General features: G+C 38.1%; 3 protein-coding genes across 10 annotated transcripts; 2 read left to right on the top strand and 1 right to left on the bottom strand.

The window, feature by feature from the left end:
* Nucleotides 1-7,746: 7,746 nt before the first annotated feature.
* Nucleotides 7,747-30,473, top strand: DDX24 (DEAD-box helicase 24). 5 transcript variants are annotated; one of them, XM_039365873.1, is made up of 9 exons: nt 7,747-7,886; nt 15,782-16,491; nt 18,371-18,745; nt 20,679-20,832; nt 22,353-22,868; nt 24,884-24,959; nt 25,721-25,909; nt 28,148-28,277; nt 30,103-30,473. In XM_039365873.1, the coding sequence occupies exons 2-9, from the start codon at nt 15,789-15,791 to the stop codon at nt 30,330-30,332; spliced, it is 2,373 nt and encodes a 790-aa protein (XP_039221807.1). In that variant the 5' UTR covers nt 7,747-7,886; nt 15,782-15,788; the 3' UTR covers nt 30,333-30,473. The 5 variants fall into 5 exon arrangements, with proteins under 5 accessions (XP_039221807.1, XP_039221808.1, XP_039221806.1 ...); XM_039365874.1 differs by having other exon boundaries at nt 7,754-7,897; XM_039365872.1 differs by having other exon boundaries at nt 7,777-7,919.
* An 11,210-nt stretch (nt 30,474-41,683) lies between these two features.
* CCDC197 (coiled-coil domain containing 197) lies at nt 41,684-88,335 on the bottom strand. 4 transcript variants are annotated; one of them, XM_039365881.1, is made up of 9 exons: nt 87,281-88,335; nt 62,610-62,649; nt 60,265-60,441; nt 58,176-58,333; nt 52,227-52,309; nt 51,092-51,264; nt 45,797-45,907; nt 43,819-43,935; nt 41,684-42,768 (listed from the first exon to the last, which is right to left on the bottom strand). In XM_039365881.1, exons 3-9 carry the CDS (start codon nt 60,403-60,405, stop codon nt 42,682-42,684), a joined length of 870 nt encoding a protein of 289 aa, XP_039221815.1. In that variant the 5' UTR covers nt 60,406-60,441; nt 62,610-62,649; nt 87,281-88,335; the 3' UTR covers nt 41,684-42,681. The 4 variants fall into 4 exon arrangements, with proteins under 4 accessions (XP_039221815.1, XP_039221813.1, XP_039221812.1 ...); XM_039365879.1 differs by lacking the exon at nt 87,281-88,335 and adding an exon at nt 78,521-78,566; XM_039365878.1 differs by lacking the exon at nt 87,281-88,335 and adding an exon at nt 63,538-63,563.
* Nucleotides 78,563-110,305, top strand: ASB2 (ankyrin repeat and SOCS box containing 2). Its single transcript, XM_039365877.1, has 10 exons — nt 78,563-78,716; nt 84,900-85,160; nt 95,309-95,401; nt 96,813-96,979; nt 98,012-98,167; nt 98,529-98,774; nt 102,827-102,998; nt 104,255-104,816; nt 108,693-108,846; nt 109,522-110,305. The coding sequence occupies exons 2-10, from the start codon at nt 84,943-84,945 to the stop codon at nt 109,656-109,658; spliced, it is 1,905 nt and encodes a 634-aa protein (XP_039221811.1). The 5' UTR covers nt 78,563-78,716; nt 84,900-84,942; the 3' UTR covers nt 109,659-110,305.
* The last annotated feature ends 6,204 nt before the right edge of the window (nt 110,306-116,509 follow it).

Below are 116,509 nucleotides of genomic sequence, written 5' to 3' on the forward strand. Positions count from 1 at the left end.
AGAAAAAGCAAATAAAAATTGTGCAATTTTTAAAATGAGTTTATCACAATTTAGAAAACAATAAAAAGAATAAAACCAATCACTTCCAAAAAACCAAGAAAAAGAGCAACAAAATCTGGATCTGGATGAGTCCCCTTTACCTCATCATCACCATCCACTGTAACTCTTGCTCTGTTTACAATTCATTGGAGGTGAGACCCTATTCATTAACTTGGGTTCTAGCTTGAGATTGTTGCTGTTGTACCAGCGTCTCTGCTACATAGCAACCTTCCTGTCTTAGCTGACTCCATCTCTGGGTTGGCAGTGGAATTCTCCAGACTTATGGATTTCAATTTGACTTCTCTGTGAGTAGGGTCTGAGGTATGCTAAGGAGCTCAGGCCACCATGATGGCCATGGGCCTATCCAAAACCACAGGACAGAAGTCACACACACTGGATCTGGTATTCATGTTGGAGCAGTGGGTATATAATCTGAAACGGGAGAGTTTTTGGTGTCATGGTCAGATCATGCCCTGATCACTATGAGATTCTGTGGCACAGGGAGGCCAGACCCATTATATTGGTCTGCTCCTGGCAACAGATGCATCTTGATGGGTTTCAGAGAGAGCTGGAGATTGTTTCTTCTGGTCTGTTGCATGTTCATCACCACTTGATGTCTACTTGGTTACCACTTGAAATAAGTAGGCAGCAGAGACTTTGGATTGGATCACTTGTGGATCCCATCACTCCCTATGATTTACAAAGCAGATAAAACAGATAAAATGAGAGAAACAACCAGGATGTTGCTTGTATTCTACATAGAACAAACTTGAGCGGACATGGGTCAGAGCTGCTACCGGTATTAAGGCTGATTTGGTAGCAGTAAAGGAAGCAAAGCATCAGTACTTCTCCACCCTTATGGCATCTGTAGATAGCCATTTTGTAGACCTGTTTCATGTGATAAATTTCTCCTTGGGTGCGGGGGGCTTAGACAACTCCTTGGATGGATATGGAGAAGAATTTGTTCAGTATCTGTCAATATTGCTCAAATTCACTCTCAGTTGGGACACTGGCATTGTAGGTCCAGAGAAGAGGCCTAGGGTGTCTTGCCCAATTATCTGGGAATATTTTAAACCAATTGAGCCTGCTGATGATTAGGTCCATATAGTCAGCCATCTGCTCTTTAAATCTATGTTCCTTCTGGCTTGTTAAGGTATGAGGGGATTCTAACCCTTCAGTTAAGGGGTTATTTCATTACTTCTTTAAAAGCCCTTGGTTCATCTCCTCCTCAAGAAGACACTACTGGACCTCATTATACTGGGCAATTTTCATCCAGAATCTAAACTCCTCTTTTGGGAAAAGATACTTCAGAAGGAGGCTTCAAAATTATTTCAAAGGATCCAGATGAAGTGAATTATCTGAATCCTTTCAGTCAGGATTCAGACCTAAGTATAGAAAGGAAAATGTATTGCTCATGCTTTTGGATGATCTCTGGTGTGGGTGGGATGGAGGTTGTATATCCATTTTCACTGTGCTTGACTTTTCAGTGGTTTTCCATATCATTGACCATGCTATTATTCTAAATCAACTCAGAGGATTGGGGTGTGGACAGCACAGCGTTGTGGTGGTTCTCCTTTCTTGGGGTCAATTCCAGCTGGTGGTGACTATGGGAGAGATCACATCTTCAGCTCCCACTGTTTGAGAACCACAGGGGTTGGTGCTCTCTACACTCTTATTCAACACCTACATGAGGCCAATGGGTGAGCTCATCTGTTGCAAGGGGATGAAGTATCAGCAGTATGCTGCTGACACCTAATTATACATCTTTGCCCCTGGCAATTAAGTGATGCTGTGGACATCTTATGGATGCTGTGAGACTCTGGAAGAAGAACAATAGGCTTCAACTGAACCCTGGAAAAATTGAATGGCTTTGGGATCCACCAGTTCTAGGACTATACCATCTCTGGTGATACTGCAGACTCTACACAATCTGGTTCTCTTAGACTCACAACTCCTTGTCATAGAGCAAACAGCAGCTGTATCTAGGAGGGCTTTTACTCAACTTTCTATTTTGTGTTTGGGCCAATTTGGGGGCCTCTACTCAGAGTCATCTCCCAGTTCGGCTACTGTAATGCATTCTAATGTAATATGCTCTACATGGAGCTGCTCCTGAAAATAATGTAGAAGCTTCAGCTGGTACAGAATGCAACAGCACAGGCAGTTGTGTGTTTCCAAAAGAACATGTTAGATCTCTGTTCTATAGGCTGCATTTGTTACCGATCTGTTTCTGGATCTAATTCAAGGTGCTGATTTTGATTTTAAAGTCCTATATGGCAAAGGACCTGGTTATTTGAGGGGCTGTCTCTCCTCCTGATTACATCTGCCAGATCTAGCAGAGAGAGCATATCATGAGCCCTATCAGGGAGCTTCATCTCACAGATCCAAGGTGATAGGCCTTTTTTGCTGTTGCCCCAGCTTTATGGAACATTCTTCTCTCTTAAATGAGGCTGGCCTTACTCCTTTTAATTTTCCAGAAGCCCTTCAGATCTGGTTGTGTCATTAGGCCTGAATATCGTAGAGAATTGGTGAAATGAGATGGCTCCAATGTAATTAACACTTGCTCTTCACTCAATATATATACTTTGTTTTGTGCCTTTTATAATTCTTAGTTTTTAATACCGTAGCAATAATATTGTGTTTGTACATACTGCATTGTGTTTAGCTTTATTGTACGCCACTTAGTCACTTACCTGCAAGATTGGCAGCCATTTAATATGGCAAAAGAAATAATCAACTTTATTAGTGCAGTAATTCTAGCACTACCTTCCCATTGCCAAAAATCTCATTTGCAATCTCTGCCTGTGTGTCACATTGTAAGAGAAGCTGTTTCAGCCATCTATCTGTCTTCATACATAACTCAAAAACCACCATCATCTTTTTCTTTGCCAAGATCCACTCTCAAGAGCCTTCAATCAAAAATGACATGCTTTGTCTCCTTACAGTGCATTTACCATCAATAGCCATTTTGAACATCCCCACCCTGCTGCTCCAAGCAAAGTACTTCTCTCAATAATAATAAAAAAAAAACATGAAGGAGAAAGCATATGAATAAGTTAAAAAAAAAACCCACCTGAGGTAGCATTTAAATTTATATTGATAAGTGCACTAAGAATACTCAGTCTTGCCGGGCTAGAATAACAGAAACTTAAAAGAGAAATGATATGTGCTGCAGCATGCAGTGTGCAACCATTCAATAATTCAAACTAGGCGTAGTTTTATTTTAGGATGAATGAACACAATGGAAGGTAGAGGTTCTCTTTCTACCTAGCATAGCTGAGCCGAAAAGGGCATCAGACTCTAAGGAGAGCGGCTTTCAATCAACCTGAAGGCCTCATCCAATTCTGCCTTCTGTCCTTACTAAACTAACCAGATGCCTCTGGAAGTGGTACAGTAGCATCCTAATGACACCAGTATCCCTTGATAACTGTATTTTCTAGGAATTTTGTCAAATATTGTAGAGTTATTAAAGCCATTGGCTATTGAGTTATCTTAACACAAATTCAATACAATCTGTGAAAAAGTATTTCCTTTTGTCTCTCCTAAAATCCATTTGGCTTCAATGGAGTTGTCATATTCATTCCATTCACGTTGCGGACGTTAAAAAAAATCTTCTTTTTCAGAATTTTGATATCCTTAGATGCAATAAACCAAGTGTTTATATGCCACAGATTTGTAATGTTATAAAATTTTCAATTAATTTCTGAGGAATGTAAACATGAAATGTGTTCTTTTCAGAACTACTGTATTACATATTACATATTTTCTCTCACTAGAGTTTTGCTTATTAATCAAGGGGTTCATAAAATTTTTGAAAAATAGGTTCTGCAAAGTAGACATGTTTGAAATCCCTATATCAGCCCTGTTCTGGTCTATCGCTACCAGTTCAAAAGTGTGTGTGTGTATTACTGTTTTATCTACCCAATACATAAGACACTACTGAAAATAATTTTGCTTACTTTATTGAATTTATATGCCACACATCTCATGGTTGAACAATTTTGTTCTATTACAAGCTTGATAATATTGCTTACAGCATTGGAGGTGCCACCAAGTACATAATTTGATTTACACAATAATGTATCAACTAAATGTATAAGCCTTTATTGTATACTGATCTCTTATTTATTTATTCTCCTGTAGGTTGTTAGCAACACTTTTTAAGACTCAATTTGATTTCACTTTCCAAAATGCTCAATTCTGGTATAGTTTTTCCATAGATTCACAGTATATTTTCTTGCTTTCTGCAATTTTTTTTTCTTTAATCATATCCCTCTTACTATCAAATTTCCTTTTTTGTAAATTTCTTAAATAAATCAATAAATCTCCTGTTATTTTCACTTGATGGTTATCTTCATTTCTGCACTGCTTATTTGATAGTGTTGTCTTTTCCAGCTCTTCTGTGAATATAGCATTTAATTAAAAAAAATTTCCTTTGTCTTTGTCACCCGTTGTCTTTTCTTCATTTTTTAACAATAATTTTTATTGAAGTTTAAAAATACAAAGATAAAAAACTAACACAAATTAAGGAAACTATAAAAAGAAAGAAAAGGTAAAAGGTGCAGAAAGAAAAAAAGGAAAGAAGGGAAAAAGAGAAAAAAGAGAAAAAATAAAAAATATAGATTTTCCCTCACAGCAAGACAAATAGGTACAAACATTTTCAGTAACTTAGTATCTTCTCTACAAAAGATCTCTTCATCACATATCTCATCTTTATCTATTAGCAGATAATTAAACCTCATTATTTATCTTAATCACCATTAAGAGCTACCAAAAATAATATATACTCACTGTAAGCAAATCAATTTCATATTTCTTTCCTTTATTGCAGTACCTTATCATTTTCTCTAAAAATACAAAGAAACTCTTCTTCCCTTTTCTTATCTCATATGCATAAACAAATCTTTAAAACGTCATCATTCAAACTTAATAAAGAAAAATTCTATTATAAGCTACCAAAAACAACATATTGAAATTTTAATCTTTAATTCCCTTCAAGCAATGTCCAACAAATTTATTTCCTATATCTTTTCTTCATCTTCTTTCAGTTTTAATACTATAGTTTAACACTTTCTTTGAAAATGCAATAAAAATGATCTTCTTCTATATCTTATCTATAGACAAATCTTTAAAGCCTCAACATTCAGTTCTGCTCAGGATAAAAATTATTAAAAGCTGCTAGAAAAAAATCATATATACTTTAACTTTGGTCGACTAAGCAACTTTATAAACCTTCTTTTCCTTTTCAAAGATCTTGATGTTTATTCCTTTTAAATAAGGATCCAAAAGCTGATTTCTTTTTGCTTTCTTTTCTCCAGAATTTCATCAAAAAGGCACGCCATGCTACTTACCTAGGGCCCCATCCACTTAACAACCCACAAACCTCTTTTGTAATCCAAGCTTCCAAGTCGCTTTTCTGAGTTAAAATTCATATATCCACATATTCTGATTTATTGTATATCATTTTAACTATTAAAATCTCATCCAGTTTCATTCATAGGTCTGATGTAATATCTTTATCAGTATCAACTGAATTCCTTCAATGGGATGCAGATATCGGGCCAAAACCTGAAGATTTCAGCTCTGTTCTTGCAAAGAAGTTCCTTCCTCCATGGAAGAGAGCTGAACTCTCTTGGTAGATTGTACAAACGGGGCTGAAATCCTAAAGGTGGAAGAATGGTGGCAAGATAAGGAAAGTGGGGTGCCTTAGGCAGGTGAGGGAGGCCTGGCTGCACACAACTTTCTCTTTGCTCAGGTTTTGAAAATCTTGCTTGGGGAGGATTTTCAGCTCCTGAGCACAGAGGCAGTGCAGTAAGAAAAGAAACATGGGGTACCTCATGAGGATGGAGGAACTGGTGCAGCCACACCCGATTGTCTCTCTGTTCACAGACAGAAAACCTGCAAGGATTTCAGCATAGGATTTTCTGTTCCTAAGTGGAGCCTCCCAGAGACACCCTCACCCTCCTGAGGCACTCCATGCTCTTTCCCTAGGGCCCCATCCACTTAACAATCCACACAATTGCTTAATGAACCCAAAAGGGAGTGCCAGGATTGTGGTTGTTGAGCAAAGACTCACGTGATGTCTCATTTAACAACCACTTTGCTCAATGACAGATTCCAGTCCCAATTGTGCATATAAGTTGAGCCATTTCCAATAAAAATGAAGTGGACGAACCTAGTGTGCCTTTGAAAGCTCCAAACTGCAGCTTTAGCAAAGCTAATTTTCCTGGCTCTCAAGAGCGCTGAAACTTGGGAGAGATTGCTAAATGTATGGTTTTGTCATGGTCATAATCTATATGGAGCCCGGTGAGCAGTTCCAAGCTCCTTTGTCCCAAGAGGAGTCCAAGCAGCTGATTCCTTCACTGGTTTCCTTTCCACCATGGTTGTCAACTCCGCTTCTTAGAGAGCTGTCTTTAGTTTGCTATTGCTTCCCCAGGAGTCCTTTCCTCAGCTGTTATCAACATGTGAAAGGAAGTATTCTACCTTCTTTTGCTTTTTATATTTTGGGATGTTTTATGTCCTGTAATAATCACATAAATTTGAGTCCACAGCTCTGCTTATGAAATTAATCCATTAAATCCACACTTTCACTACAAAATCAAATAGAATACTGCTGAGACCATATCTTGGTCTTATTATAGATCTGCAGTTTAGGTAACATTTTGCAAGGAGCTTGTGATCTGATTTGCAGTTGGAATTAATTCTGGCTTTGCTACTTGAAAAGAACTTTTCCATCTTTGTGGCTATGTCTGTTGGGTGATGTCCTTTTGTAAAATTGGCTTTTCGATTGCTGGAAGACACTTGTGGTTTCTTTTTTAATAAATCTGACCGAAACTGCTCATTACATACACTTAGGCTAAATTTTCATCTTTTTCCAGACAGTATTTCATTTCCAATCTTAAAATTAGAATACTGCATTTACATTTAAATAAAGATGCCCTCAATTCACTCTCAACATTTGGTCACAATATCCTACTTTTCTTGGCATTATAGGGAAATATCTTGCCACTACATTCTTCTATGATTTTTTTTATTTTCTATTCTTGCTCAAGGATTCCCAGATGTTCCATAATCTTTTAGAGATTAGTTTATTTAACTAACCACCTAACATTAGATTAAAAGCATAAACTATTCTTAGTTCAAAGATCCAGATGGACAAAAGATGCTAGCAAAAACTTCCTTGCTTTCATCTACTGATCGTTCTAATTGTTTTAGGTTAGATATAGGTTATAGCGCTAGTCACGTGAACAGTCAATATAGTTACAATTAGTAGCCATCAATCGATCATGTCTAATTTTCCTCCTTCATGTAGTACAGTAATGGGCTCTATGGGGAAAACATCTCATTACTTGCCTCAAATCTTGTTCCATCCAGTCCCATACAAATTAACCTCAGCGAAAATTTTATTCATTCCTGTTTTGGCCGTAACATCCATCGCGTGTTAACAGTAGTTATAAGAGTTGTAAAATTAAAAAAAAAAAAAAAAGACACAGACGGATCCAACTTCCTTCTCATTTCGCTTTTTAAAATCAACGAATCTCTCATTGATTGTTCATATTATCAATGCAGGGACTGTTGGTGATAGGTGAGAAAAATAATAACAACATCAATAAAATAACATCAAAATTAATAATAACAACATGATGCAGCAGCCTTTGCAAAGGAAATGACCACCGCTTTTAATCAGGCTTTGAAACCTCTAGGCGCCGGATAATGACGTCAGTCTGTCATGGACCCTCACGAGAAGCCTCCACGTGGTACAGTTTCTTGAAAGCATCGCAGTGAAGTTCGGCAGAGCCTGCGACAGATTCTCTTTCGGATGGTGTAAATGCGTTTTGAACGGCTTTTAGGTCCGTAAAAGGTCTGAAGTACCTTCTGAACGGGTAAAGGAACATGGGGGGAGAGGGTTATTATCCGATCAGAGGTAATTAAAAGGACAAGGAAAAAGGCAGCTACAAATGTAGGTATCGTGATGGGCGGCGGCGGATAGAGTAATCGAATCGTCCTTGTTTTTCCTTTTCCTGATCATGTTACTAAAGCTGTTTTCCACGTGTCATGAATCCGCGTTGTAAGGCTTCATCCCTAAACACATTTATATTTATTTCTGCTTAAATACCAATCCTTTATAAGCCTCGGGGTGGAATTCACGCTTAGCCTTATGAACGCCGATCTTGGATATTATCCTATCAATAGGCATTTTCGGAAGTTAGGCTAAAGTATTGTAACTGGCTCAAAATCACCCAGAGAGATTTACAGGTGACCAAAATGACAACGATGTGGAGGAGGGGGAATTCTAATTTGATTGGGACAGTTTAGCTTGAAATTTATAAAACACTGCATGGCATGAAGAAAACGGACAGGGAGAAATTTGTCTCCCTCTCTGGGACGAAAAAACCCTCTAAGACTGATTCGAAGAGGATTAGAACAGGCAAAAAAAGAATTTAATTACACAATATGTGCAGTACCATACAATCAATAAGGTCCACTAATATGATTTTAAAAGTTTGGATAAGTTTAATGGGGAAAAGCTGATTAAAAGCTATTGTTTAATTTTTATAAATTAAACTCTTGAAAACTTGGATTGAGGCAGCATGCAGTTTCAGGGAAGAAACAGGAGAGGAAGGATGTGCTTTCACTTCCTGCTTCTGAGGACTCCAGAGGCATTTGTTTGTTGTGACAAATGAATCCTGGACTCAAGTAGATTAAATTTTTACAATATAACATTGAAATTGTAAAAAATCTACAGGGTATAGTTATGATTGGCAAGTTAGTCCAAGAAAGATATTGATGTATTCCCCAAAAGCATAACCTTTAAAAAAATTCAGGATAGGTTTCATTGCGGTAGCAAGAGGTTAGACCTATCACTTTTACTTTTCAGGTGTCAGAGTTTCTTTTATTCACAATGTTGTAACTTCAGGCAGTCAAGAACACAGCAATCCCAAATGTTAAAAACCACTTCCTGATGAGGACATCAGTGTAGAAGACCTAAATTCAACTGTTCACTCAGCCATGATGTTTAATATATGTTGTTGGGATAACCATACACAATAGTGAAAATAAAGTTGGAAGTGGCAATGCATGATATTGGGTGTTCTGGGGAAACGAAGCAGAATAAAAATGATAATGAACAGTATAATAAAAATTAAGTTAATGGCTGAATACACATATACTAAGCATGATGAGGTTTAGTAAGTTATATAACCACTCATTTTGGTTTATAGCTTAGCTCAGGTTGAAGTCAGCCAGTTATGCATTATTCAGTAAACCATAGTTGGGCGAATCATGGCTTGGCATGCTGGAGGAATCCTATCAGCTTTACAGTTTCACCAACCTAAATAGTTACTTTAGCTATAAAATTAATATTATCGTGCATTGTTATGAATCCCTTTTTAATTTTCACTAATATTTCAATGGTATTTCGTATACTGGTATATTTAAAACTGTCTCTGAATCCTTTTTATAAGGGAATATATTCCAAACATATTTCTTCTGCTTCTTTTATCTGTGTAATTGATATGCATATTTTAACAGTATTCCTTTTCTACACTCAGTTTTTTTAATCTCGGTTCATTGCTTCCCACCAACTTTTAAATCCTTAGACCAGAGTGCAGTTGCCAGTAATTATATAAATTGTATGTGAATAATGCTTGCAATTAAAAATCTACAACTGAGACCAAATTTGAGGAGATTGCTGTACAGAACAAAATATGCAGAACCAAATGTTCAAAAACAAAGAAGAGAACATAGGCATATGAAGGCCATATTGAGGCCTGTTGAAGTAGGAGTATTTATAGGACAGATTTTTTTCCTTCTTCCTAAGAGAATTATTTACAATCAAGTTCCAATAGTTGTTAACGTTTTTAAAAACTGGACTTTCAATATTGTTAAAGATAAACTATAATTTCTACTCATAATATGTACAGGTAGTCCTGGACTTACAATCATTCATTTAGTGACTGTTTGAAGTTACAACAGCTCTAAAAAAAGTAACTTATGACCAGTTTTCAAACCTACAATTGTTGCAGCAACCCTGTGGTCATGTGATCAAAATTATATATATATATAGTGTGTAAAGGTAAGTATGGCTGAAGAGAGTTAAGAAACTCGAAATAGCTATCCCATTCTCCCTTAATTCTTTGTTAGCAATCCAAATTTTTTTTATATAAATGGAATGGATTGAAGAATAGAGACAATCGGAGAGGCAAGGAGTTTACATCACCTGCCTCAGAATCCAAAGAAAAGAAGATAGATGAAGATATACACGTAGCTAGGAAGGACAGAAAGAAACAAATCACCGGAGCACAATTTAACCAATTGGGTCCAGTGACGAGATCGAGGAGCCGAGTGCAGACTTCGGCCTGCCTATAAAATGACTCTCTCTCACCCTGGCGGTCCAGCCCTGATGATGCCGGCAGGTGACGGCGAAAGCTTGGCGTTTTTAAATTAAACTTTTTATAGTTTTAATTAATACATTGGTGTTCATTTTATTTTGGAGATATATATATATATATATATATATATATATATATATATATATATATATATATATATATGTAGGTCTTTGGTTGTTCGGGTTTTCTCCCACGTAAAATTGGAAGTGTCTTGGCGACGTTTCGACGAAGTCCCATTCGTCATCTTCAGGCTGGTGCTTTCAGCTTCGTGCCTCGAGCAGCATATATATATATTATATATATATATATATATATATATATATATATATATATGGTACAAATAAAATACGAACACCAGGAGAGTATAAATATAAAAATATACTTTACTAAAAGCTGCCAAGCTTTCGTTTGGAAACTCCAAACATCATCAGGGCTAAGGAGCCAGTAAACAATGATGACTTAAATGGGTTTTGCCGGCATCTGCACCCGGCTCATGGACCGCGTCACCGGTCCCGGCCGGTTAATTAGTGTTCCAGATGTTTCTTTATTACTCTCCTTACGCTTCCTTCTATGGTTCTTCCGGATCATTCCTTCCACTATCTCATTACTGGTATTCATCTCCTCCACCACCCCTTTATCCTTATTTCCTTCCATAGCACTGACCCTCCTTCCCTTTTTGTTTTCATTCTCCACCCTGGGGGCATCTGTTTCTCCTCTATCAGTGTTACAAGCTTCCCTGGGCTCACCGACGCTCCCCCACACACACGCTTTTCCCAATCCCTGCTCCACACCCTTTCTTCTCACTCTTCCACTGTCATGAGTAACTTTCATACGGGTGTTACATATTTGGGGGTCTATGCCCTCCTCCTCTGTCCTGGCAATCTTCGTGTCGACAGTTCTCCACCGTTCCATTTGTTTGCTGCGTGATCGGGTGCTTACCCCGTCTCTCAATTCATCCCTCCTCCCTATCGCACGCTCTTCCCCATTGCTGATTAGGAACGGTATTCAGGCGGACACCAGGTCTCCAGATCTCTGCATTCTGATTCCCTGCGTTCTCACTCCCCTCTTCTGTGCTCGTCTTTGGGGGGACTTCAAAGTGTTCGTCCCGGGAGGGGGCTGTATTGTTGGTGGGGGTATTCCTTGTCTGCAGGGAATCCAGGCAGAATTCCGTGTCTCTCCCTTTCACCGTATGCCTAGGCAATCGAGCCATGCTTTCGTTCTTCTTCTCCCCTCTACCCACAGCGTCAGGCTGCAGGCTCCTCATGCTGGATCTTCCACACTCTCCACAGTTGTTGTTAAGTTCTGGGGGTGGGGGTCTATCATGATGATATTGGGGGAGGGGGAGGTCTTCCATCGGTAGATGATTACATGTGTTTGACAGTGGTAACCTCCTCAGACGTTCATTAGAGCGGTATTGGCCTTATACCAACCCAAATTTTGGGTTCGGTACGTGGATGACACGTTTGCGGTTGTTAAAAAACAACATGTAGCTACCTTTATGAGAGTACTTAACTCGATCTGCTCCGACATCCAGTTTACAGTGGAGGAAGAAAAACAAGGTCACCTAGCCTTCCTGGACGTGTCAATATACCGTCAGTTGGATGGGACGTTACTTACAGGGGTGTTTCGTAAACCCACCCACACGGACAGAATACTCCACTATAGGAGCAACCACCCCGTATCTCATAAAGCTAGCTGCATTAAAGCATTGTTTAAGCGCGTGGACTCCCACTGCAGCACTGAGGAGTTTAAGAAGAAAGAAAGGCAATACCTTTTCCGGATTTGCCAACGTAATGGGTATCCTTTGAGGTTTATCAGACAGTACGGTCTTACACCCCAGTCCCGGAACAACCAAAAGAGAGAGGAACCATCATTACAAAGAATGCGTGTTTCTTTGCCACGTCTCGGAGGCAACAGCCAGACTGCTGGCCCCCCATGGAATAGAAGTGGCCCACAGACCCAATCAGACATTACGGTCCAAAGTCGTTCGCCCCAAGGACCCACTCCCTGCCATGGATGGATCAGCAGTAATCTATAAAATCAATTGCAAGAACTGCGATGGCAACTATGTGGGTGAAACAGCTAAGCGTTTAAGATCTCGCTTGCATGAACATCAGTTAGCTATAAGAAGGGGCGAGCAGCATTCTCAATTGTGGATGCATATGGCACAACATGGCCACCAGTTTGACTTTGTGAATGTTTGCATTATGTCTGAGGATGCCACTAAGGGAGGCCGGCTATTGAAAGAGGCGTGGTATTCCAACAAAGATGCGGTTAATCGTCACATTGACTTACATCCAGCTCAACAAGCATTGAGGAAATGGGATTTTAAACACCATGCCAATTATTATAAGCGGCCTGAACAATGCTTGCACAGCTGTAAACGTGACGGGATACCTGGCCTCCATCCTGAACAGATAGATGGAACTTTGGCCAACCCTCTACATTCCAGGGACACCCCAGTTTCGCCCGATCAACACCAATACCGCTCTAATGAACGTCTGAGGAGGCTACCACTGTCAAACACACGTAATCATCCACCGATGGAAGACCTCCCCCTCCCCCAATATCATCATGATAGACCCCCACCCCCAGAACTTAACAACAACTGTGGAGAGTGTGGAAGATCCAGCATGAGGAGCCTGCAGCCTGACGCTGTGGGTAGAGGGGAGAAGAAGAACGAAAGCATGGCTCGATTGCCTAGGCATACGGTGAAAGGGAGAGACACGGAATTCTGCCTGGATTCCCTGCAGACAAGGAATACCCCCACCAACAATACAGCCCCCTCCCGGGACGAACACTTTGAAGTCCCCCCAAAGACGAGCACAGAAGAGGGGAGTGAGAACGCAGGGAATCAGAATGCAGAGATCTGGAGACCTGGTGTCCGCCTGAATACCGTTCCTAACAGCAATGGGGAAGAGCGTGCGATAGGGAGGAGGGATGAATTGAGAGACGGGGTAAGCACCTGATCACGCAGCAAACAAATGGAACGGTGGAGAACTGTTGACACGAAGATTGCCAGGACAGAGGAGGAGGGCATAGACCCCCAAATATGTAACACCCGTATGAAAGTTACTCATGACAGTGGAAGAGTGAGAAGAAAGGGTGTGGAGCAGGGATTGGGAAAAGCGTGTGTGTGGGGGAGCGTCGGTGAGCCCAGGGAAGCTTGTAACACTGATAGAGGAGAAACAGATGCCCCCAGGGTGGAGAATGAAAACAAAAAGGGGAGGAGGGTCAGTGCTATGGAAGGAAATAAGGATAAAGGGGTGGTGGAGGAGATGAATACCAGTAATGAGATAGTGGAAGGAATGATCCGGAAGAACCATAGAAGGAAGCGTAAGGAGAGTAATAAAGAAACATCTGGAACACTAATTAACCGGCCGGGACCGGTGACGCGGTCCATGAGCCGGGTGCAGATGCCGGCAAAACCCATTTAAGTCATCATTGTTTACTGGCTCCTTAGCCCTGATGATGTTTGGAGTTTCCAAACGAAAGCTTGGCAGCTTTTAGTAAAGTATATTTTTATATTTATACTCTCCTGGTGTTCGTATTTTATTTGTACCATAGACATGCCCAGGAGTCGTATTTTTATGCAAATTTTCCAGCATATATATATATATATATATATATATATATATATATATATATATATATATATATAATACTATTAAGAATATATATATATTCTTAATAGTATTAAAAACACAAATCCCAGGTATACACATAATGTGAAGTAAAATAAGGTGATCACCAGGATAAAATCATAAACACAAATGTTTAATCTACAAAACCAAGCTTTTGTCGGCCACACTACCGACATCGTCAGGGTATAAAATGCTGAGTCCCGGAGTCCGTTTTTATGTGGCTGGCTGCCCCTGCGCTTTGACCCTGGTTCGGGTCATAGGTCTGCCTATCAGCATCGGCTGTGTAGTTCTTAAAGGGGCCGTTTCTAAAGTTGTCCTCCCCTCTCTAATTGCTGTTGTTTTCTTTGTGCGTGTGTGGGTGCCTGGAGATCTGCTGTTCATCCACTCCCGGTCGTCCCTCCCCACCCCCTCATTCATCTTAATTGGCCTCTGTATTGCTGCATTATCTAGCGTGTATGCTTCAAGCTCTGTTCCTCTATTTGCCAGCCCTATTGCTTTTCTTGCCCGTGTTTAACGAGACTACCAACCCCCAGAAGTTTACACACGGGCAAGGAAAGCAACTTGACTGTTAATTATTATTGTCCTTTTTTTCTTGTTAAAATATAAATCAAGACAACACGCTGTACACCAGGCACTGAAGATTTTTATAGTTAAAAACCAATAAAATATCTATTAAAAAATTAATCTGTATTCAGATGGCAATTAGACAGAAAAAGAGTTTAAAATTTGTAAAGAAATGGGAATCACACTGAATAGTTAACTAGAAAAATGAATATTTTTTTTAAGCTTTTAAGTTTTAAACTGTCTCCTATTATGGAAACCTAAAATGGGAACTCAAAATTTTGCTATTTTTCCAAAATGAACTAGCAAAATGAATATTTGTACTTCAACCTCATCCTATTTAGCCCTGCATTTATAATTGAAGACATTAATTGCTTAATTAAGAAAAATCATACTGCAAAGCTTAGATTTTAATCAAAGCTGCCATCTGTGAATATTTTTCCAGCACTGTTGTTCCTTCTCTGATCCCAGCATGAGTACAAGAATTTCAAAGGACACATAAAACTTCTCTGCAGAAAAAAAAGGTTCTATATCTTAAATTCCATTTCCATGTAAAGGAGAAATCAACTAGATGTTACTATTGAGTATTTTTTTTATTTTTTAAACTATTCCTTTAGTAAAAAACACTCTTAAATATTATGATGATTGAATTTCTTAAGGCAGAAATGTTGGCTCTTAACAACCAACAGTTACATAGCTCCAAGACTGAAAAGCAAAAAGCTAAATATCTGTTATAATTAATAATTACTGTGAGTATAAGGCAGACATGTCAAACTCGTGATGTCACGTGACGTCGCGCAATGTATCGGGACAGTTTTGCCATTGCCGGCAATGGGGTGGGTGTGGCTTCCGGATGATGCGTCCAGCCACGAGTCGGCAGTTTGGCACCCCTGTTATAAGGAGAGGCTCCACATTAATAGAGAGCAGTTCAGCTTGCTGGTTTCACCTTAACATGTAGTAATATTCTTACCTAGCCTTGCCATGTTGAGTAATTTCTGACTGAGATGTGGCAGTCTGACAGATAGGTTAAAGACTCTTGAATGAAAATTCCATATTGATGGGGCAGTAATTCAATCATCTTCAGCTGTCTGGCTCAGTTACAAACTAGTAGCCTTACTTCCAGTGTTTCTCTTTGTCCTTTGTTTAAAGGTCCACTATGAAGCTTAAAAGAAACAAGTTTAAAGCATCATCTAAACTGAAACAAAAAGGCATCAAAGTTACCGGGCAATGGAAACCCATTGAGATTGATCCAAATCTCTTTGCTGATGAAGAGCTTGGAGGCATAATATGTTTTGAAGAGCTTACCGATTACAAACTGGTGTCTTCCTTGAAAGAGGGAGAAGAAAAGGCTGCCAAAAGAAAATGCAACGATGAACAGATTGAAAAAGTATGTAGTGCCACTCCCCCCAAAAAGAGAAAGAAGAAGAAAAATTTAGAACATGGAGAAAGAAAGAAGGAGGAACTTGAAATAGAGGAAAAAGTAATTGAACAGGAGGTCAGGTGCAAAAAAGCCATTGTTAAATATGAGCAAAATGATTATGAGCCAACGGAGCTGACGGGCCTGGAAAGAAAACCCCCAAAGAAAAAGAAGAGAGGGAAAAAGAAGAAACCATGTTCTCTCCAAAATGTTCTTGAACCAACTGGAGCTTCCAAAAAAGCTAATAACTGGGCAGCCAAAGTCTTATCCACAAAATCAGATCACAAAACGGATGTTACTGCATGGAAGAGCCTCTTTGTCCCTAAGCCTGTCCTTTGGGCATTGAGTGAATTGGGGTTCAGTACACCAACTCCCATCCAAGCACTAACTCTACCATCTGCAATTCGAGATAGCATGGATATCCTTGGTGCTGCTGAAACAGGTATTTTTCCATATCGTAAAATAATTGAAATATGAATAGTAAAATACTCTGTTTGTGTCTACTTGTTTCTACGGTTCTAGATTTTGTAATTGGTAAATTGAGAAATGCACAGCAAAAATGTGAAGACTCATTCCTTTTTTGTTTGAGAATGTAGAGTTAACTTTGAAAATATTTGAACAGGGCCTGGAGAAACTAGAGAGGGTGAAATAAGCAATAAGGACTGCAGTGATCTACTTTATTCATTTCAATCACTGGAATAGGAGCAGTGTGTAACTTTATTCAGTAACTGAATTTAGCCCTTAGAATAAAATCTGGGTTGCTCTTTTTGTTTTGTTTTTATGGAGAGAATGCATAATTCTGTCTGTTGTTAGCATATTTATATAGCGCAATTGTTTGTGCTGCTTTGGCACATACTGGTCCCTTAACAAAAAAACAGTAATATTTTTTTTCTAGCTTATCTGGAAAGACTGACTCATCCTCAGAATTCAAGATAGTTTCTCTGATGTGCTTCATTATTGATCAAAAGGAAGTTTCTAAAATTCTGAAATATTAATATAAGTATTAATTACAATAATAACTGATACTATTCTATTTCCTGCTATCCTTGTCGAAGGATAAGACATAAGTGTAATAGTCTCTTTTCATTCATGTTGCCTTTCACAGGGAGGGATTTACAGTGTGGAACTTTCTTTTTTAAAAAGAGATAATGTTCAACCTTTAAAAGAGACAAGGATTAACCTTCATAGAAGCAGTTGGATTATTCAACATATAACATTTGCTTTATTAATGCATTTAATGAATTAAATATTACTTTACATCTTGTTCTTTTCCTGGTTCCATCCACTTTTTGAGTGCAGTCCCGAAAACATGGCATCTCACAGACCGGTCATTGGCCACTCAAAAGTGAACCCTTGTTTTTATAATGTCTTCAATAGCTAAAAAGATCAGAAAAATCCCTTGGGTGAATTGTGTAGTAGCAATTGTCGTTTACAGGGACAATTGGTGTTTTAAGGCAGGGCTTTTCAACCAGTGGTATGGGTACCATCTGTGGTACATTGGTACCTGGCAGGTGGTACGCGACCATCCTAGAAAAGTGGTAGTGGGGGAGGGGAATGAGCTGAACTGGTGGCAGCACCGCACAAGCCTGAGTGAGAGATGGCTGGAGCTGTAGGACTGTCGGGGCTCAGCGGAAGAGCCAGGATGAGTGCCGCTTTCCAGCTGATCGGTGCTTCTTTGGGGCTGTCAGGGCTCAGCGGAAGCGCCAGGATCAGCACCAGGCTCCAGCTGGAGCTCGGCGCTGATCCTGGTGCTTCTGCCGAGCCCAGAAGAAGCGCCGATCAGCTGGAATGTTGCAGCATCTCCAGGGTCTTGTGATTTACATTCAGATGCTTGGCAACTGATTCATATTTATGATGGTCACAGTGTCCCAGGGTCATGTAAAGTGACCAAAACCTGCTGCAACCAGCCAGCAGATTGGAGAAATAAAAACCAAACACCCCCCACCGCACCCCTGCTGCCAATCCTCAATAGAAATGCTCACAACAATAAAAACCTCAGACAGGAGGAAGAGCACCACTGGATGGGCAGGCGTTTTGCTCGGCTGTGGCTGGGGGGGGGGGCACTTTTTTCAGTGTCATTGTAACTTTGAACAGTCACTAAACAAACTGTTGTAAGTCAAGGACTACCTGTACTTCATCACTTTTTTCCTTTTTTTTTTTGTTTGCCATCAAGTTTTTGACACCTTTCTAGGCGACTGGTGGTACCAGATGTTGCCATATCCTAAAAGTGGTTCAATGGGTGAAAAGGTTGAAAAGCCCTGTTTTAAGGCATAACATTGGCTTCCCATATGCCCTAATATTGATGTTTGTGTGTGTTTTAGGGAGTGGAAAGACTCTAGCTTTTGCCATTCCAATGATCCATTCCATCCTACAGTGGTACAGATCAAAAAATAGGACAACCAGCACACTTGAAGAAACAGCGGACAGTGAAGATGAAATGGCAGAGCAGGATACAGGTGAAGAAACGAGGAGACTAAATTCAGATACGGATGAAACTGGTGCTCCTGCAGATTGCAATGAGTCTGTGACAGTAAACTCCATGGAGTTATTGCAGGATTCAGGATATGATGTGGATTCCCCAAAACAGAATTCTGTTAAAGATAAAAATAATCCTCTTCTGGGATTGGTCTTGACTCCTACAAGGGAACTGGCTGTCCAAGTAAAGCATCATATTGATGCAGTGGCCAAGTTCACAGGTATGTCTCTTCCAAATGTGCATAATATAAGAATATTGCTTCAGGTTTCCTATCCTAATATTTAATTTTTCTGCAGAACTCCTTTTCCCTTCTCTCCAGGAAAAGTATAGAATATGATATGGAATGCAACTCTAGCTTTCTGAGAGGATCCTCGCTTTTTTTTTTTTTTTTAAGATACCTAATTTTCATTTTTGCTGTGAATTCATGCTTAGCTTTCAATACTAGCTGAGATATTGCTGTCTTGCTAGCTTCTTTTCCTGACCCTGAGTAGCAAAAAACAAGCTTCTTCAGAATAGAGAAGATTGTTATTGATTTGTTGAGATATGGATGCAATCTACATTCTATATAAAGCCTATTCACAGGTAATGAAACAGATTAGTTTTTTGTTGTTGCTGTTCTTAAAGACAGAATGTAAACGAATGGATTTAAATTACAAGAAAGCAAATTTAAATGTTAGGAGGACTTCCTGACACTGCAAGCTGTGTTTGCTCCCATATGTGAAGACCTCTCTTTGTGAGGAATTTTAAACAGAAGTTGGATGAGCAGTTATCGGACATAGTTGAGTATATGTTCTGCATTGATGGGAGTTGGGTTTATATGGCTTTTCAGTTTATTTCTATCTCTGATTACCTGTTAAGATTTATGAATAGATCTTTGGACTTGTTCCTGTGACAGAGTATAATAGCTTGATCCTTATTAAATCAATGAGGAACATAGGTAACTATTATGGCAGATCTGAGTATTTTTCCACTTAGTCCATAATTGCCTACAAGTCTGCATGCAAAGCGCACTGGCCTACAATTGAGCTATTACTGTATCTCCTTGATTTATTTATGAGCAGTACAATTAGAAGTATTTGCAAGGGAATGCTAGTGGTAATCCCTATAAAGAGTTTTGCCTGTTAATGCAGTATCTAAAAACCCCTTGTCTTGCTCCATGAAATATTATTCTGTGTTTTTAATCACATATTCAGAAACATGTAGAATAAATTGACAGTGCCATATTTTTCAACTCTGATCAGTAATGATCTTAATGACTTGAGAACAGTCACACTTTCTGACAAATAAATCTTTTAAATGTACATATCATATTGTAGTTTTTTATTAAATAATTGAAGAAGTTAACATGCCGATAAATTGAACTTTTACATAGATTAAAAATCAGCAGAGATTCTGCAAAAGTAGATCTTACCTTCCTCATTTTTACTGAAGATATCAACATGGACATGAGTGGAACAATGTTTATTTACTTTTTAAATCACATGTTTAAGGCCACCCATCTCACAGAACTGACACTCACTGTTGTACAGGTGTATTTTTTAAAAAGTCTTGAAAAAGTTCTTCATCAAAGGCTCTTGAATAACTTTAATTACCATGGGATTAGATTTTTTTTTATGAATTGCTAAATGGTTAAAAATAAGGAAGCAAATAATAGGGATAAATAATCAGCTTTGTCAGTGGAGGAAATTAAAAGCTGAATTTCACATGGCCCTGTGTTGAGACTTCTACTTTTAAACTTAAACAGTCTTGATTTAGAAGTAAAAAGTGAGCTTGTCAAATTTGCAGGTAAGATCAAAATGTTTTCTAGAAAGATCTGTTTAGAAGGGATCAATAGTCAAACAAATGGCAAAGGCAATTCAGTTCAAATGTAAAATAATATATATATGGAGAATCTCCTAATTTCAGCTGTATGATGAGGAGAATTTGATTTTTTTTCCCATCATGGGGAAGTTAAGGAGCAAAAGGGATACCTAAAGCTTTTCCAAAAACCAAGGTGACATTCCCAGTTATGTGCCCCATATTCTTTGGACACTGAGCTATCTGTCACCCAGGGCCTTGTCACAAAGTAAATGTCATTATTCTTCTGCTAGAAATACCCTAGAGTTGAATATAAGATAGCAAGGGCAGTGATTTTGTTCATTACTTTGCTCCAGGTATTAAAACGGCCATTCTTGTTGGAGGAATGGCTTCTCAAAAACAGCAGAGGATGTTGAAGAGGAAGCCAGAGATTGTCATCGCAACTCCAGGGCGCCTGTGGGAGCTAATCCAGGAGAAGCAGCCCCATCTCTGCAATCTCTGGCAGCTCAGGTATTACAGGGGTCTCTTCAAGGCTGAAACTCTTGATGTACTTATACATTTCCAGGTCTTAACAAAAAATATGGTTATGCAGAATCATTGAGACTCTTCCTTGAGTTCAAAATTGTCACATTAGTAATTGAGTTACTTTTTAAAATAGGTATGAAATAATATTGCAATCGAACCAGGAGATTTCATAGCACTTGTATCATTAACAGTTGCAGAAGTGGGTTTGTGTTTTTAAAAATGCTTAATTGCTTTATCAGTTATGAAAATTTGTTTTTGCCTTTGTAAATATAGGGAGAGCTTAGGTTGAATTATGTCTATTGCTCTGGTGAATTTTTTTTTTTTAAAAATCCTTCAAGTTTTCTGACATCAAGGGCATTTTCACAAGAGCTATTCTTATTGATTGTAGTAATTAGAACAATTTTTAGAAAAAGCAGCAATCGCTCTGATAATCGGACCCTAAACTGTTTGGGCCAATCACAGCTTAAATTATCTCAGTAAGCACTTGGCTATTGTACGATATCATGATCGTATTTAATGTTTTAATATTTTTTATATTTATGTTTTAAATGTAATGATTATATCTAAATGATAAATATAAACACTGCCCAGAATAAACTGTCCAGAATTGCTTTTTAGAGGGCAGCAGGTACATTTAATAAATAAATAAATATGCTTGTTAACAGTTCAGCTGCTGCATTTTGCAACTTTCAGTCGCTTTTTAAGAGTTGCCCACACTGGATGCCTTACAGTAATCAAATTGGTGGCAATTAAAGTTTGGATCTACTCAGAAAATAATAACTGATAAGCTAATCTTAATTGTATCAAGGTGCATGATGATAACAGTGTTTTTTTTTATTATTGGTCAATCAGATTCCTCATTTCTCTTAAATATTTTACTGTCCTGTTAACTGTAATTGGAGATAAACATTATGCTATGGGTCTGATTGTTGGTTCACATAATATGTGAACTCAGCTAAGTATGGTTTATACAGTATATTGCATAACTCTTGTACATTAACAGATTTGCTGAACAGCCACATGGTTCACTTAATGATTGTGGTGATTTGCTTAATGACCCATGAGAAACAAGGTCATAAAATTAGATGTGACTCACTTAATAATCCCATTGCACAGCAACATAAGTTCTGGACTTAACTGTGGTCATGAGTCAAGGACTACCTGTACATCATTTTATTATATGTCTGGGTTTTTCTAGGATATTCCCTTAACTTGTTGTATATCAACAAAAATTGATAACCCATTTATAATCTGAAAGCTGCTGATAGGTGCAATGAAGACAGACAGACAGACAGACAGATATTATGGGAAGATGCTGTTTTCAGAGTATTTTAAATAAGTGTGAGCGCATAATCAGTGCAGGAACATTGGAAATGTCCTGATGGGATCAAGCTAAGGACATGCTGTAGCTGCTATGGGAAAGAAAATTAGGCTTTTCTGAATCCTCTTTCATTTTCAAATGTCTTGTATAAAATATTTCAAACTGTCTTGCATCCATCCGACAGATGCCTGGTGATTGATGAAGCAGACCGGATGGTGGAGAGGGGACATTTCTTAGAGCTGTCTCAGTTGCTGGAAATGTTGAGTGACACACAACATAACCCAAAACGTCAAATATTTGTCTTCTCTGCCACCCTGACTTTGATCCATCAAGCTCCCACTAGAGTTCTGCAGAAGAAAAATGCTATCAAAATTGACAGGAAGACCAAGCTGGAAATGTTGATGCAAAAAGTGGGCATCAAGGGAAAGCCCAAAGTGATAGATTTGACCAGAAAAGAGGCAACTGTGGAGACTCTCACGGAGACCAGAATTCATTGTGATACAGAAGAGAAAGATTACTACCTTTATTATTTTCTGCTTCAACATCCAGGCAGAACCATGGTTTTTGCAAACAGTATAGATTGTATCAAACGACTTACTGCACTCTTGACCATCATGGACTGCAATCCACTGCCTCTTCATGCAAACATGCACCAGAAGCAAAGGTTAAAAAACCTGGAGAGATTTGCAGAACGCAACAGGTCAGCATCTAATTCTTTTTTAAAAAAATAAGATTTTTATCCCACCTTTTTTTTCATATACAGCTCAAGGCCGTGAACATACCAATTACTCTTTTGTCCTCCTGTTTTCCCCACAACAATCCTGTGAGGTGAGTTGGGCTGAGAGAGCGTGACTGGCCCAAAATCACCCAACTAGGACAGATCTAAAACTCACAGTCTCATGTTTTATAGTTCAGCACCTTAACCACTACACCAAAGTGGCTCCCTAAATTTAAAATAAATTAATAATACAATAAAGAATAATAAAGAATATATATAGTTTATATAATATAAATAAATATATCTATGTATGTATACACACACATTGACATACACTCGTGCTAAATTTATTTAACTTATGTGCTTGTTTTCTCTGTTAACTATGATTTGTCCAAAATGGATCACTTTTGTGTTAGGTCCAAAAAAGCAAAAAGAACAAGAACACTCAGGAATTCTCCACAAACAAATGAAGTAAATAGAATAAAAAGAGGTTTTGACAATTCATCCACAGTGGCAAAAGCTGCTAGAATCTCTCTTGAGAGAGAATAACGTTATATTACTTTTTAAAAATAATTCTTATTTTAAGAAATGCTGCCTTCATCCAGCTCGATAGAATTAGTAGCCAACCTTACCTGGCTGGGAGATCACCAGGAAATACTCTGGCTGTGGATTATAATGGGAAATAGAAAACCATCCCAAAATGAGGCAGTGGCAAAAACCAATTTTGTTCTGTTGCTAAGGAAACTACTTCTGTTGCTGTGGAGTTACCAGGAATTGAATTTTACTCACCGAAGACTTTACTTTTCTAAACCTGAATATACTACTACATTATGAATGAATTATATCCATTAATCATAATTGACTTATTTATTTGCTTTGTTTTTTTCCTGCTTTTTCTAGTTAAGATAGCAAGTTAAACTAGAGTTTAATCCATTGCGTAAACTAACAGGGAATCTTCCTTTTTATGGTGTTGCCTCGGCCGGCCCAGGATTTCTTGTGTACTTTTAAATTCATCTTCACAGTCTAGAGTAGTTTCAGTATTAGGAGCTGTAGTGTTGAGCCACTAAATTTTAATTTTTTTGCAAATATTTTGATTAAGTCATTTGACAGCAGAATTTGGCTAATTTGTTAAACACAAGCCTTCTTGTTCATCTAACAAACCCCCAAGTATTTTTGTATATGATACTAGTGCAATGGAAACTCTGAAAAAAAAAACTATTAAAAAAGAAGATTCAGATTTCCAACTCACCTTACTTAGGGTTTGTTTTTTATTTGTTTTTTTATTTACTATTTTCAGATTTCCCATTTCCAGCACACATCCCCATCTGATATACAAGCATGTGCCCAAATTTTCCGATTTGACCATTTCTCTTTCTTTATCATGTCTCTCTATGACTACCTGCTCTTATTGAAAGTTGACACCATCTGGAGATTTATGGATAATTGTATATTTAGAGCTGTCTTTATTGTGAAATGGGTCAGGGTAAAAAGATAGGTCAACTTTTCCTAATATGGTCACCTCTAGAAACACTGAATTCTATTCAATAGGCACAGTGGCTAGGGAGAATGGGAATTGTAGTTTTGAAAAGGTAGCAAGGATCCAGCTACCAGGCCATGCGTGGTTGAGGGAGGGCAAGGTACAAGAGACTTTTTTTTTTTTGCATCATCTCTTTAAATATAATTGTGATTCAAAAAATGTTAGAAATCAGTATATGCAATGAGGCATAAAGTCTAAGGAAATACGTTTTAACGCAACATTTTAGAAGAATCCAATCAAAGTTTTTAAAACAGTTCATATACTATTAGATTATCTTCTGCCTGTCTTGGTCCACTATGCTTTAACTTAATCTCTTTATCTTGTGACATATTCACAGATTGTATTTTGCTGGGTCAACCCACCTGGCCATCTGGTAGAGTGTGGTTGAGAACATTGTAAAGAGGTGTCTCCCCCCCCCGTTCTGTTTAATTAAACTGCTGCTGTCCTTCTGTAATTTCAGCTGTCCCCTGTTGACAACAGATGTAGCTGCTCGTGGTCTTGATATTCCTTATGTACAGCATGTCATACATTACCAGGTACCAAAACAAAATGTCTCTCTCTCCAGCTATTGCTTGCAATTATGTTTTATGCAATTTTTAAAAGGCCAGATGGGTTTTATGGTCTCTTCATGAGTTTTAACATGGCAAAAGGAAGATAATTTGATGCATAAACTAGACCATTATTTGACAGAGGATCTTTTTGATCTCTGAGAGCTGAGGCATTGCTATGTAGGAAGACAGGCGGTGAGATTTGATGTTGGTGCCCATAGCATTTTCTCTTCATATACATCTTTTAAAGGTTCGAGCATCTTCAGGTGATAGACTTAGCCACTTTGTATTCCCTTTGTATTCCATTGCCATAATAATAACTTCCTAACCCTCTTCATATCGGAAGAAGGGCTTCACACTAGACACAAAATATTCTCTCTCCAAGGTGGGATATTCTAAATAAGATTGGCCTATTCTTTACTAGGCCTTCCCAATGGGGCAATCCAGGAGTTGCCCAGCAGTTTCCAGAAACAAATATTCCTGAAAAGAAAGCTATCTATGTCGTTCTAGCCACTGGTACCACAGTGTTAATTTCTGTGACTTTTCAGTGTTTACATAGAATTGGTAGAGAAGTTCTTCAGAGTCAGAAGTTTTGATCTTGGGTGCTCTGCATCTCTGTGAACTTACTTAGACCATCACATTACAACAGGTGTAATCCAACCCTGCTGGAAAGGGTTCTGCGGCCTTGTCTTTTTATGTAAGTTTTGTCCTCTCTGTTTGGAACTGTTGCATCTCTGATACTGTTCCAGGTTCCCCGTACTTCCGAGCTTTATGTTCACAGAAGTGGCAGGACTGCCAGAGCTGCCAACGAGGGCCTGAGCTTACTACTGATTGGCCCCCAGGACTTGATTAATTTTAAAAAGATTTATAAAACACTGAAGAAGGACGAAGAGCTTCCTTTCTTTCCAATTGAGGCAAAATACATGACAGCAGTCAAGGTAAAACTTATCTTTATTTTAGAATCAACTATGTTTTTAATTGCATAACTTTTTGTGCTCATGGAGGGCTTAAAAAGTAATTTTAATTCAATTTGGGAACTTAATTGGAGAACCTGTGTATAGGAACAGTTACATAGTTTGGGTGTTTATTTTTTTGTGAGTTCTTCCATGAGGTGACTGCGGTCTGTGGTCCTGAATCTGCTCCTGAGATTATAAGAGAGAATCCAGAACTCATACCATTGGATTCATTCTTTGTTGTATAAATCTGTTAAAATACTACACCAAAGGTATCTTTGGCTTCTTGGCTCACGCACCGTCTCATTACACTACTGTTAGTCTTAAACTTACCACCACAACTGCTTCTAAGCAAGGCATTTGATAAATGAGTTGCACCCCATTTTACAACTTTTTTGCCATGGTTGTTAAGCAAGTCACTGCAGTTGTTAAGTGAATCATGCAAATGTTAAGCAAATTTGGCTTCTCTCATTGAAGCTTGCTTGACTGATGCTGCCTGGGAAGGTTACACATAGTAATCACATGACCCTGAGGCAGTACAATTGTCATGAATACATGCCAGTTGCTAAGCGCCTGAAGTTTGATCACATGACCATGGGGATGCTGCAACAGTTGTAAATATGAAAACAGTCATAAGAAATTTTTTTCAGTGCCATTATGACTTTGATCAGTCACTAAATGAATTGTTATAAGTAGAGGACTACCTCTACAGACTCATATTCAGTTGGTACTCAGCTTCTGTACCAAGATCTTTTTCAGAAATACAAATACCAGTCCCAAATATTTCACATCTTATACTGTGCATTTGATTTACATTCTTAAGAAAAAAATGGCATCTCAATAAATCATTTTCAGATCCCTGCCACAATAGTTTAATCTTTCTCTTCTGAAATATTAGTTATCCGCCAATTTTCTGTCACCTGCAAATCTGATAAGCTGTTTCTACATGTCTTTTTTAAATTAATCAGTAAAAAAGTTGAAGAGTGGAGTCCATGGGGCTGAATCTTGTGACACCCTACTCAATGCCTCATTTCACTTTGATAAGGATCAGCCGTTCCATTGCACAACTATGCAGACAAATGATTGTCCAGTCTCTTTTTAAAAACTTCCAGGGTTGGAGCATTCACAACTTCTGAAGGCAAATTGTTCCACTGATTAATTGCTCTAACTGTCAGGAAATTTCTCCTTAGTTCGAGAAGCATCCTACAACTGAGAAATTTCCTGACAGTTACAACAATTAATCAGTGGAACAGTTTTCCTCCAGAAGTTGTGGGTGCTCCAACACTGGAGGTTTTTAAGAAGAGATTGGATAACAATTTGTCTGAAATGGTATAGCGTTTCCTGCCTGAGCAGGGGGTTGGACTAGAAGACCTCCAAGGTCCCTTTCAACTCTGTTATTTTGTTATTGATGAGCCCTCTTTAAATACGATTTTCAAGCACTCTATGGATCTACTTGTGTTAGCTAGCCCCCATTGGAGCTTAGATTCTATTTCATCGTGGGAATAAAACTTTTAGCTAGAAAATTTTCAATCTCCAAAAATGTAGTATTTTTCATTGTGATTCAGTGGGCTTTCCCACTTCTAGTGGAAATAGAAAGTTGACTGCCAAGTGGTAATCCCATATCATATACCAAGAGTTTATTGATTTAATTCAGTGTGAAAGCTACCTGATTCCACACAAATACACACATGCTTACAAATTTTACAACTAAAGATCTATTATAAGGCAAACTATAATGCAGGGTTGTCAAACTCGCAACATCACGTGATGTGTCACAACGTATCGCTGCTTTTTTTCCATTGCCGGCAATGGGGTGGGCGCAGTTTCAGCATGATTCATCCAGCCCACGGGCCGGCAGTTTGACACCCTTGCTATAATGCCTTATGTAATACTAAATATACCTTATAATAGATCTGTAGTTGTAAAATTAAGATATATCAGACTGTCTCATATTCCACCTTGCTAGTTCTTTTACCCATAAGATGGGTCATTACACAACTGAGACCCACAAAGCTAAGCAAACTACTATTTTACTCCTTTTATATAACAGTGCAGAAAAGCTACAAATTATGCAGGTTGTGCTGTCTGGCTTTTCCATTCTATCATTTCAGTCACCTTTATTGGGCTTTAGGATGCTTTTTTTGTGTGTCTGATTTCTGTCTCTGTATGATTTACACATGTACATAACCTGATAGCTTAGTAACCTTCTTTTCTTCATTTCAGGAGCGTGTGAATTTGGCAAGACAGATTGAGAAGATTGAGTATTTTAACAGCCGAGCCAAGCACCAAAACTCATGGCTCCAGCAAGCTGCAGAAGCACTTGAACTTGATCTGGATGATGATGAGCTAATAGGCAAGTAGGAATGAATGTGTAGGCTGTGGAGATATCCAGAATCTTCTCTCTTAGCCAGGATGCACTCATAAGGAACAGCCACATGCCCGAAAGTGCTGGTTGCATCACAATCAGGCTACCAATTATGCAAAATCTGTGATATTATTTGGTCCCATTCTAGACGGTGCCCATGTTGTCATGGTCTCTCTTTTCATCTAAAATAAATTCAGCTGTTTTGGGACGAGGAGGAGGCTTTCAACTACAAGCTTCATTCCAATTTGGTAAGAGCAATTTAGGTATTCATGAGATGAGCCGCTTTTGGTGATTATATCCTGGAGTTAAGATGTTGCAGTTAGTGCAAAAATAATTGCAAGTTTGTTTAAGTATATCATGCAATTCAGCAGGATCCACATTTTGTTTCTCTTTCTGTGTTCTTTTAGAATACGGTTGTCAAACTCATCACTTGATGTATCATGACTCTTTTTGCATTGCTGGCAATGGGGTGGGCATGGCTTTGGTATGATGAAACCGGCCCACAGGCCGGCAGTTTGACACCCTGTTTTAGAAAGAGTTTTGGGGTGGGGAAAGCTATGTTAGAATACAACGTCATGCTATTTTAGAACTTAAACTACCTTAAAATGGCAAGAAGTGACATCATTACATTTCAGACAGCAGCTCCAGCAATATTAGCACAACTATTGGGGTGGGGGGGCTTTATGTGACCAAGGGGAGAAATTGCCCACCTTGTTCTTATAAAGGGGAGACAGCCTATATGCATTGCATAAGACACACACACACCATTTAAAACCCCTTCAGAGCACTTAACTCATATCATCAACATTAAAGGAAAATATTTGTAGTTCAGGTTGAAATGAGGGGTCCTCGGTGCTCTCTAGTTGGTTGTTTCCTTGCAGACATTTCATTACCCAAAAGTAATTTGGGTAATGAAACATTTGCAAGAAAACAACCAAATTCAGAGACCACCAAGGACTCGTCCAATACTCAGTGGCAAAACAATACATATTCAGTAATGCAATATTTCATTCTTTTTTTCCTCCAAAAATAAGGGTGCTAACAGGAGCAGGAGGTTTCTGGGAGGCAAACTATTTCTATATGGACTGTTAATACAGAGAGGGGGAGAAAGAAATGGGTGAAAATTATGTTACCAAAATTTAACTATCTTCCTGGCAAATTGCAGCACCATGATATTTAGATCACTTTATGAGATTTTGTGGCTGGAAATGGAGACACTTTGCCCCTTAGAGGCCTGCCATTCCATTGATACTGATACTAACATCAATCTTCTGAAAACTTGGAAGTCTCCTGTAGTTCTCTTGGAAACTTAGAGGTGTCTCCCCCCCCCCCCGGCTCCGCCCTCCCCGTCTCTCAAACATGATGCTCTGCCTTTTAAGATAGATAGCTGATTTAGCTCTGGATTCTTCCCAAATGAATGGATACAAAGGACACATGAATGTTAATACAGATCTTTGTGATAGAGAAGCTTGATTGAACCAGAGGCCATCTACATGAAAATTATGTGCCCTGCCATTGCGTGTTGCGCATCCTGTAATTAAGCAAGGAAGATACTTAGAAGTAACATCATATAGAGCCTACTGATTGTTTTAAATAGGAATGGAGAACATTGAAACTAGGATGTCAAATTAGGTAATTATACATCTGAGTCCTGAGTTACAGCATTGCCAATTTATATTGGTTATATATAACTAGAAAGGATGTTGTGTGTTTCTACTTGAGGGCTGGGATATTTTTAATCATTCAGACTGTGACTTCAGTAATGAACTTGGCCTTTTTATTTTTATGTGTTCTGGTTTTTTTTTAATTATAGGAGGCCAGTTCACTGAGCGAGAAGACAGCGAGAAGCAGAAGATGCTGAAGGGAATGAAGAAGCAACTAAAGCACCTGCTCAGTCAGCCAGCATTTAAAGGTCTTATGAAAACCAAATACCCAACCCAATCGGGGAAATTAATTCTATCTGACTGCATAGGCCAGCACTCTCAGTCTGCCTTGAGTGCTATATCAATAGTACAAGTGAAGAAGGTAAAGAAGAAACAATAATAGTGATACATTAAATAATTGACAGGACATACGAAGATGAAAGACAGAGAAATTTTCTTTTCCCGTTTTGTAGACATGGCTTACTCAGAGTTGCTTTCATGCACATACCTATCTTGAATAAATGATTATGATAATCTGCTACTGTTGTTTCCATATCATCTGGGAATACATAAAACGGGAGTTGCTAAGTTTTTCATATGCTGGGCACCATCAAAAAAATCTAGTACAGTAGCCTAAGAATATGTATAAACATTCACATAAAAATGCTCAGATCTTCCAAGATTGTGAAAGCTTCAAAGACTTTGGGCTTATCTTTCAAGGTCTCAGGCAAGAAGACTGAAATCTCATGAGATATTAGAATACTTGATTGAAACTTGGGGCTTTTTTAAATACTTAATTGAAAAAAATAATGGGACTTATCAGTGCTGAACTAGAGGACTCACAATTGCCATGTTTCTGATTCTTGGCATAAATATTTCCACCCAACTGATTTTTACAAATGCAATTAATGCTCAGACAGTTGTGTATTTAGCACCACATAAAAGAAAACTTCATTAATTAATAATATTTACATATGATGCATTTTGATGTAGAAGCAGTGATGATGGCAAGCACAGAATATAGTCCAGCCTTTTCTAATTTGGTATGCTTCAGTTACATTAGGAAAAGCTCTCCCAGAGTTTCAACCAAAATAGTTGGACATGCTTAAGGAGAATTCTTAAAAGATGCATTTCAAACATATTTATAGGTTACCATGCTGCGGGAAGCTGGGATAATCTTCCTTTGGATAACCTTCCATCTCTTTCTGTGCACTGTTTGTGGAAGGAATATTAAACCTTAACTCTCCAAAGAAGTACATAGATACCTGTGATCCCATAATCAACTATATAAATTGGATATTTACTTATTAAAAGTGGCCTCATTAAAAAAAAGGAGTGAAATAAAGCATTTCAGAATATGGGTAAATCTAGAAAATAACTAGATACTGCTACCATGGCTGCAGCAGTAGTAGCATCTTCTACACCAGTCCGAGAAATACAGAGTGAACAAATTCTTTGGATATGTTGAGGCACAGATTGTCACAAAATACATTAGATTTTTTGGTAATCGAGGTGCAATGGCTCAGCAATTAAAGATGCTGAGTTTGTGAGCTGGAAAGCTGACAGCCCAGGTTCAAGACCCAAGTGCCACTCGACGGGGGTGAGCCCCCATTACATGCCTCAGCTCCTGCCCACCTAGTAGTTTGAAAGCATCCAAATATGAGTAGATAAATAGGTACCACTTCTATGGAAAGGTAACAACGTTCCATGCACCTGAACGTATAGTCATGCTGGCCACAAGACTGTGAAAATGTCTTTGGAGAACGCTGGCTCCCTCAGCTAAGAAACAGAGTTGAACACCGCCCCCTAGGGTAAGAAATGACTGGGCAGAGGAAACATTTACATTAGGTTATATTTCTTTGTAAGGTACAGTACTACAATTCGTTTAACATATGTTATATTAAATACCATGGTATCTGTGGTATGCCACAGGACTCAATACTCTGCATTCCTTTTTAACACCAACATGGAGCCACTGGGTGAGATCATCCAACACCACAAGATGAGGTAACATCAGTATGCTGATATACTCAACTTTACATTTCAATCCCAAATAACCCAAGTGTTGTTTCTGCTCTTTTTGCGGTGCCTGGAGACTGGGTATCTGGATTTGGGACATGTCAACGCTGTAAACATTGGATGTTCTCGCTCTGACAACTGATGAAAATTGCAGCCATTTTCTCTTTCCTTGTAACATGCTTTTTCTGGTATTTAGAATTCAGGTGCAGAAGGTGGGGTTGGGATGAAAGTTCGAGCTCAGCTAGCCATAATAATAACGCTGTTTTGTGGGAACCCAAGGACAAACTGAAATGTTTTGGCGGGCTGAGGAGCTGGGGAGAAAACCCGCATTTTAGGCTAATTGGAGAATGTGATTTATGACAGCTTATTGGGGGTGGGAATTGCACTTTGTTACTTTGTATCCAGGGGAAGGGAATTTAGGTTTTGGGTTCAACTATGTAGTGCCAATACTTTGTTTCCTGAATAAAATGTTCTTTAAGGAAGAATTTTTGCCTTGAAGTTCTTTTGATGGGTTTCATCTATCGGAACCATGACAGAACAACAGGTGAACTCTGTTAAGATGGAGTAGCAATAAGTATGTGGAGCCTTAGGATCTGAGGATTTATCATGTTTGGTCCTGAATGGGTTTGTACTACTCAAGACAGACGCTATGCAAGATGGTTCTAGACTCACAACTCCTCCCTTGGCTCCTGCCCTCTGGAACATCTTGTTTGAAGACCCCTATTATAGATCTGAGGTGACTTGGTTAAGAGTGTTGGGTGAACATAATCTTATACAAAGTTAATGTTGCCCTTATGTAAAGCAGACAGCGAGCCCCTGAGACTGCAAATTACTTAGGGAGGTACTTTTTTCTAGGCCGCTCATATTTTCTAATTAATATTGTTACCAATATAGAACTAGTACCCAAGGGTTTTATACAGAGCAATAGAACACAAAGACACAAGCACAGCAATAACAGACAGCTGCCCCAACACATTCAATTTCTGGCAGTGCATGGAATTAGAATGTTACAGCTCAATATTTCTTCTGTAGCCTATTTCTTTACCTGTAACAATAATTCAATCAACATACATTAAAAAATGAAAAATATCCTTAATTCCCAAACAGATGTCCTAAGTGTGCCACATAAGGTGCTTTCTAAAAATTCATGATTGATAAGCTTCATTTGAAAATTTGTGAGAAGATAGCTCTTTTTATTAAAAAGTGCCCCCTCCCCTATAGTCTAGTCTGGAGGGGGGGTAGCAGCCTTTCATCTGTGACATTTTTCAGAACACACTGTTTCCTAGACTTCATTGAACCCGGTGCTTCTCAAACTTGGCAATTTTATGATGTCTGGGCTTCAACTCCTGTCAGCTAGTCCATGTCACCCTCCCCTCCCCTCCCCTTCTCCATCCAGTGGCTCCCAGGATGGCATATACCAACCAATCAACCAACCAACCATTTTCCTCATATCTTGCTTTCCCTCCCACTTCAGCTATCACCCATGTCCCACCAGGCCCTCTGCCCTTAAGATTTCAAGTTCCTTCCCTTCCCCAATGTGGCCACAATGTCCCACTTCAGCATATTCCATTGGCTCACCAACCTCCCATTCTTCCCAAAGCCTTCCTCTCTTCTTTTACAAATGTCTCAGTTTAGCCTGTCCTACTGACTGGCCAAATAATTATTGGCTTCCCAGAACATTCTCTGCCTCCAGTGAGCTACCTCTATCCCTCTCTGCTGCCCCCCTACCCAACTTCCTCCCATGAATTATTTCTGTCTAAAACAAACCAGCTTCCATGAACAGTCCAAAACTCCTCAAAATATTCCTTCAATTCAGGCACAAATTCCTACAAATCAGTTGTTTTGTCCCTGGGACAGTTCATCCACAGAACATTTTTCATAACCCTATGTCTACTGTAATATCAGCCTAAATCAATCTACCAAAGGAGCACGGCCTCTTCACTGAAGATTATGAACCATATTCTAACCCACTATCCACTACAAAATCTTATATATTTGTGTGTGTGTGTGTTTTTCAACATCCCAATGATTGGCCTAAAACCATCCCAACAACTTCCATACCAAAGGAGAACTAAAACCTGTTCTCTGTTCCCAGTCCAACCCCTTAAAACACCATACCATATTGATTGTCAGTATATCTACGTATCAATATATTTTTATATCTGTGATGAATCAACACTAGATGGCATCAAAGCATTACATTTCTGATACTCATTAAAAAAAACTGATGTTCTGCAAACACATTTAGTCCTCCTTCCTTTTCCTGTTTTTCCCACAACAACCTGGTGAGGTGAATTGGGCTAAGACAGAGAGGGTGACTGGCCTAAGGTCACCCAGCTGCCTTTCAATGTTATAATTATGTAATTATAATAATCATATGTTTTAATAACATACTATAATTATATATAATTGCATATCAACTTTCTTTTTGAACTCTCACTTTGTTACCTTACCATCTGGTGATAGGGAGGATTTGGTCCAAGATTTTCAGGATGTTTCAGGGCCAATAGAGCAGGGGTGTCAAACTGGCGGCCCGCAGGCCAGATGTATCATGCATAGGCCACGCCCACCCTGGCTCCATAAAGGCAAAAAACCTGTCTTGATACGTCCCGATACATAATGTGATGTGATCAAGTTTGACACCCATGCAATAGAGGATTTGAATGCAGGCCTTCCTTTGACCATCTCATTATATCTCTTCTCTTTGTGAATCTCTGTATTTTCCTTTAGTTAAAAAAAAAAATAGAAGGAACCCCCCACCACCACCACAATGTAATTGGCTGCTAGATTTGTTTCCAATAGCAAGTTTCCCTGATCTCTTCTATGTATAACCAGAAAAGCAGAATCTTAACAGTCTTTCTCATCAAGTCTTTCTCATCGAGTAACTTATGAGATTAGATCAATGCATTTAAAACCTTAGCTGCATTTGAAAAACTTTCCGTCGGTATCTTTTTTTATATATTTAATAAGACCTTTCTGGCTTGCCTACTTTATTAAGGCTTTACGGCATCACGGGCTTTATTAATATTAATTTCCACTTCGGAGTAATGTCTCTATAAAAGAAAATTTGAAAGAATCCTGCTTTAAGACCTTGCCCTATCATGCCCCCAATATAGCCACAAAGAATAGAGAACAGAATAGAATAGAATAGAATAGAATAGAATAGAATAGAATAGAACAGAATAGAACAGAATAGAATTGGAAGAGACCTTGGAGGTCTTCTAGTCCAAACCCCCACTTAAGTAGGAGAAGTCTTTTGGGCTTCCCAACACTACCAAGAACCAGACAGGCTTACATCAATCTTAATTGGGTTAATGTTACAGTAGTAGTTTCCCCCCTATTCTGACAAAGAGCAAGGAGGTTTTAAGTGCAAAATCTATTTGACTTTGTTATCCGTTACCTTAAAGCAGTGTTTCTCAACCTCACCATCTTCAAGATGTATGGACTTCAATTCCCAGAATTCCTCAACCAGCGTGCTGATTGTGTATACATCGTAAAGAAACATTGCCTTATAGGAATATCAGGAGATTGCAGTGACTTGAAACAGAGGCAATGACGCCAAGGAAAAGATTGGCGATGGAAACAGCATATATTGAGCTGATATAATTTTTTTCAACTCAAGAAGGGGTGGGAGTACTTTCACTCAGTAGTGAGGAAAGAACCATAGTCTATAATTTTAGATGTAGAAATGTAGATGCAAAGCATCAGAATTATCCAAACCAAATTTAGGACAATGAAGATTCACACAAATGCAGAAACAAATGAAGTATTTGATGACTTGAACATCTGCATAGTTAAGGAAGAAAAAAGGAGAACATACTATTATTCAAATCTATTAGTGATTACTTACTTCTATTACTTACTTCTATCCAGATTCAGTTTTGTTTGGAAAGAGATCACTCAGAGCTGGTTGACATTCTGTAGCATTTGTTTTTAATTACAAAGCCAAGTGGAACAAAGTTGCTAAAATCATTGCTAAAACAGAGATGCACAACTATGAAACCCCCAGGCCACCAAGAACATTAAGTTCTTCTTCCAATCAACCTTCAAAGCTTGTCTCAGACTATGATTATGAGAGAAAACAGGTTTAAAAATTTTGTGTTGTGTTTCAAATATATAGATATAATTACATTTTTTATTTATCAGATGTGGATGAATGAAATCAGATGTGGTTTGTGCTGTACTACATCTCTGACTTGATCCTACCAATTATCTAGAATGAATTCCTTATAAAGTTTTAATTCAGCCTTAATCTTGTAAGGTTGCACACTCCTTAAACATATGAGCAAACTGTTAGCATCCTACAGCTTTCATAATAGTCACTAGAAAAATTTTACAGAACTGTTCACATAATGCTTAAAGCAAAAACTGAAGGTGAATCATAGTTGGTTTTCCTCATGGAATGGACTTCTCCAATCAAATTTTGTTTTCAGTTTAAAAGGGGGGAAATACAGTACAAAATTTTGGCTTTGTATTCTGTTTCATACAGAATACATTTCATAAGTTGAGACACTGAATCTCAAAGATGCAAGAGGATCAGGTTATTTGCAGGTCTGCCTTTCCCCAAGGATTTATGCCCATTCCACTAGGTCAGACAGGCTGGATGTGCTCTAGATCCTGTTACCCCTTCAAAATAGGGGTAGTTATTGTAATCTTATTATAAGATTACAATAATAGAATCTTGTAAGCATACATATGCTTCCTCATCCCTCTCTTTACGACTATGAGAACTTGGGAGGAGCAAACATGTAACTTTCTCAAATTACATGTCTCCCCAGATTCAAATATATATTTATCTGACTGTTGTTTTGGTTGCAGCTCTTCCTCCTGTTCTTCAAGGTTTTTCCTTCTGTCCATTGCAGGTTTCATCACTTAAATGTTGTCAACTGATAGAACCTTGGAGGCACACCTGCCTTTTGGAATAGTCTCCCACCTGAGATTCAAGGGATGTCTATTCTTTTAGCCCTCCAGAGGCCATGAAGATCTGGATCTTTTCCCAAGCATTAGGCCAAGGATGGTTGTTTGTTTAGGAGGCTGATTTGTCTAGCATCTGGTGGGAAGAGCGCTTTTGTCTGTATTCCTCCTTTAATCAGTTATTGTGAGCCACCTATGTTCATTATGTGAGATAGACAGCCATATAAGTTCTATAAACAAATAAACAATTTAAACTGATTTTTAAAACTGCTGAGAACTAAAAGTTCTGAACTTTTGAAAGTTGTCTGAGACAAACAAAAGCCTAAATATTTTTAGAACATTTCTTTTAGCACTGGGATGAACTGACTTCATTGGAATCTTTTAGACATGCTCATTGTCTGCCTGTAACATCTCTGTAATTCAGTATATAAGGATGTAAAAGAGTTATTGAAATACTAATTGCCACTTAGTTAAAGAGCAACAACTTTGATGTATCTATAGAAGGACTTGGGAAGAAAGACATAAGTCCAGACAAAGAGAGTCTTGACCCATTGTGGTTCCACAGCTTTCACCATCTTTGATAACATGGGACATGCTAAATGAATTCTGCCTGTTCAAATTTGATTAATTTTCTATCAAAAAGTAAATGTAAAGGTTTCCCCTGTCTGGTTGTGTCCAACTCTACGGGGCCGTGCTCAGTGCTTTTTTTGTAAAAAAAAAAAAAAAAAGGTACCAGAACTCACACATGTCATACCACCCGCCTTGCCTATCCTACAAGGTTTCATCCAAAAATGGTGCCGGAACTCCGTTCTGGGCGTTCTATGACAAAAAAAAGCCCTGGCCGTGCTCGTCTCTATATCTTAGCCAAGGGAGCCAGCATTGTGCAAAGACATTTTCATGGTTGTGTGGCCAGCATGACTATATGCCGAGGTGCATGGAACCCTGTTTTCTTTCAATTTTCTATCAATCCAACAAATAATTTCTACTTAAATGTGATAAGTAGTAATAAAATGCCATAATAATGAAATTAATTGCATTTTAAATTTCATGGTTGCATTGGAAAATGATACATATCTTATAAAAAAAACTCTTAGATGAAATAAGTTGTTTTATTTCCAAAAAGATATTTATCTTTGATTTTCTTTTGAACAAAATCTTGAATGATTAAAAATTAGAATGACTGGTGAGATTAAAGAGACTTTTTCTTTCTTTCTTTCTATATTTCCACAGTCTAACTTAATTGGATTTAAAAAACAATTTGAGATAGCTTTTATTGAAAATTGTTTATTATAAATAGAATGCTATTGCATTGTTTATTTCTTTCCCAATTCTTTTCATAGAGTATCTTATCATAAGCTAAATCTTATGATAAATCTTCATACCCCAAATAAGATCCCTAATATTAAGGAGATTGAATATATCCCAATCCTCCCATGTTGTGTTATTTATATAAAAAAGAAGTTTTTAGAGGCTACTTTAAAAAATAAAAAATAAATGATCTCAGGATTGTTTGTGAGTCTTTAAACTATAATGGTAAGAGTGAACTAGCAAAGTAAAGTAGAAAGCAAATACACAGATTTTGGAAATGCCAGGGTTTTCATTGTTGTTATACCGCCTGATAATGTAAACTAAAACCTAGTCCGTTTAAAATAAAATCTGTCTGTGTAAATGAGCAACTACAATTTATTTACTGGTTTTACTGATTTGCACCCCTAAATATTTAACTTGTTCATTTACTACTAGAATACAATATTCAATAAACCTTCAACAAATCATTGTATTTACTTAGAGCAGGGATCTCCAAGCTTGGTAACTTTAAGACTTGTGGACTTCAACTCCCAGAATTCCTCAGCCAACATGGAAGAATTCTGGAAGTTGAAGTCCACAAGTCTTAAAGTCGACAAGCTTGCAGACGCCTGGTTTAGAGGAAATTAAATCAGAGCTTCTAACTTAATCATTCATTTGGAAAAGTACGATGTAAATCAAGAGTCTGAAACTTGTGGCCTACAGGGTGCATGCAGCCTCTTGGGAGTTTTTTTGCACAGTCCACATCCACATCAAGAAGCTGTCATAGCTCAGATCAAGGACTATCAATTCACTACAGCTACAGCTTGCAGAGAATAGAGCAGGAACACATCATTATTCCTACTATTCTTTCTCCACCCCTGCCTGGCACCCTTGTACTAAGAGGCACACTCCTTTCCCAGCTAAAATGCTAAAAGATGCCCTATCACTGCTACTTCCCATTCAGGCACCAACTACTAGCTGCAGAAGGCAAGGAAGCACAGAGTGACACAAGCCCTAAACTGCTGCCTTCTATCAGCTGTGGAGGATGGAAGGTCACCTCAGCCCAAATGGCAGGAACAAGATGTTTTCTGGCACAGCCCTAATCGTTCAATTTTGCCAGGGGAAGGCTGAGATTATGAATCTGCTGATCTTTAATAGCTCTCTTTCACTTGTCACCCAGAATCTGCGTTCAGACAGGACCGTCTATCCCAGTGGTTCTCAACCTTTTTAATGCTGTGACCCCCCAACTGGTCGTAAGTCGAGGACTAAACCGGTCGTAAGTTGAGGACTAAAGTGGTCGTAAGCTGAGGACTACCCAACCGGTCGTAAGTCAACGACTCCCTACCCAGGAGCGCTGCGCATGCGTGGTGCCGCCCCCTGCACCAGCCGAGGCGTAGTTGGCAAGCGGCAGAGACGGAGCAGGCCGACCACCGGCTGGGCCACCAGCTGGCCCAGCCCAAGGGAGGTAAGGCACCCACCGGAAAAGGGGGGAAAAATGGCGGACAGCCTTGCTTGGCGACCCCCATGAAATGGTCGATCGACCCCAAATGGGGTTGCGACCCATAGGTTGAGAACCGCTGGTCTATCCTCTTGTTGATACTGAATTACCACTCCTTTACTCCCATGCATCACAAAGCTGCTAATCCCAGGTTCCGCACCTAACTGCCCCCTTTCCACTCATGATAGCCCTTCAAGATAGGTAAGGCTTAGACACAAATCTTAAAATGATCTGAAACCTCCATGCTTCCCATTAAAAACATCAATGGAAAACATCAAATAGGAGTCAGCTTTTTTCCAAGTGACAGATTGTATTTATTCAATAAATATTTAACATCTAACAAAATTACTTTAAATAAATTTTATGTTTACACATGTAATGTAAACATATACTCTTCATTTTTGATTCACTAGAGCCAAAAATGAAGAGTGCATCAGTATATGAAAAAGACTTCAGTGTTGCAGCCTTTTGGTTAATAAACATGATAATTGAGTTTGAAACTCCTGGTTTAGGTCTTTCCACCACAGAACCAGGTAGCATTAGTTTAACCCTGTGCATGACTGAGTATATTTGGGGCTCAATTTCATCCCATTGGAATTAGTTAATTGGATGAATCAATCCCCTTTTGATATTTCTCCAGTATATTGAACTTCTACTTGATCCAATTAAATATGTTGGGAGCAGAAGAGCAATACAACAACCAATGCCTTCTAATGATAGTAAGACTGAGAAATCTCTATAACTCTTGTCTGTCTATATATGATAAATTGGCAAATATAGTGTAGCTATTAACTCATACTTTTATATTGTCCATTTCATTTGAAAGAAGCCTGCCCTTCAAGGTTGACCTGTCATTCTTCTGAGAAGACAGAACTCAATGCATCTTTATAATAAAGCAGACATTTATCCAAGGTTTACCTAGGTGGGGATTATTTTTTTGCAGAGAAGTTACCATACATATATATTTGCAATGCACTAAGTGTAGAAAACCAATATGTATAGCAGTAAATATACAACATTAATCTCACCATTTGCTGCAAACCTATACATTTGTATTGTTTTTTTAAAGCACTCCTCAAATAGACATTTGACCTCACTGCTTTACATTGTTTGGTATTACTCTTCCTGCTCATTATGTTTGCTTTTTATTCACCACTTCCTGCACCATAATTGAGTACATTTATTAAATTTGCCACCTTGGGGCAAATGCAAGGCCATTTGTAAAGGTATGGCATAATCAGCTATCTTGTCGTGATATTTCTCTGACATTTCGGTCATTGATCCTGAACATCTCACCAATACATTATTTCATTTCATTACTGAGAAACAATATAGCTGTTAGCAAAGTTATTCCATTAATTTTAAGTTGGTATTTAAAAAATGGAATCATAAAAAATAACAAGTTTGTATTTTTGGTTTAGAAACCATCCAGACATTTCCCATAATCAGGTACTGTATGAGGCGAAGTATAGGTGCGAAGACAAGAGCTCTGAGAATTCTAAAAGGCCATGGATTATAATTTATATATAATCTGATTTTTAGGCTACTTAGTTCTAAGTGTTAAATTTGTGTTTAATCAGACAGAGCCCACTTCAGAGTGAATACACCATCCATACCTAGGGTGGTGAGATGCAATATATTTCTGCAACTTTGAGGATTGGTTAAAATATATAATGCTAGTAGCTGGAACTGGTCATGAAAGATGCACCTTCTGACATTTGCCCTTTTTTATAATAAAGGTATGGCAATTCTATCAGTATTTGCAACTGTACATGGTCTTCCCATAGACATTCTCTGTCCAAAATGGAATAACAGATTTAAGCATTACTGCAGTATACAAGAAAGGATAAAGATCTGATTTTTTAAAAAAAAAAACCTTTTCTTTATTAATATTTATATCATTATCATCCAGTAACAATGTCTTTGCTAGCTAATACAAGTACCAGGTATATTAATATTTAATCTCCATTAAACTTTGTTGTTAATATACACTTACTGAAATACTTTAAAATATAAAGGTTCAGATTATTTATAGGCAGCATGTTTGAATATAAGTAAATCGCTTCACTGTGGACCATTTATTTTACTTATCACATTTTAAAATCTCATAAAATAATTTTCCACACATCAAACAATTTACTTAAAAATTTTGAGAACTGAACAGTGTAATGGAGAAACTGGCAGTCAGTTAGCGATCCTATTATGTTAAAGTATTGTTGAACATGGACTGTGGTCTGTTGGTTTTGAAAAATCTTAAATGAACTGACTAATTTCCACTGACTAAGATGAATGGGACAGTGGCTTAAATTGGAACAAGATTTATTGAAGCATTTGAGGGCGCAGAGAAGAGTTCTGAAGAGGAACAGCATCATGGGGAAAGTAAGAAGCTATACTGAGTGTAGCTAGAGTGGAAGATGATCAAAGATTTACCTGTCAAAGAATAATCATCCAGTCATCACTTCAGTCTGGGAGTGGATTGTACAATGCCAATTTATTACAGAAATCTTTTCCTTGCATCTAGATGATTAAATAGGCGTAAAGTTAGTAATTAGGGGCTTGAAGGAGATATGCTTCGGTTGGGAACACCCATTTATTAAGCAGACATTATATGCTGTAAAGATGTGTGGCATGTTGTTGAGAAGAGACACAAGGGTAGAAAAATGTAAGGCTATGCTGCTATGCTTTGCTTGCTTAGAGAAAGGCAGAGGAAATTCACTTAAAATGAATGCAAAACAATCAGCAAATTGAAGTTGAAAAGCAAAAATACTTCTAATATGGCTTCGCTGATGCCTAACTGCTTATTTTTGTCTTTGTTCCTTAATAAACAAGACTAAAAGTGTGATTTCTGTGTTCTTGTCTGTAGGAGTCTGATCCTGAACCCATGTGAATAATGCTTCCAGTGACAGCATCCATGTGTACAATATAAAGCATTCCAAGTGCCCATGCAATGCAATATTTTATTCCATGTCTCCTTGCAGGACTTTTGTTTTATATATTGTCCTCATTTGCTATCATTTCTTTGGTTTTGAAGTCATCTCTTTAAAAGGCTGGATGAACTTTTATATTCTTCTGGCTTCATTATTTCTTGTTTCATCACAGTTTTTTCACAGATGAATTCCTGGACACATTAAGAGAGAAAAAAATGAATTGAGTATAAGTATAGATAACATATTACTAAGTATATTCATTCACTTAAATGCATGAGCCTTACATACAATATATGCAAACTGAATACTGTGTACTTATGCAAGATTTTGTGGCATATAAATTGAGCTGCTTGTGGAAAATCTGATATCTCTAAAGACTGTGAATTAGCCACTTGTGTTTTCTTGCTCACGGTTGAAAATAATATGTGCTGGCTCAAGTGTTTCAGACCACTTTTCTTATCACTTATTACTCACTTCTAGGCAAACCCCTGCATTTTAGTAACATGCACCCTCCCCTGGGTCAATGGTCACTGTCCAGCAGCTCTCTAATTTCTTCTGCACCTGCTGTTACCAAAGAGGTGCCAGTTGCACTGTGGTTATAACATTCACTGACTTGCAGAACCTTAATTCAAAACACAGTACTGCAGATAATTCTTTCCCTGAGTTAGCCACTCATTTTTCTGGTGCATTTTTTAATTTGTTTTTTAAATTTGCTTAATTTGGTTTCCTTTGAATAAGCTCACTGATGCATCCTTGAAACACTGGAGGGTGTATTTTTTTTACCCAGCTTCCAAATAACCCAAATAAAGTACTATACATTTGGGGATATTTAGCAGCAGGAATGAAACCCTGCTACTGATATAAACAGGAAAAACTATGAACTATGCATTAGAGACTTTTTCTTAAAGAATGAAGTGGATACTTAATTAAAAAATATCTGACATGTTTTCAAACATGAATATGTTCTGCATTTCAGGCAAATGATATAAGCATTACTCTACTGAATTGTGAAATGGCTTGGGCAACAGCTTTTGCAGAGGGATCAAAGCACTGAATCTGGGATCAGCTCAAGGATGAAAAAACAACAGCAGTTTTGAGGTAACAGAATGACATCAGTGATTACTATGTATGAATAAATGTTTCTTCCCTTTAGATTTACACTTCATTCAATTGTCATAGACAAGATGTTCTGCTCTGTTCTGTGCAAATTTGATTTTAGAAGCTCAAACAGATTTACCTACTTGGATCATATCCAGCTTGGACTGGAAAGACATTTGCTCCAAAGGACCATAATGCTTCATATAGCACCGCTCTGCCATGTTGGAGATTCCTACCAGCATCCTGCTTAATTCTCGAGTCTGCAGGAAATATAAAGAAATAGATAGACAAACCTTAAAAAAAATGAGTTGCCTTGAATTCAATGTATTGACTTGCATTGAAGAAATCACTTATCAAAAGTAAAATGAAAGTTAAATACAGCACCATCTTCACCAACATTATGGCCCTTAATTTTCTCATTCTATAATGAGCATGGTGGGATGATTTTGCATGTTGACAGCAAATGTGAATTATATTTATTGATCAGAGCTTGTATTATTATAAATATTTTGATTTGTGGCAAGGAGCAATTAAATTGAAAAAAAATCTTGATCAGGTAGGAAAGCTACTTGAGCTATAGGAGAAGAATAACATTTGATTGATTGGAATATTCCAATCAATCAGACATTATTCTTCTCCTATAGCTCAAGTAGCCTTCCTACCTGATCAAGATTTTTCTCTTGTTTTCCTTTTCACTTATATTTAGAATAGAATAGAGCTGGAAGGGACCTTGGAGCCTCCTACTGAAGCAGGAGAACCTATACCATCTCAGACAAGTGACTGTCTAATCTCTTCTTTAAAATCTCCAGTGATGGACCACCCACGATTTCTGGGGGTAAGCTGCTCCACTGGTTAATTGTCCTCACAGTCAGGAAGTTTCTCCTTAATTCCAGGTTGCTTCTCTCTTTGATCAGTTCCAACCATTGTTTCTTTTCCTGCCCTCTGGTGCGTTGGTGAATAATATGACCCCCTCTTCTTTGTGGCAGCCCCTCAGATACTGGAATACTTCTATTATGTCTCCCCTATTTGAGTGTTTTATGATTTTTATTGTTATTATGCTGCCTAGAGTAATGTTATATGAGGTGGGTGACTATATAAATCTGCTAAATAAATAAATAAATTTAGTATCTGGTGGTGGGATAAGAGGGAAAACACCTCTTCTAGAGCAAAGCAATCCTTTGCAATCCTTGAGCTGCTTTAGCTGTGGGTGGATTGCTGGTGGACATGCTTTCTGGAAAGAGAGGGCCAATCTCACAAAGGAACAAGGAGGCTGTGTGGATTTGCTCTAAGTTATGCTACATCTTAAGAATAGCTATAGTTGACTGTCACTTTTGCTTAGTTCTTGGAAATGCTAGCAGCTTTTGAAGCCCAACGTAGGTGGCAAACTCAAGAAGCAAGAATCAAACAAATTTCAGGGGAACATTTTTAAGCTAGTTAGGGTAAAAACATAAAGCTGAAATTTCTAAAAAGAAAGTAATATTATAGTAAATCAATTAAGGCGGTCTTTCTTTGACTTTTTTTCTTATCATAGTTCCCACCTCTGGGCTGAGCTGCTTCTTCTGATACCCCCTGAAATTCTCCATCTGGTCCCCACGGTTTTTCACTTGGCCTGATCTCGTCTGTTTACTGTCCTAGAGAACTACTTTTGTTTATTTGTTAAATTTGTATCCTACCTTTTTTCCAGGAACTGTGTAATTGTTCCTGAGATCAATATCATTGAAGCAAGCAATAGTTTTCAGTTAATTTACACTTGATTTCTTTATAATACCACCCTTCAACAAATGATTGGATTATTTTCTTTTTCCATTTATTCTGATTCTTCTGCTTCCCTTTTTAGGGAACTGTTTCTGTACACTAATAGTAACAACTGAACATCTTCTCCACTATCCTTCAGTAGGCTTTGATTTTTCCATTCTTATTTCCTTCCCAACAATGCTAGTAACAAAAACTAATGATAGAACTACCAGTGTATCCTACCTATTCTTTGGAGTGAGGAATGTTGTCCTGTTGAACTGCAAAATTGCATTTTAAATGAAAACAATATTTTTCCATTCCCACTCTAGCCTGAAGGCTGGAAGAAAAGTGGGGGGATTTTGAGAAAAAGAAGTGCATGATACTTACATATTGACTTATGAGGCCTTCTTTATTATCAATATAATTAATCAGATGTATATTTCTTTCCTTCAGTGCATTACACTTTGATTGGAGCTCAGAAACTTTGCTAATCAATACCTAGGTTGAAGCATATAATAGAAAAAAAGGATAGGATTTAGGAAAGGACACAGAGGCTTTGAAAGAGGTCAGGTGTCTTCCAGGTGCTACTGCCAGTAGGGACAAGAAGCGTATTTCTAAAATAATCAAGAATGGCAGCAAGGACTGTGATGTGGAGGCTATTGTACATCTTGGCACCAATGATCTGTCCCAAAAAGATGTACTCTCTGTGCAGAATGATTTCCAGAGCTTGGGGAAGGAACTTATCAGAATAGGCTGTAGGCTTACTTTCTCAGAGGTTTTACCAGTGTATAAGGAGCAAAACGGAAAAGGCCAGCGCATAGCACAATTCAATATGTGGCTAAAGGAGTGGTGTAAAGGGGAAGGCTTTGGATATATTAGTCACGATGTCAGTAGCTGGTCCAATCAAAAGATGTACAAAAGAGATGGTTTGCATCCATCAAAAAAAGGGACTGAGTTACTCGGCTATAAATTCACAGATTTTCTGGAGGGAAATTTAAACTAAACAGCGGGGACAGGGAGTTAATTGATACGGAACAACCCTGTCCCCGGCAATTTAAAAACTATAGGGATATCAGTGCATGTAGCATAGATGTGTGTGTGGACAAGAATACCAACCTTGCTATCAAGCAAAATGAAGCCTCTAATAGCGAGTGCCACATAAAGTGCACTAACCAAATAGGTGGTAAGACAATAGGGGAACTCAGGCACCACACAGGTTATGTAGAAAGGAAACACAGGGCCACTCACAAAGGACTCAAATGTTTATACACCAATGCACAGAGTATGAACAGCAAACAGGGTGAACTAGAAATTCAGGTTAATGAGGGCAGATACGATATTGTTGCCATTACGGAAACATGGTGGGATGAAACTCACACATGGAACACACAGCTAGAGGGATTTAAATTATTTAAAAGAAACAGACCAAATAAAAGAGGAGGTGGAGTTGCTCTCTATATAAGAAATAACTACATCTCCACAGAAATAGAGTACAACAATGATAAAAACTGTCTTGAATGCATTTGGGTCAATATAAAAGGGGGGGGGAAATGACATTGCCATAGGTGTATACTACAGACCACCCAACCAAACAGAGGAAATAGATGAACTTTTTGCTAGTCAGCTAACTAAGGTATGTAGGAAGCACATCACAATAGTAATGGGGGACTTTAACCACCCTGACATCAACTGGGAGACAAACTCCGCACCAAGTGGAAGATCAAACAGGTTCCTGGCAAACCTAGCAGACAATTTGTCTCCCAAAAAGTAGAGAAGGGAACTAGGGGATTAGCCATTTTGGATCTAATTCTCACTAACAGAGATGAAATGATAGACGGTGTTGAAGCCATAGGTACCCCTGGGAGGAAGTGATCATGCAATATTAGAATTCAACATTATAGAAGCACAACCAATAGAACACAGTCAAACTAGAGTCTTGGACTTCAAGAGAGCTAATTTCAATAAACTTAGAGAGGGCTTGGGAAGGATTCCATGGATGAGAATCCTCAAGGGGAAAACAACTCAAGAAGCTTGGGAAATTTTGAAAAATGAGATAATAAAAGCACAGTCTAGCACAATACCAACAAAGAGGAAAAACAACAGCTCTCAAAAGAAACCAGCATGGCTGCATAAAGAACTCTCTGACAAATTGAAAGATAAAAAGGACAAGTATAGAAAGTGGAAAGAGGGGAACATAACTAAGTCAGAATATCAGCAAATAGCCCGAGCCTGCAAAGATGAAGTGAAGAAAGCCAAGGCTCAAAATGAACTAAGGCTTGCGACCAAAGTCAAAAATAACAAAAAAAGCTTCTTTCAACATGTAAAAAACAAGAAAAAAGTGAAGGAAATGATTGGTCCATTAGTGGGTGGAAGTGGCAAGAAGGTGACAAGCAACAGGGAGAAAGCAGAACTATTTAACTCATTTTTTGCATCTGTCTTTACACAAAGGGAAAAAACAGACCAACCTATCAAAAATAGTACCATAAAAAACAAAACAGAAACACCAGTTAAGATAGGCAAGAAAATGGTTAGGGAGCACCTGTCCAGCCTAGATGAGTTCAAATCGCCAGCACCAGATGGATTACACCCCAGAGTTCTCAAGGAACTGGCAGATGTGATATCGGAGCCACTGAACTATATTTTTCAAAGATCCTGGAACACAGGGGAACTACCAGAGGACTGGAAAAGAGCTGATGTAGTTCCCATCCTCAAAAAAGGAAAAAAAATGGATCCAGGAAATTACAGACCTATCAGCCTGACCTCAATACCTGGGAAGATCCTGGAAAAGATAATCAAACAATGAATCAACGAACACCTAGAGGCAAACAAAGTCATTACTAAAAGCCAACATGGGTTTGTCAAAAATAGATCATGCCAGACAAATCTTATTGCATTCTTTGACCAAGTGACAAAATTAGTGGACCAGAGGAATGCTGTGGAGATAATTTACTTGGACTTCAGTAAGGCATTTGATAAAGTAGATCACAACCTACTACATGACAAGATAGAAAAATGTGGGGTAGACAGAACCACCACCAGATGGATCCATAGCTGGCTGACCGGCCGTACTCAGTGAGTGGTCCTCAATGGAACTGCATCTATATGGAGGGAAGTGTGTAGTGGGGTGCCCCAGGGCTCTGTTCTGGGCCCAGTACTCTTTAACATCTTCATCAATGATTTGGATAAAGGGATAGATGGGGAACTCATCAAATTTGCAGATGACACCAAGCTGGCAGGAATAGCCAACACTCCAGAAGACAGGCTTCAGATACAGAAGGATCTGGACAGACTTGAACACTGGGCACTAACTAACAAAATGAAATTCAATGGTGAAAAAAGCAAGGTTCTACATTTAGGCAAGAAAAACCAAATGCACAAGTACAGCATAGGTGGCACCATGCTCAATAGTAGTAACTGTGAGAGGGACCTCGGAGTCCTAGTAGACAATCACCTAAATATGAGCCAGCAGTGTGCTGCAGCTGCCAAAAAGGCCAACACAGTGCTAGGCTGCATTAACAGAGGGATAGAATCAAGATCACGTGAAGTATTAATACCACTCTTCAATGCCTTGGTAAGGCCACACTTGGAATACTGCATCCAGTTTTGGTCACCACGATGTAAAAAAGATGTTGAGACTCTAGAAAGAGTACAGAGAAGAGCAACAAAGATGATTAGGGGACTGGAGGCTAAAACATATAAGGAACGGTTGCTAGAATTGGGTATGTCTAGTTTAACGAAGAGAAGGACAAGGGGGGACATGATAGCAGTATTCCAATATCTCAGGGGCTGCCATAAAGAAGAGGGAATTAAGCTATTTTCCAAAGCACCTGAAGGCAGGACAAGAAGCAACGGGTGGAAACTAATCAAGGAGAGAAGCAACCTAGAACTAAGGAGAAACTTCCTGACAGTGAGAACAATTAATCAGTGGAACAGCTTGCCTCCAGAAGCAGTAAATGCTCCAACACTGGAAGTTTTTAAGAAGAGACTGGACAGCCATTTGTCCGAAATGGTATAGGGTTTCCTGCCTGAGCAGGGGGTTGGACTAGATGACCTCCAAGGTCCCTTCCAACTTTACTACTATTATTATTATTATTATTATAGTTTTTTGAAAAAAGAAAAAAATATGTGCATCTGATTCCTCTCATCTATAGTTACAAATGTGTCATGTTGGTGGTTTTACAGTAATAAAATTTGGTCAATAAATGTCTAGACTGCACTACAATAGTATCAGTCCTTGGAACAAGGGACCACCACTATCCTTTGAGGTAGATTGGGTCAAGGACAGTGGCTAAAAGTCATCTACTGAGTTTCCATGAGTGATGGTGAATTAGAATCTGGGTCAATAAAATGAGGTTCTTATTCTGAGAGTGTTTTTTTCTTTGCTCCACTAAAATATACATCTGAGCTGGACAGGAGGCAGAACAATCACTTTGCTTGTCACCATCCTAGTACAATCCTTAATACCTTCTATAAAAATGTTCATATAGCAGGTGACAAAATCTTTCTCTTTAAGATTCGGAGAATTGCAGAATGCAGATCAGATTCTTCTAAAAGTTCTCTCACTGACTTGCAGGATAAGTCTGAATCAACATATTGCTGAAGTACTAAACTAACTAGAATTCCTAGCATGTCTTACTATTGGCTATGCTGGCTAGGACTGCTACTAATTCTGGCTACATCTGAAGAAATTGGCCATAATGATTACTTATTTTATTATTTTATTTAACACATATATAAACACCCATCTTATATCAAACTTTGGGTGGCTCCCAACCAACATTAAAACAACATTAATAATAAAAATAATAGAGTGGATGAGGGGATTTAATGATGGACTGCATTTGGAAGCTTAACTTTGGTGCCAGATTTTTCATGGTTATGGTTTTAATAGTTATAACTATTAAACTAACATATTAAAACCATAAACATTAAGAACTTGGCTCCAAAATTAAGTTCTTCATGCAGTCCATCATTAAATCCCCTCATCCACCTTACCCTACCCCAGTGCTTGGAGGAAAAGTCAGGTTTTGATTAGTATATTCAACTAGTAAACAGCTTGTTTACTTTAATGCCATACTGAAATATATAAAATGGTGTACACTGGAAAGAAATGTTGTAGTCTTTTTTTCCTCCTGATATATTATCCATTTATATCCCATTCATAAACTGAAATCAAATATTCTGTCTTTGAGGCATGACCATAATTAGACCCTGCTCAGAGAATAGGTGTACCAATAATTAGAGAACGAAGCACAAAATTCACAGGGTGAGTGTGCTTTGCCCTGATAATAGTTTTAAAGCTTTATCCTTTTCAGAAAGCAGAACTGACTCCATATTAAGAAATCAGTAGAGAATTAACAGACTCCGTGGCATGGATAACCAGGCCTCTGAAGTAAACATACAGTCGTAATTAAGCATCATATATATCTTAATGTTATATATATATATTTTTTTATAAATATAATTTTTAATTGTTTTTTAATTAAGCCTATATTCTGCTCTGGGAAGCTCAGGGGGGGAAAGGGGGGGTGTTTGGGCGGGGGTTGGGGAAGGGGGGTTTTGTTGTGTAATGTTTAGTTTTTTCTTTGTATATGTTGTTTTTTGTTTTTGTATTGTTTTGTTCTTTTTGTAAAACTTATAAAACTTTTTAATAAAAAAAAACACATGGTCAGGTAACATTACAAATCTCATGGTGTTATGTTCTTCTTGTATGGCAGCACTTTTATGATGGATTGTCTCAATGTTTTCTTCTTGGCTGAACAAATGATTCTTCAACTTCTGATTTATAGAGAACAGGGTCTTATGCCTTTGTGTGAGGGTTTTAATGACAGCATCTTCCTGATATCCCCAAAAGTCTGTAATAGAAAAGAGGGGAGATTATATTATTCAAGGACAACACACATCAGGCAATGGTTACTGAAGAGCTTAGAACTGCCACCTGAGTGAGGCAGAAAAATCAGTTGCTACATTCATGTACACACATGTGAACATGTGCCCTCTAGTATAGCATCAGTCTGGGAGACTGTTTATATGAGAATATGCCCATAAAAATCATTCACATGCATTAGAGAGGATTCAATTTCTCCAAGGCCAAAATGGCCTATTTTTCAGAAATGCCCTTATGTCCTTAAAGAACATAAAAAAGGCAGAAACCGATCATAAATAAGAGGAATGATGGTGTTGCCTTTTGGAAATGAAGAAAGAATAAAATAGCACAGCAATCCTACTGTATAGTGTGCATGCCTGTGAAAAATAAGCCATTCAGTTCACAGTGCCTTACTGCTAATTAACGTTGTATAATGCAAAGGATTTTATGTGATGTGAAAGGACAAACTGTCAAGGACAAAAGTTCGTCCTTTCACATCACATAAAATCCTGAAGGAATTCTGAAGGGATTTGAAGGAAAGTGCCAAGCCCTTCATTTGCCCGTCTTTTCACCTAAACTACCAAGTCTAATAAATCTCTACATTGTCTTACATCAGTTTCATTTAAAAAAATGGCTTTATTTCAAAAGTTGTGCATCTGTGAAGCAGGGACGGGCTGACTGATATTGTCAGTAATTGCTGCTTTAGGTCTCAGAATCTTATTTGCCGTCTCTTTGAATATACGTGTCATTCGATTTGTCATTTTATTTGTTACTTTATTATTTAAGAGATGATTAATGAGATTAAGATAATTATTTAAAATAATGAAAAATGGTCATTAAAACTTGATTTATAGGTTTTAAAAGTTTTGCAACCTGTTATGTGGCCTTTTAAAGGTATGGTACAGTTTCAAGCAAATTATTCTCAAGGAATGTTTTAATGATGGTACGCACCTGGTGGCAACATGTTGACAATTTTTTTCAAAAAATATCCATAACATTTATATTTGGCTATCTTCTTCTGTAGCTCATGTTGTCTGAAGAAAGAGAACAAAGATATTTATTTTGATGTTTTATCAAAAATATCTTGCTAGGAGATAGCTATATATTATCAGTCATACAGTGGAAGGGTTATCATGCAACCACTACAAAGTAAAAAGAGTGCTAAAATTATTCACAAAGAGCACTAACTCTCCAGATGGAGCAGGTAAATGGGTTATTAGAAAAGACTCCCACAGAGCCTTAACTGGGGAAAGGACTGAGGCCAAGAGATTGAGAAGCATCCAGTGAAGATCAGTTGGATTTGGACTGGGTCTGGAAGAGACAAAGAGCAGCCAAGCTAGATTTGGGCCAGGAGCAGCAGGGACAGCAAGAAGAATCAGACTGAGCCAGAATGAGGAGAATGTAAACTATTCTATGAGACATGTGCAAGTTAACCAAGGTTGTAAGTATACAGAGATGGGAGACGTCTGAATAGTTTGGGTATGGTTATGTTTTTAAATTGTGCTAGATTTGTTTTGAGTCTTCTTAGATGTTAGGAGAAAGAAAGAGTCCATTTTCAGTAAAGGACTGAACTTTCTTATTGTTGTGTGCACATAGTAAGTTATCCCATCCTTAAGTTTTGAATGCAAGTAAATAGAGTTGATCTGTAACTAGGAATGTCTCTTTATTCTTATCACTTGTGTAGAAGGAGAAGGGAAATGCTATGGGGGAACTCTCCTCATTGGAGAGTTAGCAGAAATGAGATTGATGGGGATCCCACATTTTGGAGTTTTCCTTGGCAACAGTTTCTCAACTAGCAACTATGTAAAAATAGAGCTGTACTGATTCAAGAGGATTTTAAGAAACTGTACAGTAAAAATTCAACCAATCTTTCATTTCAAACTCATTCTGAAGCAGGTTTATATCAGATCAATTATTTATTAATCTAGTCCAGTTTTGTCCAGCATTTCCTTCAGGAACACAACCATTCCCTGAGATCTATTAACTAGAAATATCCAAGACTAAATCTTCTATATGAAAAGCAGATGTTTCTCTATGCTGAATATCCTTCCAAGTTCATCAGTTAAATAAACCTCTAGTCCAAAGGTATTAATCTACATTTCTTATTTTAGAATAATATTATAATATAAAGTAGTGCTTTATGTATTGGAGAATTAAATAGAATCCCTGATCACTATGATTCTAAGGTTGGGCTTTGAACAAGATTTCATTAAAAACATTGGCAAATATTTTTGTTGCACACTAGAAATATCATAGGAACTCAATTGCCTTCTATATGATCAGGCAAATGAAAATAATGTTTAGTGTGGGGGAGCTGGGCATTTCCTAGAGTTCTTTGTCACAGCTAGATAATTTGAATGTCTGCTCCAGTGTTTACCTGAATCTTTTATTTCTAGAGCAAACCAGTATCTTTTAAAATTGAATGCAAATGTTATGGCTTGCCAGAGAACTTTTAGTGATCTCATTCTAAAGGAAATAAAGCACAGGTAAATGCTCTGTTTCTTAATGTTTTCACTGCTCAGAGAGTAGGATATACTGTATATGCTAGCATATTATACATTTGCTAATATTTACAGAAGTGGAACGTATATGCTAGCATATCATACATTTACCCATTACAGATAAATTATCCAGTTATGGGATTCATTTGGAGAAACTGCCTACAAACATTGCAATACAATCTCAACCTTCCCAGCAACGTTAATCAAAAGAGTTTCTTTCCATTTTATTGAGCTGCTTGACAAATCTTTATTCAGTACTTGTTACAGGATATTTTGAGGAGATACAGTGTATGCTACATGCACAAACAGTTCTGTCTGCGTTTCCAATATCTGTCTCACTTCTAGGACACCTCAATATTTACTGTCTATTACTAATTGTTTCTAATATGTTATAGTCCAAGCTCTGGTAAAAATGGTTGAATATGATATTTACTCATTATTATGATCCGGACGGTAGTTTGTTTGTTGAAATATGTGATTGTACCTATCCTTTGTTGTTGTTGTTGTTAATTGCGAAGTCGTGTCCGACCCATCGCGACCCCATGGACAATGTTCCTCCAGGTCTTCCTGTCCTCTACCATCTTCTGGAGTCCATTTAAGTTCACACCTACTGCTTCAGTGACTCCATCCAGCCATCTCATTCTCTGTCGTCCCCTTCTTCTATTGCCCTCAATCTTTCCCAGCATTAGGCCCTTCTCCAGTGAGTCCTTCCTTCTCATTAGGTGGCCAAAGTATTTGAGTTTCAACTTCAGGATCTGGCCTTCTAAAGAGCAGTCGGGGTTGATCTCTTCTAGGACTGACCGGTTTGAACGCCTTGCAGTCCAAGGGACTCGCAAGAGTCTTCTCCAGCACCATAGTTCAAAGGCCTCAATTCTTTGGCGCTCAGCCTTTCTTATGGTCCAACTTTCACAGCCATACATTGCAACTGGGAAAACCATGGCCTGGACTATACGCACTTTTGTTGGCAGGGTGATGTCTCTGCTTTTTAGTATGCTGTCTAGATTTGCCATAGCTTTCCTCCCCAGGAGCAAGCGTCTTTTAATTTCTTGGCTGCAGTCCCCATCTGAGGTGATCTTGGAGCCCAGAAAAATAAAATCTGTCACTACCTCCATTTCTTCCCCATCTATTTGCTAGGAATTGAGAGGGCCGGATGCCATGATTTTGGTTTTCTTAATGTTGAGTTTCAAGCCAACTTTTGCACTCTCCTTTTCACCCGCATCAAGAGGCTCTTTAGTTCCTCTTCACTTTCTGCCATTAGCGTGGTATCATCTGCATATCTTAGGTTGTTGATATTTCTCCCGGCAATCTTAATTCCAACTTTTGTTTCATCTAGCCCTGCCATTCTCATGATGTGCTCTGCATATAAGTTAAATAGGCAGGGCGACAGTATACAGCCTTGCCGGACTCCTTTTCCAATTTTGAACCAATCAGTGGTTCCGTGTCCGGTTCTCACTGTTGCTTCTTGACCCGCATATAGGTTTCTCAAGAGACAAATGAGATGGTCTGGTACTCCCATCTCTTTAAGAACTTGCCACAATTTGTTGTGATCCACACAATCAAAGGCTTTTGCATAGTCAATGAAGCAGAAGTAGATGTTTTTCTGGAACTCCCTAGCTTTCTCCATGATCCAGCGTATGTTGGCAATTTGATCTCTAGTTCCTCTGCCTCTTCGAAATCCTGCCTGTACTTCTGGTAGTTCTCGATCCACATACTGCTGGAGTCTAGCTTGTAGGATTTTAAGCATAACTTTACTAGCATGTGAAATGAGTGCAATGGTGCGATAGTTTGAACATTCTTTGGCATTGCCTTTCTTTGGAATTGGAATGTAAACTGACCTTTTCCAATCCTGTGGCCACTGTTGAGTTTTCCAAATTTGCTGGCAAATTGAGTGTAGCACTTTTACTGCATCGTCTTTTAAGATTTTGAATAGCTCAGCTGGAATACTGTCACCTCCATTAGCTTTGTTGTTGCTCAGATTTTCTAAGGCCCATTTCACTTCACATTCTAGGATGTCTGGTTCGAGGTCAGTGACCAACTCATTGTGGTTATCTGGGACATTAAGCTCATTCTTGTATAGTTAGTTCTTCTGTGTAGTTTTGCCATCTCTTCTTAATCTCTTCTGCCTCTGTTAGGTCCCTGCCATTTTGGTCCTTTATCATGCCCATCTTTGCATGAAACGTTCCCTTCATATCTCCAATTTTTTTGAAGAGATCTCTGGTCCTCCCTATTCTGTTGTTTTCTTCTATTTCTTTGCACTGTTCATTTAAGAAGGCATTCTTATCTCTTCTAGCTATTCTCTGGAATTCTGCATTCAATTGGGTGTATCTTTCTCTTTCTCCTTTGCCTTTCGCTTCCCTTCTTTCCTCAGCTATTTGCAAAGCTTCCTCAGACAGCCATTTTGCTTTCTTGCATTTCTTTTTCTTTGGGATGGTTTTAGTTGCTACCTCTTGTACAATGTTGCGAACTTCCATCCATAGTTCTTCAGGCACTCTGTCTATCAGATCTAATTCCTTAAATCTATTTGTCACCTCTACTGTATATTCATCAGGAATATGATTTAGTTCATACCTGAGTGGCCTAGTGCTTTTCCCTACTTTTTTCAATTTAAGCCTAAATTTTGCAACGAGAAGCTCATGATCTGAGCCACAGTCAGCTCCTGGTCTTGTTTTTACTGACTGTATAGAGCTTCTCCATCTTTGGCTGCAGAGCACATAGTCAATCTGATTTCTATGTTGACCGTCTGGTGATGTCCATGTGTAGAGCCGTCTCTTGGGTTGTTGGAAAAGAGTGTTTGTTATGACCATCGTATTCTCTTGACAAAATTCTATTAGCCTGTGCCCTGCTTCATTTTGTACTCCAAGGCCAAACTTGCCTGTTATTCCGGTTATCTTTTGGCTTCCTACCTTAGCATTCCAATCCCCCATGATGATAAGGACATCATTTTTTGGTGTTAATTCTATAAGGTGCTGTAGGGCTTCATAGAACCGGTCAATTTCATCCTCTTCAGCACCAGTGGTTGGGGCATAGATTTGGATTATTGTGATATTGAATGGTTTGCCTTGGATTCGAATTGAGATCATTCTGTCATTTTGGGGATTGTATCCCAGTATTGCTTTTCCTATTCTTTTATTGACTATGAAGGCTACTCCATTTCTTCTGAGGGATTCTTGCCCACAGTAGTATACCTGATGGTCATCTGAGTTAAATTCACCCATTCCTGTCCATTTTAGTTCGCTGATTCCTAAGATGTCGATGTTCAGTCTTGTCATCTCTTTTTTGACTACGTCTAGCTTGCCTTGATTCATGGATCTTACATTCCAGGTTCCTATGGAGAAAAAATCTTTACAGCATCGGACTTTCCTTTCACCACCAGATATATCCACAGCTGAGCGTCCTTTCGGCTTTGGCCCAGTCGCTTCATTCTTTCTGGCGCTACTAGTACTAGCCCTCTGCTCTTCCCCAGTAGCATATTGGACACCTTCCGACCTGAGGGGCTCATCTTCCAGCGTCATATCTTTTTGCCTTTTAGTACTGTCCATGGGGTTTTCATGGCAAAGATACTGGAGTGGTTTGCCATTTCCTTCTCCAGTGGATCACATTTTGTCAGAACTCTCTGCTATGACCTGTCCATCTTGGGTGGCCCTGCACGGCATAGCTTATAGCTTCACTGAGTTACACATGCCCCTTCACCACGACAAGGCAGTAATCCATAAAGGGGGTACCTATCCTTACTTTACCCTAATTCCTTATTCCCTTCCCTTTCCCCTTTCCTTCCACCCCTTCCTTTACCATACCTGTATTGTTTCTATTTTTCCTTATCTATATAAACATAATAAAATTTTGTTAAAAATATTTACTGTCTATAACAGTCACCTCATTTTGCTTAATGGTACAATTAGCACTGCTAGTCACTATGAGAAAACAGACACAAGGTATATATAAAGAAGTGCAGTAGAAGTAGATAATAGACTGAATCACTCTGAAGCCTCTAGAGCAGAGGTCAGGAACTATGGTCCTTTTATGACTTGTGGACTTCAACTTCCAGAATTCCTGAGCCAGCCAGGAAGTTGAAGTCCACAAGTTAAAAGGGCCATGGTTCCCCACCTCTGCTATAGAAGGTCAAGCCTGAAACCATGAACCTATTCATTCCAAATGCAGAACTGCTCGGGCGAAATATTTTAGGCTTGCTTTATTTTTAACGGAATTGAAATACTTTTTAGATTGTATTTTATGTTTTAATTTATAAAGATAATTAATTATAAATGCCATATGTATGGTGATCCAAAGATAATTTTATCTTGCTATAGCAAATTACCATCATATTTGGAACCCCAGTCATTCACATTGATTATATAATCTTAGGTCTAAATTCCTGGCGTCTCCTCAATCTGTCACATACCTAAATTTCAGTTTTTGAATCTCTCTTTTCAATGTATGTATTTTTTGCCTCTTTAGTGCATTGTTTTTTTGTTCAATCTTGTATTTTGCAACAGGGTGTTCCTTTTTCAGGTCACATTCTTGGAGATAAATTTGGAATCCATAAGCCTGAGTCCTGTTCTGATTAAGAAAGGAGAGAAAATGTTTACTGAATTTTGCATTAGTTTTACTACTCAGAAGACCTGTTTCCCCTATATCAAATCTGGCCCTGTTTTGTTCAGTTTTTGGAAGGTTGTTATGCTGGCAGACAGACAGATAAAGTCCTGACTTTTACGCAATTTCTTTCCAAATTCTGTTGAAATGGAGGGGGGAATTCAAAACTAGACTGAGGGGAGAGCTGAGACTCATTTACAAATATGTGAGAGGCTGCCTATGTAAAAGATGGCAGATTTGTTCTCTGATGAAACAGAGGCTAGGACAAGAAGTGATAAAGTAATATCATTCCTCTTCACAAATGTTGACATATAAACACTTTATGCTGCTTTGGTGATAGTGCCAGTGACGACAGATGGAGTGGAGATATGCTCAATTCCTACTGATCTATTACATCTATTGTGGGCATACACCACTCTCCATTTGGTAGCTCAGCAGGACCCACTACATGCATTTCAGTTTGGGCTAGAAAAGAGATTGGACATTTGGCCTACACAGTATAAACCTTTCAGCTGGTGTATATTGTTCTTGTTTTGCTTGACACAGGACTATTAATCACATTCCTCTTAATGTATCTCTTAGAAGTTAGCAAAAATCTATCATCTTACAGTTGAAGATCCTTAAAGTGTGTAATAGCCTTTCTGGTTTTTGAAGATGCTGTCAAGTATTAGTAATGTGAATGTCTATGGATAGTCTCAGTCATCCAGGTCATAGTTGTTCTTAAAAAAAAAAAAGCACCTTTGGGATATTAGAAATGTGCTTCATCTTCATAGCCAAAGGCAGGGAAGCTGACATGGTAATTTCAGAGAATCATAGATGTATAGAATTAGAATGAACCATAAAGAACATCTAATTCACACCTCTGTTATATGCAGAAAAAACAAATAAATAACCAAGATTTATTTTCTGGAGAGCTAGTGAGCAATCATGCTGCTTTCTGACCCCCAAATGCCTGAATACACCAGCCTTCCATCAGGAGAAACCAGGTTGCTGCAAACCAGGCTGTGAGAGTCTAGTCATGGCCCTAGTGACCCAAAAAAGTCCAGCGAGGCCGTAGAAGAAGTATGGCATGTCCCCGAAGCCAACATGCCCAAGGCAAGCAATGCTGTTGGTTTTGTTCCTCTTCTTTCCCCAAAGGAGGGGGAAGAGACCTTGAGAGGCATTGGTGATCTCTTCACAGTCTCATACTCTCCATTTCCTGAATATCTTCATCATTCTGACCAGCAGCAGCTACTTGTGAGTCAACAGCTTCACTTTGGTGGTTGAGGTTCAACTTCCTAAAAGTTGATCTTTGGTCACTCAATCTCTCACCAAATTACTATGTAAATAGTTTTGAGGGGGAAGAAACAGGCTTCTGCAGATTATGTTCTATTACTGTCATTTTTCTTTCACTCTTTTATAAAAATAAAAATACTTTTAAAAATGTATGGGAAAACAGGTATTAATGCCCAAGATCAATATTCATAAAAAAAACAACAGAAAAAAAGAGGAGATAGGAAGACTCTAGTCAGGAGAAAGGAATTGTGTTACTCAGTGCTTTTTTTCTATAAAAAAAAAAGGTGCTGGAACTCACACACGTCATACAACCCGCCTTGCCTACCCTACAAGGTTCCATCCAAAAAAGATGCCAGAACTCCGTTCTGGGCATTCTATGAGAAAAAAAGCCCTGGTGTTACTGTATAAAAAGACAAGGAACTAGCATCCACAACAATTCCCAACATAGGGCATCCACTAAAGTTGTTTCAATTTCATATCCCAGCTTAAAAGTAGAAGTAGGTGTTTTGAGACTCCTCCACAGAGTTGGACAAGAAGAGGAATACTCATTTGCATGCCTTTGTGTTTTACATTTGTAAGCTCAGGATCTGAAGGCTTTTCTCATAGATGAAAAAAATACTTGCATTCTGATCTTTTTGTTGAAGTTCCTCTCTGCACTGGGCCACTCTTTCCATCCTCATTTTGATGTCTTGTTTCTTAGCAATCAGCTCAGCAGTAATAATGTCATCTTTAGTCTTTTTCTTCAGGAGACGGAACTGTTGCATGGTTTTCCTACTAGGATGTAGAACCTCGCTGGAAGCCTAGAAAATGAATTATAATTTTATATTGCTATAAGGACACACCAAACAGGAAAGGTGGAGAAGAGCAAGCTTTAGTTCAGAAATGAGTAATTGCCACAAGCATTTATAGTGGTGGCTAGGAAGAGCTAAAAATAACTAATGCAATAAAGTCACTATTCTCAAGCTAATAAGGACATAATACGTTTATCAAACTCTCTAAGAAAATAGCTTGTTGTCCGTAAACAAAAGAATGATACAGAAAATTGTGATGTTAATAACAGCTGGATGTATCCCAAGAAATAGTTCAGGTGGCTGACAGCAAGGAAGGATGTTAAGGATATGGAGGCACAGCAAGGCTCTGAGGCTGAAGAAATGAAACATACGCTGGGAGAAAACTTCCTCTACTGCACGAGTGTCAAACTCAATCGTGACACATGATGTGATGTGACATATCGCGACATTGTTTGCCTTGTGTATTGGAGTGGGTATGGCCTGCACATGATGCATTTGGCCTGTGGGCCACCAGTTTGGCACCCCTGCTCTACTGCATGGGGAGCATATGTATCCAAAAGGAATATTATTAATAATCTCTCTAATTCACTGAAGATTTACTATGCACAAGAGTTGGCTTCATGCTTGGAGTGTTCAGTATAGCATCTTCTTCTAATGATCATGCAGTGCTGGAGTGCTTATTGTACCAAAATGGAGGGGAGAAATGGGGAAAGTCACACTATAATTGTAACAAGAAATTTTCTAGTGGTGAGAACGATCAACCAATGGAACAGCTTGCCTTCAGAAGTTGAGATGCTCTATCACTGGAGGCTTTTAAGAAGAGATTGGACAGCAATTTGTCTAAAATGGTATAGAGTCTCTTGCTCAAACAGTGGGTTAGATAGATCAGTGTTTCTCAACCTTGACAATTTTAAGGCATGTGGACTTCAACTCCCAGAATTCCACAGCCAGCATTGCTGGCTGTGGAATTCTGGGAGTTGAAGTCCACATGCCTTAAAATTGTCAAGGTTGAGAAACACTGGACTAGATAGAAGACTTCTAATGTCCCTTCCAATTCATTTTTGCTTTTTTAAAAAAAATAACACTCATTCCCAAAACAGACAATGTATTACCCAGTCTTTATCAACATTTGCATAGCTGGAAATTTATCTATCCGCTTTCTGTCTTTAGTAAGCAGTCTATCAAAGTATACAAATTCATCTACTTGTCCTTGTATTTTGCCCTTCATATATAATTTGCATTTGTTCACTTTTTGTTCTATGTACTGTATCATTGTAAATACATAATAATATTACCAAAGAAACCAAACCTAGGCTGCTATTTGCCTCTGGAATTTTTTGTGTTTGAAAAAGTAAGATGCACCCAAGCAAATTTTATCAGGAACTGTGGACTATGGAAAATTTTCCTAGATAACATGTATCATCTCACAAGACACATGTTTCTCCAAAGAAATAAAACAAAATGTCAAAGTGGAACCAATCTATTGGAATTATCCAATCCATTTCACTCACAAATAGATATCAGGACAGATAGTCCTTATTTAACATTAATTGGGATGAGAAATTCTGTCATTAAACAATGTGGTCATAAATATAATCTACACCACTTAGTGACAGTAGTTCCAGAAGTCCTGGTTGCCGTCATTAAGCAAGGACCACACATGACCATGACTTCCAACTTCCTGATGGATCTCCCATTGACATGGTTTGTGGGAAGTTGTAAGGGAAGGTCATGTGACCTGAGAACTACCACTCATTCAGTGATAGAAGGGACATTAAATGAGGACCACCTGAGTAAACTAGCATCATAAAGTTTCTACTAAACGTCTACTCTCACATTCCTAAAAAGAAATAGAGGTACTGTAATGGTACATGGGAATGACCTTGGAAGAAAAGAGATTAGACAACCGTTATGCAGGAACTATATGAGGCCATAGGGCAAAAAAAGGGACAGGGGAAGCATTTCAGGTGGGACCCTCTCTAGTTTTCTGGAGCATGAAAACTAAAGGAGATTTGCAAGATTGTTGCTGTACCTAGCAATAAAGGTACTGTTAGTACTCATAATTTGTGCTTCCTGTCTGGACTATCTTGAAGGACTGACAAATACAAAAGCTCTGCTGTGTATTTAACCTGGACATACTATTGAAGATGTATGGAATTTAAAAAATAGCAACAAACCAGGATGGGAACACGAGTGACACGTTCACTGTCTTCTTTCCTGTAAAATGTAAAGATAGAATTATTGTCACAGCTCTTATTAACTTCTAGAAGCAGTTATCTCTATGTAAAGGTGGCTCTCAACATTCTGTCTTTCTTGTATGACCTAGAAATGGATTCCAAGTATGGTTGTGCAACTCAGGCATGTCATCTCCTATCCATCTCCTGGGTGAGTCATTTGATTTTCTTTCTAAAGTGTATCACCTGACAGCTCTATGGCTTCCATGCTTCCCCAACCTGGATGCCTTCCAGAAGTATGGACTTTGATTTCCAGGATTCCCTAGCCAGAATAGTTAGTGCTAAGGATTTGGGAAAGTAAAATCCATACATCCAGAAAATGTCTAGATTAACATTTTGCGTAATGGGAGAGATTTGGACAATGTTGCTTGGTCTAGAAACCATATCACCAAAGTCTTCACTTTGTGCCTGACAGCTCTGTCTAAGAGACAGAATATGAAGAGTCTTCCATTGCTAATTTTAGTGGCAGTAACATTTCTAGCTGACCATATTTGCTGTCTTTTTAAGCACTGCTGTTGTCTTCTCAACTTTGCTACTGAAGATGCAGGACTTCCTAGCTACTACACTGGCCTTGCACTGAAGAACTCTGGCTACTGGCATAGTGGGGACAATGAATGGCTTTGCTAATCGAAACTTCCTTTGTTCTAAGATCCAGTCTTTGTTTGGTGTACTTTACAAGAAAATAGCTTTGAAAAAGAATATAATTAATAGACCATAGAGGATTTAAATCACACTTCCCTAGGTTAGTGCTCTCCATATGTCATATTCAGTTTCTATAATTCTCATCCAGTTGGCCAACTATCTAAGTTATCTAAACTTTACAAGTCATATCTCACACTGCTTTTTTAGGGGGGGGGGGAAGCATCATTACCACATGTTTTTTAGCATCTCAAGATCGAAACCTCTGAAGTAGGTTTGAGACACTGACAACAATGATCATAAGCAGTGTGTAGAAATAGCATGAAGCATCACAATGGCACCTCCATCTCCATGACATCTCTTTGCTTCATTCTTAAGCCACCTTAGCTACAGGGAAAATCAATTCACAGGATTCACCAGACTCTCCTTGTTTAAACTCAATCACCTTTAAACAAACTAGTTATATGATTCCTTTCTGAATAACTGTACTACTGATAGCGTGGTGCTGCAAGAATGCAAGTAAAGAACTGAGCTGCGTCTTTATATCTCCTGAGATAGAAGGAACTAAAAGAACTAAAGTCCCACCACCCATCCATTGTTATTAGTAGTGATCAATACAATAGGAAGAAATGCAGAATAAGGGCCAGTAGAGGAGAGTATTATTATATTTTATCACATACTGTATTATTAGGGCTGTTACTTAATTAAATGTATATGTAATTTATTCTATTAATTTTGTTAATATATATGTATATGTATATAAACACACACATACAAGTCTATTGCATGGGTAGCATCTTTAATGACCCATCATACAAATACACAGACACACAACACACATACACAGGTCTATTGTGACCCATCATACAAACATTCATACATCCATACTGTATTTTCTCAGACAATTTCTTTATCATTTGGTTTATGTTAAATTTAGTTGTACCCAATAAAGCATTCTGGTTTCCACAGTGATCAACCAGACATCCCTGGAAATTCACAACTTGATTCAGAGGGATCAGGCTATTCTTTGATGTTGGTCTTCAACATTCCAATATGTCAATAAATGGAAAAAAATTCCACTTAGCTGTCATAGCTATGCCATGTTAATATATTATATGCCATTCATCAACACATTTATTGGACAGCTTACAATACAAGAAATGAAATACAACATTAAAAGTCAAGATACAGTAATAACTTTAAAAATCAAAACCATTAACATTTAGCATCCGAAAGCTTACTTGACAAAGGTAGCATCAGACAAATGTCCTTTGGAAATGATTCTACATTAGCATGCCACTTTAAAGATATCGGTCAACAGAATTGTCCTCTTGGAAAGTATATAATCTTCTGCACAAGCTGCTATCCATCAATATTTGTGAGAATGATAACAAGGTATTTCACTGACATACCATGTATTCTGGCGTATAAGACGACTTTTGAGAGTGTCGAAACAGCCTCCGAAGTCAGGGGTCATCTTATACGCCGAGTCATCTTATACGCCGGAAATAAGGTAGTTTCTGGCATATAAGACGACTTTCTAGGCATGCGACTCAGCGTCCATCATCTTATACGCCGGAAATACTGGTAGTTTCCGGCGTATAAGATGACTTTCTAGGCATGCGACTCAGCATCAATCGTCTTGTGACTCGGCGTCAATTGTCTTGCGACCCGGCGTCGAACTAGGGGGTCGTCTTATATGCTGGGTTGCCCTATACGCCGGAATATACGGTAGGTATTCCACCTTATTTTTTCTTTTGGCGTTCAGCATTCTCTAAAGGATGCACCATAGATGACTGAAGTCTGCTTGCATTGAGGCTGCAAGTAAATCACATAAATAATTAATTTTTACCGGTATTTCCCTAGCTAGGTGCAACCCCCTCCCCTAAAATCCCCTAACTCACTCTTTCTTCTTGAGTTCCTTTCTATTTGCAGAATATATGTGTGAACATTATCCCTTGTTATCATTAGAATAGTTTTTCCTTTAAAATAAAAGTAGAGATTTGTAAGCACGAAGAACAAACTCATGTTACAAAATTTATGAATAAAGTCTAGTAGTAATGTATATTCTGGGTTCTGGCTTAGCAGAACCAGATTCTGTTTGGAAAAACCCCAGCAACCACTCGATAGTTTCCCACATCCATCATTTGCTGCCATCTAGTGGTCATTAGGATTTTAGCAGCCCAGATCTGATAATTCTACATGCATTCAGTGGTTTCCATGTTCACCTAACAATACCAGCATATCTTGCAGATGATGTCCTGAACAGACAATATATTCTGTGTTCTCTGAAAAAAAAAATCTAGACACAATTTAAGCAGATGTTATAACAGTCATCTATTAGACCACTCAAGAGATCATCCAAAAGATCTTTTTTCCAGGGGACTTCTGGTCCTGTGCGGTAGTGACTGGTTGCAGGCTTGCGGACCATCACACCCCCGCAGCTAATTTTTGTCCTGCCTGGAGACCCTAATGGGTCCAAGCCACCCCAGAGAGGCAGCGAAGAAAGAAGAGTGCCCTGGCAACTCTGGAATGACGGCAGTTGTTCCGTTCGTCTTGGGGAAAGCCTTCTAATCCAACAGGAGAAAGGCTGTATTTCACTGATCAGCCCAAGCTACTTGCAACCAAAGTCCAAAAGAGCTAACCAGCACAACAGTAAATAGCATGCTTGAAACTGGGTGAGGAATCTGATTTTCCCTTTTCTATTCTATACTTAATTTCCTGGAAAAGATCCCCAAGAAGCAAAATACCTCCGAAAGTGAAGGAGGGGGACTTCCGCCCCACCCTTATACTAATGGAAGCGGTAAATTAAAATGTCCATGGAGGATCAAAATATATGGTAGTGAAATAAATTTATAAACTTGAAAGCTAAAATTTAACTTTGGACAAGTTTAAAATTGTTGAATGGTTAAGACTCTCATTTTAAAGACCATTGTTCATATTGAAAACTAAATAGATTATGACACCTAGTGGTGGATGAAGATTATGACAGTTATGATTTCCATAGAGAACTTGCCAAAACCTGGGAAAAGCTAATCTGTGTTTGTGACCTTCAGAGCTTTAATAACAAAGCTGTGACAAAAAAACACAACAATCTGGGCTGCAGACAAAGAGAGTTTTAAACTTTAGAAAAAAAATACAGTTCTGCTTGCCAGTAAGCATGAAGACCTTCAGCTCATCATCAACAGAGTCACAGAAATATCTGAAAAATACGGCTTGAAGCTTAACACCTCAAAAACCAAGATCATGGTCATCAGCAAACAACCCATTAATTTACCATCAATAAATTCAGAAGGAATACCACTAGAAAAAGTTGAAAAGATCACACACCTCAGTTCTAATTTGCATGAAAGCTGGGACATGACCACTGAACTAAAGACAAGGATAGAGAAAGCTCGAACAGCATTCTTCAAAATGAAAAAGGTCTTCTACAGTCACGACATAAGCCTAAGACTGAAAATCAGTCTTGTTAGATGCTATATTTTTTCTATCCTGCTCTATGGAGTAGAGAGTTGGTCTCTGACAGAAGGCCACCTGAAGAGACTAGAAGCATTTGAAATGTGGATTTACAGGCGGCTGTTACGTATAAGCTGGGTTGACAAGATCAGAAATGAGGAGGTGATAAGCCGCCTGGGAAAGCCAAGGGAAATCATCAAAACAATTAAAAAACAAAAGTTAGAATATTTCGGACATGTGATGCGACACCCAGGAAAATACGGCATACTCCATTTAATCCTCCAGGGAAAGATTGAAGGCAAACGAGGTCCAGGCAGAAGAAGAACATCATGGCTTCAAAATCTAAGGGACTGGTTTGGACAAAACTCAGCAGCACTTTTTCGTGCGGCTGCTGATAAAAACAGGATCACCAACATGATCGCCAACGTCCGATAACGGATATGGCAGAAGAAGAAGAAGGAGAAGGAGAAGGAGAAGAAGAAAAAGAAGAAGAAGAAGAAGAAGAAGAAGAAGAAGAAGAAGAAGAAGAAGAAGAAGAAGAAGAAGAAGAAGAAGAAGAAGAAGAAGAAGAAGAAGAAGAAGAAGAAGAAGAAGAAGTAGAAGAAGAAGAAGAAGAAGAAGAAGAAGAAGAAGAAGAAGACGAAGAAGAAGAAGAAGAAGAAGAAGAAGAAGAAGAAGAAGAAGAAGAAGAAGAAGAAGAAGAAGAAGAAGAAGAAGAAGAAGAAGAAGAATCTGTTTTGAACTCTTTGGATTACAAATATCTATTTAACCAGGACTCTAAAGCTATTTGCAGATAAGAAGGAGAACTTCAACTTTTGGCCATCATGGATCAGAGACATGTAGATAGAACACACCAAGAAAACATAAATATCTCTCAGGAGGAGATATATAGTATACTGCAATTAATTCAAATAACATTGAGTTCAAATCACAAAAAAATCCAAAATAACTTTGAAAATATAAATCAATCTATTTCTAAGTTAACTCTACAAAAAAAAAAACTTCCAGGAAACAACAACAGAGAAGGAGCAGACAAAACAAATAAGTGGACATAGAAATTGAAAATAGAGCCTTCAAGATGGAACTTAACAAAGCAATAAAACACGATTTAATCCTAGTGGGAAAAAATTTACAAGAAATGGAAAAAAATCCTCATCCCTTAAGACTACAAAAAAATCTGAGGACAAAAAAACAATTGGATAAAATGAAATGTAGAGATGTTGAAAACATCAGAGAGAAAGGAAGTGATAAGAGAAGCAAAGAAGGAGAAAAAGAAAAAGATTTTCAAGCAACCAAAATATCTTTTTTTCCAGGCCAATTTATGTTTAATCTTTAGGCAGAATTAGGGAAATTATCTGTCAAGCACCAAGGAAATCAGGAGATCCAGGCAGTTCAAATGACTAAGAAGATTTATTGCAGTCTTAAGTTCTCTACAAGAATCTGAACTACTAATGGTCAAAGCAATTTGGCAGTAAATAAGGAATTCAAGGTGGGCTGGACTTAGATCTCTTGTGGGTGTGAAGGGATTCATGACCCCTCCCTTGGGCTCATCTCCTACAACAGTGGTTCTCAACCTGTGGGTTGGGACCCCATTTGGGGTCGAACGACCATTTCATGGGGGTCACCAAACAACGCAATCCGCCATTTTTCCCCCTTTTCCTTAGCTGCGCTACTCCCTTTTATTCTATTGGCTTTTGAAAGCCGATAGAATAGACTCTCTTGAATAGAGTCTAATTCTATTGGCTTTCAAAAGCCAATAGGAATTGTCCAGGCTGTCTCTGCCCTGCTGAGCCTGCCAAAAGTCCCATTCTGCAAATGGTGCTGCACCAGTTGAGTAGTCCTCGACTTACGACCGGTTGAGTAGTCCTCGCCTTACAACCGGTTGGGGGTCGCGGCATTAAAAAGGTTGAGAACCACTGTCCTACAATATCATAGCTCAATAATTAAAGTGTTGTTTCCAGAAGGTTCCATATTCACCACTAGTATTTCAAAGGACCGCATCCAGTCGCCTTGTGGCAAGATGTGTGGCAAACAAATTTAATAAATAAAATAAAAATAAAAAATGGAGATCATTTTCAATCTGCACGTGCAACACTTGGCAAAACACACAGTGTTCTGTCATCTTAGGCAGTTTTTAAAAGTGTTGTCTTTAAGTAACCTGGGAAATAACTTGAGAAATTGTAGCCCTGATTCCCAGGTCAATCCCTATCATTAAACAGAATGAAAAAAACTTCTTCAGGAGATGAAGCACAGAGAGCAGCAGCCAAAGGTTATAGAATATCATCCATTCTACCCTGGAGACTCTGTAACATTTTCTACAGCATTTGTAAAGTACTTCATCTGGCCAACAATGTTAAAATAAGATTTGCCTAAAGGGATATTAGTTAGGGGTATAAAATCTTGAATGTGAAATATAATGATTGTGAATGTTGGTTTATTTGCAGAATGATTGGAACAAATCATTTCAGACACACTTCATTGTTTTACAGGTTGTCTGCTCATTGGTCTTTTGAAAGAAGTTTTTTACCCAAAGCTTATTTTCTGGCATAATTGTTTGGAATCAGCCTTTTTTTTAAAAACCCTTCAGCAACTTTAAGATTGATGGATTTCAACTCCTAGAATTCTCCTCAAAATTAGTGATGGGTAATCTATATTATTTTCCCTTTTCTTGAACACATTTTCTCTTTTGAAAAAGAAGATGCTCAGACATGTTTCAATGAGCATTTGCTAAATTAAACTCGCTTAAAATAAACTTGCTTTAAATCCATTTTCATAGATCATTATTCTAACCAAACTATCTGCTTTGTTCCAAGTAAATTAATCTTCAGTTTATTCTTCAGTTCCTAGCCTAATATGCTTAAGCTTAAGTATTAAAACCAGTCATTCTAAATGTTGTAAGTTATCCTCGGGTAGAAAAGCTGTTTTACACTAATATAGCCTTCCACTCATTTCTTCTCCAACTTCTTGACAATTGGAAAGCATTGGAACCTTGGCCCTCTCAGATCCCACAGGAATCCTGTTCAGAAATAGATTGCAAGTTCTAAAGAAAAGAAGAAACGGGTGACATGATAGCAGTGTTCCAGTATTTGAGGGGCTGCCACAAAGAAGAGGGGGTCAAACTATTCTCCAAAGCACCAGGGGGCAAAACAAGAAACAATGGTTGAAAAGAGAAAAGAGAAAAGCAACCTGGAATTAAGGAGAAACAGTGAGGACAATTAACCAGTGGATCAGCTTGCCTTCAGAAATCATGAGTGCTCCATCACTGGAGGTTTTTAAGAAGAGACTAGACAGTCGTCTGAAATGGTATAGGTTCTCCTGCTTGAGCAGGGGGCTGGACTAGAAGACCTCCAAGGTCCCTTCCAACTCCATTCTATTCTAATAATATTTTATTGTATTGATGGTTTTAGAACTTCATTCTAAATTCTGGATGTGCTTTGCTATTCGGAAGCTATTTAAATGTATAGAATTGATAACTCCTTTTTATCAGCTTCTGATTCAAAGCTTCAATTTACCTTCTCTCCCATTTAAGCATGGTTATTATTTTCCTTCTGTTAGTATTATTTCAAAGAGTTTTTTTCTCTTCAATTAAAATTGCTTTAAATTATATGAATTGTTGCTAGAATATTTTAAAAAACATCAGCCAGATGAGAATTTGTCTTATTAATGTAAACATATGTCCATCATCCAACAAAATTAAAATAAAAAAGAATAATTTAAAAGTAATCAATAAATTAAAAAAGAAACCCCCAACCCTCCCCAATAACTCAAAGGGCAGATTTGATGGACCACTATGATTTTTTTCTGCCATCAGTTTTCTATATTTCTGTTTCTAATATCTTTGTTATTGATTTTTCTGATCCAACTTTCCAGTTTAAGATGATTTCTGTTATTGCTGTGTATAGTTTGTTTATCACATCATTAGATATAATCCAGAAGCCTGCCACGTTTGTTAAGTGTGGTGTTATTTTTAACTGATTTAAATGCTACACATTTGATGATATGTTGTGCAACAGATATTTTTTAGCGTCATCTGACATTTCGTCCAGACACTTGTGCTAATTTTAACTTCACAGTGTAGATATAGGGCAAACAAATAAATGTCAGTTTTTCAAAACAAGATGGTGATATGAAAACCTAATTCCTTTGAAATGATTTTAATAGCAAGTGATTGAGGCAATTAAGATTGCTTATAAAAATGTTTATGAAATGCAGTGTTAGAAAGTGGTATTTTGGAATGGAAAAGAAGTAAAGAGGAAAGTGATTAATAATAATACCCATGGAAAAGCTATGAGTCTATTTGACTACCAAGACTGCCTGACTTGTAAGCCCATCCCCAAGGCCAAAATGTTAAGTATGAATAGCTATGGGGAAAGCCCATGTACTTAAACCTGGGAAATCAGAATTCTCAAATAATGTATAAAGCCACTGTGAGCTGCAGTTTATACTGTATCTGCAGATGTCCACGCTAAATGCTGGGTTGTTGTAGACCAAGATAAAAGACAATCTAAAGGGTGAAGATGAGTTTCTTTGATCCTTTTTCAGTGAGGCATCCCAAACATCCTATAGTGCAGCAAGAGTCATTATAGAAAACAGGAGAAAAAGTTACAGATATTCACATTTACTTTTTCTATACTGGCTGATCCATGGTCTGCAGGCCTATGTGGTGATTCACCCTGTAGAACCCCTGTTTTGTGGTTTAGAAATTGCAGTGTCCAATATTTTTAGAAAACTACTAAGAAGAAGATACATTCTCTTTCTTATCTTCCATGGGGAAAAAAAATGAAAGGTATAAAAGGTATAATACTTTAAATTTTAAAACCGGTAGTTCTCAACTTACAACAGTTCATTTTGTGACGGTTCAAAGTTACAACAGCACTGAAAAAAGGGCTCATGTCCATTTTTCACACTTACAACCATTCTAACATCCCCATGATCATGTGATCAAAATTGAGATGCTTGGCAACAGATTCATGTTTATCACAGCTGCAGTGTCCCGGGTCATGTGATTAGTTTTTGCAACCTTCTGACAAGCAAAGTCGATGGGGAAGCCAGATTCACTTAACAACTGCAATAATTCACTTAACAACTGTGGCATAAAATGTGGAAAAACTCACTTAACAAATGTCTCACTTAGCAACATAAAATTTGGGGTCAATTGTGGTCATAAGTTGAGGACTACCTGTATACCAAAACATAAAAAAATCAAATACCTACCATCTCTTTTTAAGGCTTTGGCCACTAAAAGATTTCCATTCTGTTTTATTTATTTGAAATGTTTTTAAACATATTTGGGTTGGTTTTAGGCCTGGGCTTAAAATTCTATAGGCAGTTAGCTAGTTTAAGGACTAGACTTAGTCAGGTGGAGACATTTACAATTACGTTGTGCTATGTTATTTTAAAGAATTTAAATCAGCCATTGGGGATAGATAAGCTCCCCGTCCCACAAACAATTTTTCTGACTAAAATTACTTCTGTTCTTTATTTTGATCTGCAGTTTTGCTAGTGCTTTGACTGATTATGTGCCCTTGAGTCAATATAGATTTTTAGCAACCACAATTAGCCCTTATCTAGTATGATCCAATATATTTTCTTACAGTTATTTTCCTTCAAACCAGAGTTGGACCAGACTTACTTCACATGAAGATTTACTTCCTCAAAAACATGACATGTGGAGGATCAGGTTAGTGAGCATTAGGTTGATGCTGTCAGATTGGTAAGCAATCAGGCTGATGAGCACTACGCAGGGCCATTTTATTGGAGGCCCCACACTTGTGGAATTCCTTCTTTTAAACATTTCTCATCATCCTTTTTCTTTAATCCTCAGAAATGGACCCAAAATCTTACTTTATTTGATTTTACCAAACCAACCAATGCTCCAACACTGGAAGTTTTTAAGAAGAGACTGGACAGCCATTTCTCTGAAATGGTATAGGGTTTCCTGCCTGAGCAGGGGGTTGGACTAGATGACCTCCAAGGTCCCTTCCAACTTTACTACTACTACTACTATTATTATTATTATTATTATTATTATTATTATTATTATTATTATTATTATTACTCTTATTTTTGTTACTAGACCCCTTTATTTGTTTTAATCTGAAATTGTTTTCTTATGACATTTTTATCAGTTTTATTTTTTATGGTTTTTTTTTATAAACTATATCCTGAAATCTTGCCCTGTGATACATAACAGTGACTGACGTGAGATATAAATGGATGATGATGATGATCCCTACAGTTGTTTTTGATCTCTGTTTTCTCTGCACTAATCCTTAAACTTTATGAATGAAAAAATGGTCAGTTTGTAGTAAATATCCTTTGACCATTTCTCTTCATTTAAGTCAAGTGTGCACAGTGTCAAGATACTGGCTATTTTTACAGGTCAGAATCATATCATGACTGAATCTTAGCTCTTAAAACCAGTTTGGTATTGTAATCCTTTTTTAATGAGTAGAACTTCAATCATACACTTTTAGTAACAGTATTTGTCATATAATTATGTTTGTTGCTTTCCTTGCTCTGTTTTGACTACTGCTAACTGGATAAGCTTTCCAAATATTTCTTAAAATTCAGCAACAAAACTTTAATTAAATCTTCCTCTTAATTACTTTTGAAAACAAATGATATTTGCTAAGCAAAGACCAGCTAGACAGCCATGTTTATTCACTAAGGGACTGTATATTTGTATACACTCCCTTTTATTTTAGCTTAAAATCCAGTTCTATTTATAACTCTATGTTCCACTTTAACTTTACTTCCATTTTGAAGCTGTGTGCATGACCTTCTCTTGATATTTACACAAAGTGAATCTAAGATTGTAATAACAGTGAGTTCTAAGGTTTGACTTGTCAGCCTAAGATAGCAGACAGCTAAAAAGGCACTGAGAGGCTCAGTTAACTATACTGTTTCTGTACACTAGTTTTCCCATATTGGTATTCTTGAAATATGTTCAAATAGGGTTAGACAACATAATACCCATTAGGCTGTATGACATCAGACAGATATAGAAGAAGAAAGAAAAGAAGGAGGAGGAGAAGGAGGACATGATAGAGGAAGGTCTGTTCACATCCCATAAATTGGGGGGGGGGGGTGTTCACCTGCAGTAATCATAATACAGTACAATAAAATTCCATACATGGGGGCATGATATAATATAACAACTGTATGTCTTTGTATAAGAGCATAGAAGAAAGTGTATATATTATTCTGGGTGACTGGCTGTCTGGTTAACAGAGATTAGGACTGATTCTAAGCCCACGTGTCACACTTCTTAAAACTGAACCCTAATTATGTACATTAATTCTTCATTAGGTCCTTAAACTTCTGTATTTTCCATATAGTTAAAGCTAAGCTTTTTCCAAAACCAGAGCACAACTGTCTGAATCTTATGGGATGGTCCCTTTTCCTGCTGTTGCAAACCAGTTATGTTTTTCCAATCTTCCTTTGAAAAGAGGTATAACAGGTGAAGAAGAAATTACTGTAGAAATTACAGTGACTAATTTGGGGGCCATATATGTTTGCTTGTATGTGTGTATGTGTTTATCAGGATATTTTGTGTATGATTTTTGTTTATTGTAAGCCATCTAAAATTGCAGGATGAGATAACATATATTTAAATATATGTGATATATATATGTATCAATCAGATCTTAATGGATGTAATTGCTCAACTTATTTAGAGCAGGCTTCAATATTAGTGCAGAGTTGAAAAGAAGGTTAATTTTAGTTTTAGAAACCAACCCTAGCTTTCCCATGCCAGAAGCAGAAACATTTCCTGAAAACTGCACTTCTCACTTAATTTTGCTGCTTTCAGTTCCTCTCTGTTTTCTGATATATTTTTTTTGCAAGCCTATCTTCCTCTTGGCCATTCCTTTCTCTTGGAGGGTCCTTTGCTTGATGATGTCATCACAGTTCTATTTAGAGCAGGGGTATGCAACTATGGCTCCTGAGCATGGCTGGCTCAGGAATTCTGGGAGTTGAAGCCCACAGGTCATAAAAGAGGCCTAGTTGTCCACCTCCCAATTTAGAGAAACAATGTACCACATTCTCCAAAGACAAGAGTTTAAGGATTTAATTCTGCAGGTGACATCTAATGAACTTTTAGAAACACTGTGAGATTAAATATTAAATTATGAACATTAAATGGATACGGTGGTAGAGGAATTTCTTTTGCAGGTTCCACAATGCTAATAAAGACTAATCATTTTTATTTGGCATTCTTAATCTGTTTAGGTAAAACTCTGAGTTGTTTTGTGGCATGCGTTCAATTCCACCATGTGAAAAGCAAAGCTATTTCTACACAAGCTTTTGAATCTGACTGTTTATCAAATATTATTGTTGTACTAAACATGGGCATTGGCTAAAGTAATTATACGGAGAAATTGGAAGTGTTATATTATTCCAGGTGTCAAGGAATTGTTGTTGGATATGTGTGATTTATCTGTTTTGAAAAAGACAGTATTTTCTGCTAATAAAAGAACGCAATAATATGAGTTAGTATGGCAGATATTTGAGGGTATCTTATAATATCATACTGTCTTATAATTGAATTCATTAATAAGTCAGTTACTATTGATAAGTATAAACCACACAATATATTTTTTATTCTTTTCTTTTTTAGTTTGTATTTTTCAAATTTTAATTTTTTTCTTTAAGATTAAAGTTTGTTTTTAATCTTAACATAAACTCTCACTAAATAAATAAAAAAATCTATTTCTACACACTATAAATTGGAATGAAATTTTAATATATATGTGTGTAATATATATATATATACAAAAGTAACCAAACACACAATCCCCATATATATATATATATATATATATATATATATATATATATATATATATATATGAAATAATGTTAAACTTCATGTTCTGAAATAAGCATGCAGTCCTATAATTACTTATATGAGAGTGAGTGTCAAACCTAATGGGATTTATTGTAAATAGATATAAATAGATTAACATTGTGAGGTTTTCAATAAAAGTACAAGCACATTTACTTTAAAGGCAAATTTATCAACTGATTGGTGAATTTTAGATGATTAATAATTAAGTTATAATTGATTAACTAATTCCATAACTTTGCTTATTGCTAAAGCCTCAAGGTTTTCAGTAATGGTGAAAGAACTGCTTGATTATTTAAAAAACAAAAGCTACCCTAGTGCTGGAAAAGAAAGTCATATTTAATATTTTCCTAGACTTGCATCTAGTCAAGTTGTAAACTCAAGCAACAGAGATCAAGGGATGAAATTTTTGAGATCAAGAGGAAAACCAAACACCCCCCACCCCCGCTGCCAATCCTCAACAGAAATGCTGACAACAATGAAAACCTCGGACAGGAGGAAGAGTGCCGCCGGGTGGGCAGGCAGGTGTCTTGCTTGGCTGTGGCTTGGGGGGCTCTTTTTTCAGTGCCATTGTAACTTCGAACAGTCTCTAAGCGAACTGTTGTAAGTCGAGGACTATCTGTACTTTATCATTTTTTTCCTTTTTTTTTTTTGGTCATCAAGTTTTTGACATCTTGCTAAGCGACTGGTGGTACTCAGATGTTGCCATATCCTAAAAGTGGCACAATGGGTGAAAAGGTTGAAAAGCCCTGCCCTATACAACCAATGATGTCTGTGCAGCCAGCAGATTTCAAAGACTAGCACAAACAGATGCATTCCTTGATAGACGCATGCTTTGAATTCAGGAATGATGGCCTACATTTTATTCTAGTAACAGTATGAAATATCATATCTAAGACATTGCATTGCACAAGGTTTTCAGAAAACAGACAAGAAAGAATGTTAATTCAAAGAAGAATATTAATAAAGTCTATGTTTCCATCATTAACATACTCCAAATGTTACTGAATTCTGTTAACAAAACAGAATAACTTTGTAAAGCTTTTTTATCAAGCTGAATTTTAAGAAAATAGGAATAAATGTAGATTATTGAGACAGAGAAAAAGCAAAGAAAAGAAATATTAGTGTAGGATTTATACTGTAATACAGAAAATTCTTAAAGCGATGAGATAGATTTGTTGTTATAGAAATGGCTAGTTTATACTATTATGTTAAAGTGAAAATTTGAGGTTTGTTGTTACTGTTTTGTTCTACTGCACTCGAGGGATTTGGAAGTCAACACCTTTTTTTCCCTCTTCTCCCTTCTTTTCTACACTTCTCCTTTCCCCTTTCCCTCCCTTATTTTTCCTACTATTTGATTTTGCATTTTTGTATTTTATATTATAAATTAATAAAACTATAAAATTTGAGACAGAGAAGCTGTCTCTTTAAAGAAAAGCCACATTGTTTGATCAGGCTTATTCTGAAGAAACAGTGTCAAAATCTTGTGGCAACATATTACATACAACATCTCTCCCAAGGCCCAGTGATTAATATTTATATGTTACTTATATGTAGGTCTAAACATATGTTGTATATAGTATGTTTAAATGTGTGTTATGTATGTGTACACTTTGAGAGCAAGCAACTAAATTTCATTTTTAATGTGTACCATTGTGCTCTCAGTAAAAAATGACAATAAAGGTTATCTATCTATCTATCTCATTTCATCATGGCACTTGCCATCTTTTTTTCTTTATTTTTCTATTAATTTTATTGTATTTTTTTGTTGCTTGTTCTGAGACACCCAGAATATCAGTAGTAGTAATTTTTAAGCTGGAATACAGTAGTGTCAGTTTTGTTACCTCTAAAGATTTATTTTATTTATTTATTAAAGTAAAGCCCTCTTTTCATTAAAATAATCCTATAGATCAGGGGTCTTCAAACTTGGCCCGTTTATGACTTGTGGACTTCAATTCCCAGAATTCCTCAGCCAGCATGCCTGGCTGAGGAATTCTGAAAGTTGAAGTCCATAAGTCATAAAACGGCCAAGTTTGAAGACCCTTGTTATAGAGGATTGTTACAACTGAGTCCCTGGGAATTGGATAGAAGACAACAGCTTTTACTTACAATCTCTTCCTATTTTCATTTTAAGTCTGTGAACGGTTGGTTTACACATCAAACTAAACTGTATTTTGTTTATTTTTGGCTTAAGACATTGTGAATTAAAGACCATGGTTGTGCCTTAACTAATTGTGGGTAACTAATAAATCTTGCTTAGCCCAACATATGAACAAAATCTTCAACACTATCCAATTTTTATATCCAATTGGATTAAAAGTCTCATTTAAAATGCAAACACTTAAATATTTTTTAAAATTTGAAGAGTTCAAATGCAAAATTGCTAATTTTCTAGGTACTTTGCTCTTATGATGAAAAATGGTGAGTAACATCTGTTGTTGTTATAGAATTCAGAGTTTGTTCATTCAGATGTAGAGATGTGTCCTACATCTTATCTAGTGAATTGTCCCAAGTTGAGACAGCATTTTTTTCCATTCTTTAAAACCTTTCAGCCAATTTTAGTCCTCCCATTATCTATGACCTCTTTGCTCTCATTGATTGGATTTGGAGTCTTAAAAATATCAGGAAACAATCTTAGAGAAAGCCAGGGATATAAATGAAATAGATGAGAATCACAGGCAATTTTTCCTCCTTTTACCATCAGCAGCATGGCCATATATGGCCTACTTGTCCGGGACAGCAAATAAATAATGACATAATAAAAAGGCTGGCTTTGTAGGATTTAGTGAAAGGAAGTTGGGCAAAGTGAAGTTCCACAAATTATAATGCTACAGAAAGAAGTCTAAAGAGAAGTAACAAGTCATTTTGTTTCAAATTTCAGACAGGAAATTTGATATGCAGAACAACTTACATTTTGGCTTGCAAATGTTGATCATGGGGTGATCCAGAAATAAACTCCAGACTTCAAAGCAGGAGAAAGTTCAAAGCTGCTCTGCATTTTATCAACACAGAGAGACAGGAGAGCAATGCTTCCAAAAGGGAATATTCTGATTTAATAGTCCATGAAAAAACAAGTCTGAAGTAAACAATTTTCTACAAATTACAAGGTAATCATGCATGGTTTAAGATTATTATTTAGGTCCAGGATTAATATTGTATGCAATATGCCTAATTTTTCTTCTCTCCAAATGCTGAGGTGGAATGAATTAGCTAGGAGAAAGAATTTACATATGCAGTAGCAGGACAAATGTCATACTTTTAATATATATATTATTTTGAATTTAGATTACTTTCTATAATGTACATATCTATGGGCATTTTTTAGGAACTACTTCTGTAATATATTATGGGGAATATGAACGTCTTCCAGTTACTAAATCTATTTCGCAGACAAGAGGAAAAGTCATTTTAAGTTACAATGTATTTTATTCAGATAGTTTTAGCTCTTTACATCAATGGTGTAGGTGAATGGATGTAGTGATAAGTGGTATAATAGAGCAAAAAACCTGTTGCACCAAGTGATGTGCCAACTTTACTTCATAAACAGCTGTTTAGGCAGCTGAGGATGGATGGAGTTTATTTACTCAGAAATGTTTCATCATCAGGAACTGCCCTACTTGTGCTGACCCAACTTGTAAATATATTTGGCAGTTCTTGATCTACAAGTTATTCAGTTCATCTGAAGACATTGGATTGAGAAATCTGCAAATTAATGTCTGTGTTTGGAAATCAAATGCTTGGAAAATTATGCCTTATGCAGTGAGTAGTCTTGGACAATAAACAACAGCTTACATACTAGCCTAGTTCATATAGTACACTAAATCAAATTTGGTTTATTCAGTTTGGTTTAGTATATGTAATCCCAAACATTGTGGTTTATAAACCTCTGCTGTCTTTTTATATATTATGAAAACCTAGTCAATTATAAATTAGAGTTAAGTAGTGCATGGCTTTGCACCATGTATAAAGCAAAGCTATACCAGCAACAATAATAAGCTGGCTCAGGGGGAATGTAAGAAAAGATAGGAAAACAGAATTGAAAGTCAATTTTACTATGCTGATTTTAGAGTAATACAAGAAATTACATCTAAGTAAAGAAATGAGTGAGATAGAAATGCACAAATCTTGTGCTTATGGAATGATCTCCAATCCTTGTCCAATCTGCAGTCAAAAAGCAATGCATTTCATTCTGATGTACATGCAGGCACAGTGAATCCCTCTAAAATAAACACAGAAGTTCATTCAATGGTTGTAGCTCTTTGGGTGTATTAGAGTTCCCACAACATAAAGAAATTGCTCAGTATATATCAAGGTGGAATCCTATATTCAAGTGAACAGAAGAGGTTCCATTGTTATTAAAGAGAGATGTGAGTATTTCATAGAAAGCAGGTTGCAAATTAAGCTGTTGCAGAAAGAGAAAGGGGAGAAGGATATTAAATGCACAGCATGCTGGCTGGAGAATTCTAGGTGTTGAAGTCCACACATCTCAAAGTAGTTTCATACCAACTGTGAAACTTTAAGGTTGTAGTATCATTGTTGTCCTGAAGGCAGGACAAAAGCAATGGGTGGAAACTAATCAAAGAAAGAACCAACCTAGAACTAAGGAGAAATTTCCTGACAGAATAATTAATCAGTGGAACGACTTGTCTCCAGCAGTTGTGGATGCTCCAACACTGGAGGTTTTTAAGAAAAAATTGGACAACCATTTGTCTGAAATAGTATAGGGTTTCCTGCTTGGGCAAGGGGTTGAACTAGAAGACCTCCAAGATCCCTTCCAACTCTATTAGTCCATTATTCCTTATTCTGTGATATTTTGCTATCTCAGGAGCTAGATGACTTCACCGCCATTGAAGAATGTGTATCAAAGAATTCTAAGAACAATGTCAGCCCATCTCTGTTAGCTGAAGCTGAAGTGTTAAGTGGGCCATGCAGCAAGTCAACATACAAGCAAGTCTACAAGATAATAGAGGAAGAAGAAAGAATTCAGGATTTTTGAAGAGCCTTGTCAAAGTTTAGATCTAAAGCCCATAGTGGTTCTCAACCTTTTTAATGCCGCAACCCCCAACCGGTCATAAGTCGAGGACTACTCAACCGGTCATAAGTCGAGGACTACTCAACTGGTGCAGCACCGTTTGCAGAATGGGACTTTTGGCGGGCTCAGCAGGGCAGAGACAGCCTGGACAATTCCTATTGGCTTTTGAAAGCCAATAGAATTAGACTCTATTCAAGAGAGTCTATTCTATTGGCTTTCAAAAGCCAATAGAATAAAAGGGAGTAGCACAGCTAAGGAAAAGGGGAAAAAATGGCGGACTGCGTTGTTTGGCGACCCCCATGAAATGGTTGTTCGACCCCAAATGGGGTCCAGACCCACAGATTGAGAACCACTGCCATAGACATATTTGTCCAAAACAGAAAGAGTTACTGAGTTGATGAAGCTTGCCACAAAGGGATGAGTCAAAATTCTAACATAATGATATGACAGCTCCCATTATCCCTTTTTGCAGCTTCCATTACCTTTTGTTTATAGCAAAATCAGCTGTGGATGCTGGGAATTTTAATTCAGTGGCACCTAGGGGCTATGCCACTCCTCCAAAGTTTAGTTTTTATGCCAAACTCAGCTTTGTCTCCAAATCATGTTATTTGGATTGGAATACATTTAAAGCCACTATGCTGTTTGGTGTGCAACTTTTCCAGAGTATCCAGATAATTGTTTTATTGCTGTTACAAAATAGCAAGCAACATTGTACCTACTAAAAGGAAAGTTTTGCTATGCAATGCTTTTCACACAGTGACCTGCTGCAAGCTGTTTATTTTGTTTTATGTGTCATATGAAATATTTGGCAAATGCCAGTTGTAACCTGATCCAAGCAGAATATTTTTAAAAGTGACACAACCCTAGAGACGATGAGTGGGAAGGAAAGAGGAAAAGTTGATTTGTGATAGCACTAATAAGAGGCCCCTTCTGATTCTGTAGAAAGCATACAATCCTCTGAAAATATCAACTAATGGGAATAATCTGTTTTTATATTTTATTTTTTAAAAAATCTGCCAATCTTTTAATATTTATTTCTTCATCAAAGTGCATTTTCCTAAGCTTATAGTAGTCATTTTTCTCTCTATTTCTGTGCCTTGGGAAGAAAGCTTGTGTGATGACATCAGTGGTGGGATTCAAATATGTGAACAACCGGTTCTCTATGTGGATGCCACTTCCAGAAGTCCATTCTGGGCCTGGGCAACAAAAAAATAGCTACCAGTTCTGCCCAAGTGGGGTGAACTGGCTGAATCCCACCACTGGATGACATCCTTCAAGAATCTTCCTTTCAGGTTCCCAGAAGCTTTTCAACATTTGAGAGAAACATCCATCTAATTTACAGAGTTTATAACAAAACATGTATGATGGTAAAACTGACCGTATGTCTGTGCCCTTTGCATAAAAAGCAGTGAATGATGAAAGAAAGTAGATAAATCCCTTCTCTGATTTACTTTTTACATACTGAAACAGGGTTGTGAATGCAGAAAATAGTGCAAAACATCAGAATCCAGTGCAAGGGAGCAGGGGATTATTCTCCCTAGTAATACACACACGGTCATACACAAACACTCTGAATAGGAAAACTGTGTTATATGTAACTGGGACAATGAATGCATAAAATACATATGGCTATCACATTGCTTCTAATTTGGCACTATGGGTTTATCCCTGCTGATTTATTTATTTAACAAATGTATCTGATTGCCCATCTATCAAAGTACTATCCAACAATCTAGAAAACCACACCAGCGCAATATTTGCTACTTCCATTGCCAATCCTTGTCTTGCTTCTGCAGCCACCAGCAAATGCCACCATCAACCACTTCTATAATATGAAATGGGAGGTGGGCCAGTGAGGAGGCAAGTTTTGATAGTTAGCTAGATTAGCAAAATGCGTTCCCAGTTTGTATGAATAGGTTAAAAAAAAACCTGCCTAACAGCTGGCTAGAAACGGAGTGGCTGTGCAGCGAATCAGAATGGCAAAGAAAGACAGCTAAGCCCACATGCAAAAGAAACCCATCTAATAGCTGCCTGGTGTAGTGCCAGCCATCTTGACCTGATTAGAAAATAGCAATTCTACCCCTTCACATGCAACTTTTCCCTGCCTGGGAAACAGCTGCCAGTGTTGAGAAAGGAGGCAGTTGAAGAAAGGGAACCAACTTCTACTGTCTGGGCTCCAATCCTATGGAAATCTGGGTGCTTTAAAGATCTGGCTTTCCTCCCTTACCTTCCACCTCTTTCAGCATGAGAATCAGTTGCCTGGGTTGGGGGGAAAGGCAAGTAAATGAGGAGAGCCAGTTTTTAATCCAGAAATTGGCTGATTTATGAGTTATGAGAAACATAACTGGTTTGAAAACACCTGAATTTCCCTTTGCCCAAACCAGAAATGTCCTGAAGGGTTAGGGTTAGGGCTAGGGTTGTAGTACCAGAAGTAGGGAGAATGGTATGCATATCAGATTATACCCACAATAAAATTGCCATGGGGAAAAACATTGCTTTAGCACTGGAACAGTTAAGGACAATTCAGAAGGGTCCCGGATATAGGGTGGGGCTAAGATGAAGGCATAGATAAATGAGGTTTCCAGGACATATTTGGGGAAAGCCCTCAATCAAGAATGAACTTGCTCCAAATCTCAAATGCTAGTTTCATATCGATCAGGCCCCCAAATCCAAGAACAATATATAGTGATTCTCCCAAGCAGATTTCTTTATTATTTCATACCTATAGACAGAATCTTACCAAACTACTCTATTTACACAAGACTGTACTTTAGGACAGTAGGGCCTTTCTTTAGCCTCTTTGTCTCACACGAACTATCTGAACGGAGTTGTCTCTTAGTCTGAAAAACATGCTCTCCCTCTTGGAAAACCAGACCAATACAATTCACCACAGGCACACTCATTATGGACAGGAAGATTACCTATCTGATTTGAGACCCAGCATTCTTTTTCTAGCTATTTCCAGTCAGACCATATGCATGAAAAACTCAGAAGAAACTGCTCTGAATACATTGCTTCCATTAAGAATACTTCCATATCCTCAAGACATACTGGGGTACTTTTGAACTAGAAATGTAGAGTAGAATTATCACTTACTATATGACTCATCTAGGCAACACAGTCATTTATTTGGTCTAACCCAATGATTTTCGTCACATGCCTTCTGTTTTTCCTCAGGTTAAGTTCAGGCATTCAAAATACAAGAGCTTGAGAATGCAGAAGTATCTGCCAGAGAAAGATATCATTTGAGTGATGTCAGTGGGGATTAACGTTTTACCAGAACCATCACATGGCTTGAATGCCTGAACAACAATTTGGACAACGACAAAACTGATATGAAGGCACTGGGAGAACAAACTAAATAATAGTCCAAGTTTTGAAAATACATTTATTCATGTTACCTTTTAATTATTCCAAGAAATGTTTTGATAAACCCAGTCATTTAATGAATTTTTATGGCCAATTATAGAGTTGAAACAGGATTTCCCCTAACATAATCAAACATTCTATCTGTTAGATCAGACTAATGAGAAGCTTTTAAATCAGTAATGTAATTATCCCAATAACATCCTTTTTTAGACTTGAAATTAGAAGCAGATAATATATATTGCATTGAGCTGAAAAAAGGTGGGCTATAAATCAAATGAATAAGAAAATTAACAACAGCAATAATAAAAATAATAAAAAACATGAATCAATCAGATAGTCATTTTAACTACTTATAAGTTGTACAAGTTTAATTTAAAAATTAAAAGAATAAAAGAGAAAACCATATTTATTCCAAAGAAGATAATTGTAAATTTAAGATGATCCATGAGGAGCATATAGAAAAATCCTGTGTCACTTGTTTTTTAAATGATATGTCAAGAAACATTTCCAAAAGTAAAAATGTTTGGTCATGATAAAAGATGGGAAGAAGATTGAAATTAAATGCATTTAAATTACATTAAATTGTCTTTAAACTAATTAAATATAATTACTATGATGAGATAAAGTTTTAAATCATGTAATAATTTCTCCCCTTTTTTATGTCAAAGGTTACCATTCAGTGGTAATTAATTTTTGGGGGGGGAGGAAGGGTCACAGATGATGTTCTCCCTGAGATGCCCACAAGTTTTAGGTTCAAAATCAGACATGAAGTCAGCCTTTATCTGTTATCACATTTTCAGTGCCTGGAAACTGGGGAGTGAAGTATTGCTTGTGAGTCCATGTGATTCGCCATGATAAGATCTGTTACTTGTATTTATATGCATTGCAGGGTTATTTTTAACCAGCCCTTCTGACTGACAAGAAAGTGGAAAATGACAACGCAAGTTACCGTAGCAAGAGCAGGTACGATTGGACACGAAGAATATAGCCTGTATAGCAGCATGAGTGAGGATGAACTTATTCAGATGGCCATTGAGCAGAGTTTGACAGAAGATCCTGCTGAGCAAATAGCTGCACAGAAAACAGTTACTGCAGCTCCACCTCCCAGTGAACCTTACTGTCAGAACTTCTACCTTTATCCTTGGGAAAGGTAAGCAAGCCAGGGAGAAAGCACAAATGAGAGAAAACTCAGAACAGAATGCTGCACTGTGTCTACACCTCAGTGTTACATCTTTTTCTGATACTGTTTTCTTGAAGCTTTGTGGAACTTCCCCAATAAATATTAAGCCGAATAAAGCAATTGTTCTAGGCAACAGTTATAGAGGGGGTGGCAGCAAGATAGAGGAAAAACTCGTGTGCCACGCTTCTTTTAAAATGGCCATTTTCTGGTCCTTTGTGACAGTTGCTCATTCTGCTTTAGAACATGTCTTCCTGGGTCACCTTTGATTTCAAATATAATTTTTTCTCCAACCAGTTCTATACAGGTAGTCCTCGCTTACAACAGTTTGTTTAGAGACCATTCAAAGTTACAATGGCACTGAAAAAAATGACATGCCTGTTTTTCACACTTATGACCATTGCAGCATCCCCAAAACAAAATTCAGACCCTTAGCAACTGACTCATATTTATGACGGTTGCAGTGTCCCAGGGTCATGTGATCCCATTTTGCAACTTTCTGACAAGCAAAGTCAATGGGGAAGCCAGATTCACTTACCAACCATGTTACTAACTTAACAACTGCAATGATTAACTTAACAACTGTGGAAAGAAAGGTTGTAAAATGGGGCAAAACTCACTTAACAAATGTTTCACTTCGCAGCAGAAACTTTAGGCTCAATTGTGGTCATAAGTTGAAGACTACCTGTACTGACCAGAATATTTTCAGAGATGTTCCAAGGATGTTCAATGTAATGTGTAGCTTGGCCCTGAGTTAGGTTCCAGATGACAAAAGGCATGGCTCTTTCTCATGCAAGTATATTCTCCCCCACTCCCCTAATTACAATCTTAGGATTCTTCCATAGTCACTCTATCTGAATCTGGATTTCCTTTGTTATAAGAAAAGCTAAATTATTATTCTTCTCACTCAGGTATGAGGGTTTACAACCTTCCAGGTTCTGTTGAATTACAACACTCAGTATACCCCCTATTGGTCATACCGACTGGAACTGCTGATAGGTATAAATCAGCACATATTATGGATCACACTTTCCTTATCTCTAAAACCTTTACTTGCCAGGTTTGCATCCATAATTAATTTTAAATCATCCATTTTCAGTATAATTCTTCCATATTCTGTCTTTCCCCCAAACATCATAGTATAGATTTCTAGAAATAAAAAAGTATGATCTTGCATTCAAATACAACTAAAACACAACTTTTTAAAAAAAAAAGCCCCAAGCCATCAGTTTGACATGTCAAACTCACGACGTCACGTGATGTCACGCAACGTATCAGAACAGTTTTGCCATTGCCGGCAGTGGGGTGAGCACAGCTTCCAGATGACGCGTCTGGCCCACAAGCTGGCAGTTTGATACCCCTGCTCTTGACAAACAGTTCTGAAGTTTAGGGAGCAGCTACCAAAAAGTCTTCCATATTCACATAAAGATGCTTCTCAAGCTGAGGGACAGAGAGAGAATCTGAATACCCAAAGATAATATAATTTTCCAAATTGCCTGTTCTGAGATATATGGGCAAGACTCCAATGCTCCCCATAACTGTCCTGGTCTAATCTGATCCCTCAACATTTGGGATCAGCTAGGTTTTAAGTAACAATGTCATTTAAAGTGGTAAACACACATGTAGACCTAATTTATGATCTTCTGTTATTGGCAGAGAAGGAAAGGATGGTTTTCTCATCTCATCTCATCTTGGATTAGATGAATGCAGGACTATTGACTGTAAAGTGTCATCCAGCATACCTGAAGCAGTAGGCTAGTTTATAGACTGAGAACAAAGTTCTATCTTTAAATAAAGGGAACAGTTGGGTTTCTCAAGGTGATCCAGAGGTAATATTGACTCCACTCACAAGTTGTTTACTCTGACAGAATTTATATTTGACTCAACTCTAGCAGCCTTTATCCAGCTGTCTTGGATCATCATAACAAACAGGCCAATACAGCACCATTAATCTTTACATTTTTCTTGTATGCTTTGCAATAAGAAAATTAGGTTTATATATCCTGTACTATGGGAAAGGAATATCAATTGTCCCTAATCCCTTGCCCAAAGGGATATTTTTGCAGATGAGAAGATAAACATTCTACACCTACCTTAAGAACTCTGTATAGGTAAAATAGATCAATCCCAGGCAAAGTCTCTACTTTAGTGATTCTGAAAAGCATATTTTAGAAACTACAATTTCTATAAAGATACCTGTATTTTTAACCTTATTTTAAAAAATATTGATCTCTTCATTACAAGCAATGAAGGTACTCAACAGTAATAAATATAAAATAAAAAAGGGTGGTTAAGGCACCAGGCTAGAAACCAGGAGACTGTGAATTTTATTCCCGCCTTAGGCTGAAAGCTGGCTGGGTGACTTTGAGCCAGTCACACACTCTCTCTGCCCAACTCACCTAACAGGTTGTCATTAGGGGAAAATAGGAGTAGGAAGGTGTATTTATAAAAATAGTGATTTATAAAAATAGGCAGGATATAGAAACAGAAACGTGGCAGGAAAAGACCTAGAGGTCTATCGAGTCTGCCCTTTGAGTTTTTTGTTTTCATTTTAATTTATTTATTATTTTTAATTATTTTTATTTTTTATTTTCTTTTTTACATTTTTGTCGGGTGATGGACATGTGTTTATGCCAAACGTGTTTAAATTCAGTTTCTGATGACTGACTCACTACCTCCACTGGAAGTTGGTTCCAAGCTTTCACTGCTCTTTCTGTGAACTAATACTTTCTAGCAGTGTTTTTGAACTTCCCTCCTGTCAGCTCGAAGTTATGCCCCGTGTGCTTGATTTTTTTGCTTAATATTAAGCTATAAATACCTAAAATATAATTACAATAAAAATTATTTAAATGAATTAATTTTGGGCAGAAGTTACAGTTTGCCACTTTCTGAAATATTAGGAATACAGGGTCAAACATAGTAGTACTTTCTGTAGGCCTCACCGTAAAATAAGTTAAATTAAAACACATGAATAATTGATTAGTTAAGAAACATATAGGCAGTTAAGTGAGTAGCACTATCCGGTAACACTTAAGGAACAAAAGCCAGATTCACTTAACAACTATGTTATTAACTTAACAACCGAAGTGATTCACATAACAACTGCAGCAAGAAAGGTTGTAAAATGGGGCAAAACTCACTTAACAACTGTTGCGTCCTTGGCGGGAAAACAGACACGAGAAGCAGCTGGAGTTCTCAGGTTCTTTTATTCAGCGTTCAGCTTACAGGAAGATGGCTTCAGCTTCAGCCCAAACGCCTCACAGCCTCTTATATAGGCAACTCCCGGGTAAATGGGTTACTTTTCCCGCGCCAGCACCCGCGCATGCGCACGGCGCTGGCGACAGCCTGTCTGGTCCCGGGCAGCTTTGCACCTGCCCGGGACTGCCTGCAAACGCCCGAGCCGTTTGCAAGGCTCGGGACATAACACCCCTTTCCCCCGGGCTAAAACTACTATCAACATACAACATTTATTTTACACGACAATTTGCTCCCCAGTGTTCCCACTGTTTACTGGCTTCTGTCTTGCCAACAATGTTATGTAATCTTCTAGGTACTTAGGAGATTTCTTTGCTCTCTGTGACCTTCTTAGCTCTGGGTTACTGGCATAAGTCCCCTGACTGGAGGGAGGCATGAGCCTGTTCTCTCTACTGTGCCCTGGTGTCTTCCAAGGACTGTGCCCCGATGCCTGGCCTGCTTGCTTGCCCACCGGGCTCGTCAGGCCAGGGCTTCTGTTGCTTTGTGACCTGGTTGTCCTACCTAGCTGTAGACCCTCAGGCCCCTTGAAGTGATAGCCACTGCTGGGCGTCTCTGTAGAACCCCCTAGGTCAGTCCAAGACCTGTCAGGAGGCTGTCTATTCCCTGAACCCCATTCTGTGTTTGGGCTCGTGTGGGTTTCTGTACTCTCCCAAAACTCAGGTGTCCCCTGATTTGTGCTAGGGGTGTTGTAGTCGGGACTTGGTTCCTCGACTAGCTCTGTGTATGTTTGACCCCCTGTAGGATTTGGGGTAAGGTCAGGCCAACCTTGGGCATTGTGTGCCAGCTCTCTTGCGGGGAATGATTTGTTGGGATGCCCCCGGGTATCCTCCGTTGCTGGAGTGCTGTGTGCTGTGTGTGGAAAGTGAGTATGCCCCCGGGGTAACTCCCTGGCTGGAGTAGGCGTGAGTGCCTGTTGTGTGGGTAAGCTCCAAGACTTCCTTTTCGGAGCAATTGCAGAACCTTGGGACGAGCCGTTTGTGGCTCCCTCAGTGGCGATGGGCAGTAGCTCTTGCCCTTCCCTTTGCTCCAAAGGGTCCCCCTCCCCCCCTGGAAAAGACCCAGGAGTTTCAGCAGAAAAGTCCCGCCTAGAGCGGAGTTGGTCGATGTGCCGACGCAGGACACGACCGTTGTCCAGGGCAACCTCGTAGGAGAGAGGACCTGTGATCCTGGACACAGAAGCGGGGACCCATGTATGACCAGGCCCGTAATTGCGAGCCCAAACCGGGGCACCCACAAGTAGTTGTCTAGGTGCCCTAGGATGTGAGGTAGATGAAGGCAGTCTGTCCGGATGCAACCGGTCAAGTCTCGTAGTAAGTTGGCGCCCCCAACGAAGTTCAGCTGGACTTCTCCCTGTAGAAGTGGACGGTGTGGTGCGATAAGAAAGGAGAAAGTCAGCCAACCTGTGATGCCAGTCCCCGTAGGTGAGTCTCTTCAAGGCGTCCTTTGCGATGCGCACCATGCGTTCAGCCATACCGTTGGTGGATGGGTGAAAAGGCGCAGACGTGGCATGACGAATCAGGTTTGCCTGTAAGAAAGCTTGGAATTCGGAGGAGGTGAATTGAGGGCCGTTGTCGGACACAATGACATCTGGCAGCCCGTGTGCAGCAAAAATCCCCCTCAGTACCTGAATAGTCTTTGCAGTGGTGGTGGACGAGACAGGCACAACCTCAAGCCATTTTGAATGGCTGTCAACAAGGACCAAGAAGAACTGGCCCTGAAAGGGCCCAGCGTAGTCAATGTGCACCCTAGACCATGGGGACTGTGTTTCCTCCCATTTATGCACAGGAGCTTGGGGCATCTCTGGGCGAGATCGTTGGCACATGTGGCATGCGTGTACCTTAGCCTCAATATCTTTATCTAAAGCAGGCCACCACAAGTGGCTGCGTGCAAGAGCCTTCATACGAACAATGCCAGGATGACCCTCGTGGAGGGATTCTAAGACCCTAGCCCTCATTGAGGTGGGAATGACAACTCTGTTTCCCCAAAGCAAACAACCCTGAGAAAGGGACAATTCGTTCCTTTTGGACCAGAAACTCTGAAACTCAGGACTAGGGCAGTGCTCAGGCCACCCGGACAGGACCCAGGAGCGGACACGTGAAAGTGTGTGATCTGTACCTGTTTCAGCGGTAACATCCCTGGCACTAAGAGGAAGCTCGGGTAAGGCTTGGATTGATAGAATGTTGACAGCTGGCGCGGGGTCAGCTTCTACTACTGGCAGAGGCAATCTACTGAGGCCATCAGCATGGCCCATTTCTTTCCCAGGCTTGTGGAGTAATGAAAAATCATATGCAGACAAAAAAAAAATAGACCACCTAAGCATTCTAGGGGAAATGATGTGGGGAGTCTGCTTACGTGTGGTAAACAGTCCCAGCAGAGGCTTATGGTCAGTGAAGACCGTGAAATGCCTGCCATATAGAAAATCGTGGAATTTTTTAATTCCAGCAACAACAGCCAGAGCCTCCCTGTCTATCTGAGCGTAGTTGCGCTCGGCAGAAGACAGTGTTCTGGAGTAGTATGCAATAGGAACCTGAGTTCCATCAGACCTGAGGTGACTCAGGACAGCTCCAACCCCGTAGGGGGATGCATCACAAGCGATGCACACAGGAAGAGACTCGTTGAAATGTGCAAGAACACTGTTAGAAGTGAGCAAGGCCTTGACTTCTTTAAAGCAAGCCTCATGTGCTTGTGACCACAGCCACACAGCTTGTTTGTCTAGTAGCCTGTGAAGAGGCTCAGCTACACTAGCTTTATGTGGAAGAAAAGAATTGTAGAAATTCAGGAGGCCTAAGAAGGCCTGAAGTTCGGCCTTAGACTTTGGCCTGGGTGCTTCTAAAATAGCAGTTAGTTTGGATTCAGCAGGATGAATCCCAGCAGCATCAATTTTGAATCCCAGAAATTCAGTAGAAGGCACCCCAATCTGGCATTTGTCTTTTCTGAGCTTGAGGCCTGATTTCCTGAATCTTAACAGGACAGCCCTAAGCCTTTCAGCTAGAATGTGTGTGGAGTCTCCTGCAATCAAGACATCGTCAAAGTAGGGGCAGACCCCTGGTATACCTCGTAGTGTGTTTTCCATTACGCTTTGGAAAATCCCAGGAGCGACATTCACTCCAAACTGCAGCCTTTTTACCTTAAAGGCTCCCCTGTGGGTCACAATAGTCTGAGCTATGGCAGCATCATTATCAACAGGCAGCTGTTGATATGCTTGAGCTAGGTCAAGCTTTGCAAAAACACGCCCCCCCTTGAGAGAGGCCAGGATGTGACTGACCACAGGAACAGGATAGGCATGTTGCTGCAATGCCTTATTGAGTGTGCATTTGTAATCAGCACAAATGCGAATGTCCCCATTTGCCTTTAGAGGCGTGACAATGGGGGTCTCCCATGGGCTGGAATCAACAGGTTCTAGGATTCCTTGTTGGATTAGTTTGTCTAATTCAGTGTCAATCTTACTTTTTAAAGCAAAAGGGACCCTTCTTGCTTTAATCCTAATGGGAGTGACAGTGGGGTCTAGCTTTAAGGACACAGGTGGTCCTTTGAATGTGCCCAGCTGGGGGCTGAAAACATCTGCAAATTCCTTGCAGACTTCCTGTAGGTCGAGTGTTTGTAAGCTGTTGAGTCCTGTGACGTGTATCCCCAGGGCCTCAAACCAATCGAGTCCTATGAGACTCGTTCTTTCACCCCCTACTACTAACAAGTCTAGTGGACCTTCAAAACTCTTGTATTGCACGTTAAGGGTGGCCTCCCCCTTAACACACACTCTTGAGTTCTGAAAATCAGTTAATACAATATCAGAAGGCCTTAACTTGGCCTTAGTCCCACTACTGGAACAAATCTTCCTAAATGTATGCAATGAAATGATGGAAAGGGCGGACCCTGTGTCTAGTTCCATAGATAATGGAACCCCTTGTAGCTTCACGTTGAGTGACAGCTTTTTCTTCATGGGCTTGTGTGTGCCTGTCCTACAAATGTTTCTACGCGAAGCGCAAAAACCTACCCTATTCTGGCTGGGGACTCTGGTACCCTTCAGGCGTTCTTCTTGAGGTTGTGCCTTTCGTCGGCCCAGACACACAGCTGCAATGTGCCCTTGTTTGCCGCATGCCCGGCAGGTAGCGGAGCGGAACTTGCAGTCGGTTCTCCTGTGGCGACCTCCACAGCCGATGCACTTGAGCGGAGCTGAAGAGCTTTCCTTCTGATTTTCTCCCTTCGCGGGGTGTAGACGGTCGACTTCTTCGTCCGGATCCTCCTCGGAGTTTCGTCGGACGTCTTCTTGGTGCACGGACGCACCCTCTGCACTGCTTCTGATCGGCCGCATGTTCTTGACGGCGCCGCCTGCTGCTTCTTCCGCGGTGGCTTCCCTTAAAGCGTCTTGGAAGGATAATTCTTCCTTAGCGAAAAGTCTCTGTTGTAGCTCTCGATGCCTCAACCCGCACACGAATCGGTCCCTCAGTCGTTCCTCGAGGTCCTTGAACTCGCAGGGCTTGGCGGCCTTCCGTAACGCGGCGATGTACTCCTTGGCTGACTCCCCGGACCGTTGATCCCTCTGCTCGAAGGTGTGGCGCCATGAGATAACGGACACCTTGGGGTGGAAGTGGTCCTTCAGCAGCTTCTTCAGGTCTGCGTAGCTTACAGACTCTACTGGAACAGGTGCTGCAAGGTTTTCTGCGATTTCGAAGGCGTCTTGGCCGCAAGCGCAAAGCAGGGTGGCAGCCTTCAAGCTATCTTCCCTCACTTGGTTTGCCTTGAAGTAGTTCTCCATTCTGGATACGTAGGACTCCCACCGCTCTGGATGTGAGACGTCGAATTCCGCAAGCCTTCCGATTTTCGCCATCTTCGGATCTTCAGGAGACGGGTCTATCAGCCAGCCTACCCCCGAATGCGCACTGGATTGGCGGGCAGCTGCTGAGTCAACACCGTTCCTCTTCCGCCGCTCAGGACTCCTTGGGTAAGCTTACACTTTTTCCTTTCCAGGTAGTGCAAGGCATCCCACCTTCGTCGCCAGTGTTGCGTCCTTGGCGGGAAAACAGACACGAGAAGCAGCTGGAGTTCTCAGTTTCTTTTATTCAGCGTTCAGCTTACAGGAAGATGGCTTCAGCCTCGCCCAAACGCCTCGCAGCCTCTTATATAGGCAACTCCCGGGTAAATGGGTTACTTTTCCCGCGCCAGCACCCGCGCATGCGCACGGCGCTGGCGACAGCCTGTCTGGTCCCGGGCAGCTTTGCACCTGCCCGGGACTGCCTGCAAACGCCCGAGCCGTTTGCAAGGCTCGGGACATAACAACAACTATCTTGCTTAGCAACAGCAATATTGGGATCAGTTGTGGTCCTAAATTGAGGACTACCAGTATTCCAGGGTTCAGACGCCACAATAGAGAAAGCTTCTTTTCCCTTCCCCCACCTCACTTTTTGTGCTGCAGGATGACACTCAAAGGTCAGTTGGGCTACTCAGCCGTAGATAAACTGTGTGCCTCCGTGCTGAAGGATGTGAAGAAAGAGGAGCAAGAAAGATGTAAAAAATGAAGCTGCCTCCATTTAATGTGCTGGTGAGCCAGGCATCCTTAGTTTAGATGGATGAGTCCCCCTTCTCTGACTTGCCTAAATTGATGGCCTTTCGCAATTCAGTTGTATTACTCATTTGGTTCCCCCTTTAAAAAGGTTTTTAAGAGAAAATGGAAATCTTTGTGTTGTAAGGAGACGGGAACAAAATCACTCATATCTGTATTGATTGTGTTTACCTTTCAAGATATTTTTTTTAAAAAAATAATCAATTAAAATACTTGCTAAAGCTCATAATCTAAAGAGTGCTTCCATGTATGCTTCGACCCATCATTACAAACCTCTGATGACTGAAAAAGCTGCATCTGATATAATTCTATCTTAACGGCAACTTGAAAAGATATTGGAAGGTTATGAAATTTAGACCCAACTTAGCAATCTCCTCCTGGCCTGGTTTAGTTAGTTGTGCAAAGCATTCTTCTTCAAAGTACTAAAGCAACCACATCTTTTGCAAGACATACATAGCTACTTCCAAAGCTTCTCTAGATCTCTATCCATATGCATACACACCCCATTCTGTCCCTGGCACTGACACAAAATAGTCCTGCTTACATTCAAAGACTAGACAGTGCTTAAGAAGGAAATGGACAAACTGCTTTGGAGTGTTTGTGTGGAAGACAAAACCTAATACATGCATGCAACTTTTTAAAGAAGCTGCACATTTTCCTGTGATTGTGTGTGCCTCCCATATCTGTACATGATATTGGGAAAAGTTGTGTTGTGTTCATAGAGTTCCAGGCCAATTTATGAGTCTTGGACCCTGAAGCAGTTTCTGTCTACAGATCTGAAATCCTACATACATACATGCAGATAGCAGAAGCAACATTCAGAGTGGTTACACAAGCATTGCCAAAGATGTGGCTGTTTGAGGCTTGAAGAGACAAGCTCTGAAACAGTTCTTTCAGATGTTTTGCACAGCCTTGTCACTGAGAACCAACCTTGGAATTCTCTTCTTTTTTTCATTTCTGAACAAGACTCTCAGGCCTTTCTTCTCTCTGAAGTGAAAATGCCTTCAAGCCCTTTCTCAGCACGCTGTGTGGTAGTGGGATTAATCTCACTGCAGTCATATATGGTCATTTAAATCCCATGACACTTCCTCCGAGGGCCAAAAATAATCTAGGAGTGAAAGAACAGCTGAGACCAAGGCCTGAAAAAGCTGAGACCATCTGCTTTTGTTTAACCCTCAGAAAGTCTACAGGTTCTCTTTGTCTCTCTTCTTCGGTCTCATTTTTCTGACTTCTTTACAAGACCAGATATGATTTGTTTTTCTTATTCACGGTATTTTTCGCTATTTTATTCATGCTGTCATCACTTCAGGCGTGCTGCTCAGTCCGGAGGCCAGACTTCAGCATCCGGTTCAGGAGTCAGGCGGAGGTACGATGGCAGCTTCTTCATCTTACCCCAGGCTGAGTAAGTTCTTCCTCTCCCCTTCCTGTTAACAATGTTGTTTTTGTGAGGTAGGTTTGTTTAGGCAGCTGGAATGACATATTAAGCAGTTCATGAAGAATTTACAAAACTAACTGAGGGAAACTTTACTCCCTTGGATTGCTTTTCCTCCTTCTCTGTTTCTACCTTGGCTTGAGCTTCTCTCTCTTGAAAGCCTAATAGTTAACTCCATTTGGTTTTGGTATTACTTGTAGGATTTTCTGGTGCACTTAGCTGAGTCAGAAAAAGTAAGAATGAGTGGCTTCTCTAGTGGTTAATTTTGACTGCCATTTAGCCAGATATTTTTCCCTTAGCTGCATTGCCTCAATGCATTTTACTCCACAATAGAATAATTAGAAGTAATCAATTTTGGGTAGTCCTTGAAGGAAGTATAATGTATATATTACAGCATGTTGCGCAAGATGTCAGCTCTCTGATTAGGGCCCTACTATGGCCATAATAAATACAAGTTGTCTAGTAGTTGAATTAACTACAGTGCCTCAGTATAGTTAGTATACAAGTAATATATAGGACCTCGATGTATGACTACAATTGAGACAAAAATTATATTGCTAGGTGAAAAATTTGTTAAGTGAGTTTTGTCCCATTTTACAACTTTTCTTGCCACATCTTGTCACTGCAGTTGTTAAGTTAGTAACAGGGTTGTTAAGTAAATCTGGCTTCCCCATTGACTTTGTTTGTCAGAAAGTTGCAAAAGGGGATCACATGACCCCGGGACATTGCAACCGTCATAAATATGAACCAGTTGCCAAGCATCCAAATGTAAATCACATGACCATGGGGATGCTGCAACGGTCATAAGTGTGAAAAACTGTCGTAAGTCCCTTTTTTCAGTGCTGTTGTAACTTCAAAGAGTCACTAAATGAACTGTTGTAAGTTGAGGACTATCTGTATTTACAAAACAGGTTTGACAGCTGCAGTTTTGACCTGGCCAGTCTTGCCTAAGCCAGATCTGGTCTAGTTAGTGGGATGAGAGACCATCAGGGAATGCCAGAGGTCCAGACTAGACTGGGAAGACAAAACAATCCTAAAAGAATGTAATGGCAACCCATTTTTGTACTGTTGCCAAGTAAACTATGAGGACATATCACTGAAGTTATTAAATTAACTGAATTTGAGTTAAAGGTGTCTTTATTTTTACAGATATATTGGCACTAGTAACATTTCACTTTATATTTTCATCTACATAATATTTTATTTCAGTTTGCTTCCTGAATCACTTTTCCTTTTAAACTTATTGTGCAGCTTTATCAATCCTTGTGGATTGTGGTGACATCAAATGGTACTTGATCAATAAATAAGCAAACAGGCATTGCAAATACTATATCAGAAATAATTCTAGAGAAAGTGATCATTTCTCCCTTTTGTTTTAAAGAGTGCTGGATCCTGTGGTGTTGGTGATCAAGGAAGGAGATGAAACAGCACTGCAGAACATGATACAGACAGGAAAAAACCTTGCACAGCCTAACAAAGATGGATGGTTGCCACTCCATGAAGCTGCTTATTATGGACAAGAGGGCTGCTTGAAACTGCTGCATAGATGCAAGTATCAGGAAAGGGGCTGATTGCAGAGAGGATGAAAGACAAAGTCATTTTATGATATAAAGTAACCAATTAGATTGCATTATGACACAGAAGAGTAGCTTGCATGTGCAACCTGTTTTTACATATGCAAATCTTATTTAAACGGTTCCCCCAAATTTGAACATAATGAGTTTGTTATCTGCAAATAATGAAAACGAGTTTTCATAGTTTCATTATTTATTTTTTACTTAGAAACCCATATGGTTACTTATCTTATACAACATAATCCTGGGTAGTTCACAATAATGTTAAATAAAAACAGAATAAATACTGTAAATGATTATCTCATGACAGTCATCTGTCTAATCTGACTGTCTGTCTTTAAAATAACTATAATTTCTTCCATGTTTTCATGGCATTTATTGAAAGATTTGTGTGCAAGCACCTTTCTATCTGACTGTCTGTCTTTAAAATAACTATAATTTCTTCCATGTTTTCATGGCATTTATTGAAAGATTTGTGTGCAAGCACCTTTGATTCAAATCCAGCTTAGTTCATAATTTTAAAAGTCTGTAATACTTTTTCATAAGAAAGCTGTGGACTTAGTACATGAAAAACTTATCTGTTAAATCGTTATACTGATATAAGACAGGATAATGATGATGATGATAATGATGATGATGATGATGAACTCAGGCAGCGGGACTTTCCAAAGCTATTCTACAACGATAATATCTTCCTACAAAAGCAAATCAATACAACACATAACAATTAAGTCCCAAAGATGTTAAAGCATCAGTATATGCTATCTATTAAAGTAGTTTACTATCTCATACAGGTTCTAATAGTAATTGCCATGGGTGAGCTTTTAGCCTTGATCAGTCAGGTGTATTAGATTACAACATTATTTATCTGCTTGGCTATGCTGCCAAGAATAGAGCTGTAGTTCAATACATCTGGAGTACATCAGTTTGGAGAAGGCTAGATAATACTATTAATATTATCTAGATGCACCATATACTTTAATGTTGTTCAATTTTTTCTCAATAGCTTTCCCTGGGACAATTGATCAACGTACACTTCAGGAAGAAACAGCACTCTATTTAGCAACAAACAGAGGGAATATTGATTGCATGCATTCATTGCTTCAGGCTGGAGCAGAACCTGATATTGCAAACAAAGCTAGGGAAACCCCACTTTATAAAGGTATGTAACTTCATTCATGTTCGGTTTTGAACTAGAATGTCCTGGTGTCTTTAGGCCTGGAAATGTTCATAAAATGTTCATAAAGTGTCTTGAAAGCAGGATATGCCAGAGAAATAAAGCGATTCCCATCCTTCTTCCCTCCAATATTCCCCCAACATGCGCTTGAAATTTCAATTTCTGGTTCTTACCTTTCTGGTTATAAAATTGTTTTCAGTCTAAGAAATATATTTGTTCCACTAAAAAAAAAATTCATGGATTTCAAATTATCTTTTTCCCTAAATCTCCCCAGAGAAATAAATAGAAGGTATGTTTATATGCACAGCCTCTCAACATGCAGATTTTCTTTCTTTTGACATGACAGCCTGTGAACGGAAAAATCCTGAAGCTGTGCAGATGCTATTGCAGTACAATGCTGATGTGAACCATCGCTGCAATCGCGGATGGACGGCTCTTCATGAAGCTGTTGCTCGAAATGATTTAGAAATAATAGAACTTTTAATTCAAGGAGGTGCCAAGATTGAATCTGCAAACTGTTATGGAATTACCTCTTTATTTGTAGCAGCTGAAAGTGGCCACTTAGAAGCCTTGAGATACCTGGCGAAATGTGGTAAGTACCAAATGCAGGAAGCCACAACCGAACAGTTGAAGGGATGGTTGTGGTCTGCACATCATTCATTCATTTTTCGTTTGTGCTTTTCTTTAATTGCTATGATTTGTTATTGGTTTTGTTTGAACATTCTTTCAGTAAAACTTGTTGAAATGCTTACCTCAGAATATTTATGTTTATCTTTATTAATAAACTGTATTTCCACAAATAAGAGTATTTATATAAAACATTCATATCTTATAATCAACTCTGGATAGTCCCACTCAGTCATCTAGCAAAGAAAGACTCCTGGGCATTTGTTTTGCCAAGAAAATACTTTACTGAAGCTTAAATGGTTACAGAAGTAGTGTAAGCTGAATCTGAGGTTTTCCCATGCAAACAACACAAAAGAAAGTTCCCTCTCCCCCCCCCCCATCCCCAGCCATCCTCCAGTTATCTGCAAGTATCCAATCAGGTGCTTGTTTATTGTTCAGGAAACAGGTGCTTAGTTTGCAGTTCTGCATATTGTTACTTGACCGTGGCTGGCTGGAGTTTCTCACATGGCTCAGCTGGGCTTCCATTCCCTCCTTTCCTTACATTCCAATCTTTCCCTTCCCTTCCCCCCATCCCCCATTGCTAATGTCAGGCTGTCAGTTCATGAAACTTGGATAGGTGAGAAGCAGCCATGACAATAGTTCCCAATCAAATATTTTGCAAAAAAAATTGCAAACCAGATTAATCACATTTCAATTTTTTATTAATTTATCAAAATATAAAATACAAAGAAAAGTGAAAGTAATGGGAAAGTAAGGGAGGAAAAAGGGAAGAGGAAAAAGTGTAGAGGAAAAGCGGAAAAAGAAAGAAAAGCATTGACTTCTGATTCTTTTTAGCACAGTAGAATAAGGCAATAACATACAGGTTTTGCTTTTACATAATAATATATACTGGCCATTTGTATAACAACAAATCTAATTAATCAGCAAAACCAAAAGTCTAAGTTTCATTTTTTTTCCCACCTCAAGCAAGAAGTCCAGAAGCACTTTCCAAGTAGAAACAAAGCTCTATTTTTTCTTTAATTAAAGCAGCCAAATTAGCCATCTCTGATAACTCCATCAGATTTTGCAGTTCAGTCAGCAATTGTGGGAATTAAAATATATTTCCATTTTTTGCATAGAGCATACTTGTTGCTATCAACAAACCAGATTAATCATTTTGACTCTGTTATCTCAGTTTATAAAGAACTGGGAAATGTTAAGGCTCAGAGTCACCTCCAGATTTTTGTGTTGTCTTGAGTGTATAATATTGATTCCTATCATCAATTTTGCCAAGAATTTAAAAATGAATGTGGGTTCTTTACCTACAGAATAGTGAGAAAATGAATTGCCATTCTAAATCATTGTATATATTTTAAATATATATATGTGAAAGAACTATATTGCATTCCTTAATAATTTTTGCAAGTTTTCATTTACTTATTTATATTTATTATTTTTACAAACAACTCAAGGTGATGAAGTTATCCTTCCTTATATTTTCCCCACAACAACAACCCTATGAGGTAGGCTGAGAGAAATGATTGGCCCAAGATCACCCAGCTGCCTTTCATGCCTAAGGCAGGACTAAAACTCACAGTCTCCAGCTTTCTAGTCAGGTGCCTTAACCACTAGATCATGGCTTTTCAACCAGTGGTACAGGTACCACCTGTGGTACATTGGCACCTGGCAGGTGGTACGCGACCATCCTAGAAAAGTGATAGTGGGGGAGAGGAATGAGCTGAACCGGTGGCAGCACTGCACAAGCCTGAGCAAGAGATGGCTGGAACTGCAGGGCTGTCAGGGCTCAGCAGAAGCGCTAGGATCGGTGTCGCTTTCCAGCTGATTGGCGCTTCTTCAGGACTGTCAGGGCTCAGTGGAAGCGCCAGGATCAGCGCCAGGCTCCGGCTGGAGCTCGGCACCGATCCTGGTGCTTCTGCTGAGCCCTGAAGAAGCACCAATCAGTTGGAAAGCAGCACTGATCCTGGTGCTTCTGCTGAGTCCAGAAGAAGCACCGATCAGCTGGAATGTTGCAGCATCTCCAGGGTCTTGTGATTTACATTCAGATGCTTGGCAACCGATTCATATTTATGACGGTCACAGTGTCCCATGGTCATGTGAAATGACCAAAACCTGCTGCAACCACCCAACAGGGGGGAATAAAAACCAAACACCCCCCCACCCCACCCCCGCTGCCAATCCTCAACAGAAATGCTCACAACAATGAAAACCTCGGACAGGAGGAAGAGCACCGCCAGGTGGGCAGGCAGGTGTCTTGCTCGGCTGTGGCTTGGGGGGCACTTTTTTCAGTGTCATTGTAACTTCGAACAGTCACTAAGAGAACTGTTGTAAGTCGAGGACTACCTGTACTTTATCACTTTTTTCCTTTTTTTTTTGGTCATCAAGTTTTTGACACCTTGGTAGGCGACTGTTGGTACTCGGATGTTGCCATATCCTAAAAGTGGTACAATGGGTGAAAAGGTTGAAAAGACCTGCATTAGATCAAACTGGCTCTTTCAGAAAATGTTGAGACTTTGCCACTTTGTTTCAGTGTTTAATTATATAGTTTTACATTCAATTTTTTTTAGTTTTATTATGTTCAGATTTTAAAATGTAAAATGTATAGAGTACACTTAAATATTTATATTTACTATTATTTCATTTATAAATAGAAACAGAAACAATAGAAATATCAAGAAATATCATTACACCTGTGTAGTATTCCAAGTTTTAAAGGCTCTCTGAGAATCCTAAAATAATTTTATTCACCTTGTAAATGTGCAACATTTGCATAAATTGAATATTCATTTTTTTCTTATTGAAAAATCTAGTGTTGGGCTTTGTAATTGTGTTTCTAGTTACAGGTTTGTTAAGTCTGCCAAATATAACAGAGTTTTCTGTTGTTTGCTTGGCAGAGATTTGTGCAGCTGAATTTTAGGCATGTTTATTTATATGAAACCACCACTCTATTCAAATAGGTTTATTCTCAAAGTGTGTATGTTTCTCTCTCTCTCTCTCTCTCTCTCTCTCTCTCTCTCTCTCTCTCTCTCTCTCTCTCTCTCTCTCTCTCTCTCTCTCTCTGTGTGTGTGTGTGTGTGTGTGTGTGTGTGTGAAAGAGAGAGAGAGAAAGATTTCAAGGCATTGAAATCAAACAGCAGACTAACGTATTCATTTCTTTAGAGTATTTTGTTGTCACCTTTGCAAAAATAATTAAGCTGGTACAGAAGCATTCAAAAGTAATAATTTGTAAGATGAAACATCAAAAAAGTGAAATCCATTAAAATAGCATCCCAACTACTATATAACTTTAAAAAGTAGAGTTTAAAACATGACAATTGTTTTAAGTATTCAGAGTCAAAGGGCATGTTTTTCAATAAAAATCTTACTATCTTTTTAGTAAGAAATTGTAACATCCTAGTTTCAATGAAGCATTAATTATTTCTTTTAATTATGGGATTAGGAAGTTATGGGCTTAATTAAAAAGAGTAACATTCGGCCCAAGAGCTCCTTTCAATCTACTAGCTAGAAAAAACAAAACAAAACCAAACTGGACAGTTTCCAGGACTACATCCTCTTTATCTAATCTAATATTAACCAAATTAAGTCTCAACCAAGTAACTTTATCTGCAAAGAACAAAACTGTCCCAGTCATTTTTTGTCTCCATCTCCTCCACACTTGGCCCAGTCATTCCATTGGCCTCATGGGGATACTCCTAGAAAAAGGACTTCTTGAAACCCTACTCAAAAGAGATCATGCAACCACACCATCTCTTTTGTCGTAACTGATTTTTCTGCTAACCTGAAAAAAGAAGATAAACAGCTGGAAAATACAAGTAGATTATGTTTTACAGTGTGAATTTATTTATTCTATGTGCATTGAATCAAGTTATTGCATGATTTCCACCACTTCACAAGCATAAAGCAGTTGTTGCAAATTTTTATGTTTTCTTTGGAGTAGGAAAGGCATACTGGTAAAGAACTATGTGCTATTATAAATTCCAGCTCTGTTGAGATTATGCTTTACACATCTTTCATTCCCAGGTGCTGATATCAATACCCAAGCTAGTGATAAAGCTTCAGCTCTCTATGAAGCTTCTAAAAATGGACATGAGAAGATTGTGGAATTTCTCTTGACTCAAGGTGCTGATGCTAACAAAACCAATAAGGATGGGTTCTTACCAATTCACATGGCCTCCAAAAAAGGCTATTATGAGTAAGTTGCTTCTTTATTTTTCAGTATGGTAATCAGTTTAAACATATGAAGATTAATTGTGCATAAACTGTAGGTTAAAATAAAAAATCCAGTTATCTTCACCTCAGCAGTTGACACAAAAAAATCATCTAAATAAAAATTAATTAGGATGTCACAGATCATATACAATTTAGAATTCCCAAAATAGCAAGAGAGAGAAAGATATTCAAGTTTATATTTTGAATATATATATCTTTCTCTATCCCATATATGCACTTTTATGAATGAAATTGTGGCTGAAGAGTTATTATGGTTATTTATTGTGAATTAGTAATATAAAAAATAAAGGCAAGAAAAGCTTCTGTTTCCAAGGTTCTTAAAAGCTAAAGTTTCCTTGTGAAGGTACAAGACAAGGAACAGAAAGAAGTAATACTAACAAAAGATGAACCAGTGTAATTGCCTTGACTTTCTAACCATTCATAATATCTTCCTATCTTTTCAATTAATGCGCCCTGCATACCTGTAAATCTGATGTTCTCGAAGAACAACATTGATTTTTGCAGTTCACATACTGAAAACATCTACTCACACCTACTCTTCACCACAGTCATGTTCATGCAATTCAAGGAGAATGAACAGGGAGAAAATCTATTTTTTCCCCTAATACCCTACATAACTGGGGAGATGTACTTCTACTTTTCACATATCAACAAACCACTCCCATCATTCCTAAGTAATGACCATGCTGTGGACAGAAATTCACATTCACAGGTAATGTACCACTGCCAGAGGAGAATTGTTTAAAAATCCTGTTGTCTCTTTAAGAAAAGCAAGTGCAGGATGCAAGGGCTGGGAAACTAAAGAGCAGGGACTTGGAAATGAGGCTGGAATTGTGTTCTGTACTTTTATTCAACAAAATGATGTTACTATTTGAAGCAACTAAAGTCTGTGCAATTCTTTGCAGGTTACTATATAAATATTGAATAAACCCTAATATATTTTGTCAATAACTTGTGTATGAAAATATGATGTTGTATGTGTGTGTGTGTGTGTGTGTGTGTGTGTGTGTGTGAGAGAGAGAGAGAGAGAGAGAGAGAGAGAGAGAGAGAGAGAGGGAGAGAGAGGGAGAGAGGGAGAGGGAGAGGGAGAGAGAGAGAGAGCGCACTCAGCCCTAATCAGTCCACTGGAGGATGAGGTTCTCTTCCTTGAAACCTATCTACCATACCTGTTTATAATCAAACTTTGATTATGTTTGGTTTTAATTTGATTTTTGCCAGGATTGTGAAAATGCTGCTGCCAGTAACAAGTCGTACTCGCATCAAGCGCAGTGGCATCAGCCCTCTGCATTTGGCAGCTGAGCGCAACCATGATGATGTCTTGGAAGAGCTCATTGATGCTGGCTTTGATGTGAATGCCACCCTTTCTTTTGAGCGCTCCCGACTCTATGAGGACAGGCGCACCAGTATCCTGTATTTTGCAGTCTTCAACAACAACGTATATGCCACTGAGCTGCTGCTTGAGGCTGGGGCTGATCCTAATGTTGACCTTATCAATCCATTGCTCATCTCCATCCGCCATGGCTGTTTGAAGACAATGAAACTGCTTCTTGATTATGGAGCTAACATTAATGCCTACGTTGCCTCTCACCCTACAACTTTCCCTGCTACTGTAATGTTTTCAATGAAGTATCTTGCTCTGCTGAAATTTGTGATGGATATGGGCTGTGATGCCAACTCTTGCTTTACGTGTTGTTATGGGTGTGGCCCACATCCTCCTATTGATATTAGGAGGGACAGGTATAGTGATCCTGCAGTGAATAACAATAACAAAATTGTACAGGTAAATTTATTTTTATTATCTCAACTTTTCTATGACATTTAGAGAAATACATGGGAAAACTAGCTCATAGGTAAGCAACATATTTTTTCTTAGAATACTTACAAATTTAAATTCTGGTTTCTCCATCAACCCATCTTATTATCTAGCCCATAGAAATTCAGGGTACTTTGCCTTTGGCGATGTCATCCAGCCTCCAGAAATCAAATTTCTTATTAGCTGCTGGACAGCTGAATTAATCACAACTTTAATATTAAGATACTTTATTTATTTATTTATTTATTTATTTATGAGACTTATATACCGCTTTTAAGTGCAAGCACTCTCTAAGCAGTGTACACCAGTAAGCAATGTATGTACATATTTACATTGCCCCCAACAATCTGGGTCCTCATTTTACCTACCTCGGAAGGATGGAAGGCTGAGTCAACCTTGAGCCGGTGAGATTTGAACCGTTGACCTGCTGAATACAGTCAGCTAAAGTGGCCTGCAGTACTGCACTTTAACTGCTGCGCCACCTTTATGTGAGATGGGCAGCTATATACAGACAGACAGACAGACAGACAGACACATATATGAGGATAACAGGAAGAATAGCATTTGTATAATAAAGGTTTGAGGTCTTCTGTATTTTGTGTTTCCAAGTTTCTCTTTATGCATATCCCATCTCCTATAAACAAGGTTTTGTTTAGCAGAGAAAATAGCAGTTGCTATTCATCCCAGATACTCTAGTCCAGAAGATTATGATTAAAAAAAAAAATAGAGGGTTACTCTCCATTTTCATGTGGCAGATAGATAAACTTAATATAGTCTCCATAATAAAAATTATCAACTTAACTCAGTAATATCTGTGTGTATTTCACACAGAGCAAAATCAGTAAAAAAACAACAATCAATTATCACTGCTAGATACCCAGCATATTAATAACATTTTGTTAGTTTAGAAATAGGTATTTTTGTATTGACACATAGTTAGTTGTTTTATTATTTTTCATCTTTAAGTCTTGTTTCTTTTGTTTTTCTGTAAATTCTGGGATTCCTCTAAGTCTTATGATACTTAATGTCTAATTTTGGTAGAAAGTTTGATACAAAAAGTTAAAGAATAAACATGTTTGTACACTATATTTAGTAAATAGGATGTGACTTTTACTGATATTTTATTTGCCACTAGAGGGCATTTAAATTACTTTATAGAAAGTAACAATTTTTTTCAGTAACATGTTTTTGCATTATTGTTCTCCTTTAAGCTAATAATATTCGACACATCTACAAAATATTTATTTTCCTTTCAGTGCAAATTGGTTGGATGATTAATATGGAAACAATAGTTTCTTTCTCTGGGTGATGCTAGCATGTTGGAAAGCATATCATATTGATATATGAACAGTCATATTTAACAAAAAATGATCCTTTATAGTCTTGCATTAGATGCTGTTATGCACACATAATACATAGCTAAAATAATATACAATTCAGCAAAAAATAAATACTGCTTAATATTTTGGCAGTGATTTACTCTCTAAACTTGTTTCAATTTAGTTTCTGAATGTTTCATTACCAGACTAGGTGACATTATCAGCAGGATTTTCTTGTCCCATTTTCCTTAGCTTAAAAATGTCTTGTGTGCCAATGTGGTCGGTTGGTCATCTGATTGGTTTTTTGTTTGGAGCTATATTTAAATTCTGAGCAGCTGATTGGTTCTCTTGTTGATTGGTAGTTCGAATGGTCTGGTTTATTACATATTCATATGCTGGATCTAGATCAATATGTTTGTTAACTGCTCCTTTGGTAGAATACCAGACTTCAATAAATTCATGTGTAGAAAAAGAACTGTAACCATCTGCAAGAGCCCAATAAGGACTATATCTTAATTATGATCTATAGTGCTCCAGAACAAGATAGCAGAATTCCCAAATGGGACAACCATTGTGCCAACTTACCATGGGACACTTTGCCCTAGAACAACTTGCTGCAGAACAATTGCACATGAGACAACTCAACGCGATAAATAGTATCTGCCACTGTTTCTTCAATATTATTTCCATTGACAAAAATGGAAATAACATAGAACAGGGGTCTTCAAACTTGGCCCTTTTATGACTTGTGGACTTCAACTCCCAGTATTCCTTAGCCAGCATGCCTGGCTGAGGAATTCTGGGAGTTGAAGTCCACAAGTCATAAAAAGGCCAAGTTTGAAGACCCTTGACATAGAAGAAACAGTGATGGATAATATTTATCGCACTGAGTTATCCCATGTGGATTGTCCCATGGTTAAGTTGGCCATGGTAAGTTGGCCATGGCGAGATGACCATGGCCAACTTACCAGACCTAGACTGACAGAATTTTATACTAAATAGCTTCCAGATTGCAGGCAGTCTTATTTTTGAATGCCAAGTATAAACTTTCCTTCCCATATATAATAAACAATAGATGGATTTTTATGCAGAAAAGAATCCAAAACACACTTTCCAATCCTAAATGGTAACATTAAATATTCTGTTTTTTCCATTTCCTTTTGTGTATCTATCTTGGTGTCTCTATGTTGATTTATATAGGAATCAATAGATTTTAGCTTTTCCTGCAGAATGGTCATCTATGCTGTAGCATTTCCTCTTCTGAGTTTTTTTTTAAAAATCTCCCACCTTTCTGTTGTGATGAAATAAATCAGTGATTAATGCTATTTTTTCCAAAGTAATAATAAAGAAATGACTTTCAAGGACAATAAACAGGCTATAAATATGAATTCAGACACATATCATATTAATAAAGATAAACACTTCTTTGATTCATCTTTATTTAGTTACAAATATATTTCATTCCAATATTTTTTTTTTTTAAAAAAGGTATAAATATATTAAGGAATACACATAGCCTGAAATTCTTTCATTTGGAATGTCAATCCAAAAAACATGTTTTTCACTGGATCCATTCAACTAAACCATTCTAAACATTTTGGAGAAAAACAAAAACGTGTATCTAGATTTAGACACAATTAGTGCACATTTACACAGAAGAGCCTAGTGTTATCATGCCCCTGAGACCCATTTGGCCCTGATTCAGTCAGCAGTCTAGAAAGTCTTACAAACATGGCTGTTTCTGGGCATGAGAATTAGGAAGTTAAGGTGTCCAGTGAGATGGAAATTGTTATAGTGCTCATTGTTGCCCTTGGTGCCATTCTGTGTATATATTCTCTGTATTTTTATATTTATCATTATTGGCTTCTGGGGGTATTGTTCTTGTTTTGTTTCTATTGGGTTTTAGTTTGATTAGCTACCCAAAGTTGCTCTTGCAGGATGGGCAGCCATAGTAATTGATTAAATAAATAAATGTTACATTTTTAGACTTTTTAAAATGTGTAACATAGTAGAAATGAGGTAATCCCTCATTTGACATAAGACAACAAATGCTAATACAAATTCCCTTCTCATCCCTATGAGTGATATACTGTATGTCTTTCTCAATCTCGGTCCTTCAACTGAGACTGTGAGTTTGAGGGTTGTGTGCAGCTTCGTAGCTGCTCCTAACACTACATTCTTCTGGACAGAGAGTTCTGATGTTGTTCCTGGGATCTGTTGGAGCCACTCTCCCAGCTTAGGAGGCACAACGCCGAGAGATCCAACAACCACTGAAATCGCTTTGGCCTTTACTTTCCACATCCTCTCTAGTTCCTCTTTTAGGCCCTTCTCCTAGGAGTATATAAATTCTATATTAGAATTTAATTCATTGACGCTACTAGCACATATCTTGAGAAAATAAATTGTATCTGTGAAATAATTACACTTGAAACTGTTCTATACTGTTACATCTTGTATTTTCTTATGCCTTTTGATTATTTACAGCATTGATTTTATATAATTTATTCTTCCCCACCCACCCCAGTTTTGTGAAATGGTTTCAACCCCAGAGATGAGTCGTTGGGCAGGCCCTATTATAGATGTTCTTTTGGATTATGTGGGAAATGTGCAACTTTGTTCCCGGTTGAAGGAACACATTGACAGTTATGAAGATTGGTCCAATATTAAAGTCAAAGCAGGTTAGTTACGATATGGGCTTGCACGTCTATTATTCAAGAATCAAATACACCAGTAATATTTTGTAATGCAACTGTTACTACTAAATGCAATGGCACTCTTGCATGCAAATAAGTGCCAACTTATGAAAGTTTCTATATAAGAAAAAAATATTCAAGCAATGTTGAGTGTTAGCTCAATGACTCACAAGAACACCATTATATGTTATAATCTGATTGTATCTGAGATACCACCTAATGATTACTTGTTCAAATTACTTTATTAAAATATGGGTATGGGTGTTTCATCAATGGATGTTTTTAAGAAAAGATGGGACAACCATTTGTCTGAAATGGTGCAGGGTCTTCTGCTTGAGCAGGGGGTTGGACCAGAAGACCTCCAAGGTCCCTTCCAACTCTGCTATTCTGTTTATCTGTTGTTAAGTCCTGAATATTATGTTACTAAATTGAGATATGTACACATTCTAACCATTTAAATTTAGTTATTTTATCTAAAAAGTCCCTAGTTTTTTAAAGTATGTTTGTGGCACAGTACCTTTGAAATATATACGCAAGTTTTTATGAAAAAAATGTTAGCTCATAGAGAACTATTTTAGGCCAAAAGTAGTATAAATATAACATGCTACATGCTTGCTTACTTGTTTACTTATATACCTGACAATATTGTTTCATTTCCAGAGCCACCAAGGCCACTTGCACACCTTTGTCGAATCAAAATTCGAATTGTGATTGGGAAAAACCGTCTTTCACTTATTGAGGCTTTACCTCTGCCAAGAAGACTAATTCGCTATTTACAATATGATTTTACCCAGTGATCTCAGGTGAACCTGACATTCAAATATTATATGGAATGACAATCATATGTATTATAGGGCAAGCTGTCATGATGGAAACAGACTGATATGATGGAACAGAAAACTTGTTTTGGTATGTAAGAAGAAAAAAATAAGGATTCCTACAAGTTAAATCTCAGAACAAATGCAACAGCATTTAGGGTATGGGAAATAGCTGAAAAAATGAGAACAAAGCAGTCAGCAAATAGTGAAGGGGATATTATGCTATCTTGCAAGGAAAAACACTCTCAGTAGCTCAACATTTAGTACAACCCTTTACAAAATGCAGGCAGAGTAAAATGTAGATTGTATTCTACCAATAAATATTCAGGTGATCTGCATGTCACCAAGAACTTCCAATTCTCACTGGTTTAATAATGATGACAGAAAACCTTTTTTCCTCCTTAATTAAACTGTTAAATAAATGTTTAAAAGCTTGGAAGAAAATAGGAGGTTTTTATGATGTGAAAGAACATATGCACAAACTCCAGTTCTACTACCAAAAAGAAATTCCTGATCTGGGCATGTGTCCAGTAGTTCTAAATCTGCCTTCTTGAGCTGTTACTTTGTACTTGATTCTGGTTGATGGACCTCACAGTTCTAGTGAAAAATAAACATGCATATTGTAAGCCTAAATTATTCATAACAAGATATAAGGAGGAGGTAGCAAAAGTTATGTCTCTCCATTTAGGTAAATACAATGAATTATGCAGACGATCACACTATAATCATTCATAGTGACATCAATCAGGCTTTTTTTTCATTTTCAGCAATTATAAATATTGCTGCCAACTGTATGCTGGATTTTGTGTCTGTTGACATATCTGATCATTGTGTTAACACGCATTAGCAAGTTTACTCATTCATAGGGATAACAAACGTATTTTGTCAATAGTCATGTAGCAAAACCATCTTGATTCAATGCAAAGATTAAAAGAAGCCCAATAATTGTGAAATCAGAATAACATTTCAGTTTTGGGGTTGTATTTTATTTTACTTCAGTTTGCTGAATTTACCCAATGTTTGGCTGTTCTATTCTACATCACCATAGTTTCATGTTTTCCCATATAGTTTAACATTTAGCCTTTTATTCTTATTTAGAAAAACATTTAACATTACTTTCTTGTTCCTGGTTAAACAATTTTGCAAATACTGGACTTGAAGAAATGAAAGATATCAAAGAATTTAACTTACAGGAAATAAGAACACAACATTTAACTCAGATGTATAGATCTGTATAATATTTTTTAGATATATGTACATACATTAGTTATGAGGATTAATGTCACTGAAACCCATGGTATTTAACACTGTTTTAACAGCATTGAAGGGGAGAATAGATTCAAATCCTATGTTGCTTCAGAAAGACTTCAGGAGAAAATTCTTGATCTGCTATTGATGAAAAACAATAATAGTGAATTGCATCACTGCAAAACCACTAGGTTAATTTCAGAATAAATAATTTAGCTTAACAGGGTTATGAACTGAAAACCCTATTGCATAATTAGATTATGTCTAATTGGCTTTCATTAGAATAATTTTAATGACCAATATGTAAGCAATGACTTAGCAACACTATGGTGTTTTTTTTAATGAAACTCTGATTTGGTGTCATTGTATACTTTTAGGGAAATAATTTAGTGGCATTAAGTTATTAGAAGAAAATTTTATCCTCATGGATGTTATGTTGTAGATATCTTAACTTACATCCTCTTATCAGTTAATACTTCCATGAGAAAGGATTCACCTTTCTAATTCAGATCATATATATGGGTCCCTGAAGTATATATAAAAAGTGCTTCAATTGATATAATTCATGTTTGCTTCATAAATATGATAACTAAGAAGCTTAATGATACTGCATCTAAATTAATTCAAACAGATTTAAACTAAGATCATTATATGCATTTCAAGAGTGCTTTGCAGAAATATCTGAAATAAACTGTAGGACACCATGGAGATATAACTGGCTTAATATTCACAATATTGCAGTTCCATGATTAACTTTTACATATATATATATATACAAATGAGGTCGCAGTTGGCGATTGCTGCCTGTGGATGGCTCTAGATTGAGCTGATACAGACAAAAGAAAAAGAAAGAAAGAAAGAAAGAAAGAAAGAAAGAAAGAAAGAAAGAGAGAAAGAAAGAGAGAAAGAAAGATTTCTTTCTCCCATATTTGGGCCGACAGGATGCATCAAAAAACACTCAAGGTAAATCTCCTCCCCTTGTCTCTTCTCTCTCTGATACAGTGATATATATATATATATATATATATATATATATATATATATATATATATATATATATAATCACTTTAATATGACATGTTTGAGGATAGCACCAATTCATAAAAATATACAAGCTGAAAAAGCTAGTTGATTCACTCTTTTTAGGGATATGTTCACATATCACATATCCAAGAAGTATTAAAAAGGCTTCCTAGTTTTTTACAGAGATAAATTGTCAATTTCAATTCCTCACTCTCATAACCAGGATTAACTCCAATGGACGCCATAAAATGAGGAGGAAATTATCATTAAAAGTCCCTTTGAGAGTTGTCCTTTTCATTTCATTATTTCTTGCTATTTTTTAAAAAAAATACTTTACATTTATTTGCACATTCTGCATGCTACCTCTCTTAATCACTCTTAATCCAGCAATACATAGTTGCACAAAAAGATTTTCAAGAAATCTGCTGGGCTGGGTTTACAAAGGTGTATTAGCTGAGTAATGCCTTAACACTGGTTTAACATATGTAAAATAATATGAATTCTTTACTCAATTTTCTATATACTGGTCTGCTTCAGGGCAATACAAGTATAATGGTGGATACGCTTTCTACTGCTCCAGTGATTTTGTGATTTAAAAAAAAAATCCACCAGTTTTATCAAATCTGTTCAAATTATGTTGTTTTATACAAGTACAAAATATTATTGTAAATCTTAAAGTTAAGAATATTTAGAACTTTAAAATAAGCTTCACAGTTCCATGCTTTATCTAACCGTGTTGAAGACAGAAAGAACCTGTTATTATGTTCTATATCATATACAAAGAACATTTTAAGATTTTTGTAAACTATTCTATTAACACGAGGGATAACTATGACTTGGGTGACTGAGAATCTCCATAGACATTTATTCTATTAACATTATCCTGTTTGATCTATTATTTTATAAATGTGTGTATAAACTATATTACAATGTATTTTTGAGATTTTTGTTATTTAACAGTAGTTTTTTTTAATAAACTGGAGATCAGTCTGGGAGGGATCAGTGTGCCAATATTTTAAAAGCACTGCGTTTTTAGGTGTTGTTGTTTGCATTAAATTTGAGTAAAATTAATTGCACTGCATTTTTACTTTTAAGACATTTCTGAAAGGAGTACACACACTACATATATGTTAAATGAAATAAATATAGAAGGAGAGGGAGGGTCTAGATAATCCTGGCCTGTAAAATGTTTAACACAATATAATCTATCAGACTCCTGCAATGGAAACTGCATTTCCAGGTACATTTGGCTACCATGTTTCTCTAACTCTAATTTATAAATATAAGTTCAATTTATTTGATATTGTGTAAATGTTATGTGTTCATAAAGCGTGACATTGGTTGTCTTCTCTAATGATCTTATAAAACATTGTGCTTGCAGAACTTACTCTTCTATCACCGCGAGTAAGAAAGTTCCTTGAGTAAACAAGGACGTTGAAATAAGAACAGGTTTATATAAATTCCTCTGCTCACTAATACTTGATGGACCAAATAATATTTCAGATGATGTAGTATATTTAAGCAGACATCAGATGCCAGAATCCCAACCAATGACATAGTATGGAACATGTCTCCTGAGATATCTCTTCCATTTTCCACACCCAACACAGAACATGGCACTGAAATTCAAGCCTTCATAAGTTCTGTTTTTACCAGTATATGTGCCCACGTTAAAAGCCTGAAAAAGTGATCTTTTTCCAGTTAATTAAAATGTTATTGTCTAGTCCCATAGTGTTATTTTCACTTATCACAAATGACCAAGAGAGACAGTTTAAACCATACATTTGCAAAAAGGGCACAAAGAAACATTTAAGAGATTAGTATCTTGACAATTGTTTTCATTTTAAAATTTTTTGGAGGCATATTATTTGATACATGTGCAGTCATAGAGGGAGACCATTGAAAGTATAGGTCTTTGCAAATAGAACAGCACAAACCTATGTAGGGGAGAATTTCTTGCGAACAGAACATCTAATGATGAAATGACTTGTTAAAATCACACCACAGCTGTTCTTATTCTATATAGTAAGTACAGCATATGGAGTATAATTTTTTATACTTAGGTTTGAACTCATGAAATACACATGCACACTACAGCACTCCTCATTTAGTGACTGCCTCATACAGTGACTGTGGTTACAACAGTGATAAAAAGTAATTTTGCAATCAGTCCCCATGTTTATGAGCATCCTAGATCTACAGTATAAAGCAAAGGAAGCTGAAGTAAAATCTTAAGGACAATCACAATTTCAGTTAGCAATCTCTTTGCATACAGCCAAATTGCTAGTCCCTATTGTACTTGCTAAACAAGGATTAGTGGTGCTGGCACAGTGGTTAGAATGCAGTGCTGTAATTCTGCCGACTGCCAGCAGTTTGGCAGTTCGATTCTCACCAGCTCGATTCTCAGCCTTCCATCCTTCCAAGGTCAGTAAAATGAGGACCCAGATTGCTGGGGGCAATATGCTGACTCTGTAAATCACTTGGAGCAGAGCCCGCAACCTTTTGGGCCCCAGGGACTGGTCCTGTGGAGAGAGGTTTTTCTGTGGACCAGTAGGGCTTCATATGCTGCCTGCATCCCACAGATGAGGCTTCACTTTTTTGCATAGCCTGGTTTCTGTAAAGCCATGGACCAGTAAAGCACTGTGAAGCAGTATATAAGTCCAAGTGCTATTGCTATTGCTACTTATATATGCTCTGATTTATACTTGGTTTGCCACAATCTGCAAAATATAATAAACTAAAGTGTAGTTATTCTTAAATAGTTCCTTGAAAGAGTAAGAAAAATTTCTTATGGATAAATCTAAATTTTTCAATTGCAACATTATTCCAATGGGAAAATTCTGGAGTGTAGCAAATATACACAAGCATTAAAGAAATTAATCCTGACATAATCAAGTTGCTAAAAAAGAGAATTTTGAAAAGTTGAAACATTGGAAATTTATGCTGAGAAATAAACATGAAAAACAGGGATACTGTATAAATGGTAGCTATTTTCCCTAAAAGTTATTCCATATTCATGAAATGAACAACTCAGTTGGGGAAATAATCAGAATACAGATCACGCAACGGTGGGATTCAGCCAGTTTGCACCACTTCGGCAGAACCAGTAGTTAATTTTTTGTTGCCCAGGCCCAGAAGTGGCATTCATACAGAGAACCAGTTGCTCACATATTTAAATCCCACCACTGAAATCAAGGTATTACATGCCTTCAACTGTTGTGCAATGGGACTATTAAAATTACAAAAAAAATGCTAGATCAGTGGTTCTCAACCTTTTTAATGCCGCGACCCCAACCGGTTGTAAGTCGAGGACTTTCCCTGCCCGGGAGCGCCGCGCATGCGTGGTGCCGCCCCCTGCGCTGGCCGAGGTGTAGCTAGCAAGGGGCAGCAAGGGCGCAGGGCGACCACTGGCTGGGACACCAGCTGGCCCAGCCCAAGGGAGATAAGGCACCTACCGGGCCCCATGCGTGCCAGCAACCCTCCCTGTGCCCACTGGCCTCCCACCTCCCACCCCTGGCCCTCTTTTACTTACATTTTTAGTAGTTGCTCAGCAGGGAGGGGTGGAAACTTCCAGACAGCTCGCCTTCGCTGCAGACAACTTGCAGCACCGTTTGCAGAATGGGACTTTTGGCGGGCTCAGCAGGGCAGAGACAGCCTGGACAATTCCTATTGGCTTTTCAAAGCCAATAGAATTAGACTCTATTCAAGAGAGTCTATTCTATTGGCTTTCAAAAGCCAATAGAATAAAAGGGAGTAGCACAGCTAAGGAAAAGGGGGAAAAAATGGCGGACTGCGTTGTTTGGCGACCCCCGTGAAATGGTCATTCGAAGCCAAATGGGGTCCCGACCCACAGGTTGAGAACCGCTGTGCTAGATCAAACCATAGGACATGTCCTTTTTATACTGAAGGCAACTGGGAGCCTCTGGGAAGACCACTGGACATTGTACTAATGCCTATCAAAACAGTATTCAAATGCATCTTTTCTTTAAACAAAATTATATAGATTCCCTTTAAAAATACCCTTTGGAAAAAAAAAACCTCACTTTTGTAAGATATTTGTATTTCATCCGCTTCCAATATACCCCAATCCAGTCCAATTTTAGTCAAGATCTGTTTCATATCATTGGATTTGCAGCTTAAACAAAGCTGAAACATGTAGTTGGAAATTCATTTATTAGTAGCTTAGTTTATTGGTCTCTTGCCAGTTCATGCAAATGCTATTTTCAAAAGAATGAGAATTATAATAGCAGCTGAAGTGTAAAGAAGTGTAAAGTAGCTTTCATAATAGCATTTATTCTGCTGCTTCCTTACTTCTCAAAGGTTAATTGTATGGCACAGTTTTATTGGTTCATCTAAAACTGCTTACTGTAACTGGTCTAGGAGTTCAGTCAGTACATTTCTAATATCTGTGTCTAAAGAACTTTGATTTAGAAATTAAGGAAATGAACCTGTTTTTTTAACATACAAATATTTTTTCATATTGACAGGAGTATCCTTGTCGTAGGAAAAAAAATCCCATTTTGTTTATTCTGTACCACTAAAATGTATAAATAATAAAG

This window comes from Crotalus tigris, unplaced genomic scaffold (genome assembly GCF_016545835.1).
Source record: "Crotalus tigris isolate CLP2741 ecotype Arizona unplaced genomic scaffold, ASM1654583v1 scf7180000020201.887925, whole genome shotgun sequence".
In the NCBI taxonomy this organism is placed as follows: Eukaryota; Metazoa; Chordata; class Lepidosauria; order Squamata; family Viperidae; genus Crotalus; species Crotalus tigris.

Bases quoted from the DNA above. Each gene is read 5' to 3' on its own strand.
- CCDC197 (XM_039365878.1), bottom strand. The intron at 51,265-52,226 runs GTGCGTACCATC...TTTCTATTACAG, and splicing joins TGTCAACATGTTGCCACCAG to ACTTTTGGGGATATCAGGAA. The intron at 45,908-51,091 runs GTAATGTTACCT...GCTTCAACCTAG, and splicing joins AACATAACACCATGAGATTT to GTATTGATTAGCAAAGTTTC.
- DDX24 (XM_039365871.1), top strand. The intron at 18,746-20,678 runs GTATGTCTCTTC...ACTTTGCTCCAG, and splicing joins TGCAGTGGCCAAGTTCACAG to GTATTAAAACGGCCATTCTT. The intron at 28,278-30,102 runs GCAAGTAGGAAT...TTTTAATTATAG, and splicing joins GGATGATGATGAGCTAATAG to GAGGCCAGTTCACTGAGCGA.
- ASB2 (XM_039365877.1), top strand. From the start codon at position 84,943: ATGACAACGCAAGTTACCGTAGCAAGAGCAGGTACGATTGGACACGAA. The intron at 96,980-98,011 runs GCAAGTATCAGG...TTTTCTCAATAG, and splicing joins CTTGAAACTGCTGCATAGAT to CTTTCCCTGGGACAATTGAT. The intron at 98,168-98,528 runs GTATGTAACTTC...TTGACATGACAG, and splicing joins GGAAACCCCACTTTATAAAG to CCTGTGAACGGAAAAATCCT.